The sequence below is a fragment of the Leucoraja erinacea genome, chromosome 11 (assembly GCF_028641065.1).
Source record: "Leucoraja erinacea ecotype New England chromosome 11, Leri_hhj_1, whole genome shotgun sequence".
In the NCBI taxonomy this organism is placed as follows: Eukaryota; Metazoa; Chordata; class Chondrichthyes; order Rajiformes; family Rajidae; genus Leucoraja; species Leucoraja erinaceus.
In genome coordinates, this window is record NC_073387.1 from 21961238 (window position 1) to 22083133 (window position 121896).

The 121896-nt window shown below is 43.8% G+C and overlaps 9 protein-coding genes across 9 annotated transcripts in view; all 9 read right to left on the minus strand.

Moving 5' to 3' along the window:
• LOC129701535 (protocadherin gamma-C5-like) overlaps nucleotides 1-1037 on the minus strand; it is a 3741-nt gene extending 2704 nt beyond the window's left edge. The window contains exon 1 of the mRNA XM_055642783.1: nucleotides 1-1037. This exon is cut by the window's left edge and continues 2704 nt beyond it. The gene's annotated coding sequence lies outside the window, so the exon portion shown is untranslated.
• A 1316-nt stretch (nucleotides 1038-2353) lies between these two features.
• Nucleotides 2354-5441, minus strand: LOC129701350 (protocadherin alpha-C2-like). The gene is given in 3 exon segments (XM_055642485.1): nucleotides 2354-2992; nucleotides 2995-3787; nucleotides 3790-5441. Coding segments are annotated over 3 exon segments (2334 nt in total). The 5' UTR covers nucleotides 5164-5441; the 3' UTR covers nucleotides 2354-2825.
• A 4292-nt stretch (nucleotides 5442-9733) lies between these two features.
• On the minus strand, nucleotides 9734-37850 carry LOC129701368 (protocadherin-23-like). Its single transcript, XM_055642503.1, has 7 exons — nucleotides 31136-37850; nucleotides 29305-29309; nucleotides 20940-23436; nucleotides 17942-18144; nucleotides 17441-17446; nucleotides 14230-14394; nucleotides 9734-12293 (listed from the first exon to the last, which is right to left on the minus strand). Exons 1-7 carry the CDS (start codon nucleotides 33513-33515, stop codon nucleotides 9900-9902), a joined length of 7650 nt encoding a protein of 2549 aa, XP_055498478.1. The 5' UTR covers nucleotides 33516-37850; the 3' UTR covers nucleotides 9734-9899.
• A 4532-nt stretch (nucleotides 37851-42382) lies between these two features.
• Nucleotides 42383-45418, minus strand: LOC129701536 (protocadherin gamma-C5-like). Its single transcript, XM_055642784.1, has one exon. It carries the CDS (start codon nucleotides 45100-45102, stop codon nucleotides 42724-42726), a length of 2379 nt encoding a protein of 792 aa, XP_055498759.1. The 5' UTR covers nucleotides 45103-45418; the 3' UTR covers nucleotides 42383-42723.
• Nucleotides 45419-45666: 248 nt separating this feature from the next.
• On the minus strand, nucleotides 45667-50625 carry LOC129701537 (protocadherin gamma-C5-like). The gene has a single exon (XM_055642785.1). The coding sequence runs from the start codon at nucleotides 50449-50451 to the stop codon at nucleotides 48073-48075; it is 2379 nt and encodes a 792-aa protein (XP_055498760.1). The 5' UTR covers nucleotides 50452-50625; the 3' UTR covers nucleotides 45667-48072.
• Nucleotides 50626-53472: 2847 nt separating this feature from the next.
• On the minus strand, nucleotides 53473-56457 carry LOC129701538 (protocadherin gamma-C5-like). Its single transcript, XM_055642786.1, has one exon. The coding sequence runs from the start codon at nucleotides 56296-56298 to the stop codon at nucleotides 53923-53925; it is 2376 nt and encodes a 791-aa protein (XP_055498761.1). The 5' UTR covers nucleotides 56299-56457; the 3' UTR covers nucleotides 53473-53922.
• Nucleotides 56458-60890: 4433 nt separating this feature from the next.
• On the minus strand, nucleotides 60891-85482 carry LOC129701369 (uncharacterized). The gene is made up of 5 exons (XM_055642504.1): nucleotides 82897-85482; nucleotides 76228-78698; nucleotides 71660-71816; nucleotides 67728-69713; nucleotides 60891-63546 (listed from the first exon to the last, which is right to left on the minus strand). The coding sequence occupies exons 1-5, from the start codon at nucleotides 85267-85269 to the stop codon at nucleotides 60982-60984; spliced, it is 9552 nt and encodes a 3183-aa protein (XP_055498479.1). The 5' UTR covers nucleotides 85270-85482; the 3' UTR covers nucleotides 60891-60981.
• Nucleotides 85483-90577: 5095 nt separating this feature from the next.
• On the minus strand, nucleotides 90578-101892 carry LOC129701370 (protocadherin-10-like). Its single transcript, XM_055642505.1, is given in 4 exon segments — nucleotides 90578-93144; nucleotides 93146-93212; nucleotides 97550-97640; nucleotides 98811-101892. Coding segments are annotated over 4 exon segments (4863 nt in total). The 5' UTR covers nucleotides 101197-101892; the 3' UTR covers nucleotides 90578-90825.
• A 947-nt stretch (nucleotides 101893-102839) lies between these two features.
• LOC129701351 (protocadherin-10-like) lies at nucleotides 102840-105704 on the minus strand. Its single transcript, XM_055642487.1, has one exon. It carries the CDS (start codon nucleotides 105573-105575, stop codon nucleotides 103191-103193), a length of 2385 nt encoding a protein of 794 aa, XP_055498462.1. The 5' UTR covers nucleotides 105576-105704; the 3' UTR covers nucleotides 102840-103190.
• Nucleotides 105705-121896: the final 16192 nt, after the last annotated feature.

Consider the following 121896-nt stretch of genomic DNA (forward strand, 5'->3'; position numbering starts at 1 on the left):
TTTATTCTGCCACCAAAACGCGGCCACTGCTCGCCTTTCTCGTCGCGTCTGACGTTTTTGTTCTGGGCAGTGGGAGGGGCAAAGGATCAATCTGTGCACTGGAGCTTCTCATTGGTAGACAGCGACACGACAAGTTCTTTTCAATAACTACAGTTGTAATTCTTAAAGCTGGACTGCTCCCCTAAATATTTAACGGTCTACAATCATAACCCCCAATTCCTGCAAATAACGGTTCGATTTGTTTTCAGCATTTAACTTTGATAGTCAAAGCAGACACGTACTGAGGGCATTGTGCCCTGAAAATCCTTGTTACTATCTGAAAAGATCCATTCACTCAAAAGGATCATTCACTCTGCAACATAGGTTGGGGTCTTGCAATTAAGCTTTGACACGAAATATATTTATTTGGAAACCTCGTACGATTTTGTTCTTCACTGCTGGGGTCTATTAATGGAAGTTGCTGCGATCTAAAGCTAAATACACGGTGCTGGAGGAAGGCAGCGGGGGACGCAGCAGTTGCAATCAATCGAAGATGGGGCCTGACCCGGATCATTGACCGTCCATTTCCCCGACCCACTGCGTTCCTCCAATACTTTGTGTTTTGAGAGAGGTTATTATTGTTCCCTTCATACTAAATAATCAACGGTAAATATTTCAGGAAATATTCTTTGTACTGTCACATGTCTTAAAGAATTGTAGTGTCACCTTTCTTAAAGTTTGATTTAGTGAATATATCGCTTTCAATGGTACCAACTGGTGAAGGAATGTTGCCTTTCAAGTACGTTGTTCATGGGAAAAGAATAGCCTGCTCCAAATCAAATAGAGTTGATTGTCAGGTGCATTTTTTACCAGCACAAAACAGAAAGTAAATTTGGATTGATTCTGTCAGGAGTTTCTGCATTTGTGTGCGCGTTTTAATTCAGAGAATCAGGCTGATAGAATGGGAAGCATCTGACAAATGTCAGTGGGAGGTTGGGCACAGGAATATTTGACGATTTGTGAATTCCTATTTACTTCGCGACCCTTTGTTTCATTGTGCACTTCTTCCAACTACGTTGTTCATGGGAAAAGAATATCCCTTCGTGCAATTTACATATCAGCGGCTCATTGCCGCATTGATCCTCAGAGGTTGTGTATTGTATTATTTATACCACTAGATGTGGGCGTTCTTTCGAAATCACTTCGGCTGCAGAACGACACAGAATATGATTCAAGCCTCTATTGACCCAAGTTTGAAATCTCATCTATGAAGGAAAACAACACAAATGGCTTCAAACATTCATCATGTCATAGATTATATGAGCAAAGAGAACAATTAAATGATTAGTTCTGGGTCCTTCTTCAGAATTGCAAAGCAATTAATATGTTTTAGTTTTCAATAGCAGTGTGAATGGGAAATGGAGGGTAGAACATATCAATATCTTTCAGAAGTTTAAACTAAATGGCATTCGCAGCGGCAAGAGTAGCAGTTGGGACAAGATTATATTAAGTTGCTCCTGCTGTAGGTTGCATGACGTTTCTGATTTCTGGGCTCTACAGACACACGATAATCAGTGAGAGGCAAGGTATTGCAGAGAGTTGAAGGACATAAGGATATTTTGGGGCTATAAGAAAATAGTGCTTTATAAATGGGAGCTTGGGGTGATATTTGCATATGGCACGCTTGCGCTCATCAACGTAGGTTAGGAATAAAATAGCTGAGATGTCCTGTTATGGCTGAACAAATCATTGCTTTGGCCGCATTTGAAGTATTGTGCACAGTTCTGGTCTGAACGCCATTGGTAGGCGAGCTGGAACTCCTGATTGCAACATTTTCAATTCCCATTCAAATACAATCTCTCTCTCCTCAGTTTACTCCATACTCAGAGGGAGGGCATATACAAACTGAAATGCCAGCACCCCATATTCCGCATGTGTGGCCTGCAATCCAAAGGCATGAACCTGCATTGTTCCAATTGTAGATTACCGCCCACCCATCCCCTTCTCTTGCTGATCCACACGGGTCCCCACACTCACATCCTCTTCTACCCGTCGTACTGTTTCGCATGAGCCCTGCCTGCCCTAACTTCTATAGTTTCTTTCGTACATTCCCTTTTTATCGGATTCCACCATCTCGTTCTTCTTTTTCACATGTTAACTCCCGCCTATGTGACCATCTCCATCCGTTGTTTTCCATCTGCAAGCCAATTTTTCCTTGCCTGGATTCCACTTGCCGGCACTTGCCTCACCATTTTCATTTACCTCTTTCTACCAGCTAATACTCCCCTAGTCCGGATTGGAGGTGCGGGGCATCCTGAAACGTTATCTATCCATACCCCCAGCTCACTTCGCGGCCCACCTGTTTCCCGGTGAGTTTTCCGCCAACTCAATTTATCTTACACAATATTTCAGCTTTCGCATCTTGTGTTTCTCATTCACTTATTATTTTCATTTCCGTCTTCTAAGTTTGTTATTTAGTTATTTGCCCTGTACCTATCAGCACTTCATATGGAATATGCTGACGTCGAATTTTTTAATCGTATTTTTTACTTTAGGCAAGTAAATAGATTTAGCATCCTTAATGTGACTGATCCAGCAGCAATGTATATCATCTGTACGTCGTTCAATAATAGGCAATATGCTTTCTTCTGAGTTGACAGATACCTCTCAGACGATGGGCTTTATTTGTTAAAAGTTATATATTCGTTACCATTACAACAAATGCACAATATAAAGGAAATCGAAAACATGCACAACATTTTCTTAAATATTTCACTCACGAATTATTCATATGCCTCGAGAGTAAAATGACCACAAATAAGATGCGCCTTCCTTGAGCATACGCATCAATAGGCCTGAGACGTGGGAGCGCCGCATGGCTTCAAGAAGAGAAAATCACTTTTCGCTGACTCTGGAGACAGGCAGACCGAGTAGTGATGCGGTTCCGGCACGCGGACAACCCGACCTGTCCTGGGATAGCGTAAAGTTTCCTCTATGGCAGGTCTACCATTAAACTATCGTGCAACTCTCCACCATTGTAACAATAACTGGGGGTGTTATACCCTTGGATAATACTTCTGTCCTGTTTACACTTGATGCCAATCAACAGAACGATGATCAGAAGAAACATAACGGAAGTACAGCTGAAAATTATGATAATGTACACATTTGGATCAGAGAAATATACTGGATTCTTCACCAAGGTGCTGCTTTCGGTGATTCCTTCAGTGCTGTTTTCCAAAACTCGAATGTTCATTGTAACTGTGCTGGACAGGCTTGGCTGCCCATTGTCCCTGACCAAGATGACTATAGTTTGTACAGCAGTGTCGGACTGGAAAATATTGCGCGCATCTCCGGAACGTTGTCCGACGTTGTACAAACCGGGGTCGGTAGATTTCACTATCTGAAAAAAGAGCTGTGCGTTCTGACCAGAATCTGCATCCGTTGCCATTATCTTGCTGACCAAGTACCCTTGACCCGCTGACCGGGGTACGGTATCCACTGCTGATGAGCCACTTTGTTCTGAAGGTGAAACTATTACCGGCGCGTTGTCATTTTGATCCAGGATGATCACATTCACCATGGCGCTGCTACTCAACGGAGGCACCCCGGCGTCACGGGCTTGAACATGGATCTGGAAGTTTTTTAGTTCCTCATAATCAAAGGAACGCAGCGCGTAAACAGAACCGTTTTGGATATGGTTATCGAGAAAGGAGTAGGAAATATAGGAATTTTGATCCAGATCAGGATCTGTTGCGGTTACTGTGGAAACGGACGCACCCGGAGCGTTATTCTCCATTATATATATATGTTGTAGGATGACTCTGCGAATTGTGGTTCGTCATCGTTAACGTCCGAAATTGCAATATGGATGGTTGTATTGGATGAGAGTGACGGCGACCCCAAGTCCCAGGCTGAAATAAGAATGTTATACTCAGGGATGGCTTCACGGTCCAACGTTTCACTCGTGGTTAATTTATAGTTGTTCGATACCTTTTGCAGTCGAAATGGGACGTTCTTTTGTCTTAACTCGCAACGTACTTGACCGTTCGCTCCAGAATCACGATCCATCACATTAATCAGACATATGAAACTACCTGGTGGCGCATTTTCCGGGATTTTGTTGCAAGGTGATGGTACCTTTATCTCCGGTGCGTTGTCGTTCATATCAGTGACTTTGATCAGTACTTTGGAGTGTCTTGTCATTGCAGGGGGACCATGGTCCTGGGCTCGAATATCCAGAGAATAGCTGTTTACTTGTTCAAAATCTAGAAGTCCTTTGACTCGAAGCTCCCCAGTAACTGGGTCTAAACTGAATAATTTTCGCGCTCTTATCAAAGAAATATCACTAAAACAATACGTCAGCTCCGAATTCAGTCCTTCGTCCAAATCATTTGCTTTGACTTTCAGCACCAACGTACCCCGCGGCGCGTTCTCACTTACGATGCCTCTGTAAATATCATGATCGAACACAGGTGGATTATCGTTGATTTACAATACAGTAATGATAATCTGAGCTGTGGCTGATCTCTGAGGGGTGCCACCATCAGTCGCCGTAAACAAGAGTTGAAATGATGATTGCTGCTCTCGGTCCAAAGATCTCCCTAACAGCAACTCGGCAATCAAAGTACCGTCTTCGGCTCTCTGTGTTTTTAGAATAAAGTGCTCACTGGAGCTGATTGTGTAAGCGGTCACGGAGTTTGTAACAATGTCGGGATCATCCGCCCCCTCGAGTCGGAAACGTACACCGGGTGCACTTGCTTCCGATATCTGCAAGACAATGCTGCTCTGCGGGAAAGTGGGGGAATTGTCATTTACATCAAGAATCTCCAATTCCCCGTGATACACCTCCAAGGGGGTTTCCAGTATTGTTTCGAAATATACAGTGCATTTATCATTCTGTCCACAAATACGTTCCCGGTCAATTTTTTCACGAATAGACATGATTCCATTGTCCAAACTGACCTTCAGGTACCGCCCTCCGTCATCAGAGTTCAGTCGGAATTTGCGAGCTGACAGTTGCCGTACATTCAGGCCCAAATCCACAGCGATATTCCCAACAAATGCCCCTTGCACCATTTCCTCGGGAATAGAATAACGAATTTGCCCGGAGATTGGACCCGGTGCACATATCACAAACATGTAAGCAAATGCTGTGAGGGCAAACCTCCGTGTGTGCGCCATTATTCCGCCTCTCCTCGAGTAATCCGTGCAAATCGTCAAACCACGAAATAAATATTCACATATATTCCCAATACCGAATCGAAACAGACGGGAAATCTATCCTCTTCTGCCTGTTTCGTCAATCAAAACGCACGCACTGCTCGCCTCTCTAAACGCGTCCGACGTTTTTATTCTGGGATATTGGAGGGACAATGGATCCATCTCTGTACTGGAGCTTCTCATTGGTAGACAGCGACACGACCAGTTCGTTTCAGCAACTGCAGCTGCAATTCTTAAAGCTGTACTGCTCTCCTATATATTTAATGATGTGCAACCATAAAACGTCCTCTTTAAAAATAAGTTTAAAGAAGGAATTTTCTTCCATTTAACTTCGAAAGTCGAGAGGGGGGTGTTCGTGAATATAATACTTTCAATTGGCCGATTGTTGAACCAACTTCCTGTTTAAAGTGATTGTTGTAGAAATATATCGTCACGCCCAGGTCAAGCCAAGTTTATTGACACGTGCATGCATAGGCACGCAGAGGCACTGCTGCAATGTAAATCTTGCTTGCAGCAGCTTCACAAGCACATAACACAGCAGACCCCGACAGATATTGTAGGAAACATTGAAAATAGGTGTCGGTGTGAGGTTTTGCGCAGGAATTTAGGTGGATTTTTGTTTCTTATTTAACTTGAGATTTTCTGTTTCGATTTTCTGTAGTTTTTTCATTGGTTTTGTTAATGCAATTTGCAACTAAATGACCGAATTACGAACTAATCCGCAGATTTATTCTCATTTAAAATGAGCCCCAGTTAACACTAATCTCTTGGCACTACACTTACCGTGCAAAACGGCCTTTTCAGTGAACGTTAACAAGGTGGCCCAAAGCACTTGTAATGTTTTTAAGCAATTGGAGTTTCATTTCTGCTGCTGGAGTTTGCAGTGAATGTTGAACGTCATACATGACCCAGGCAAAGTTTGAATGGGACACGTTTTCATGACGTAGAGGATATAATCTACGTCTTCTTTAATTAAACGGAATGCATTGGTCATGTTCGCCATTGGTTGAAAATGTTCTGAATATATCTGAAGCCACACTTGGATGTCAATTGCACGTCATTCTCAAGTTAGCGCTGGGTTTCACCTTTTATATTCCATTGCCAAACAAAGGTTTGCCGTGACTTAACCTCACGAAACTAGCAACAAAATTCTAATAGCAATAAAATTAATAACAACCGAATAATTGTAATAAATTCTGAAAAAAATCCAAATCATCGCGAAACACTACAGGTGAGATTAGGGATAATTCCTTCCACCAAACAAGAAGCATGCTGCTATCGCTATATGGCAATTGAATGACAAGCAGTCAGCTGTGGAACAACAACTGAAAATGCTGAAAACACTCATCGATTCAGATATCATCCGAGGAAAGAAATACAATCAACGCTTCTGACCGTGGATCGTCTATCTGTGAAACTATGAAATATAAGTTCCTTTTCAGTAACAGCGAGTATGGGAATTAAAGGAGAAAACAATAGAAATCTTTCTCAGAGGCAAGACCAAATAAATGTATATCCTGTAATCACCTCAATATAAGTGATCGGGGACAAATTGTTTCTGTGGTGTATGGCGAATAGGAAGGGAATGGGACATGTTCAGCTCATTGAACAGCTGTGGATTTTGGGTGAAAGCAATTTGTTCTTTAAAAATGAGAAGAGTGGCAGACAGGGTCGTGTAGAATGCATATGGCATGGCTGCCTCCCTAGGCAGCGGTACTGATTGTAAGAGTTGAGGTCTATTGTAGTTGAATAAAACATTGCTTGGGCTGGATTTGAATTATTGTGTGCACGTTATTGTGGTAAGCACAATATGTAAGTGATTGGGTTAAGCCAGAGTGGGAGCAGGCCACACTCCAAACAACGTTGCTAGGATGGGAGGATTATATCATGAGGGGAGATTGTATAGGCCAGAACTGTATTCCCTGGATAGAACACAGCTGAGCGATGCTATGACCCAAACACGGATACGGTAGATGGTCAACTATCCAAATGCAAGGCGCCCCAAAACTAGACGATGGGTTTTAGGATCAGAATGAGTACTTTTGAAGTCGAGCGGATGGCTAATCATTTCAGAACAAGGGAATATCGCATGTGGATTGAGATGACAGTCAGGTGGTGGAAACGGGAACAGGTAAGTATGTAAGAAGGAACTGCAGATGCTGGTTTAAACCGAAGATAGAGACAAAAACATGGAGTAACGCAGAGAGACAGGCAACATCTCCGGAGATAAGGAATGGGTGACGTTTCGTGTCGAGATCCCTTTTCAGACGTGTTAGAGACAAGGGAAACGAGAGCGGTAGACGATAATGTAGAGAGATGAAGAACAATAAATGAAAGATTTTGAAAAGAGTAACGACCATAAAGGCAACAGGCCATTGTTCGCTGTTTGATGGGTGAAAACGAGAAGCTTGTGCGACTTGGGTGGGGAGGAATAGAGAGAGATGGAATGCCGGCGTTACTTGAAGTTAGAGAAATCAATATTCATACCACTGTAAAGCTGTCCAAGCAAGATATGAGATGGTACTCTGCCAATTTACGTTTAGCCTCCCTCTGACAACGGAGGCGACTTGGGACAGTAAGGTCTGCGTCCGAAAGGGAAGGAGAATTAAAGTGTTTCCCAAGCGGGCGATCATGTAGGTTCAGGCGGACTGAGCGAAGGTGTTCAGCGAAACGATCGCCCAGAACCCATTCCTTCTCTCCAGAGATGATGCCTGCCCCGCTGAGTTACTCCAGTTTTTTGTGTCTATTTCAGCTAAGTATGTAAACGGTACTTAATGGGAATGTGAATATGTGGGGAATTGATGGATACGGAATTAATGCGAGGGTGGAATTAATACAGATAAACATGATGGTCGGCGTAGATGCGATGTATCGAATGGTTTGTTTCTATGACCAACACCTCGGCACTCAACAGCTCGGCACACAAGAGTGCAAGGTTAAACCGAAATGATAATATACAACAGTGGCTTGTACATATGGAAGATTAGACCCTATTTTTCAAACTTGCGCCTTTGCTTTACCCTTGTTCCAACCGTGCTGGAAATCAAGGGGGGAAAAAGATTAGCTAGCGTGAAATTGTGAATGAAAATGTTAAACAAACGGGGCGGAAACTGCTTAATTCCTGCAGATTATACCCACGTGTGCTACAATGCAATGGTACAACCATCTTTCAGCGTCTCCAAAACAGTGTTACCACAGTGGGAAGACCAAAGACTTACATTATATTGGCGGAAGAGCAAGCAGATCATTGCTTCACCGGGAAGAATTTGCCGTCCTGTACGCTGGAAGTAAAAATGTAATTGGTAAAAGAACGAAAGTTACACGTTTTATGGTTTCATTGGAAACTAGCAAAGGATGGTGAGTGGCCGGTAAGGTCGGATGACTAGGATAGGGACTGATAGATGAGTGGTAATTTTGAACTGCTAAACAGGCAGGGTAGGGGAATCTATTCACAGTGACGGAATGTTGTTTAAATTGAGGTAATTTGTATTGAATGTGACGGTTTGTGAGTGGAAGATAACACATGGGGAAACCATGTACTTGTTCCATCCAGAGGGGCCGGGTAGTGAGATGTTGGGAACCGATCCCTTCCTGATTACTGGGCGTGTTTGTAGTAGATTACATAAAGCAAAAACACAATATGAACCGCACGGTTACACCTGCTACTACTTTCGCTCGTTTTTCTCCTCCCTTTCAGACACAATTCATTTATCCCATTAATAATCACCTGATCAATTAAATCCAAACTAAAGTGGTTTTACTTGTTCCTCAGCACGCCAAACTGTCCGTTCCTCAACATAGAATGCTGCTGGTCCCCGCATGTGCAGCCCAACGTGCGCTGTGTTTCCAGTCCCTCTTTCCGTGCTCTCCACCATTTTAATAACTTACTCTTTTTTTGCCAATCCTCTTTTTTTACAATGGATGACGTCGCTTTGCATTTTTATTCCGCATCACGAAGACATCGAGGCTTTCTGATTCATCTACAAATGGAGACTCAGCCTGTGCTATCCTCCGCAATAAGCAACTGCCAAAAAAACCCTCCTCACCTGGCCCCAACTACCACTTGATATAATTTGGTCTAAGTCTTCCTCGTCCATTTCTAACAACAATGCAACTTTCCTGTGGTCATGGTGGGCTCGATACCAAACGTCATCTGCCTGTTTCAATCCACGGATGCTGCCTGACGCACTGAGTTCCTCCAGTCAATCGTGCTCATAATTACAACTTCTTTCATGAATTTCATATAAATGAGCTTAATTATTTCCTTCATATGTTGATTATTATTAAAGTTCCATGCATATTTGTTGTACCAAGAACTATCAACAATCCGTCCAGAATGCATGGATACGGAGTCAATAAACTCTTCAACGCAACATTCGCATGTTAACACTTCAGCTAAGTAAGTGGTTCCATGTACCCAGATCATTTATGATTGACTAAATGCAAACACGATTGTGCACATTATCCAGTGACAAGCAGAAGGACTGCCTTCAGAAATGAAATTTGCAATTTCAAGATGATTTCATTCCACTTTTATTTTTTTCAATTACAACCGTACTCCCATTTAAGCGACAGAGAAAAACAATGCAACAAGGGTAAGTTTTCTAAACAATGCACTCGCACTGATTCACATCCTCCAGCAGCAATAAAATGGCCGCATATAAATTGCCATTCTTCAATTTACGTACCAGTGTTATTCAGCTTTGGGCTTGAGAGGTGGGAGCGTCGCGTGGCTTCAGGAAGAGAAAATCGCTTTTCGCTGACTCTGGAGACAGACAGACTGAGTATTGATTCAGTTCTGCCCCCCGGACTACCCGTCCCGTCCCAGGATAACACAATGTTTCCTCCATAGCTGGTCTTCCATTAAACGTGCCGTGCGAAACCCCATGATTGTAACAATAACTAGGGGTGTTATACTCTTGGATAATATTTCTGTCCTGTTTACACTTGATGACAATCAACAGAATGATGATCAGAAGAAAGACCACGGAAGTGCAACTGAAAATGACGATTAAATAAACGTTTGGATCAGATAAATATTCTGGCGTCTTCACCAAGGTACTGCTTTCGCTGATTCCTTCACTGCTGTTTCCCAAAACTCTAATGTTCATTGTAACTGTGCTGGACAGGCTTGGCTGCCCATTGTCCTTAACCAAGATGACTAGAGTTTGTAAAGCAGTATCTGACTGGAAAATATTGCGCGCTGTTCTGACTTCTCCGGAACGTTGTCCAACGTTGTACAAACCGGGGTCGGTAGATTTCACTATCTGATAAAAGAGCCGTGCGTTCTGACCAGAATCTGCATCAGTTGCCATTATCTTGCTGACCAAGTACCCTTGACCCGCTGACCGGGGTACGGTATCCACTGCCGCCGATTCACTCAGTTCTGAAGGTGAAATGATTACCGGCGCGTTGTCATTTTGATCCAGGATGATCACATTCACCGTGACGCTGCTGCTCAACGGAGGCAGCCCGGCGTCACGGGCCTGTACATGGATCTGGAAGTTCTTGAGTTCCTCATAGTCAAAGAAACGCAGTGCGTAAATAGTACCGTTCATTGGATTAATGGAGAGGTAAGTGGATACTGGCATGTTTTGGATATGATTATCGAGAAAGGAGTAGGAAAGGTAGGAATTTTGATCCAGATCGTGATCTGTTGCAGTTACTGTGAAAATGGATACACCCGGCGCGTTATTCTCCATTACATATACGTTGTAGAATGACTCCGCGAATTGCGGTGCGTTGTCATTTACGTCCGAAATAGCAATCTGGATGGTCTTATTTGATGTTAGAGAAGGCGATCCCAAGTCCCAGGCTGAAATTACAATGTTATACTTAGAGATCGCCTCACGGTCCAACGTTTCACTGGTGACTAATTTATAGTGGTTCGATGTCTTTTGCAGTCGAAATGGGACGTTCTTTTGTATCTCGCAACGCACTTGGCCGTTAGCTGCGGAATCGCGATCGATCACATAAATCTGGGATATGAAACTTCCTGATGGAGTATTTTCCTGGATTGTGTTGGAAGCTGATGTTACCTTTACCTCGGGTGCGTTGTCGTTCACGTCAATGACTTTGATCAATATTTTGGAGTGTCCTGTCATTGCCGGGGAACCGTGGTCCTGGGCTCGAATATCGAGAGAATAGGTGTTTACTTCCTCAAAATCTAAAGGCCCTTGAACTCGAATCTCCCCAGTGCGTGGATCCAAACTGAATACATGTTGCACTGCTCGCAAAACAACATAATTGAAACGATATGTCAGCTCCGCATTCAGTCCTTCGTCCAAATCATTTGCTTGCACTTTCAGCACCAACGTACCCCGCGACGCATTCTCACTTACGCTGCTTCTGTAAATATCATGGTCGAACACAGGTGGATTATCGTTCTGGTCGAATACCGTAATCAGAACCTGTGTCGTAGCTGATCTCTGAGGGGCCCCGCCGTCAAACGCAGTAAGCATGAGTTGAAATGATGATTGCATCTCTCGGTCCAAAGATTTCTCTAACATCAATTCGGCAATTATAATACCGTCTTCGGATTTCTGTGTTTTTAGACTAAAGTGCTCATTGGAACTGATTGTATAGGCGGCCACGGTATTTGTACCAATGTCGGGATCATCCGCGCCCTCGAGTCGGAAACGTATCCCGGATACACTGGCTTCCGATATCTGCAAGGCAATGCTGCTTTGCGGAAAAGTGGGGGAATTGTCATTTACATCAATAATCTCCAATTCGCCGTCAGACACCTCAAACGGATTTTCCAGTATTGTTTCGAAACGTATAGTACATTGATCATTCTGCCCACAAATACGTTCCCGGTCGATTCTTTCACGAATGGACATGATTCCATTGTCCAAACTAACCTTCATGTACCGCCCTCCGTCATCAGAGCTCAGCCGGAATTTGCGAGCTGACAATTGCCGTACATTCAGGCCCAAATCCACAGCGATATTCCCAACAAATGCCCCTTGTTCCATTTCCTCGGGAATAGAATAACGAATTTGCCCGGAGATTAGTCCCGGTGCACAAATCGCAAATATGCAAGCAAACGCAGGGAAGGCAAACCTCGGTAGGTACGCCATGTTCCGTGATCAGTCAAAGTCCAACTCTAGGTCTTTCTCCGTGTAAATAGTCCAAGCACAATAAAATAACTCATATATATTCCCACTACCGAATCGAAACAGATGGTATATCTATCCTCCTCAGCCTTTTTCGGCAATCGAAACGCAGGCACTCGCATTTCTCGTCGCGTCTGACGTCTTTATTCGGGGATGTGGGCGGGACAATGGATCCATCTGTGTACTTGAGCTTTTCATTGGTAGACAGCGACACGACCAGTTCTTTTGCACAACTACAGCTACAATTCTTAAAGCTGTACTGCTCTCCTACACATTTGATGGGATACAACCATAAAACGCCCTCTTTGAAAATAAATTTGAAGAATGTTTTTTTTTTTCATTTAACGTCGAAAATCACATCAGGCACGTCGGAAGAGGGTTATCCCCAGAACGTAAACATGTTTTTTCAGTACAGTCAAAATTCCACAACGAATAAATAAATGGCATCGTTATTTTTATGATGCAACATACCATATCGGATATGCAGTATTTGCTTACACATGTTTGACCCCTTACAATCACACCTTAGGGTAGTAAGAAAATATAAGAAGATAGCACAAAAAGCTAGAGTTTAACTCACCGGGACGGGCAGCATCTCTGTTCATATAACGACTACATAATTTCCCTTCTTTGATAAGATTATTTCATTAGCACTTTCCAAATTTTGGAGAAGGTGTTCGTGAAAATAATACTTTCAATTGACCAATTGTTGAACCAACTTCCTCTTTAAAGTTATTGCTCGAGGAATGCATCGTCACGTCCAATACAAGCCGAGTTTATTGACCTGTGCATGCATAGGACGCAGAGGTACGGCTGCAATGTAAATCTTGCATGCAGCAGCTTAACAAGCACATAACTTGCTTGTTGTTGGAAACATCCATGGAAATTTTGTGATTTTTTGAATTCTTATTTAACATGAGATTTTATTTTTCTTTTTTTCGTGATTGGTTGTGTTACTGCAATTTGCAACTAAATTACTGAATTGCCCATTAATCTGCAGATTTGTTCTCATTTTTTTGCCAATCCTCATTTTTACAATAGACGACGTCGCTTTGCATTTTCATTCCGCATCAGGATGACATCAGGGCATTCTCGTTCATCTACAAATGGAGACTCAGCCAGTTCTCCTCAACCTGTGGTATCATCCACAAGAAACAACTGCGAAAAATCCCCTCCTCACCTGGATCCAACTACCACTTGATACTGTTTGCTCTAAGCCTTCTCTATGCAGAACGGACCTCTCCACCAATCATGACGGGCTCGACACCAAACGTAATCTGTCTGTTTCTCTCCACAGGTGCTGCCAGACTCTCTGAGTTCCTCCAGCCAGTCGTCCTCACAATGTCAGCATCAGGCATGAGTTGTGTTGCAAAAAAATGGGCTTAATTATTTCCTTCGCCTGTTGATTATTATATGTATATTTTGTGGCACGATCTATCAACAATTCTTCTAGAATACATGGGTACCCAATCATTAAACTCTTCAACGCAACTTCCGTACATTAGTACTTTCGTCCACGTAAATGGATCCAGGTACCCAAACTGTTACGCAATAGGTTAAATGGCAACGCGTTTGTGCGCATTATCCAGTGACAAACAGAAGGACTGTCTTCAGAAATAAAACGTGCAATTTCAAGATGTTTTCATTCCAGTTGCGGGACATTTTACTTTTTCAATTACAACCGTACTCCCATTTAAGCGATAGTGAAAAACGTGCAACAAGGGTAAGTTTTCTAAATATTTCACTCGCACTGATTCGCATGCCCCGGCAGAAATAAAATGGCCGCATACAAAATTGGCATTCATCAATCTACGTATCAGCGTAATTTAACACTGACCTTGAGAGGTGGCAGCACCACATGGCTTCAGTAAGAGAAAAATCGTTTTTCGCTGACTGGAGACAGACTTACCGAGTATTGATTCAGATCTGGCCCGCGGACTGCCCGCTCTGTCCAAGGATAGGGTAACATTTCCTTCATCGCAGATCTTCCATTAAACGTGCCGTGCGAAACCCCACGATTGTAACAGTAACTGGGGGCGTAATACTCTTGGATAATATTTCTGTCCTGTTTACACTTGAAGCCAATCAATAGAATGATGATCAGAAGGCAGACCACGAAAGTGCAACGGATAATGACAATTAAATAACCGTTTAGATCTGAGAAATATTCTTAATTCATCACCAAGGTACTTCTTTCGCTGATCCCTTCAGTGCTGTTTTCCAAAACTAATGTACATTGTAAATGTGCTGGACAGGCTTGGCTGTCCATTGTCCTTAAGCAAGATGACTAGAGTTTGTAAAGCTGTACCTGACTGCAAAATATTGCGCGCTGTTCTGACTTCTCCAGAATGTTGTCCAACGTTGTACAAACCGGGGTCGGCTGATTTCATAATCTGATAAAGGAGACGTGCGTTCTGACCAGAATCTGCATCAATTGCCCTTCATATCACGACTACATAATTTTCCCTTCTTTGATAAGAGTATTTCATTATCGCTTTCCAAATTTTGGAGAAGGTGTTCGTGAACATAATGCTTTCAATTGGCCAATTGTTCAACCGACTCCCTGTTTAATGGAAGTGATGTTTGGAGAGAGGCATCCTCACGTCCAAGTCAAGCCAAGTTTATCGACACGTACCTGCATATGAAGCAGAGGCAATGCTGCAATGTAAATCTTGCTTGCAGCAGCTTTGCAAGCGCATGACACAGCAGACTCCGACAGATGTTTTGGGAACATAGAAAATAGATGTCGGTGTGAAGTTTGGCGCGAAAAATTTGTGAATTTTTGAATTCTTATTTAACTTAGGATTCTCAGTTTCGTTTTTTCTTTTTTCTTAATTTGTTTTATTACCGCAATTTGCAATGAAATGACTGGATTACCCATTAATCCGCAGATATTTTGTTCATTGAAAATACTCCCTAGTTAACATTAATCTCGTGGTACCACACTTAGCGTGTAAACAAGTATTTTTAGTGAACGTTAACAAGGTGGCCCAAAGTACGTGTAATGTGGTTAGAGAATTGAAGTTTAATTTCTGCTCCTCGAGTTTGCAGTGGATGTTCAACGTCATGCACGATCCCGGCAAAATTTGAATGGGACAAGTTTTTCATGACGTAGAGGATAGAATCTCTTATCAAACTAAATGGTAATGTTCTCCATTGGTTGAAAATGTTCTGGAGATTTCTGATGCCACACTTGGTTTATTGGATATCAATTCCATATCATTCTCAAGTTAGCGCTGGGTTTCACCTTTTATATTCCATAACCACACACAAGTTTTACAATGACTGAACCACGCGCTCCCCGATCAAATCAAACTGCAATAAAATTCAATCATCCGAATAATTGTAATAAAATCTGCAAATTAAAACGCAAACATCACGAAAAACTACAGGTGAGATGATGGATAATTCCTTCCACCAACGAGGAAGCATGCTGTTTTCGCAATTCAGCAATTAACTGATAAGCAGTCAAAAGCGCATCGATTCAGATATCATCCGTGGAAAGCAATGCAATCAACATTTCGGGGCTTGGCTGCTTTATCTGAACGATGAATTATTTAAAAGAGTTCATTTTTCAGTAAGTTTAATGATGGGAAGTAAAGGAGACAAAAAAGGAAAGAGGCTGATAGGACAAATTATGCTTCGTTGTTTCTGTGGTGTATGGCTAATAGCAAGGGAATGGGACGTGTTCAGGTTATTGAACAGACGGGGATTCCGTCTGAAATAAATTTGTTCTTTAAAACTGTGAACAGTGGTGGACAGGGTCTCACCGAAGGCATATAGCACGGTTGTGTCCCTCAGCAGCGGTACTGAATGTAAGAGTCGAGGTGTAATATCTTTGAATAAAACATTGGTTAGGCTAGATTTGAATTATTGTGTGCACATCTGGCATGCACAATATATAAGTTGTTGGGTTAAGTCGGATAGGTAGCAGGCCACACTGCAAAGAACGTTGCCAGGATGGGCAGGTTTACGTCATGAGGGGAGATTGTATAGGCTAGAACTGCATTCCCTGGAGTGAACATTGCTGAGCGGTGCCATGACACAATCACGAGCGAGAGAGACAGAGTAGATTCCCACAGCCATTTCCAATGGTAGGGCGCTCCAAGACTAGAACATAAGTTTTAGGATCAGAGGGAGTACTTTTAAAGTCGACCGGATAGCTATTAATTTCAGAAATACGGAATACGGCAGGTGGATTGAGATGTCAGTTTATGTGACGGAGACGGGAACAGTTAAATATGTAAAAGGTACATAATGGGAATGTGACTATGTAGGGAATTGATGGACATGGAGTTAATGCTCGGGTGGAATTAGTACAGATAAACGTGATGGTCATCGTAGATGCGATGTAACGAATGGTTTGTTTGTATGATCTACACCTCGGCAAACATGATGCAAAACTAAACTGGAATGATAACAGACATGAGTGGCGAGCTCAAGAAGGTTGCAACTTGTCCATTTGGAAGATGAATGCTGTTTCTTAAGCGTGCACGTTTGCTTTGCACTTGTTCCAACAATGTTGGAATTCAGAGGCAAAAATAATAGATAGTGTGAAATTGTGAACGGAAGTGTTAAACAAACCTTCCTGATTGCTGGGCGTGTTGGCAGTACCTTACCCAGAACAAAAAAAAACACAATTTGAACCTCACGGTCCGATATTAGGGGACATGATCAATTTTAAACAAATCAGTTTAATCCCTGCAGACTGTACGCACGTGCTCTACAATGCAATGGCACAATCTTCTTGCAGTGTTACCACATTGGGAAGACCAAATACTTACATTATATTGACAGAAAGGCAAGCAGATCACTATTTCACCGAGAAGAATTTCGGGTCCTGTATGGTGGAACTGGTAAAATAAACGAACGTTACACGTTTTCTGGTCAGATGACTACCATATAGCTCGATGAAAAAGTGTTACATTTGAACTGCTGAACAGACAGGGAAGGGGGTATCTACTCAGTGACGGGATTATGTTTAAATTGAGGTAAATTGAATTAAATGTGAAAGTTGGTGAATGGAGGATTCAATAAGGAAATGCTGTTCTTGTTCCATCCAGGAGAGCCAAGATGCTGAGAACCGATCCCTTCCCGATTGCTGGGCGTGTTAGCAGTACCTTACCCTGAACAAAAAAACACAATTTGAACCACACGGTCCGATATTAGGGGACATGATCAATTTTGAAACACATAAATGAATAGTTAACATTATCTTTAAATATTACAATGTACGATATTTAATTTAAAACACCGTGTTACACTAACGGGATACACATCTATGTAATAAGCGTGTTCGGTATTCCGTCTACGCATGCCCAGGTCATAGGTCACTAGTTATAAACAGTCTCGGCAACGGTGGTGCTGCGTTGTGTGCAGGCTTGCGTTTCGTCCGTGGTCGGGGTCGGGGTGGGGGTCGAGGTGTGGGTGTTCTTTTTGCTGCTGGGGCGTCCTCGTCACATCCCCAGTGTCCCGTCCCTGTCCGTAGGTGGCCGGGGTGGCTTTGGGCTGGCTATGCGGGGATTCCGGCAGCCCTCCACCTCCACCCCCTCCCCTCAGTCTGACACCGAGATCCTGCTGAAGGTGGGCAGCCGCCGGCTGGATGAAGTGGCAGCGAGTACCGTAGGGGCAGAGCGCAGCTCGGCCAAGCCGTGGGCGAACTGGCACCATCCAGCCGCCGCTGGGCCCGTCCCCGTCCCCTCCCGAGTGTACCGTCCGGGGGCCACCAGGTACGTCCGGGGCGGCGGGACAGGCAGAATCGAGCTGGGGCCGGCGCCTCCCCTCAGCTGGCTGCGGGCCTGGGTCAACACTCCCGCCCGCGGACCTGTGGATATAAGACCCTCCTTTAGACTTTCTACGCATTAGATTTTTGCGCCGTGGTTGGGATGGATGGGAGCGGGGATGTCCATGTGCGCAAGCAACAAATGACTTAAAGTTTGCGTTGAGTGAACTGAGTGTTCTTAACGTTCTCCCGCTACACCGACGTTTTGTGAGTGGTTCGATCCCAGCTTCAGCTCAACAAACGTAGGTCACATTACCCGGACAGGCGGCGGGGTAACTGGAGCAGACATGAGGCATCGGCGATGCTCTGGAATCCTAGTCGGCCGCCGCCAAGCATATGGGTCGAGGAGGCAGCGCCCGACCCGGGGAGTAGAGGTGTCAGTTCTACCAGCGGCGAGCGGAGAGGCACCAGCTACCGCGGGCCGCTCACCTGTCGGGCGCTGACTCATCGATTCCGGGATCCAACCACTCTCACAAAACGGCGGTGTACGACAAGGACGGTAAGAACACTCAGTTCACTCAACGCAAACTTTAGGTCAGGTGTTCCTTGCGACCGCGGAAATCTCCAGCGCGGTCGAGACGAGGTGGTTCTGAAGGTGCATTCTCTCGATTGAGGATCATTTTATCGACTCTCCTAGAAGCAGTGAGCCATTTCTTTACCAATGGTTGTCTGTCTCGCTGAAATCTCTCTCCCCACCTCTCACAGTCTCCCCCTGTCTTCCACTCGCATTTACCTCTTCTCTCTCGCTGTTGCACCCCGCACTCCCCACTGCCGCGCGTTTTTGTTTTAAACTCTCGGATGACCTTTGACAAATCCCACGATTCCTTGTGTTTTCGAAATACCGAACTGGCTTATTGCAGTCATTTTCTTAACCGTGTTATTCCCTCTATTGTAGATGATCTCCTTCACATTCGGAGCCGGAATGTGATGTATAAATTTAACACATCTGCAATTATTGGTGATTGCTCGTGATTGAGAAAATGTCCTTTGGGGTCATGGAATGCCATTAACCCGGTTTCCTCATGCACCCGGGGGTGTCCTTTAGGGCCATGCAAAACAATGCCTTGGTTTTTGTTGGTTTGCAGCATAAACGAAACTTAGTCTAGTACACTATGTGTTAACACAGCATAGATAGAGTTGATATGGAAAGGATGTTTCCACTGGAGGTAGAGTTTTGTACCAGTGGTCATAGCCTCCGAGTTAAAGGGCGCTCTTTTAGAAAGGAGGCGAGGAGGAACTTCCTGAGTCAGACGGTAGTTAATCTGGGCAACTCATTGCCACAGAGGGTTGTCAGTGGATATGTTTAAAACAGAGATAGATAAATTGTTGATTAGAACTATCTATCTCTGTTTTAAACATATCCACTGACAACCCTCTGTGGCAATGAGTTGCCCAGATTAACTACCGTCTGACTCAGGAAGTTCCTCCTCGCCTCCTTTCTAAAAGAGCGCCCTTTAACTCGGAGGCTATGACCACTGGTACAAAACTCTACCTCCAGTGGAAACATCCTTTCCTTATCAACTCTATCTATGCTGTGTTAACACATAGTGTACTAGACTAAGTTTCGTTTATGCTGCAAACCAACAAAAACCAAGGCATTGTTTTGCATGGCCCTAAAGGACACCCCCGGGTGCATGAGGAAACCAGGTGGGGAGAAGTCAGGAAAATAGGATTAGGATGCAGAGATCAGCCATGATTGCATGTCGGGGGAGGCTCGATGGGCCGACTGGCCAAATTCTACCCCTATAACTTGTGAACCAAGCTGCTAATTGCCTTTACTTTCGCTCGTTTTCTCCTCCCTTTCACACGTAATACATTATTCCATTCATACGTGGTCCTCACCTGTTCCTTTACTTCCAAACTAAAGTGGTATCAATTAGTCATCAGTGCCAAACTGCCCGTTTCTCACTTTTCCCCACGTGCAGCCCAACATGCTCAGTGTTTCCAGTCTCACAACACATACCCCCCCCCCCCCCCCCCCCCCCCCCCCCCCCCCCCCCCCACCACCACTTTAACAACTTGTACATTAATTGCAAATGCTGATTTTAACCATGGATAACGTCGCGTTGCCTTTCCTCTCCACATCAAGATGACGCAGGGGCTTTCCGATACATCCAAGAATGGTGATTCCGGCATTTTCTTCAACCCAGGCTATCCTCACCAAAAATGAACTGCATAAAAAATCCCCTCCTCAACTGAATTCAAGCACCACTTGATACTGTTTGCTATAAGCATCCCCTCGTCTATTTCTACCAACAATGTTCTTCTCCTGAAGGCACGAAGGGCTCGACACCAACCGCCATGTGCCTCTCCGCCCCCCCCCCCCACTCAGATCATTGAGTTCTTCTAGTCAGTAGTGCTCACAATCTCAGCATCTGCCATCAATTCCCTTTCAGTTATAGGAGCTTAATTATTTCCTTCAACTGTTGATTATTGTTATATGTATTTTTTGTACCACGAACTAACAACAATTCTTATAGAACGCGTGGGTACGCAATCAGAATATTCTTCGCCGCAACTTCCCCTTATTAATACGTAGTGGATCCAGATATCCAGACACTTTGCGTAATAAACTAAATGGCAACAAGTTTATGTACATTATCCAGTGACAGAATGACTGCCTTCAGAAATAAAATATGCAATTTCAAAATGGTTTCATTCCCATCTCAGGAATTTTTATTTTTGACAATTGTACTCCAATTTAAGCAAAAGAGAAAAAACGCAAGAAGGGAATGTTTTCTTCAAATTTCATTCGCATTGATTCACATTACGGGGCAGAAAGGAAATGGCCGCATAAGAATAGGCATTCCTTAATATACGTATCAGCGTAATTTAGCATTCTTGAGAGGTGGGTGCGCCGCATGGCTTCAAGAAGAGAAAATCGGTTTTAGCTGACTCTGGAGAAAGACAAACCGAGTATTGATTCGGTTCTTCCACGCGGAGTACCCTTCCCGTCCCAGGATAGCGTAAAGTTTCCTCCAGGGCAGGTCTTCCACTAAACGTACCGTGAGAACCCCCATAATTGTGAGCATAACTAGGCGAGTTATACTCTTGGATACTATGTCTGTCCTGTTTACACTTGATGCCAATCAATAGAATGATGATCAAAAGAAAGACCACGGAAGTGCAACTGAATATGACGATTAAATAAACGTTTGGATCAGAGAAATATTCTGGATTCTTCACCAAGGTACTGCTTTCGCTGATTCCTTCAGTGCTGTTCCACAACAATCTAATGTTGATTCTAACTGTGCTGGACAGGCTTGGCTGCCCATTGTCCTTAACCAAGATGACTAGAGTTTGTAAAGCATTATCTGACTGCAAAATATTGCGCGCTGTTCTGACTTCTCCGGAATGTTGTCCAATGTTATACAACCCAGGTGCGGTAGATTTCATCATCTGATAAAAGAGCCGTGCGTTCTGACCAGAATCGGCATCAGTTGCCATTATCTTGGTGACCAAGTACCCTTGACCGGCTGTCTGGGGCATGACCTCCACTGTTGCTGAGCCAATTTGTTCTGAAGGTGAAACAATTACCGGCGCGTTGTCATTTTGATCCAGGATGATCACATTCACCGTGGCGCTGCTGCTCAACGGAGGCACCCCGGCGTCACGGGCTTGAACATGGATTTGCAAGTTCTTGAGTTCCTCATAGTCAAAGGAACGCAGCGCGTAAATAGTACCGTTCATTGGGTTAATAGTGAGGTAAGCGGACACTGGCAAGTTTTGTATATGATTATCGAGAAAGGAGTAGGAAACATGGGAATTTAGATCCAGATCAGGATCCATTGCAGTTACTGTGGAAACGGACGCACCCGCCGCGTTATTTTCCATTACATATACGTTGTAGGATGTCTCACTGAACTGTGGTGCGTTATCATTAATGTCCGAAATTGAAATCTGGATGGTTTTATTTGTTGATAGTGACGGTGAACCCAAGTCCCAGGCTGAAATAAGAATGTTATACTCAGAGATCGCTTCACGGTCCAACGTTTCACTGGTGACTAATTTATAGTGGTTCGATGTCTTTTGCAGTCGAAATGGGACGTTCTTTTGTATCTCGCAACGCACTTGACCGTTCGTTTCGGAATCGCGATCGATCACATAAATCAGGGATATGAAACTTCCTGGTGGAGTATCCTCCTGGATTTTGTTGGAAGCTGATGTTACCCTTATCTCAGGTGCATTGTCATTCGCGTCAATCACTTTGATCACAACTTTACAGTGCCCCGTCATTGCAGGTGAACCGTGGTCCTGGGCTTGAATATCGAGAGAATAGCTGTTTACTTCTTCAAAATCTAGAGGCCCATTAACTAGAATCTCCCCAGTGCGTGGATCCAAACTGAATACATTTTGCACTCTTCGCAAAGTAGCATCATGTAAACGATATGTTAACTCCGCATTCAGTCCTTCGTCCAAATCATTTGCTTTGACTTTCAGCACCAACGTACCCCGAGGCGCGTTCTCTCTGACGCTACCTCTGTAAATATCATGATCGAACACAGGTGGATTATCATTGTTATCGAATACAGTAATGAGAATCTGAGCTGTGGCTGATCTCTGAGGGGTTCCGCCGTCAATCGCAGTAAGCAAGAGTTGAAGGGATGATTGCTGCTCTCGGTCCAACAACTTCTCTAACAGCAACTCGGCTATTATAATACCGTCTTCGGCTCTCTGTGTTTTTAGACTAAAGTGCTCACTGGAACTGATTGTGTAAGCAGCCACGGTATTTGTACCAAAGTCGGGATCATCCGCGCCCTCGAGTCGGAAACGTACACCGGGTGCACTGGCTTCCGATATCTGCAAGACAATGCTGCTCTGCGGGAAAGTGGGAGAATTGTCATTTACATCAAGAATCTCTAATTCCCCGTGATACATCTCCAAAGGGTTTGCCAGTATGGTTTCGAAAGGTATAGTACATTTATCAGTCTGTCCACAAATGCGTTCCCGGTCGATTCTTTCACGAATAGACATGATTCCATTGTCCAAACTGACCTTCATGTACCGCCCTCCGTCATCAGAGCCCAATCGGAATTTGCGAGCTGACAATTGCCGTACGTTCAGGCCCAAATCCACAGCGATATTCCCAACAAATGCCCCTTGCTTCATTTCCTCGGGAATAGAATAACGAATTTGCCCGGAGATTAGACCCGGTCGACATATCACAAATATGCAAGCAAACGCAGTGAAGGCAAACCTCGGTAGGCACGCCATTGTTCCGCGCCCTGTCAAAGTCCCAGACCAGGCCTCTCCTCGGGTAATCCGTGCAATGGTCCACGCACCAGATAAAAAATCGTATAGATTTCCAATCCCGAATTCAAACAGACGGGAAATCTATCGTCCTCAGCCTGTTTCGGCAATGGAAACGCAGGCACTGCTCGCCTCTCTCGTCGCGTATGACGTTTTTATTCTGGGATGTGGGAGGGGCAATGGATCCATCTGTGTGCTTGAGCTTCTCATTGGTAGACAGCGACACGACCAGTTCTTTTCAACAACTGCAGCTGCAATTCTTAAAGCTGTGCTGCTCTCCTGCACATTTAATGGTGTATTAAACGCCCAGTATAAAAATACATTTGCAGGAGTTTATTTTGCATTTATCTTTAAAGTCACAGCAATCGCGTCTGGAGTGGGTTATTCCCAGAGCGGAAACTCGTTCTGTTGGTCAGATAAAATGCAATAGGGAATAAGTAGATGGCATCAATATATCTATGATGAAGCATAGCATATCGGATATATAGTCGTTGTTAACTGATTTTGGAGCACTTACTGTTGTACATTATATTTATATAACGATGACATAATTTCCCTTCTTTGACATGATTACGCCCTTCCCAACACAAATAATTTTCAAGAATATTGGACCAGTGAAGGAATGAGGGGGCATCGCGTTGAAATATACAGAATAGTGAAAGGCTTGGAAAAGTTCAGTTCAAGTGTGTTGATTGTCATGTGTCCCTATATAGGACAATGGAATTCTTGCTTTGCTCCACACAGAACATAGTAGGCATTTACTACAAAACAGATAAGTGTGTCCATATACCATAATGTACATATATACACACATGAAAAATCAACTGATAAAGTGCAAATAACAGATAATGGGTTAATAATAATCAGAGTTTTGTCCGAGCAAGGTTTAATAGCCTGATGGCTGTGGGGAAGTAGCTATTCCTGAACCTGGTTGTTGCAGTCTTCAGGCTCCTGTACCTGAAAATAGCAGGCAGATGAGTGTGTGGCCAGGATGGTGTGGGTCTTTGATGATACTACCAGCCTTTTTGAGGAAGCGGCTGCGATAGATCCCCACGATGCAAGGAATGTCAGAGCCGATGATGGACTGGGCAGCGTTTACTACTTGTAGTATTTTCCTCTCTAGGGCGCTCAAGTTGCCGAACCAGGCCACGATGCAACCGGTCAGCGTGCTCTCTACTGTGCACCTGTAGAATTTAGAGAGTCCTCCTTGACAAACCGGCTCTCCGTAATCTTCTCAGGATGTAGAGGCGCTGATGAGCTTTCATGATAATTGTATTAGTGTTCTCAGACCAGGAACGATCTTCTGAGATGTACACGCCCAGGAATTTGAAGCTCTTGGCCCTTTCAACCATCGATCCGTTGATATAAATCTTACTCCTACTCCTTCCAAAGTCCACAAATCAGTTCCTTGGTTTCGCTGGTGTTGAGGGCCAGGTTATTGCGCTGGCACCATATGGACAGTTGCTCGATAAAGTGGATGTGGAGAGGATGTTTCCATTAGTGGGAGAGTCTAGAACTAGAGGTCATCGCCTCAGAATTAAAGGACATATTTTAGAATGGAGATGAGGAGAAATTTCTTGCTTCAGAGGGTGGTGAGTCTATCGTATTCTTTATTACGGAAGGCTGTATAGGCCAGGTCAGTGGATATTTTTAAGGCATGGTTATATAGATTCTTGATTAGTTATGTGCAGATGTTAGGGGGAGAAGGCAGGAGAATGTTATTAGAAGAGAGTGATGGATTACCCATGATCGAATGGCGAAGTAGACTTGATGGGCCGAATTGCCTAATTCTATTCGTAATCCTTATGACCTTATGACCTCTTTAGCGATCAAAGGACGTCATGTTGAGTATTTATTTGTCACTTTCTATATATTGCATAATGGATTCGGGAATATAATAGAGTCATGATAGAGACATAGACTAATACAACGTGGAGACAGTCTCTTCGGCACAACTTGCTCACACCGGCCAACATATCCCAGCTGCTCAAATCCCATCCGCCCCCGTTTGGTCCATATCCCTCCAATCCTGTTTTATCCATGTACTTGTCTAGCTGTTTCTTAAATGTTAGGCTAGTCCCTGCCTCAATTACCTCCGCTGGCAGCTTATTCCACACACCCACCATCCTTTGTGTGAAAACGTTAGTCCTCATATTCCTCTTACCTTTTCCCCTTCACTTTAAACCTGTGTCCTCTGGTCCTCGATTCTCCTACTCTGGGAATGGGACTATGTGCATCTACCTTCGTTTTTCCAGCATCTGTAGTTCTTTCATAAACATGTGCATCCACACGATCCATTCATGCCTATTCATCGTCCCTCATCTCCGTGCGCTCCAAGGAATAGAGTCCCAGCCTACCCTATCACTCCCTATAGTTCCGACCGTCCAGATCTGACAACATCCTCGTAAAGCTTTCGATTGGCCAATTGTGGAACCAAATTCCTGTTGAAAGGAAGTAATTGTTGGAGAAATGTACCATCACGTCCAAGTCCAGCCGGGTTTATTGACACATGCATGCATAGGTAAGGAGGCGAGGTTCTGCTACAATGTAAATCTTGCCTGCAGCAGCTTCGCAAGTACATAGTCCAGCACACCCCGACGGATGTTGTTGGAAGCATAGAAAATAGGTATCGGTGTGAGGTGTAGCACAGGAAATTTTGTGAATTTTCCAATTCATATTTAATTTGAGATTCTCTCTTTCATTGTTCCTTTTCCGACTGGCTTCGTGCCTGCAATTTGCAACTAAGTGACTCAATTGCGCATTATTCCGCAGATTTGTTCTCATTTAAACTGCGTCCAAATTAATACTAATCTCTTGTTGCCACGTTTACCGTGTAAAATACCCTTTTCAGTGAACGTTAACAAGGTGGTTTAAAATACTTGTAATGTGTTCAGACATTCGAAGTTTATTTCCACTACTGGAGTTGGCATTGGGTGTTCAACGTCGTATATGATCACGGCAAAGTTTGAATAGTACGTTCTTCATGTCGTAGAGGATAGAACGTTATTCAAACTCAATGCATTGGTCATGTTCACCATTGGGTGAAATATTTCTGAAGGTTTTTGATGCCACAACGGGTTCATTGGGTGTCAGTTAGACGCCATTCTCATGCATTTTACTATTTATATTTTTATATTACATCACATCACAAACGTTTTACAATGACCGAACCAGGGTGGCATCTGGGACATCCCTTCCATCCAAGATTGGTGATTCAACAATTCCTCCTCAACTGCCCGTATTCCCCACACAAATCAACAGCCAAAATGTCCCATCCTCAACTGTCTCCAACCTTTCTCTCGCCAACACCCCCCCCCCCCTCCCCCCACACACACAACCTCACCTCCCTCTCTGTAGTCAATGGCTCGAGACCAAACATCGTCTACTCTCCGCAGCTGCTGTCTGACAGGGCTGAGTTTTTACAGTAAGTTAATTTCTTGCACAGGATTTCACCAGCTGCCATCCCGCCTTTTACCGAAGTGGTATTAATCGAGACTTGCAGCATCCGCTGTATATTATTATATATACACATATTATTACTACTATTATCAACAATTCAGGTGGAACGCATTGCTTAGCAACCAGAAAACATTTCAACGCAATTTTGCATTGTCATTCAATCCAGGTACCCAGATCATTTGCATAATTGACCAAGTAGCATCACATTTGTGCATATTATCAAATGACAAGCAGAAGGCCTTCCCTCACAATTACCAAAGCCATTTCAAACGGTTGATCTAGAATCCCTTCAACTCAATAGCTTCCTTTCTTGTTCTGCTGTTCACACACTACTTACACAGTCCCGGTTCTAGTTCAGTTCATTAATCTGCAAATGTGAGATATTAAAAAAGTTAAAGAATTTATTATTTTCATTGATCCTTAATGTGTTTGCCACTGGAATAACAACATATTACTTGTGTTTTAAATATTTTCTTATCCTTATTCATAATTTATGTGTGAAAAGATATTTAATCTGCGGCAGGCAGCGACTGTATCAGCGTGATGTGGGCTGATGCTTTACCTACAGGTGGTGTGAATGTACCGTTAAGGCACAGATTAATCGCCGAGGAAAACTGAGTACAGGGTTGGCCCTGCGAAGGAACCGCCAATCCGATATAAGACATTTAACTGCGAAATGCCTGCCCTTCAGTATTGGATAGATTAAGTGGAGGGTCTGTGCTGTACCAAGTTTGCGGTGGATGCGGTGCGTTTCCCCCAGCCATCTCGCCCAGTGCAAGTTAACCAGCACAGTTTGTCAGCCCTTGTTAACAGAGGCTCTTTGTGCAGGTGTTACCCGAAGCTCACTTCCACCGGGTGGCGCCACCGTAGCGCAACCTTACCAACAGTCTGTTTGTCCTTTCTACTGTTTTTTATTGTTTTAAGTATGAACTAATAGTTTGTTTCAATGTTTCTTGGTTAGATTATGTGGGGGGGGGGGGGGGGGGGGGGGGGGGGATAGGAGGATACTTTTTTTCAGTATCTTTTCTCGATGAAGAACTCATATTACGGGTTGGCTCCGCATTTGCCCACTCGCTGGGGAGGTTGGTGCCTCCTTCGAAGAGAGCAAGAACAGGTCCCATTAGCTGGTGAGCTGCGACCCACTACTGAGTGAAGCCTCTAATTTGGCAGTGGTTCAAATGGCTGCAAATTCTTATAATTATCACCGCCCGGTCACCCAGCTTCGGCTCCCAACTGTGTACCCCGGCAGACTGGAACCAACCCCAGAGGTTAAAGCGACAACATCTTTATTTAAGCCAACCCACCTCGAAAGTTTAACCAGCCCGTTCGAATCCAATCTGAACTTTTCACCCAGCACATTCTCCTCGTTTCCTTCAGTGCAGGAAGGATGTTTAATAGGAATGCAATTGGTTGACCACACAACTTGTAATTTGTGTAAATCAATACCGAATTTGAATGGCTGTGACTCAGGCTAATGCCAGGGATTTTATAATTGACAGGTTCGTTCCAGGTATTCTTTTATTGGGTATTGGGTTAATAATTCAAATAGATACAATTGTGGATTTGTGCAACCTGCAGTACGCGATGGCCTACTGCTGACATATTTGGCGGATACATTTATTTAGAAATCCCATTGAAATGAATACGCTGGTCCGTACACACACAGTCGCTCGGCTGGCGAAAATGTTTATCCCGAATGATCCATGACCTGGGCATGCGCAGATGTAATACCGAACTCGCTTATTGTTTCGTTACAGCAATTTCCAACTGAAGGACACAATTACCTATTAATCCATATTTATTTTTCTCGTATGTAATGTGCCATAGATAACACTAAATTATTGGTACCACATTTATTGTGTAAAATGCCTTTTCATTGAAAGCTGACAAGATGGCCCAAAGTACTTGTCTTGTATTCAAAACAATTCGAGTTTCATTTCTGGTATTAAATAAACTGCGGATGCTCAACATCGTACATGATCCCGGCAAAGTGTGAATGGGACACATCTTTCAGTTGTAGAAGACAGAATGTTCATCACAAATATGGCATTGGTTATGTTCACCATCGGTTGATAATATTCTGAATATGTCCGATGCCACATATGGTTAATCTGATGTCAATTGGACATCATTATCAAGTTAGCCCTGGGTTTCATCTTTTATATTTCATCAAAATATAAACGTTTTACAATGACCGAACCACGCGAAACTAGCGAAAATCAAATTACAATAAGAATAATATCAACCGAATCATTATGATTAAACCTGCACAAAACTTCCAAACCAACAAGAAACTCCACAGGTGAGATTACGAATCGTTCTTTCCACCAAACAAGAAGCAAGCTTCTATCGCTATTTAGATAAGCAACAAACTGTAAAGCAGCCAACGGCGTTTCATGTACAACAATGCTGGAAATGCTGAAAACACTCACCGATTCAAATATCACCCGAGGAAAGAAATACAATTAACGTTTCTGGCCTTGGCTCCTTTACCGGAACTATAAAATAATGCAACGACGTTATTTTTCAGTAAGAGCGAGGATGGGAAAGAAAAATGTAGGAATCTCTCTGATGGTAAGACCAAAAATGGGAAGGTTTCCTTCATTAGGGGAGATTGTATAGGCCGGTGCCAATGTTAGAGATATACAGAATCATGAGCGGCTCAGATGGTAGGGCTGTCCAAAACTAGAAGATAAGTTTTAAGATCAGATGGAGTGCGGTGAGAGTGGACCAGTTGGCTAATCATTTCAGAAAAAGGGAATATGGCATGTGGATTGAGATTGCCGTGTAGGTGGTGGAGGTGGAAGAGATAAGTATTTAAACGGCACAGAATGGAAACGTGCATATGTAGGGAATTGATGCATATGGAATTTACGCGATGGTGGAATTTGTACAGGTAAATATGATGGTCGGCTTAGATGCGATGTGCTGAGTGTTCTGTTGCTATGATCTACACCTCCCCAAACAAGAATGAAATACTAAACCGAAATGATAACAGACAAGTGTGGCGAGTTCTCGAAGATTGCAACTTGACCATTTGGAAGACGAGGTGCTGCTTTTTTTTCAAGTGTGCGCCTTTGCTTTGTAATGTGTTCCAACGTTGCTGGAAATCGGAGACAAAGGGGTTAGCTAGTGTGGAAATGTGAATGAAACAGTTAAGCAAACTAAAACTGCGAACGTATGGTGCGTTGCCAGTAGGGTCAGTTAACTAGCACAGACATTGATGAATGAATGATACGTTTGAACTGCTAAACCGGCAGGGATGAGGAATCTGTACTCAGTGACGGAATTTTGTTTGAATGTATGCAAGCTGCATTGAATGTGAAAGTCTGTGAGTGGAAGATAACACATTGAGAAACCCTGTTCTTGTTCCATCCAAGAGGGTGGGTAGTGAGAAGATACTAAGAAAGTATCCATTCATGATTGCTGGGCGTTAGAAGTTCCTAACACAGAGCAAAAAGCACAATTTGAACCTCAGTTACGCCTGCTACTACTTTCGTTCATTTTTCTCCTCCCTTTCAGACACAATACATGTATTTCAGTCATATTCACCTGTTCCGCTACTTCCAAAATAAAGTGGTTTCACTTTTTCATCAGTGTGCCAAACTGACCGTTTCTAAAAGTAGGATGCTACTTTTCCCCACATATGCAGCCCAACATGCTTAGTGCTTCAATCTCACCAAACATGCACTCCATCACTTTAATAACTTGCATATTGTTTGGCAATGTTCATTTTTTACCAGGGATGACGTCGCTTTGCATGCCCATTCCGCATCAGGATGACATCAGGACATCCCGATTCATCTAAGAATGGAGATTCGGCCAGTTTTCCTCAACCAATGCTATCCTCTACATGAACCACTGCCAAAAAATCCCTCCTCAACTAGATCCAACTACCACTTGATATAGTTTGTTCTGAGCCTTCCCCTCTTCTGTTTCTACCAACAAGGTTCTTCTCCTGTCGTCACTAAGGACTCGACACCAAACGTCATCTGGCTCCAGTTGCTGCCAGACTCATCGATTTCCTCCAGGTAATTGTGCTCACAATTTCAGCATCTGCCATCAGCACGTTTATGCACATTATCCCGAGACAGCAGGACTGCCTTTAGAAATAAAAGATACAATTTCAAAATGTTTTCATTCCAGTTGTAGGAAAATTATATGTTTAACAATTGTACTCCCATTTAAGCGATAGAGAAAAAAAATGCAATAAAGGAATGTTTTTAAAAATATTTAACTCGCACGGATTCATATTTCCGGCCAGAAATAAAATGGCCGCACACAAAATTGGCATTCCTTAATCTACGCATCAGTGTTATTTAGCATTGGGCTTGAGAGGTGGGTGCGCCGCATGGCTTCAAGAAGAGAAAATCGCTTTTCGCTGACTCTGGAGAAAGACAGACCGAGTATTGATTCGGCTCTTGCAAACGGAGTAGCCGGCCCGTCCCAGGATAGCGTAAAGTTTCCTCCATGGCAGATCTCGCATTAAGCGTGCCGTGAGAACCCGCATGATTGTAAGAATAATTAGGGGTGTTATAATCTTGGATATTAATTCTGTCCTGTTTACACTTGATGCCAATCAACAGAACGATGATCAGAAGAAAGATCACTGAAGTGCAACTGAAAATGATGATTAAATAAACGTTTGGATCAGATAAATATTCTGGAGTCTTCATCAAGGTACTGCTTTCGCCGGTTCCTTCAGTGCTGTTCCACAAAACTCTAATATGGATTGTAACTGTGCTGGTCAGGCTTGGCTGCCCATTGTCCTTAACCAAGATGACTAGGGTTTGTACAACAGTATCTGACTGCATAATATTGCGCGCTGTTCTGATTTCACCTGAATGTTGTCCAACGTTGTACAAACCAGGGTCGGTAGATTTCACCATCTGATAAAAGAGCCGAGCGTTCTGACCAGAATCGGCATCAGTTGCCATTATCTTGGTGACCAAGTACCCTTGACCCGCTATCTGGGGCACGAACTCCACTGTTGCTGGGCCACTTTGTTCTGAAGGTGAAACAATTACCGGCGCGTTGTCATTTTGATCCAGGATGATCACATTCACCGTGGCGCTGCTGCTCAACGGAGGCACCCCTGCGTCACGGGCTTGTACACGGATCTGGAAGTTCTTGAGTTCCTCATGGTCAAAGGAACGCAGCGCGTAAATAGTACCGTTCATTGTGTTAATAGTGACATAACTGGATACTGGCATGTTTTGGATATGATTATCGAGAACGTAGTAGGAAACATAGGAATTCTGATCCAGATCGGGATCCGTTGCAGTCACTATAAAAATGAATGCACCCGGAGGGTTATTCTCCATTACATATACGTTGTAGGATGCATCACCGAACTGCGGTGCGTTATCATTAACGTCTGAAATTGCAATCTGGATGGTTTTATTTGATGAAAGTGACGGCGACCCCAAGTCCCAGGCTGAAATAAGTATGTCATACTCAGAGATGACTTCACGGTCCAACGTTTCACTCGTAGTTAATTTATAGTGGTTCGATGTCTTTTGCAGTCGAAATGGGACGTTCTTTTGTATCTCGCAACGTACTTGACCGTTCGCTCCTGAATCACGATCCATCACATTAATCAGGGATATGAAACTTCCTGGTGGCGCATTTTCCTGGATTTTGTTGGAAGCCGATGTTACCTTTATCTCAGGTGCACAGTCGTTCACATCAGTGACTTCGATCAGTACATTGGAGTGTCCTGTCATTTCAGGGGAACCGTGGTCCTGGGCTTGAATATCCAGAGAATAGCTGTTTACTTCTTCAAAATCTAGTGGCTCTTGGACTCGAATCTCCCCGGTGCGTGGTTCCAAACTGAATACATTTTGCGCTCTTCGCAAAGCAACATCACTAAAACGATATGTCAGTTCCGCATTCAGTCCTTCGTCCAAATCATTTGCTTTGACTTTCAGCACCAACGTACCCCGAGGCGCGTTCTCTCTGACGCTACCTCTGTAAATATCATGATCGAACACAGGTGGATTATCATTGAAGTCCAGTACAGTAATGAGAATCTGAGTTGTGGCTGATCTCCGAGGGGTTCCGGCGTCAGTCGCAGTAAGCAAGAGTTGAAATGATGATTGTAGTTCTCGGTCCAAATATTTCTCCAAGAGCAATTCGACAATTATAATGCCGCTCTCGGTTTTCTGTGTTCTTAGGCTAAAGTGGTCACTCGAACCGATTGTGTAAGCGGCCACGGTATTTGTACCAATGTCCGGATCATCCGCGCCCTCGAGTCGGAAACGTGCACCGGGTGCACTCGCTTCTGACATCTGCAAAGCAATGCCCCTCTGCGGGAAAGTGGGGGAATTGTCATTTACGTCAAGAATCTCCAATTCACCTTCATACACCTCCAAAGGGTTTTCCAGTATTGTTTCGAAACGTATAGTACATTGATCATTCTGTCCACAAATACGTTCCCGGTCGATTCTTTCACGAATACTCATGATTCCATTGTCCAAACTAACCTTCATGTATCGCCCTCCGTCATCGGAGCTCAGTCGGAATTTGCGAGCTGATAATTGATGTACACTCAGGCTCAAATCCACAGCGATATTCCCAACAAATGCACCTTGCTCCATTTCCTCGGGAATAGAATAGCGAATTTGCCCGCAGATAAGACCAGGTCGACATATCGCAAATATGCAAGCAAACACAGTGAAAGCAAACCTCGGTAGATACGCCATTGTTCCGCGCCCCGTCAAAGTCCAAGACTAGGCCTCTCCTCGGTTAATCCGTGCAAATGGTCCACGCACCACATAAAAAAATCTTATATATTTCCAATCCCCAATCTAAACAGACGGGAAATGTATCGTCCTCAGCTTGTTTCGGCAATGGAAACGCAGGCACAGCTCGTCTCTGTCGTCGGGTCTGGCGTTTTTATTCTGGAGATGTGGGAGGGGCAATGGATCCATCTGCGTACTCGAGCTTCTCATTGGTAGACAGCGACACGACCAGTTCTTTTCAACAACTGCAGCTACAATTCTTAAAGCTGTACCGCTCTCTTGCACATTTAATTGTGTGCAACCATAAAATGCCCTAAATAAATAAACGTTTGAAGAAGGAGCTTTGTTTTACATTTAACTTCGAATATCACATCAGGCACATCCGGATAGGGTTATTACTAAAACATTCTGTCCGTCTGTTAGAATGCACCGCGATATTCCCAACAAATGTTCCTTGCTTCATAAATAGATTATCGGATATATCGTCTTTGTTTACAGTTGTTGGAACACTTATAATCGCTCATCCGGGTAGTAAGAAAATATATTCATATAACGGCTGCATAATTTCCTTTGATATGATTATGCCCATTCCAACGAAAATAATTTTAAAGCAAAGTTGACCACTTTAGCGATCAAAGGACATAATCATAATTTGATTATCACTTTCCAGATAGCGGAGAAGGTGTTCGTGAACACAATGCTTTCGATTGGCTAATTGCTGAACCAAATACCTCTATAAAGGGAATGATTGTTGGTGAAATGCATCGTCACGTCCAACCAAGCCGGGTTTATTGACACGTGCATGCATAAACATTGTGAGGTGTAAGGATGAACAGCAGATGCCGGTTTAATCCGAAGATAGACACAAAAAGCTGGAGAAACTCAGCGGGACAGGCAACATCTCTGGAGAGAAGGGATGTATGACGTTTCGGGTCGAGACTCTTCTCCAGTCTCGACCCAACACGTCACGCAGGGTATTGTGAGGTAATGGTAAAATGTAAATCTTCCCTGCATCAGTTTCACAAGCACAAAACCCGACAGATATCGTGGGAAGCATGGAAAATAGTTATCGTTATGTGTATCACCGCAGGATATATATATTTTTTTAATTCTTATTTCAATTCTGCTGCTGGAGTTTGCAGTGGACGATCAACATCGTGCATGATCCGAGCAACGTTTGAGAGGGACAAGTTCTTAATGTCGTGGAAAGAATCTTAATGAAAATGAATGCTTTTGTCATGTTCATCACTCATTGAACATTTTCTGAAGATTTCTGATGACACAATAGACTAATTGGGTGTCAGTTATACGTCTTTCTTCAGTTAGCTGGGTTTCACGTTTTATATTCCATAACCACACAATCTATTTCCATTGACTGAACCATGCGAAACTAGCAAAAAACAAATTGTAATCAAATCAATATCAACCGAGTAATTGTAATAAAACTTACAAACATTCCGAATGAACACGAAAAACTAGAGGCGACAACAAGAATGGGAATAGACTGTTTTTCAGTAGGTGTGAGGATGGGGAAGTAAAGGAGAGAAAATAGGAATCTCTCAAAGGCCACCACCAGATAAATATATAAACTCGTCGGAGCGGATCTTAGGACACAAAATGCTTCATTGCTTCTGTGGTACATGATTAATAACAAGGGAAATTGATATGTTCATGGTAATAAACGGACAGCGAATTGGGGTAAACTAGATTTGGTCTTTAAACATGGGAGCATAAATAGACAGGGTTGCAAAGAAGGTAATGGACATGGTCGGCTTCATCGGCAGCGGTACTTGATGAAAGAGCTGAGAAGTGTTACTGATGCACAAAGCATAGATTTGGCTGGATTTGAATTATTGTTTACAGAGCTAGTCATCATCTTACAGAAATAGTTTGGTCACGCCTGAGAAGGAGCAGGCCAGACACCCAAGAACGTTGCCAGGTTATGCGGGTTTACGTTATCGAGGGGAAAACTAGAAGATCAGAGTATTGCGCGTTGTTTGACTTTTACCGGAATTTTGCCCAACGTTGAAAAAAACTGGGATCGATAGATTTCACCTTCTGATAAAAAAAAGATCCGAAATGTCTGACCAGAATCGGCATCTATGCGATTATTTTGGTGATCAGGTACCCCTGAACCCGCTGACTGGGTTACGGCCTCCAGTGCTGCTGATCCACCCTGGTCCGAGGGTGAAACTATTACAGGCGCGTTGTCATTTTGTCCAGAATGTTTCACCCAACTGCATAGAAACATACAACATAGGTGCAGGACGAGGCCATTCGGCCCTTCGAGCCAGCATCGCCATTTATTGTGATCATGGCTGATCGTCCCCTATCAATAACCCGTGCTGCATTCTCCCCATATCCCTTGACTCCACTAGCCCCTAGAGCTCTATCTATCTCTCTCTTAAATCCATCCAGTGATTTGGCCTCCACTGCCCTCTGTGGTAGGGAATTCCATAAATTCACAACTCTCTGGGTAAAATGTTTTTTTCTCACCTCAGTCTTAAATGACCTCCCCTTTATTATAAGACTGTGGCCCCTAGTTCTGGACTCGCCCAACATTGGGAACATTTTTCCTCCATCTAGCTTTCCCAGTCCTTTTATAATTTTATATGTTTCTATAAGGTTTCCCCCTCATCCTTCTAAACTCCAGTGAATACAAGCCTAGTCTTTTCAATCTTTCCTCATATTCCATTAGATTTCTTCATTGCCTGTTGTACCTGCCTAACCTAATTGCAGTAGTTGGAATCTAGAACTAAACACAAAGTGCTAGAGGATGCGAGCTGACCGGCTGAATTCCATTAACACTTTGTGGTCTGTTGCAGTCTAATATTGTTCCCATACCAACAAATTAAGCAAGGGAGACCTTGTTGAAGTAGATATTCTTTATCATTTTTTTGTTAATTTTAGGAGATTAAAGCGAGTTAGTGATTTTTTTAACGCTTTCAATGTCACCAGCTGATTAAGCGAGTTTGCCTTTCAAGTAAAGAGTTCGCGCATAAGAGAATCGTCAACTCCAAATCAAGAAGTTATTACCAGGAGCTTTTCCTACCGTCACTTAAAATTTAGAAAAATTGTATATTTGGATTGCTTCTGTCAGATGTGTCTGCATTACTGCGCGCATTATAATCCAGGAAATCAGACCGATATTATGGGAAACAACGAATTTCGGTATCGGTGCGTGCTGGAACGCGGAAGAGTTGGTGAATTTCTGAAGTCCTCTTTAATTTGTGAATCGCTGTGTCATTGTGCTTTCCTTCCACACATTCACTTCGTGCAATCCCCACATAAGGGACTCAATGACGCATTGATCCATGGAGCTTTCTTTATTAAACATTCTTTATCCTTCGAGAAAAAATATTTCTAGTTACCAAACCTGTCGCCTAAATTTAAGCTTTACAATAAACGCCATTCGCAATTTCGTAGCTGGGATTTTACATGTCATTATCGACAGAAACATTAGAATTGATATCCCAGGAAGGGAGCAATTAATGTCAAAATAAATTAGTTACAAATCGAAACACAGCAAGATTTTATCCTTTGGCATAAAATTGAAGGCCTTCAATGCGTTAGGCCAGACGTGAGCTGCTTCCGTTATTCTACTATTTTAATTCCCGCAATAATACTGATGCGCCAAGCTCATTTTACGCACTTCTCCATTGATGCTGTTTCACAGCTCTTTCCTGCTATATCTTATTTGTGCTTTACTCCATCGTCTCTTGTACTATATCGTCGACAAGACTGCCTGGTCTACATCTGATCTGTTCAAATATCCGCACATTCATTCTACGGAAGATTATAGTGGTGAAGTGGCCAAGATTTTTACATCCAGGCAGATAGCAGGTTAATCGTAAAGCACCCATTCGTCAGGAACTCCACTGAATGAAACTTTACTGAGGATTTCCGAAGCCACAGTGGTCAAATACTGTTTGGATGCCAATTTTCTTGCTACTTTGAATTTGGGATTTTTTATTTCCTATCTGCAGATATGGTTATTAATGATTACGTCACGCGAACCTAGCAAATATCAAATTCTAAGACAAGGAATATTAATTGTAACAATACGTGCGAAATCAGTACAAGTAAACATGAACAATTAGGAAATAATATAAGGAATAAAATCAAAGCAAAGTGTGATTCGGAAATCTTTGTATTAACATAATTCTGGAGATGAGCCAGTTAGCTTTGAAATGCCGAATTATTATTTTTTAATGGTATGTTATATTGCCAAATGAGGCTTCTTTTTTTTCTTAATAATTTCGGCTGCAGAGCAATATACAATTACGTCAACTCATTTGACCCAACTATGAAATCTCATCTCTATAAAACCACTAACAGAAAAGGCATCAAAGCCTCATCTGGCCGTTAATTAATTGAGGAAAGGTAAACGAATAACGGAACAGCTTTGGGACGCTTCATCAGAGCTGGGAAAGTTGAAGGTAAGTTCGTTTACGTCGGGGAGCGGAGGATAGAAAATATGAATATCTCTCAGAGGTTAAGACCAAATACCTATGTGCAGCGGCAGAGGTAGCAATGAGGATTGGTTTATGTTTCATTGGTTCTTTGGTACATCGCAAAATGTTTCTCATTTATGAGAATGGAAACTAGTAGATTAGCTATGGATACTATGAGTTTCAAAGTAAAAGAAGTACTGACACTTTTGAAAAATATAAAAGGGGATAAATCTCCAGGTCCTGACAGGATATTCCCTAGGACATTGAGGGAGGTTAGTGTAGAAATAGCCGGGGCTATGACAGAAATATTTCAAATGTCATTAGAAACGGGAATAGTCAACTGTTGGGCACAAATGCAGGAGTAGCAAGATGGGTAGCAACAGTGGCTGAATGGGAAAAGCCAGAGGGTAATGGTGGATGGTTGTTTGTCGGGTTGGAGGCAGGTGACTAGTGGGGTGCCTCAGGGATCGGTGTTGGGTCCTTTGTTGTTTGTCATGTACATCAATGATCTGGATGAAGGTGTGGTAAATTGGATTAGTAAGGTGGATAGGGGTTGTTGAGGATTGGCGTACTGCGCATGTTGTTCCATTCTTTAAAAAGGGTTCTAAGAGTAAACCTAGCAGTTATAGGCCTGTTAGTTTGACTTCAGTGGTGGGCAAATTAATGGAAAAGATACTTAGAGATAATATATATAAGCATCTGGATAAACAGGGTCTGATTAGGAACAGTCAGCATGGATTTGTGCCTGGAAGGTCATGTTTGACTAATCTTCTTGAATTTTTTGAAATGGTTACTAGGGAAATTGACGAGGGTAAATCAGTGGATGTTGTCTATATGGACTTTAGTAAGGCCTTTTGACAAGGTTCCTCATGGAATGTTGGTTAAGAAGGTTCAACTGTATAAATGCAGGAGTAGCAAGATGGGTAGCAACAGTGGCTGAATGGGAAAAGCCAGAGGGTAATGGTGGATGGTTGTTTGTCGGGTTGGAGGCAGGTGACTAATGGGGTGCCTCAGGGATGGGTGTTGGGTCCTTTGTTGTTTGTCATGTACATCAATGATCTGGATGAAGGTGTGGTAAATTGGATTAGTAAGTATGCAGATGATACCAAGATAGGGGGTGTTGTGGATAATGAGGAGGATTTCCAAAGTCTCCAGAATGATTTGGAAGAATGGGCTGAAAGATGGCAGATGGAGTTTAATGCTGATAAATGTGAGGTGCTACACCTTGGCAGGACAAATCAAAATAGGACGTACATGGTAAATGGTAGGGAATTGAAGAATACAGTAGAACAGAGGGATCTGGGAATAACCGTCCCTAGTCCCTTGAAGGTGGAATCTCAAATAGATAGGGTGGTAAAGAAAGCTTTTGGTATGCTAGCCTTTATAAATCAGAGCATTGAGTACAGAAGCTGGAATGTAATGTTAATATTGTACAAGGCATTGGTGAGACCAAATCTGGAGTATGGTGTACAATTTTGGTCGCCCAATTATAGTAAGGATGTCAACAAAATAGAGAGAGTACAGAGGAGATTTACTAGAATGTTGCCTGGGTTTCAACAACTAAGTTACAGAGAAAGGTTGAATGTTAGGTCTCTTTATTCTCTGAAGCGCAGAAGGTTAAGGGGGGGACTTGATAGAGGTCTTTAAAATGATGAGAGGGATAGACAGAGTTGATGTGGATAAGCTTTTCCCTTTGAGAATATGGAAGATTCAAACAAGAGGACATGACTTCAGAATTAAGGGACATAAGTTTAGGGGTAACATGAGGGGGGTCTTCTTTACTCAGAGAGTGGTAGGGTGTGGAATGAGCTTCCAGTGGAAGTGGTGGAGGTAGGTTCGTTGGTGTCATTTAAAAATAAATTGGATAGGCATATGGATGAGAAGGGAATGGAGGGTTATGGTATGAGTGCAGGCAGGTGGGACTAAGGGAAAAAAGTTGTTCGGCACGGACTTGTAGGGCCGAGATGGCCTGTTTCCGTGCTGTAATTGTTATATGGTTTTATGGTTATATGAGCCTTGCAGGACAGGCCACATCCAGTGAACGTAAATGACTTTGAGTTTGATGGTCAGAGAGATATTATGGCTACTGGAAAGCAGTTCTTTGAAAATGAGATCACAGTGAAACAGGGTGGTAAAGAAGACATATGACATGATGGCATTCATTAACTTATGGACTGAGTAAAAGTAAAGAGATGTATTACCATTGAACAAAAGATTACTTCGGCCACATTTGAAGTATTGTGCACAGTTCTGGTCAACACGACATAGGAAGGGTGTGATGAAGCCAGGGAGGGAGCAGGAACAATTCCATGGAATATGGTCACAAATGGAGGACTGAAAGCAAACGAGCGCAACTTGATCCTAACAGTTAAACCGACTGCAACGTTCACTCGTTTTGGCCTCATAGCACCAGAGTTTCAGTTCTTTCAGAGCTAACTCGTTTTCTCGTCCACCGGTACTTATGAATGGACCCGCATTGGAAACAAGACCTTTTATGTTTCCACATGTGCTGCCCGAGATGCCGAGTGGCTCCAGGAATTCAGCAATCGGTGCTCAAAGGGACTTGGGAGCACCAACACTAAAAGCTTCCATAAAAGTTAATTTGCAAGTCGAATTGGTAGTAAGGAAGGTGAATGCGATGTTTGCATTTATTGATAGGTCTAGAATACAAAGATAGGGATGTAATGCTGTGGCTTTATAAGGCACTGGTCAGACCGTATTTGGAATAATGTGTGCAATTGTTGGCCCCATATCCGAGGAATGACGTGATGGCGTTCTCGATGATAGGGACGAGGTTTACGAGAATGATCCACAAATGATTGGGTTAACATACGATGAGCGTTTGGCGGCACTGGGCTTGTACACACTAGAGTTTAGAAAGGCGAGGGGGAAATTTACCGAATAGTGAATCGTCTGGATAGAGTGGTTACTTCCACTAGTGAGAGAGGCAAGTGCCAGAGGCGATAGCCTCAGAATAAAAGGAGAAACGGAGGAATTCCTTTAGTCAGAGCGTTCATTGTGGAATACTTCTTCGGTGGTGTGGCGTGCACAGCCTAAAGTTGTTGGACAACGTGTTCTATTTGATCTTCGGTTTGTGCACGCCGAGTTGATTGCATTCGTCGAAACAGGGCGGACGACGTGAAGGTTGCAATCTACCACCCCATTGTGGAATCCATTGCCACTGACGGCAGTGGAGGCCAAATCACTGGATATTCTTAAGGTGGAGATTGATATGTTCTTGATTAGTAAGGGTGTCATAGGGAGAAGGGTTGAGAATGGGTTTGAGAGGGAAATATAGATCAGTCATGTTTGAATGACGCCGTAGACTTGATAGGCCGAATGGCCTAATTATGCTCCAACATCGTATAAACATAAACGTGTTTTCCTACTCAAGATATACAAACAGGAGACCCCGGCTAGGCCCATTCTGTTTTTATATTCGTGTGTTAGTGAGCTCATATTTATCTACTTCGACTCCATCTTGCCCATGATTCTTGTCCCTCATCATCAACATTATAAGACATCTGAGATGCATTTCAGCATTTTTGGCCTCAAATCATATCATGGACGTCCAGTCTGTTGTCACTTCCATTGCCCATTAAGAATGCCTCAGAGCTCCCATTTTCTTCCTGGAACAGAGGCTCTAAAGAGGTCACCTCAACTGTGCCCCTCCTCTGCCTGGACGGCCAACAGCTTTTCATTTGAGTTCTCTCAAGTAATTTTCAATCCAATTATTATTCACAAATATTTTTGCCAACTCCAAATCGATCAAGCCACCAGCCACATCTTCCTATCTCCACCCGATTTTGCTTTCTGCAGAAGGCCAGTACCTCCGCGACTCGCTGCAGAAGGTCAGTCCCTCCTCGACACATCTCTGAAAACCTACACCACCCTTCACCAGGCAGTTTTCCGTGCAAATTCGAGATGTGCACCACCTGCTCCTGTACTTCTCCTTCAAATCCAGAGGGGTCTAAACAGCCATTCAAAGTCAGGCAGAGGGTTGCATACACCTCTTACAGCTTCGTGAATACATTTAGTGCTCCTCACGTGGCCTAATCTACACCGGGGGACGAATCTATCAACCCTTCCTTACCTGGCATCAACTTGCCAACTCTTAGCACGCCACTTCAATGCACCTATTTATTTCTACCAGCTACACCTTCTGTACTTCACGCTTGAGACATTGCCCCAACCCAATGCGTTATCCGTCCATATCCTTCCGCAGATGTCTACTGACCCCAGAAGCTTGTTCATTTTTTTGCACAAGATATTAGCATCCACACTCTCATCTGTTTCACGTGCATCAAATATTGAAATTATTGTCATCTCCATTATTTATTTAGTTATTTTCTACATTGGACATGATATGGAATATGCACACGACAAATATTTTGGTCGTAATTTTAAAATGTTATTACTTTAACCATATGAATGGATTCAAGATCCTGAACGTAATTGATCTAGTAGCAATGAATTTCTATACGTGGTTCAATGAAAGGTAAGAGGAATCCCGTCGTACTTAACAGTTCCCACTCAGACGAGCGTATTTTATTTGCTAAACATTATGTTTTGCCATTACAACAAATGCACAATATAAACGAAAGCGAAATTGCACCAAATAATATAATCTTAAATATTTAATTCACGAATGAAATCACATTCCTTGAGATTAAATGGCCCCAAATAAGATGCGTCTTACTTGAGGTTACGCATCTTTAGGCCTGAGACGTGGGAGCGCCGCATGGCTTCAAGAAGAGGAAATCACTTTTCGCTGACTCTGGAGACAGGCAGACCGAATATTGATGCGGTTCCGGCACGCGGACCACCCGGCCCGTCCCGGGATAGCGTAAAGTTTCCTCCATGATAGGTCTTCCATTAAGCGTGCCGTGCAAGTCTCCACGATTGTAACAATAATTGGGGGTGTTGTACCCTTGGATAATACTTCTGTCCTGTTTACACTTGATGCCAATCAACAGAACTATGATCAGAAGAAAGACAAGGGAAGTGCAACTGAAAATGATGATTAAATAAACATTTGGATCAGCGAAATATTCTGGATTTTTCATCAAGGTGCTGCTTTCGGTGATTCCTTCAGTACTGTTCTCCAAAACTCGAATGTTCATTGTAACAGTACTGGACAGGCTTGGCTGCCCATTGTCCTTCACCAAGATGACCAGAGTTTGTAAAGGATTATCGGACTGCAAAATATTCCGCTCTGTTCTGATTTCTCCGGAATTTTGCCCAACGTTGAACAAAGTGGCATCGGTAGATTTCGTCATCTGGTAAAAGAGCCGCGAGTTCTGACCAGAATCTGCATCGGTTGCCATTATTGTGGTAACCAAGTATCCTTGACGCGCTGACTGGGGCACGACCTCCGCTGCTGCTGATCCACTCTCTTCTGAAGGTGAAACAATAACCGGCGCATTGTCATTTTGATCCAGGATTATCACATTCACCGTGGCGCGGCTGCTTAATGGAGGCACCCCGGCGTCACGGGCTTGTACTTTGATTTGGAAGTTTTTGAAATTCTCATAATCAAAGGAACGCAGCGCGTAAATCGTTCCGTTTATTGGGTTAATGGTCAGGTAAGTGGATACCGGCAGGTTTTGGATGTGATTGTTCACAAAAGAGTAAGAAATATAGGCATTCTGCTCCTGATCATCATCTAGTGCAGTTAATGCGAAAATGGATGCACCTGGAGCGTTATTCTCCATCACATAGACATTGTAGGAGGATGCAGCAAACCGCGGGGCGTTGTCGTTTACATCGGTGATAGCAATTCGGATGGTTTTATTAGATGTCAGTGAGGGCGACCCCAAGTCCCATGCCGTAATTACTAATATATATTCAGAAATCTCCTCACGGTCCAACGTTTCACTGGTAACCAATTTCGATGGTGTTTCTATTCTAAAGGGGACGTTCTTCGGTATCTCGCAGCGGAATTGGCCGTTCTCGCCAGAATCGCGGTCAATAATATCAATGAACGTTATGAATGTTCCTGGTGGAGCATTTTCCGGAATTTTGTTGGAAGCTGATGTCACCTTAATCTCGGGTGCGTTGTCGTTCACGTCAATTACTTTGATCAGCACATTTGCGTGTCCAGTAATTGCAGGTGAACCGTGGTCTACAGCTTGAATATCTAGAGAATAGCTAGTTGCTTCTTCAAAATCCAGCGGTCCTTCTACACGGATCTCCCCACTATCTGGGTCTAAACTGAACAAATTACGCGCTCTTCGCAAAGCAACATCACTAAAAGTGTACGTTAGCTCCGCATTCATTCCTTCGTCCGCGTCATTTGCATTGACTTTCATCACAATGGCACCTTGCCGAGCGTTCTCACTTAAGCTGCTCCTGTAAATATCATGATCGAACACTGGTGGATTATCATTAATGTCCAATACAGTAATGAGAACCTGAGCTGTGCCTGATCTCTGAGGTATCCCACCGTCAACCGCTGTAAGTAAGAGTTGATATGATGATTGGACTTCTCGGTCTAAATATTTCTCTAACAGTAACTCGGCTACCATAATACCATCTTCTGTTGTATGCGTTTTTAGACTAAAGTGCTCATTGGAACTGATTGTGTAGGCGGTGACGGTATTTATTCCAATATCGGGATCTTCCGCGCTCTCAAGACGGAAACGTACTCCGGGTGCAATCGCTTCAGATATCTGTAAGGCGATGCTTCCGTCTCCGAAATTCGGAGGATTATCATTGACATCGAGAATCTCTACTTCCCCGCGGTACACCTCCAAAGGATTTTCTAGTGTTGTTTTAAAATATATGGTACACACGTCTGCATGCCTACAAATACGTTCCCGGTCGATTCTTTCACGAATAGATAATACCCCATTGTCTGAACCAACCTTCATGTACCGTCCTCCATCATCAGAGCTGAGTCGCAATTTGCGAGCCGACAATTGCCGTACGTTCAGACCCAGATCTAGAGCGATATTTCCAACAATAGCGCCTTCTTCCATTTCTTCGTGAATAGAATAGCGAAGTTGCCCAGTAATTAGATCCGGTGCACATACCAGTAACATACACGCAAACACATTGCAGGCAAACCTCGTTTTTTGGTTTTTGTACGCCATTGTTCCGCAGTCAGCTAATGTCCAAAACCACGCCTCTCCTCGGGTGATCCGTAAAAAATGTTCTTACCACAAGATAAAGAAAATCACATATCCTGAAAGCCGTAAGGAAACACACGGTAAATCTATCCTTCTCTGCTTTATTCTGCCACCAAAACGCGGCCACTGCTCGCCTTTCTCGTCGCGTCTGACGTTTTTATTCTGGGCAGTGGGAGGGGCAATGGATCCATCTGTGCACTGGAGCTTCTTATTGGTAGACAGCGACACGACCAGTTCGTTTCAATAACTACAGTTGTAATTCTTAAAGCTGGACTGTTCCCCTAAATATTTAACGGTCTACAACCATAACCTCCAATTCCTGCAAATAACGGTTCGATTTGTTTTCAACATTTAACTTTGATAGTCAAAGCAGACACGTACTGAGTGCATTGTGACCTGAAAATCCTTGTTACTATCTGAAAGGATCCATTCGCTCAAAACATGAACAACATTTTTCTGTGCTTCTGAGAATGAATACATAATATTTGATTAAAATATTATGTGGAAACACTCTCTACATCATATGTTGGGCTCTGGCAATTGCAATTCAGATTTGAAACGAAATATATTTATTTTGAAACTTCGTACGATTTTGTTCTTCACTGCTGGGGTCCATTAATGGAAGTTGCTGCAATCTAAAACTAAATACACGGTGCTGCAGGAAGGCAGTGGGGGACGCAGCACCTGCAATCGATCGAATAAGGGGCCTGTACCGGATCGTTGACTGTCCATTTCCCCGACCCATTGCGTTCCTCCAATACTTTGTTTTGAGAGAGTTTCTTATTGCTTTATTGTAAGTATATGAGGAGATTCTTTGTAGTGTCACGTTTCTTAAAGAATTGTAGTGCCACTTTCCTTAAAGCTGGATTTAGTGAACATGTCGCTTTCAACGGTACCAACAGGTGAAGGAATTTTGTCTTTCAAGTAAGGTGTTCATGGGGAAAGATTATTCAGCTCCAAATCAAATAGAGTTGATTGTCAGGTGCATCTTTTACCATCACAAATCAGAAAGTAAATTTGGATTGATTCTGTCAGGAGTGTCTGCATTTGTGTACGCGTTTTAATTCAGAGAATCAGGCTGATAGAATGGGAAGACTCGTACAAAGGTGTCAGTGGGAGGTTGAGCACAGGAAAATTGGACGATTTGTGAATTCCTATTTACTTTGTGCCCCTTTGTTTCATTGTGCACTTCTTCCAAACATTCCCTTCGTGCAATTTACATATACGCGACTCAATGTCGCATTGATCCTCAGAGGTGTATTGTATTATTTATACCACTAGATGTGGGCGTTCTATCGAAATCACTTCGGTTGCAGAACGACACAGAATATGATTCAAGACTATATTGACCCATGCATGAAATCTCATCTACGAAGAAAAAAACACAAATGGCTTCAAACATTCATCAGGTCACAGATTATATGAGGAAAGAGAACAATTAAATGGTCAGTTCTGGGCCCTTCATCAGAATTGCAAACCAATGAATATGTTTTAGTTTTCAATAGCAGTGTGAATGGGGAATTAAGGATAGAACATACTAATATATTTCAGAAATTTAAACTAAATGGCATTCGCAGCGGCAAGGATAGCAGTTGGGACAAGATTATACTAAATTGCTTCTACTGTAGGTTGCATGACGTTTCTGATTTGTGAGTTCTACAGACACACGATAATGAGTGAGAGGCAAGGTATTGCTGAGAGTTGAAGGAAATAAGGATATTTTGGGGCTATAAGAAAATAGTTCTTTAAAAATGGAAGCTAGTGGTGACATTTGCATATGGCACGTTTGCGCTCATCAGCGTAGGTTGGGAATACAATAGTTGAGATATCCTGTTATGGCTGAACAAATCACTGCTTTGGCCGCATTTGAAGTATTGTGCACAGTTCTGGTCTGAACGTCATTGGTAGGCGAGCTGGAACTCCTGATTGCAATATTTTCAGTTATATTCCCATTCCAATGCAGTCTCTATGTCCTCAGTTTACTCCATACGCAGAGGGAGGTCATATACAAACTGAAATACCGGCACCCTATATTCCGCTTGTGTGGCCTACAATCCAAAGGCATGAACATGCATTGTTCCAACTGTAGATTACCGTCTGCCCACCTCCTTCTCCTGCTGATCCATAAGGGTGCTCACATTCACATCCTCTTCTACCCGTCGTACTGTTTCGCATGAGCCTTGCCTGCCCATACTTCTATAGTTTCTTTCGTACATTCCCTTCTTATCGGATTCCACCATCTCGTTCTCCTTTTTCATATCTTAACTCCCGCCTATGTGACCATCTCCATCCGTTGTTTTCCATCTGCCAGCCAAGTTTTCCTTTCCTGTATTCAACTTGCCGGCACTTGCCTCGCCATTTTCATTTACCGCTTTCTGCCAGCTAATACTTCCCTAGTCCAGATTGGAGGCATGGGGCAACCTGAAACGTTAGCTATCCATATCCCAGCTCACTTCGGGGCCCACCTGATGAGTTTCCCGCCAGATCATTTTATCTATCAGCTTTCGCATCTTGTGTTTCTCATTCACTTTATATTTTCATTTCCGTCTTCTAAGTTTGTTATTTAGTTATTTGCTCTGTACCTATCAGCATTTCATATGGAATATGCTGACGTCGAATTCTTTATCGTATATTTTACTTTAGGCAAGTAAATGTATTTAGCATCCTTAATGTGATTGATCCAGCAGCAATGTATATATGTATGTCGTTCAATAATAAGCAATATCATTTGATCAGAGTTGACAGATACCTCTCAGACGATGGGCTTTATTTGCTAAAAGTTATATATTCGTTACCATGACAACAAATGCTCACTTTAAATGAAATAGAAAACATGCACAATATTTTCTTAAATATTTCACTCACGAATTATTCATATGCCTCGAGAGTAAAATGACCACAAATAAGATGCGCCTTCCTTGAGCATACGCATCATTAGGCCTGAGACGTGGGAGCGCCGCATGGCTTCAAGAAGAGGAAATCACTTTTCGCTGACTCTGGAGACAGGCAGACCGAGTATTGGTGCGGCTCCGGTACGCGGACAACCCGGCCTGTCCCGGGATAGCGTAAAGTTTCCTCTATAGCAGGTCTTCCATTAAACGTGCCGTGCAACTCTCCACGATTGTAACAATAACTGGGGGTGTTATACCCTTGGATAATACTTCTGTCCTGTTTGCACTTGATGCCAATCAACAGAACGATAATCAGAAGAAACACAACGGAAGTGCAACTGAAAATTATGATAAAGTAAACATTTGGATCAGAGAAATATTCTGGATTCTTCACAAAGGTGCTGCTTTCGGTGATTCCTTCAGTGATGTTCTCCAAAACTCGAATGTTCATTGTAACTGTACTGGACAGGCTTGGCTGCCCATTGTCCTTGACCAAGATGACCAGAGTCTGTAAACCAATATCGGACTGCAAAATGTTGCGACTAGTTCTGATTTCACCGGAAATCTTCCCAACGTTGAACAAAGTGGGATCGGTAGATTTCACCATCTGATGAAAGAGTCGTGAGTTCTGACCAGAATCTGCATCTGTAGCTATTATTTTGGTGACCAAATAACCTTGACCCGCTGATTGGGGCACGATCTCCGTTGCCACTGATCCACTCTGTTCTAAAGGCGAAACAATTACCGGCGCGTTGTCATTTTGATCCAGGATGATGACATTCACCGTGGCGCTGCTGCTTAACGGAGGCACCCCACCATCACGGGCTTGTACATTGATCTGGAAGTTCTTGAGTTCCTCATAGTCGAAAGAACGCAGCGCGTAAATAGTACCGTTCATTGGGTTAATAGACAGGTAAGTGGATACTGGCAGGGTTTGGATCCGATTGTCCCCAAAAGAGTAAGAGATATAGGAATTCTGCTCCTGATCAGCATCTAGTGCAATTAGTGCAAAAATGGATGCACCCGGAGCACTATTCTCCGTCACATATACGTTGTAGGATGATTCAGAAAACCGCGGGGCGTTATCGTTTATATCGGTTATTGCAATATGTATAGTTTTATTTGACGACAGTGAAGGCGATCCCAAGTCCCATGCTGAAATTGGTAATGTGTACTCAGAAATTACTTCACGGTCCAACGTTTCACTGGTAACCAATTTATAATGGCTCGATGCTGTTTGTAGTCTAAAAGGAACATTCTGAGGCAACTCGCAGCGGACTTGACCATTCACTCCAGAATCACGATCAATAACATCAATGAACATAATGAATGTTCCTGGTGGAGCATTTTCCGGGATTTTGGTGGAGGCTGATGTCAGCTTTATCTCGGGTGCGTTATCATTCACGTCAGTTATTTTGATCAGCACATTTGCGTGCCCAGTAATTGGAGGTGAACCATTATCCATAGCTTGAATATCGAGAGAATAGCTAGTTGCTTCTTCAAAATCCAGCGGTCCTTCTACACGGATCTCTCCATTATGTGGGTCTAATCTGAATAAATTACCCACTCTTCGCAAAGTAACATCACTAAAAGTGTACGTCAGCTCCGCGTTCAGACCTTCGTCCGCGTCATTTGCATTGACTTTCATCACAATGGCACCTTGCCGAGCGTTCTCACTTAAGCTGCCCCTGTAATTATCTCGATCGAACACTGGTGGATTATCATTATTGTCCAATACAGTAATGAGAACTTGAGCTGTGCCTGATCTCTGAGGTATCCCACCGTCAGTCGCCGTAAGCAAGAGTTGATATGATGATTGGACTTCTCGGTCTAAATATTTCTCTAACAGTAACTCAGCTACCATAATACCATCTTCTTTTGTATGCGTTTTTATACTAAAGTGCTCATTGGAACTGATTGTGTAGGCGGTGACAGTATTTATTCCAATATCGGGATCGTCCGCGCTCTCAAGGCGGAAACGTACTCCGGGTGCAATCGCTTCAGATATCTGCAAGGCGATGCTTCCGTCATCGAAATTGGGAGGATTGTCATTTACATCGAGAATCTCTACTTCCCCGCGGTACACCTCCGAGGGATTTTCTAGTGTTGTTTTAAAATATATAGTACACATTTCGGTGTGCCTACAAATACCTTCCCTGTCGATTCTTTCACGAATAGATAATACCCCATTGTCTAAACCAACCTTCATGTACCGTCCACCGTCATCAGAGCCGAGTCGCAATTTGCGAGCTGATAATTGCCGCACGTTCAGACCCAGATCTTGTGCGAGATTTCCAACAAAAGCGCCTTCTTCCATTTCCTCCGGAATAGAATAACGAAGTTGCCCGGTGATTAGATGCGGTGCACATACCAGTAACATACACGTAAACACATTGCAGGCAAACCTCAGTAGGTACGCCATTGTTCCGTAGTCAGCGAATGTCCAAAACCAAGCCTCTCTTCGGGTAATCCGTAAAAAAATTCTTATTACAAGATAATGTAAGTCATATATATTCTGAAAGCCGTAAGGAAACACACTGTAAATCTATCTTCCCCAGCTTGATCCCACCATCAAAACGCAGGCACTGCTCGCCTTTCTCGTCGCGTCTGACGTTTTTGTTCTGGGCAGTGGGAGGGGCAATGGATCCATCTATGCACTTGAGCTTCTCATTGGTAGACAGCGACACGACCAGTTCTTTTTAATAACTACAGTTGCAATTCTTAAAGCTGGACTGTTCCCCAAAATATTTAACTGTGAAAAACCATAAACGCTAATTCCTGCAAATAACAGGTTGATTTGTTTTCCGCGTTGAACCTAGAAAGTCAAAGCAGACATGTTTTGGTGGCATTGTGACCTGAAAATGCTTCATACCATCTGAATAGATCCATTCACTCAAAAAATGTACAGATAGGTTGCATCATTACATCTGGGATCCAATATACCAGACGGAAAAATACTCCCTACAACATGAGCCAGAGTCTGGCAATTGCCGTTAAGAATTGAATCAAAATATATTTATTTGGAAACTTCGTACCTTTTTGTTCTTCGCTGCTGGGGTAGATTAATGGAAACATAAGAAATTGCCGTCGCATTAATCTTAAGCAAAATACACAGTGCTGGAGGAAAGCATGGTGCGCAGCATCTGCAATATATCGAAAAAGGGTCCTGGACACGACACGTTGACTGTCCATTTCTCCGACAGATGCTGCCAGATCCGTTGCGTTCCTCCAATACTTTGTGTTTTGCTAGAGTTCCATATTGTTCTTGCACTACTAAACAGGCAGCAATGCATATTTGAGGAGATATTATTATAAAGCTACGAATTCATTACAAGCGAACACGAAGAACTAGATGATGGTATGAGAAATAGAATGCAAGCAAAGAAGTATAATCCTTTTTTGGGGGGTGATTGACTGATAATCCTGGACATGAGCCCCAGCAAGTTTTTAGTTGCTGAATTAAGTTTAAACTTAGTATTAGTTATACCACAAGATGTGGATGTTCTTTCGAAATCACTTCGGTTGCAGAAAGACACAGAACCAGCTTCAAGCCTCAATTGACCCAAGTATTAAATATCATCAATAAGGGAAAACAACACAAAAGGCTGCAAACATTCATCAGCTCAACGATTATCTAAGGAAAGAGATCAATTAAATAATCAGGCCTGGGCCCCTTCGTCGTAATTGTCAACCATTGAAAATAAGTTTGTTTTCATTGGTAATCTGAATGGGAAGTGGGGGATAGAAAATACTAATATCTTTCAGAAGTTTAAACCAAATGCGTATTCGCAGCGGCAGGGTGGCATTTACGATAAGATTATACTTCGTCGTTTCTGATGTACTTTGCACGACATTTCTCATTTGTGAGCCCTGTAGACATACGACAATCAGTGAGTGGCAAAGTCTTGCACGGAATTCGAGGACCTAAGGATATTTTGGGGGTATAAAAATTAGTTATTTATAAATGGGGAGCACGGGTAAGCAGGGTGGTCACGTTCGCATGTGGCACCCTTGCCCTCATTGGCCTAGGTGCGCAGCAAAATAGTTCAGATATCGTGCAACGGCTGAACAAAATATTGCTTCGGCCTCATTTGAATGATTGTGCACAATTCAGGTCTGAGCGACATAGGAATTGTGTGATTAAGCAAGGGAAGGTGCATGAAAGATTACAAGGTATGTGGTCTCAATTGGATGGCTGATGAGACGCCCACTTCGCCAAACAGTTGCAGTTAGACCACCAGAGCCAACTAGAACTCCTGATTACAACATCTTCAATTCACATTCCAATGCAGATCTCTCTGTCCTCATTTTTTCTCCATACTCAGAGAGGCCACATACAAACTGAAATACAAGCACCCATATATTGAGCTTGCGTGGTCTACAACCCAAAGGCATGAACATTGAATTTTTCAAGTATAGATTACCGCCCATCCACCACCTTCTCCTGTGGATCTACACGGCTGCTCTCGCGTACATATTTTATTTCCACTCCTCGTCTACTCATCTTTCAGCTGTTCCAGATCTTCCTTCTGCTCGTCATCCACCACTGCATCCCGGCAAGAGGGCCTGAAAACATCGGACTGGCTGAGGAGGCCACAAATAGGCCCCGACCTCGGATGGACTATGAGGAAGAGGAGAACTGGACTTTTTGGTGCCTTCCCTCACTGGGGTTTCTGCTGTGGGTAGACGTTTCATTTTAAATCCTATAGTTTACTGTGTCGTTTTTCTTTTTTCTTTTATATGGGTGTATGGAAATATAATTTATTCTCTGAAAAGCACTTTGACTTCAACGTGATTTGATTTAAAAGTGCTATATAAATAAAAAATACTTACTTACTTACTTACTATAACAACACCCAGCCTCTGCAAACAACCACCCAAGAACCCTGCTTGCCTATACTTCTATATATATGTTTCTAATTTCCCCTTCTTATCGGATTCCATCATCTCATTCTTTTTCACCTATTAACTCCCGCAATCCGTTGTTTTGCATCTGTCAACCAACGCATTCCTTTGCTGGATTCCACTTGCCTCACCACTTACGTTCACCTCTTTCTAACAGTTAATACTCCATTAGTCCAGATTGGAGGAAGAGTGTCTACCACAAACGTTATCTGTCCATATCCAAGCTCAATTGGTGGCCCATTTGACGAGTTTCCAAACACCTCGTTTTATTTTGTACAATATTTTAGGATCCGCAGTCTCTCGTGATTCGGGTTCATTTTATATTTTAATTCTCGTCATCTAAATTTGTTATTTGGTTACGTGCTCTGTTCATATCAGCGCTTCAAATGGAATATGCTGAGGACGAACGTCTTTCGCGTGTATTTTAGTTTAAGCAAGTAAATGGATTCAGCATCCTTAATGTAATTGATCTTATAATAATAATAATAATAATAATAATAATAATAATTTTATTTATAGAGCACTTTAAAAACAAACATAGCTGCAACAAAGTGCTGTACATCACTAATCATTGACAAAAAAGTTAATACACACCAAAAATAACAATCAAAAGAAATAGTAGGAAAAGACATGTAAAATAAAGAAACATCAAAAACACCACAAACAGAAGCAAAGCCTCAGGCATGGTCAAAAGCCAGGGAGTACAAATGCGTTTTAACACTGGATTTGAAGATGGACAGTGTATATTTGTCCGTCGTTCAATGATAAGCAATAAGACATTTTAGATTTGACAGATCCAACACTCATTCGATTGGACTTTATTTGCTGAAAGTTATATATTTTAACCATTACAACAAATGCACTATTTAAACGAAAGCGTAAAAATGGATCAAAATAATATTTTCCTAAATATTTCACTCACGAATGATTCACATTCCTTGATATTATAATTACCCCAAATAAGATACCCCTTCCAAGGGGTTACGCATCATTGCGCCTGAGACGTGGGAGCGCCGCATGGCTTCAAGAAGAGAAAATCACTTTTCGCTGACTCTGGAGACAGGCAGACCGAGTATTGATGCGGTTCCGGCACACGGACAACCCGTCCTGTCCCGGGATAGCGTAAAGTTTCCTCCATGGCAGGCCTTCCATTAAACGTGCCCTGCGAATCTCCGCGATTGTAACAATAACTGGGGGTGTTATACCCTTGGATGATACTTCTATCCTGTTTACACTTGATCCCAATCAACAGAACGATGATCAGAAGGAAGACAACGGAGGTGCAACTGAAAATGATGATTAAGTAAACATTTGGATCAGATAAATATCCCGAATTTTTCACCAAGGTACTGCTTTCCGTGATTCCTTCAGTACTGTTCTCCAAAACGCTAATGTTCATTGTAACTGTACTGGACAGGCTTGGCTGCCCATTGTCCTTCACCAAGATGACCAGCGTGTGTACAGAAATATCTGTCTGCAAAATACTGCGCGCTGTTCTGATTTCACCTGAATTTTTCGTAACGGTGAACAAAGTGGGATCGGTAGATTTCACCATCTGATAAAAGAGCCGTGCATTCTGACCAGAATCTTCATCAGTTGCCATTATCTTGGTGACCAAATACCCTTGACCCGCTGACCGGCGCAAAACCTCTGCTGATCCACTTTGTTCTGAAGGTGAAACAATTACGGGCGCGTTGTCATTTTGATCCAGGATGATCACATTCACCGTGGCGCTGCTGCTCAATGGAGGCACCCCAGCGTCTCGGGCTTGTACGTTAATCTGGAAGTTTTTGAGTTCCTCATAGTCAAATGACCGCAACGCATAAATGGTACCGTTCATGGAGTTAATGGCCAGGTAAGTGGACACTGGTAGATTTTGGATGAAATTGTCCACCAAAGAGTAAGAGACATAGGAATTCTGCTCCAGATCAGGATCTAGAGCAGTTAGTACGAAAATCGATGCGCCGGGTGCATTGTTCTCCATCACATATACGTTATAGGTTGATTCAGCAAACCGCGGGGCGTTATCGTTTACATCGGTTATTGTAATATGGATGGTTTTATTTGACGTCAGTGAAGGCGATCCCAGGTCCCGGGCTAGAATTGGTAATTTAAACTCAGAAATTGTTTCACGGTCCAACGTTGCACTGGTAATTAATTTATAATGGTTCGATGATGTCTGTAGGCTAAATGGGATATTCTTGGGTAGCTCGCAGCTGATTTGACCGTTCTCTCCAGAATCCCGGTCAATAACATCAAAGAACGTTATGAATGTCCCTGGCGGAGCATTTTCCGGGATTTTGTTGGAAGCTGATGTCACCTTAATCTCAGGCGCGTTATCGTTCACGTCAATGACCTTGATCAGCACGTTAGAATGTCCGGCCATTGCGGGTGAACCGTGGTCCACAGCTTGAACAGCAAGAGAATAGCTGTTTGCTTCTTCAAAATCCAGCGGTCCTTCAACTCGAACCTCCCCACTATATGGGTCTAAACTGAATAAATGACGCGCTCTTCGCAAATCAACATCACTGAAAGAATATGCTATCTCAGCATTCAGCCCTTCGTCCAAATCATTTGCTTTGACTTTCAGCACCAAGGTACCATGTGGTGCATCCTCGCTTACGCTGACCCTGTAAATGTCATCATCAAACACAGGCGCATTATCATTGAAGTCCAAAACAGTAACAAGAATCTGAGCTGTCCCTGTTCTCTGAGGAGTGCCACCGTCTGTCGCAGTGAGCAAGAGCTGAAAAGAAGATAGCAGCTCTCGGTCCAGTGACTTATCTAACAGCAACTCTGGTATAAGAACATCGCTCTCGGTTCTGTGTGTTTTGATACTAAAATACTCGGTGAAACTGATTGTGTAGGCGACGACAGTATTTATTCCAATATCAGGATCTTCTGCCCTCTCGAGACGGAAACGTACCCCGGGTGCACTCGCTTCCGATGTCTGTAATACGATGCTGCCGTTTCCGAAAGTAGGTGGATTATCATTGACATCAAGAATCTCTACTACACCGCGGTACACCTCTAACGGATTTTCCAGTGTTGTTTTAAAAGACACGGTACACATTTCCGCTTGCCTACAGATACGTTCTCTGTCGATTCTTTCACGAATAGATAATATTCCATTGTCCAAACTAACCTTCATGTATCGCCCTCCGTCATCGGAGCTCAGTCGGAATTTGCGAGCTGACAATTGCCGTACATTCAGGCCCAGATCTTGAGCGATATTTCCAACAAATGCCCCTTCTTCTTTTTCTTCGAGTATAGAATAACGCAATTGCCCGGAAATTAGATCCGGTGCACATATCAGAAGCATGAATGCAATCTCGTTAAAAGGAAACCTCGGTCCGTACGCCATTGTTCCGCACTCAAATAATGTTGAAAAACAGGCCTCTCCTCGATTAATCGGTAACACTGTTCTTACCACGATGTAGAATATATCTTCTAATTGCCTAGTCAAAACAGGCAGGGTATTATATACTCCGCAGCTTAATAATACGATAAAACGCAGTGACTGCTCGCCTTTCTGTCGGGTCTGGCGTTTTTATTCTGGGATGTAGGAGGGGCAATGGATCCATCTGTGTACTTCAGCTTCTCATTGGTAGACAGCGACACAGCCAGTTTTTTTTAGACAACTGCAGCTACGGTTCTTAAAGCTGTATGGTAGACTTTAAATTGTGGCATACAACCAGAACATGTATCAGTCAATGCTTCATTTTTGTTTTCAGCATATATCTTCGAAAGTCATCGTAGGCGTTTTGAGGCATTTTGACATAAACTATCAAAGTTTCACTCAGATTGTTTGAATTGTTATTATTGCTCCGTAAATACCTTCTAGTTTGATAAAGCATGTTGTAGAGATAAATCTTCATTGTTGTTCCATCAGCACACTTGCAGTCAACCGTGAAATTAATGGTTTCAGGGAATGAAAGGGTGTAATGGTTAAAATATATTCAGTTCAAGATAATAAAAAGGGGTATACATTTCTACAGACTATTTTAACGGGGCTGAAGTAAACTTGATAAATAAATGCGTAAAGCAGGACTCTAGAAAACATTGAAGACTGTGCGTTTTTGTTCGTTCATGGAGAAGGCACGCGGAGCCAACAATGGAGTGCTACATTGGTCTACCTTAGATTCTTCAATATCCATTTGGGAACATCAAAATGGTGAATTTTGGTGAATTGTGAATTTGGAAAATGGTGAATTGCTTAACGTTTCGTCGACTCGGACTATCCTTGCTGACTTTACTTTCAACTGAACGTTATTCCCTTATCATGTATCTATGCACGGTAAATCGATTGAATGCAATCTTGTATTGCCATTTTGCTGACTGGTTAGCATGCAACAAAAACTTTTAACTCTATCTCAGTACACGTAACAATAAATTAAACTGATCTGACTAAACTGAACGAAACAAATAGTGAATTGCTAATATCTTTTCTCGGCATCAGTTGATTTCTTGGTTGGAATTAAATTAGAGGCGAAGAAATGCCAAAGTATCCAAGATATATTCAAATAAAGTGAGTTCGGTATTCCGACTGTGCATGCCCGGTCATAGGTCACCAGCTATAAACAGTCTCGGCAACGGTGGTGCTGCATTGTATGCAGGCTTGCGTTTCGGCCGTGGGCGGGGTCGGGCCCGGCTCTCCGTCGCTGCGGGCGCTGTTGAATTGCTGCTGGACAGTCCCCATCTGAACCCCGGTGTCCCGTCCCTGTCCGGGGTGGCCCTGAGCTGGCTGGGCAGCCCCGGACTTGCAGCCGGTGCTGCAGCTGCTGGCTCCAGCTCGGCTCTGCCTGTCCCGCCCGGTTGGCCTGCAGCACTCTACCTCCAACCCCCTCCCGTCAGTCCGACACCGAGGTCCTACTGAAGATGGGCATGCGCCAGCCGTGCTCGAAGGGGCGACTCGGAGCCTGGTCGGAGAGTCTGCGGACGGGCTCCTGCCGGCCATGGGCAGACCGGGCGCCCGCTGGAACTGCTGGTCCTGCTGGTGGTGCTGGCGGTAGCAGGAAATTCCGCCCCCTTCACTTGCCCAGCCCCAAACCCAGACTCCGGGCTAGCTCTAACTCCAGGTCGAGGCTGAAAGCCGCCCGCAGCGCAGCCCAGGAGGCCGAGCCCAGGTTGGCGCTGACGCAGGCGAGGCCCTCGCTCCTCCTCTGGGTTGTGGATGAAGTGGCAGCGGGTACCGTAGGGGCTGAAGCCGGTAGTTTGCACGTAAGGTGGCTTGTACTTGCGGTGGCTTGTAATTGAGGAGCGCAGCTCGGCCAGGCCATGGGGGAACTGGCACTTGTCGCCGTAACGGCCCATCGGGGAGCGGGTTCCCCTGTTGTTGGAGCGGGATTGAGCTGGAATTGCCGCTAGCTGTGCGCTGATTCACCGTGCTGGCTGTTGGTCTGGGGCTCCTGGTGTCGTTGGTCCGGGCTGTCAGTTGACCCGGCGGGAGAGACGGTGAGCTGGGTTTGGCGCTTCTGTGCGCTGACGGGGCCTAGGAGCCGGTGTCCCGTCGGCCTGGACGTCTCCGGCCGACCCCCGGGCGGTCGATCCTGTCTGCGGATGAGGCGGATGAGGCGGATCTCCCCCCCCCCCCCCCCCCCCCCCCCCACCCCCCCCCCCCCCACCCCCCCCCCCCCACCTCCCCTCGCATCTCCCACTCGCATCTGCCCTCTCTATCTGCCCCCTGACAAATACAAACTTGAAAAAGCTACACTCACTGAATCTACAGCACTTCGATCGATGTTTATTCGGAGTACCGAACTCGCTTGTTACTCTGACTAAAATGAGCGCAACTTGGAATGGAAGCATACGTTTGTGGTGGTGAAGTAGGCTAATATTCTTCCAAAGACACCTTGCAGAGATGAAAGTGATAAAAGATTCTGAAAATTGATTTTATTTTTTTCGGCACATCATTTAGGGTCTGTCTGATCTACTCAGATTCCCATATCCAACAACCTATGTCCTATGATAGGTGAGGTTTCGGGTCGGGACCTTTCTTTAGACAGTATGAAGAAGAGTCCCGACCCCAAACGTCACCTATCGAAGGTGGACAAAAATGCTGGGGAAACCTTTCTTCGGGCCGAAACCTTTCTTCATTTAATCCAGCATTTTGTGTCTTTCCTTGGTAAACCTGCATCCGCATTTCCTTGGTTCTAACTTTTGCCATTATTCTGTGTATGCTAGAGATGCTTCTTGTGTTCTGACTGTAATCTGCTCCTTTGACATTGTTGATGGAGCCACTGAGTATATCCGCTGCTGTCCATCGAACATTTCTCGTGAATTTGAAAGCACGGGTGCACTAGGGAATCAGATAAAGGCTTCAAAATATTCCAGTGTTGTTTCTACTACCATCACTCAGCAATGTTTATATTCGGATTGATTTGGTCAGGCGCAGCGGTAGAGTTGCTGCGGAGCAACACCAGCCATCAGGGTTTGATCCTGACTACGGGTGCTGTCTACACGGAGTGTATACATTCTCCCTGTTACCATGTGGGCTTTCTCGTTGTGCTATGGATATCTCCCACATCCTAAAAAAACGGTCTAAATAGACAATAGACAATAGACAATAGGTGCAGCAGTAGGCCATTCGGCCCTTCGAGCCAGCTCCGCCATTCAATGTGATCATGGTTGAGAATCCCCAATCAGTACCTCGTACCTGCCTTCTCCCCATATACCCTGACTCCGCTATCTTTAAGAGCCCTATCCAGCTCTCTCTTGAAAGTATCCAGAGAACTGGCCTCCACCGCCCTCTGAGGCAGAGAATTCCACAGACTCACAACTCTCTGTGTGAAAAAGTGTTTCCTCATCTCCGGTCTAAATGGCTTACCCCTTATTCAGGAACTGTGGCTCCTGGTTCTGGACTCCGCCAACATCGGGAATCGTTTATTGGCTTCTGTAAATTATGTAAATTGTCCCTTGTGTGTAGGATAGTGCTGGTGTACGGGGTGAACGATGGTTGTCGTGGACTCCGTGGACTGAATAGCCTGTTTCCACGCTGTATCTCTAAACTAAAACAAAAGTATTTGCGCACATTCGAATCCAGTGGACGCTGACGTTTATTGTGGAAGGTCACGATCTACACGGGTCATCAAGTACACGCACACATTTTATATCCGCTCCTCCTCTACCAGTCATACAATTCATTTTCACTCACCCAGCTCCTCCTTCTGCTCATCATCCACCACTACCTCCTCTCTAATCCCTCCAAACCCCCCCCCCCCACCCCCCCCCCCAACCCCCCCCACCCCCCCCCTCAACCCTCAATTGCCAACACGAACCTTGCTTGCCTATACTTTATTTTATCTTTCCCATTTTACATTCTTATCGGTTTCCATCATCTCATTCTTTTTCACCTGTTAACTCCCGCTCTGTGACCATCCCCATCCTTTGGTTTGCATCTGCCAACCAACACTTCCTTTCCTGGATTCCACTTGCTGACACTTGCCTCGCCACTTTCATTCACTTATTTCTACCAGCATAGTCCAGTTTGGAGGAAGGTTCCCGACGCGAAAGATTATCTGTCCACATCCCCGCACAGTTGTTTCCCCACCTGATGAGTCTCCCGCCAGCTCGTTTTATATTGTACTATATATCAGCATCCGCATCGTGTGTTTCTGGTTCGTTTTATATATTAATTCCCATCATCCATGTTTGTTATTTAGCTATATCCTCTGTATCTATCAGCACTTCAAATGGTATATGCTAAGGACGAACTTTGTTCCAGTATTTTCTTTAAACCAGAAAATTTACGGTAACAAGCAAATTGATACAGCCAAATTAATGTAATTCATCCTATAGCAGTGTATATTTGTCCGTCGTTTAATGATAGGCAATTTCTCAGTTGACTAATCCCACTATCAGGCGATGGTACTTTATTTGCTAACAGTTATATATTTTTTTAACCATAATAACAAATGCACTATTTAAACGAAAGAGAAAAAAAATGCACAAAATGAATATTTCCTTAAATATTTTACTTACGAATGATACACATCCCTCGAGATAAAAATGACACCCAAATAATATGCCCCTTCCCTGCGGTTACTCCTCATTGCGCCTGAGACTTTAGGCCCGAGTCGGGATCGCCGCGTGGCTTCAAGAAGAGAAAATCACTTTTCGCTGACTCTGGAGACAGGCAGACCGAGTATTGATGCGGTTCCGGCACGCGGACAACCCGGCCTGTCCCAGGATAGCGTAAAGTTTCCTCCATCGCATGTCTTCCATTAAACGTACCGTGCAAATCTCCACGATTGTAACAATAACTGGGGGTGTTATACCCTTGGATAATACTTCTGTCCTGTTTACACTTGATCCCAATCAGCAGAACGATGATGAGAAGAAAAACAACGGAGGTGCAACTGAAAATGATGATTAAATAAACATTTGGATCTGAGAAATATCCCGGATTTTTCACCAAGGTGCTGCTTTCCGTGATTCCTTCAGTACTGTTCTCCAAAACTCTAATGTTCATTGTAACTGTACTGGACAGGCTTGGCTGCCCATTGTCCTTCACCAAGATGATCAGAGTGTGTACAGGAGTATCTGTCTGCAAAATACGGCGCGCTGTTCTGATTTCACCGGAGTTTCTCGTAACTGTGAACAAAGTGGGATCGGTAGATTTCACCATCTGATAAAAGATCCGTGCATTCTGACCAGAGTCTGCATCAGTTGCCATTATCTTGGTGACCAAATACCCTTGACTCGCTGAGCGGGGCAGGCCCTCCTCTGCTGCTGATCGACTCTGATATGAAGGTGAAACAATTACCGGCGCGTTGTCATTTTGATCCAGGATGATAACATTCACCGTGGCGCTGCTACTCAACGGTTGCACCCCAGCGTCCCGGGCTTGTACATGGATCTGGAAGTTTTTGAGTTCCTCATAGTCAAAGGATCGCAACCCATAAATGGTACCGTTCATGGGGTTAATTGCCAGGTAAGTGGACACTGGTAGATTTTGGATGAAATTGTCCACCAAAGAATAAGAAACATAGGAATTCTGCTCCAGATCAGTATCTATAGCAGTTAGTACGAAAATCGATGCGCCTGGTGCATTGTTCTCCATCACATATACCTTGTAGGTTGATTCAGCAAACCGCGGAGCGTTATCATTTACATCGGTTATTGTAATATGGATGGTTTTATTTGAGGACAGTGAAGGCGACCCCAGGTCCCATGCTGAAATTGGTAATCGATATTCAGAAATCCCTTCACGGTCCAATGTTTCACTAGTAACCAATTTATACAGGTTCGATGATGTCTGTAGTCTAAATGGGATATTCTTGGGTAACTCACAGCGAACTTCACCGTTCTCCCCAGAATCACGATCCACAACATCAATGAAGGTTATGAATGTACCAGGCGGTGCATTTTCCGGAATTTGTTTGGAAGCCGATGTCACCTTAATCTCGGGTGCGTTATCGTTCACGTCAATGACCTTGATCAGCACGTTAGAATGTCCTGTCATTGAGGGTGAACCGTGGTCCACAGCTTGAACATCAAGAGAATAACTGATGGTTTCTTCAAAATCCAAGGGCCCTTCAACTAGAATCTTCCCACTATTTGGATCTAAACTGAATACATTACGCGCTCTTCGCAAATCAACATCACTAAAAGAATATGTTATCGCAGCATTCAGCCCTTCATCCAAATCATTTGCTTTGACTTTCATCACCAAGGTACCATGTGGCGCGTCCTCACTTACGCTGACCCTGTAAATATCACGATCAAACACCGGCGCGTTGTCATTAATGTCGAACACAGTTACAAGAATCTGAGCTGTTCCTGTTCTCTGAGGAGTGCCACCGTCTGTCGCAGTAAGCAAGAGCTGAAAGGAAGATTGCAGCTCTCGGTCCAAAGGTTTATCTAACAGCAACTCTGGTATGAGAACATCGCTCTCTGTTCTGCGTGTTTTTATACTAAAGTACTCGGTGAAACTGACCGTGTAAGCGGCGACGGTATTGATTCCATTGTCGGGATCTTCCGCCCTCTCGAGACGGAAGCGTACCCCGGGTGCACTCAGTTCCGATATCTGTAAGACGATGCTGTGGTCTCCGAAAGCGGGGGAATTATCATTGACATCAAGAATCTCTAATTCCCCGCGGTACACCTCCGAGGGATTTTCCAGTGTTGTTTTAAAAGACACGGTACAGATGTCTGCTTGCCTACAGATACGTTCCCTATCGATTCTTTCACGAATAGATAATATTCCATTGTCCAAACTAACCTTCAAGTAGCGCCCTCCGCCATCGGAGCTCAGTCGGAATTTGCGAGCTGACAATTGCCGTACATTCAGGCCCAGATCTTGAGCAATATTCCCAACAAATGCCCCTTGCTCCATTTCCTCGGGAATAGCGTAACGAATTTGCCCGCAAATTAGATCCTGTTCACATATCAGAAGCATGAATGCAAACACGTTGAAAGGAAACCTCGGTAAATACGCCATTGTTCCGCATTCAATTAATATCGAAAACCAGGCCTGTCCTCGATTAAACGGCAAAACCACGAAATAGAAACATATATATTCTAATTGCCTAGTCGAAACAGACAGGGGATGTATCCTTTGTAGCTTGATAACACGATAAAACGCAGAGACTGCCCGCCTTTCTCTTCGGGTCTGCCGTTTTTATTCTGGGATGTAGGAGGGGCAATGGATCCATCTGTGGACTTCAGCTTCTCATTGGTAGACAGCGACACAGCCAGTTTTTTTCGGCAACTGCAGCTACAATTCTTAAAGCTGTACAGTAGTCCTAAATACAGCGCCATGGAATGTATAATTGAACGCTACAATTTTGTTTTCAGGATAAATCCTCAAAAGTCCTAGTATGTGCGATTACGGGGCAGTTTGACCTGATATGTTACAATGTTGCTTCACACAGAGTTTATGAATTTTTTCCTTGATTCTTATATGACTATATGGGTAAATCTTCAGTGGTCCTCCATCACCATTCTTGCTGTTGTTCATGGAATTAATGGTTTCAGGAACAACGTGTAATGGCTTAAAATAAATTAGTTCGAGATACTAAAAAAGGATGTACAGTTACGGGACTGGTGTAAACGTGTAAACGATAATTGCGTAAAGAAGGGCCCCAGGAAAGACCAAACATTGAAGACTATGTGCGCGTTTGTTCATTCATGGGGAAAGCAAGGCGGAGACTACAATGGAGTGCTATATTAGTCTAACTTAGATACTTCAAAATTCATTTGGGAACATCGAAATGTGGAATTGCCTGTGGAATTCAAATGATCGCTTCAAAATATCCCAGTGTTGTTTACACCGCCACCATTCAGCAATGTTTAGATTTTGATTGATTCGGTCAAGGTGGCACAGAGGCAGAGTTGGTGCCTAACCGCGCCAGAGACCCGGGTTCAATCCTGACTACGGGTGCTGTCTGCATGGAGTGTGTACATTCTCCCTGTGACCACGTAGGTTTTCTCCGCTGCTCCGGTTTCCTCCCATATCCCAAAGACTTACAGGTTTAAAATCTAAATGGCTTCTGCATAAATTGAATATTTTCCCCCGTGTGTAGGATAATACCGGTGTACGGGGTGATCGGTGCTCGGGTGAGCTCGCTGGACCAAAGAGCCTGTTTCCACGCTGTGTCTCGAAGCTAAAACTAAAGTCAGAATTGCGACTTTTATGCACATTCGAACCCAGTAGACGACGAAATGTGGAATTGCTTAACCTTTTGTCGACTCTTTTGTTTCGCGATTTGTCAGTTTGACAGTGTAAAGAAGTGAATCTGACACACTTGTAACTTTACTTAACTCTTTAATAAACACACATGATCCAGCACTAACTGCACGCAGTCCGTCACTGTGCTGGATAGAGAGAGAGATAGGGAGAGAGAGTGTTATTATACTTGATAACTAAGGCGTGGTTAGTGGTACTGAGGTAGCTACATTATTAGTTGCATGCATAAACCATCAACAGACAGTTTACTTTAGTTTCGCAACACCGCGTTGACCTGAGATCTCTGCACATTAACACTATCCTACACACACATTGGGGACAATGTACAATTTTACCAAGGCAATTTGCCTACAAACCATTACGTCTTTTGAGTATGTAAGGAAAACGGAGCGCCCGGAGAAAACCTGCACAGGTCACGGCAAGTACGTTCAAACTCTGTACAGAGAGCACCCGTAGTCAAGATCGAACTCGGGTCTCTGGCACTGTAAGGCAGCAACTCTGCCGATGTGCCCTATATACTTGCTATCTATATATTACTAAATCTCTGTTCTTGACCGCCTTTGGCCGTATGTGCTGCGATTTCCGAGAGAACGCTTTTTACTTCCACATCTCGTCGCCCCTTAAGATTGTTCCTTTCCGCTTCTCCAGCTCCCCCTTCTGCCCATTATCCACTACTACATTACTGTGATCTCAATGATCACCCCCCACAACAAATAACACTCACCCACGAACCCTGCTCGCCTATATTTCTATATTGTCTTTCTCATTTCACCTTCTTATCGGTTTCGATCATCTCATTCTTCTTTTTCATCAATTACCTCCCGCCTTTGTGACCATCTCCATACGCTGTTTTGCAAACTCCCGATTCAATTAGGAAGAATGGATCGGTGACACCTCTGCGATAGGGAATATGATTCACATTTTCAAGCTTCCATTATAAATCTTGAAATTTTGGGCGATGCGTTGTACAGAGCTGCTCGTTGCTAGCAACGATTTGTTTTGCAAATGTTCTGTATAAAGCTCATTGGCTATCAAGGACTCCATAATCATTTGGAGCTCAGCCTCTGGATACATGTGGCGGCGGTGTCTACATAGTAAACCTCAATGACTGCGGTTGGTGTGACCTAAATGGGGGGAGAATCCATAAATCGGATATGTACAAAGGGACTTGGGAGTGCTGGTGCAGGATTGCCTAAAACAATCTGCCAATTGAATTGATAATAAAGAAAGGAATCGCAATGCTGGCCTCCATTTCGAGAGGGCAAGTATACAAAAACAAGGATGTAATGCTGAGGCTCTATCAGGCGCTGATCAGACGTATTTGGAACATTGTGGCAATTGTGGGCACCATATCTGAGGAAGAATGTTGCTGGCTCTTGTGAGGGTCCAAAGGAGGGTTTCAAGAATGATCCCAGGAATGAGAAGGTTAACAGATCTTTAAGAAAGAACTGCAGACGCTGAAAAAAAATCGGTAGACACAAATGCTGAACTCAGCGGGTGAGGCGGCAGCCTTAACATATGATGAGCGTTTTACGGCACTGGGCCTATGTTCGCTGGAGTTTAGAAGAAGGAGGGGGGGGGGGGGGCTTATTGAACCGTACAGAATAATGAAAGGCTTCGATAGAGTAGATGTGGAGAGGATGTTTGCATTAGTGGGAGCGTCTAGGACTAGATGTCATAGCCTCAGAATTAAAAGACCTACCTTTAGAACGGAGACGAGGAGGAATTTCTTTAGTCAGAGGATGGTGAATCTGTGGATTTTGTTTGCCACAGAAGGCGGTGGAGCCAACGTCAGTGGATATATTTAAGGCAAAGATAGATAGATTCTTGATTAGTAAGGGTGCCAGATGTTATGAGGAGAAGGCAGGAGAATGGGGTAAGGATGGAGAGATAGATCGGCCATGATTGAATGGGGGGGGGGGGGGGGGGGTATACTTGATGGATCGAATGGCCGAATTCTACACCTATCACTTATGATCTTATGGTCTGCCAACCAACACTTCGTTTGCTGATTTGCACTTCCATCGCCACTCACATTCACCTCTTTCTACAAATCCTTTCATTCACATCTTCTTCTAATATTCCCCTAGTCCAGTTTGGATGAAGGTTCACGACCCGAAATGTTATCTGTCCCTATCCCTGCACATTTGGTGGCTCAGCTGACGCGTTTCCCGCCCGCTCGTTTTCTTTTCTACAATATTTTAGAATCCGCAATTTCTTGTGTTTCTGGTTCATTTTATATTTTAATTTGCGTCATCTAAATTTATTATTTAGGTATATGCTCTGTAGTTGTCAGCACTCCATATGGAATATGCTGATAACGAAGTTTTTGTTTCTTTACTTACTTTAAACATAGAAACATAGAAACATAGAAAACAGGTGCAGGAGTAGGCCATTCGGCACATCGAGCCTGCACCGCCATTCAATATGATCATGGCTGATCATCCAACTCAATATCCTGTACCGGCCTTCTCTCCATACCCCCTGATCCCTTTAGCCTCAAGGGCCACGTCTAACCCTCTTAAATCTAGCCAATGAACTGGCCTCAACTACCTTATGTAGCAGAGAATTCCACAGATTCTCCACCCTCTGTGTAAAAAATGATTTTCTCATCTCGGTCCTAAAAGACTTCCCTCTTATCGTTAAACTGTTGTTCTGGACTTCCCCAACATCGGGAATAATTTTTCTGCGTGTGGCCTGTCCAACCCCTTAAGAATTGTATAAGTTTCAAAAAGATCCCCCCCCCCCCCCCCCCTCTCAATATTCTAAATTCCAGCGTGTACAAGTACATTTACTTGTACAAGCGTGTACAAATAAATGGATACAGCATCCTGAATGTAATTGATCCTACAGTAATGTATATTTGCACGTCGTTCAATGACTTATTTCACAGTTGACTGATTCCGCTCTCAGAAGATGGGAATTTATTTGCTAAGAGTTATATATTTTTAACCATTACAACAAATGCATTATTTAAACAAAAGCGCAAAAATGCACAAACTGAATATTTTCTTAAATATTTCACTCACAAATGATTCACATGCCCAGAGATTAAAATGATCCCAAATAATATGCAACTTCTTTATGGTTACGCATCATTGCGCCTGAGACATGGGAGCACCGCATGGCTGCAAAAATAGAAAATCACTTTTCGCTGACTCTGGAGACAGGCAGACCGAATATTGATGCGGTTCCGGCACGCGGACAACCCGGCCAGTCCCAGGATAGCGTAAAGTTTCCTCCATCGCATGTCTTCCTTTATACGTATCTTGCGAATCTCCACGATTGTAACGATACCTGGCAGAGTTATACCCTTGGATAATACTTCTGTCCTGTTTACACTTGATCCCAATCAACAGAACGATGATCAGAAGAAAGACAACGGAAGTGCAACTGAAAATGATGATTAAATAAACATTTGGATCAGAGAAATATCCCGGATTCTTCACCAAGGTGCTGCTTTCCGTGATTCCTTCAGTACTGTTCTCCAAAACTCTAACATTCATTGTAACTGTACTGGACAGGCTTGGCTGCCCATTGTCCTTCACCAAGATGACGAGAGTGTGTACAGGAGCATCTGTGTGCAAAATACTGCGAGCTGTTCTGATTTCACCTGAATTTTTCGTAACGGTGAACAAAGTGGGATCGGTAGATTTCACCATCTGATAAAAGATCCGTGCATTCTGACCAGAATCTGCATCAGTTGCCATTATCTTGGTGACCAAATATCCTTGACCCGCTGAGCGCGGAAGGCCCTCCTCTGCTGCTGATGCACCTAGTTCTGAAGGTGAAACAATTACCGGCGCGTTGTCATTTTGATCCAGGACGATCACATTCACCGTGGCGCTGCTACTCAGCGGAGGCACCCCAGCGTCACGGGCTTGTACATGGATCTGGAAGTTTTTGAGTTCCTCGTAGTCAAAGGATCGCAACGCATAAATGGTACCGTTCATTGAGTTAATGACCAGGTAAGTGGACACTGGTAGATTTTGGATGAAATGGTCCACAAAAGAGTAAGAAACATAGGAATTCTGCTCCAGATCAGGATCTAGAGCAGTTAGTACGAAAATCGATGCGCCGGGTGCATTGTTCTCCATCACATACACGTTGTAGGTTGATTCAGCAAACCGCGGGGCGTTATCGTTTACATCGGTTATTGTAATATGGATGGTTTTATTTGAGGATAATGAAGGCGACCCCAGGTCCCATGCTGAAATTGGTAATCGATATTCAGAAATCCCTTCACGGTCCAACGTGTCACTGGTAACTAATTTATAATGGTTCGATGATGTCTGTAGTCTAAAGGGGATATTCTTGGGTAACACGCAGCGAACCTGACCGTTCTCCCCAGAATCCCGGTCAATAACATCAATGAAGGTTAGGAATGTTCCTGGCGGTGCATTTTCCGGAATTTGTTTGGAAGCTGATGTCACCTTAATCTCAGGTGCGTTATCGTTCACGTCAATGACCTTGATCAGCACGTTAGAATGTCCTGTCATTGCGGGTGAACCGCGGTCCACAGCTTGAACATCGAGCGAATAACTGTTTGTTTCTTCAAAATCCAAGGGCCCTTCAACTCGAACCTCCCCACTATCTGGATCTAAACTGAATAAATGACGCGCTCTTCGCAAATCAACATCATCGAAAGAATATGTTATCTCAGAATTTAGCCCTTCGTCCAAATCATTTGCTTTGACTTTCATCACCAAGGTACCATGTGGTGCGTCCTCACTTACGCTGACCTTGTAAATATCACGATCAAACACCGGCGCGTTGTCATTAATGTCGAACACAGTAATGTGAATCTGAGCTGTCCCTGTCCTCTGAGGAGTCCCACCGTCTGCCGCAGTAAGCAAGAGCTGTAAAGAAGATTGCAGCTCTCGGTCCAGTGACTTATTCAACAGCAACTCTGGTATGAGAACATCGCTCTCGGTTCTACGCGTTTTTACACTAAAATACTCGGTGAAACTGATCGTGTAGGCGGCGACGGTATTGATTCCAATGTCGGGATCTTCCGCCCGCGCGAGACGGAAACCTATACCGGGTGCACTCGCTTCCGATATCTGTATGGCGATGCAAACTCTTAGATACTTCAAGATGTGCATTGGAAACATCGAAATGTGAAATGCCTAACCTTTTTTCGACTCTTTTGTTTCGCGATTTGACTTAGTTTACTTTAGTTTCGAGATATAACGCGTAAAAAGGCCCTTTGGCCCACCAACACCGCGCTGACCAGGGATCTCTGCACACTAACACTATCCTACACACACATTGGGACTATTTACAATTTTACCAAGGCAATTTGCCTACAAATCATTACATCTTTTGAGTATGGAAGGAAACCGGAGCGCCCGGAGAAAACCTGCACAGGTCACGGCAAGTACGTACAAACTCTATACAGAGAGCACCTGAAGTCAAGATCGAACTCGGAACTCTGACGCTGTAAGGCAGCAACTCTACAGGTGCGTCACCGTGCCGCCCTGTACACTTGCTATATAGATATAAAGGTCCCGGCTAATGTTAACAAACCAAATATTTAATTACTAATATCATTTACTTTTTTCGGCCGCCGTTGATTTCTTGGATGGAATTAAGTTCGAAAAGTGAAGAAACACCAAAGACTGAGCACGACTGCGCAGATATATTCTTCAAATTACTTTGACTGCAGTGAGCCCAACTTGGAATGGAAGCATGCGTTTATCGTTGTCAAATCGAAGGTTAATATTCTTCCAAAGACACCTTACAGTGATCAAGGTGATGTAACATTCTGAAATATTTTTTCGGCATGTTATTTAGGGATGGTCGGCTCTCCTGAGATTGAAATACCCAACAACTTATGTCCTTTGATATGTGATGTTTCGGGTCGGGACCATTCAACAAACAATATGAGGAAGAGACCAGACCCGAAACGGCACCTATCCAAGTTCTCTCGGGATGCTGCCTGACCCATTGATATACTCTGGCGTTTAATGTCTTTCCTTGGTAAACCAGCAACCGCATTGCCTTGTTTGTAACCTCTGTCATTATTACCATATAATAACCATATAACCATATGACAATTACAGCACGGAAACAGGCCACCTCGACCCTTCTAGTTCGTGCCGAACACGTATTCTCCCCTAGACCCATATATCTGCGCTCAGATCATAACCCTCCATTCCTTTCCCGTCCATATAACTATCCAATTTAAGTTAAAATGATAAAAAACGAACCTGCCTCCACCACCTTCACTGGAAGCTCATTCCACTCAGCCACCACTCTCTGAGTAAAGAGGTTCCCCCTCATGTTACCCCTAAACTTCAGTCCCTTAATTCTCAAGTCATGTCCCCTTGTTTGAATCTTCCCTACTCTCAGTGGGAAAAGCTTATCCACGTCAACTCTGTCTATCCCTCTCATCATTTTAAAGACCTCTATCAAGTCCCCCCCCCCCCCCCCCCTTAACCTCCTGCGCTCCAAAGAATAAAGCCCCAACTTGTTCAACCTTTCTCTGTAACTTAGTTTGCTGAAACCCAGGCAACATTCTAGTAAATCTCCTCTGTACTCTCTCTATTTTGTTGACATCCTTCCTATAATTAGGCGACCAACATTGTACACCATACTCCAGAATTGGCCTCACCAATGCCTTGTACAATTTAACATTACATCCCAACTTCTATACTCAATGCTCTGATTTATAAAGGCCAGCACACCAAAAGCTTTCTTTACCACCCTATCTACATGAGATTCCACCTTCAGGGAACTGTGCACATAAACCTCTTTCTCCAGCGCCGGGAACAGTGGAGGCTGGAACCCGTAGGCACACTGGAAAGGGGAGAGCCCAGTGGCCGAGCTTGTCAGGGTGTTGTGGGCGTACTCCACCCACAACAACTGCTGGGACCAGGAGGAGGGATGCTTGGACACCATACACCGCAGCGCCGTCTCCATCTCCTGATTCTTCCTCTCAGTTTGGCCGATGGACTGGGGATGAAATCCGGACGTCAGACTCACGGTGGCCCCCACAAGCGTGCAGAACTCCCTCCAGAACACAGAGGCAAACCCGGTTGGAGACCACATCGACGGGGAGACCATGGAGTCTGAAGATGTGGAGTAACATGAGCTCAACAATTTCCTTGGCTGACGGAAGCTTGGGCAGAGGCACGAAGTGAGCCATCTTGCTAAATCTATCAACCACGATCAGGATGGTGGTGTGACCACTGGATGGGGGGCAGGCCGGTAACGAAGTCCAGGGAGATGTGCGACCATGGTCGATGGGGTACAGGCAGTGGAAGCAGATGACCCGCAGGAGCTTGGTGTGAGACCTTGTACTGGTTGCAAACGGGACAGGCGTTGACAAACTCCCGAGTGTCCTCCTCCAGCGATGCCCACCAGAACCTCCGTAGCACCATCTCCTTGGTCCGCTGAATGCCGGGATGACAGGTGAGTCGAGAGCTGTGGGCCCACTGAAGGACGTCGGACCGCAGGGCAGAAACCACAAACAGACGATCAGGGCATGCGCTGGTCCCGGCTGGTTCTCCAAGGCCGCCTTGACCTTCTCCTCCACTTCCCAGGTGAGGGAGGCAACCCAGGAGGTGTGGCTGTCGACCCAGGGTCACCCTTGAGGGTGAAGTCCAAGACGTTGGCACCCAAGTTCATCGGTCCCTTTGAGATCCAGAAGGTCATCAACCCAGCGGCTGTGAGGCTCACGTTGCCTCGTTCCATGCGGGTCCATCCAACGTTCCACGTGTCCAGAGTAAAGCCAGTCCGGGAGAGCCCCCTGGTCCCCGTAGTCCCTCATCCTCCACCTCCTCATCTCATCGACGGAGGCCCCGCATTTACGGTGCACCACCTCCTGCGCTCCCACCGTCGCGGGAGGGGTCTCCAATACCTGGTCGATTGGGAGGATTACGGTCCAGAGGAGAGGTCCTGGGTTCCTGCTCGGCACATTCTGGATGCCTCCCTCATCAGGGAGTTTCACCGGCGTCATCCTGACCAGCCGTCCAAGTCCGCCACTCCTAGAGGGGTCGCCGCTCCTGAGACTCGGTCCCCTCTTCCTCTGATGCCATGGAGGAGGATGCGGACATGGATGGCTCGGACGAATATTAGCCCTCCTCCGGTCCCCCTCCTCCCACCCACCTCTGCGTGGGATTGGGATTTTCTTTATTGTTTTATTTTTGTTTTGGGACGTCAGGAGCCGTCCCTTGAGGGGGGGGGGGCGGGGGAGGGGTGGGGGGGGGGGGGGGGGGTTCTGTCACAGTCTGCCCTCTCCTTATTCTCATCCACTTCACCTCCCAGTGCTTTTCCACCGGTCCCTCCTTCTCCTCACCTGCCTGCCTGCCACTCCCCTCTCATCAGCCCAACTCTCCTCACCTGTTGCACTCAGTTGCCTCTGATCACCAATTAACCCGGTATATAGACTCTCCTCACCGTTCACACACAGTGCCAGATTGTTCTCAGCATTCATGCAAGACTCTCCAGCGATTTCCCGACTGCCTACCCGGATTCGAACCTGCCTGCCCCTGATCATTCCGTCCTGTCGTCTTCCCGGATATCGCCTCAGCCTTCTGTCCCCGACCACGGCCTTCATCCCATACCTGGTTTCTGTCTGCCTCTCTCCTGGGCTGTTTGGTGTATCCCTGCAACGGCTCCTCGACTTCCTGCCTGGCTTCGACTTTCCTTTCGTCTGTCCCTCGCTGGTTTGTTTGCATCGTGTGTTGGATCTCCTGGTTACCAGACTTTCCGCTACCCCGACTACGTCTCTTGCCTGCCCCTCTTCGGAACCCTCGCTCAATCCTGAGCCTCTGTGTGAGTACGGTGTACCCATTCCTGTGTTGCTACTCTGTGTTACAGTATCGTAATAAAGTGCATGACCAATTATACCTGCCTGATTCTGTGCTGCTATTGGGTCCAAGCTGTACCCGTTACATATGTATCCTTTCCATTAATTTGCCCACCACTGACGTCAAACTAACAGGTCTATAATTGCTAGGTTTACTCTTATTCCCGGTATCCTGGAGATGCTTCACGTGTTTTGACAGGAATCGGCTCTATTGGCCTTGTTGATGGAGCATTGACGATATCCGCTGCTGTCCATCGAACGTTCCTCGTGAATTTGAGCGTATGAATGCACTAGGAAATCAAATGATCGCTTCAAAATATCCCAGTGATGTTTACACCGCCACCATTCAGCAATGTTTAGATTATGATTGATTCGGTCAAGGTGGCACAGAGGCAGAGTTGGTGCCAGAGAACCGGGTTCAATCCTGACTACGTGTGCTGTCTGCATGGAGTGTGTACATTCTCCCTGTGACCGCGTAGGTTTTCTCCGCTGCTCCGGTTTCCTCCCATATCCCAAAGACTTGCAGGTTTAAAATCTAATGGCTTCTGTAAAAATTGAACATCCCCCCCCCCCCGTGTGTAGGATAATACCGGTGTACGGGGTGATCGATGGTCGGGTGGGCTCGCTGGACCGAAGAGCCTGTTTCCACGCTGTACCTCAAGGCTAAAACTAGTCAGAAATGCGTCTTTTATGCACACACGAACCCAGTAGACGAGGAAGTATATCGTGGAATGCCGCGATCTGCACGGGTCCTCACACGCACATATTTTATTTCCACACCTCGTCGACCCGTCAGATTGTTCCTTTCCGCTTCTCCATCCCCCCCTTCTGCCCATTATTCACTTCTACACTACCGTGATCTCCATGATCAATCCCCATCACCCCCCACAATTAATAACACTCACCCACGAACCCTGCTTGCATATACTTCTATATTTTATTTCTCACTTTACCTTCGTGTCGGTTTCCATCATCTCATTCTTCTTTTACATCAATTAACTTCCGATTTTGTGACCATCTCCATCCGCTGTTTTGCATACTCCAGATTCAATTAGGAAGAATGGATCGGTGACACATCTGCGATAGGGAATGTGATTCACATTTTGAAACTTCCATTATAAATCTTGAAGGTTTGGGCGATTGCGTTGTACAGAGCTGCTCGTTGGTAGCACCGATTTGTCTTGCAAATGTTCTGTATAAAGCTCATTCTCTATCAAGATTCAGAGCAGGAGTCCATAATCATTTGGAGTTCAGCCTCTGTATACATGTGTCGACGTTGTCTGCACAGTAAACCTCAATGACTGCGGTTGGTGTGACCTAAATGGGGGGGGATCTATAAATCGGATGTGTACAAAGGGACTTGGGAGTGCTGGTGCAAGATTGTCTAAATGTTAATCTGCAGGTCGACTTGGTAGTAAAGAAATCAATCGCAATGCTAGCCTTCATTTCGAGAGGGCTAGTATACAAAAACAAGGATGTAATGCTGAGGCTCTATCAGGCGCTGATCAGGCCGTATTTGGAATATTGTGAACAATTTTGGACACCATATCTGAGGAAGAATGTTGCTGGCTCTTGTGAGGGTCCAAAGGAGGTTTACAAGAATGATCCCAGGAATGAGAAGGTTAACAGATGTTTAAGAAAGCACTGCAGACGCTGGAAAAATAGTAGACAGGTAGACATAAATGCTTAACTCGGCGGGTGAGGCAGCAGCCTTAACATATGATGAGCGTTTTATGGCACTGGGCCTATATTCGCAGGAGTTTAGAAGAATTAGGGGGGGGACCTTATTGAATCGTGCAGAATAGAGGCTTGGATAGAGTGGATGTGGACAGTCTAGGTCATAGCCTCAGAATTAAATGACCTACCTTTAGAACGGAGACGAGGAGGATTTTTTTAGTCAGAGGGTGGTGAATCTGTGAATTTTGTTTGCCACAGAAGGCGGTGGAGTCAACGTCAGTGGATATATTTAAGGCAAAGATAGATAGATTCTTGATTAGTAAGGGTGCCAGAGGTTATGAGGAGAAGAAGGAGAATGGGGTAAGGATGGAGAGATAGATCAGCCATGATTGAACGGCGGGGTAGTCTTGATGGATCGAATGGCCGAATTCTACACCTATCACTTATGATCTTATGGTCTGCCAACCAACACTTCGTTTGCTGGTTTCCACTGCCATCGCCACTTTCATTCACCTCTTTCTACTAATCCTTTGATTCACTTCTTCTAATATTCCCCAAGTCCAGTTTCGAGGAAGGGTCACGACCCTAAACGTTATCTGTCCCTATCCATGCACATTCAGTGGCACACCTCCCGCCCGCTCGTTTTCTTTTGTACAACATTTTAGAATCTGCAATGTCTTATGTTTCTGGTTCATTTTATATTTTAATTTGCGCCATCTACATTTATTATTTAGTTGTATGTGCTGTACTTTTCAGCACTCCATATGGAATATGCTGTTGACGAGGTTTTTGATTCTATATTTACTTTAAACAAGTAAATTGATTCAGCATCCTGAATGTAATTGATCCCACAGCAATGTATATTTGTACGTCGTTCAATGATAGGCAATATGACTTATTTCACAGTTGACAGATTCCCCTCTCAGAAGATGGGAATTTATTTGCTAAAAATTATATATTTTTAGCCAATACAACAAATGCATTATTTTTTCTTTAAAAGCGCAAAAATGCACAAACTGAATATTTTCTTAAATATCGCACTCGCAAATGATTTACATTCCCCGAGATTAAAATGATCCCAAATAATATGCAATTTCTTTATGGTTACGCATCATTCGGCCTGAGACATCGGAGCACCGTATGGCTGTAGAAAAAGAAAATCACTTTTCGCTGACTCTGGAGACAGGCAGACCGAGTATTGATGCGGTTCCGGCACGCGGACAACCCGGCCTGTCCCAGGATAGCGTAAAGTTTCCTCCATCGCAGGTCTTCCTTTATACGTATCTTGCGCATCTCCACGATTGTAACAATAACTGGGGGTGTTATACCCTTGGATAATACTTCTATCCTGTTTACACTTGATCCCAATCAACAGAACGATGATCAGCAGAAAGGCAACGGAAGTGCAACTGAAAATGATGATTAAATAAACATTTGGATCTGAGAAATATCCCGGATTTTTCACCAAGGTGCTGCTTTCCGTGATTCCTTCAGTACTGTTCTCCAAAACTCTAATGTTCATTGTAACTGTACTGGACAGGCTTGGCTGCCCATTGTCCTTCACCAAGATGACCAGAGTGTGTACAGGAACATCTGTCTGCAAAATACGGCGCGCAGTTCTGATTTCACCTGAATTTTTCGTAACGGTGAACAAAGTGGGATCGGTAGATTTCATCATCTGATAAAAGATCCGAGCATTCTGACCAGAATCTGCATCAGTTGCCATTATCTTGGTGACCAAGTAACCTTCACCCGCTGACCGGGGCAGAACCTCCTCTGCTGCTGATCCACCTAGTTCTGAAGGTGAAACAATTACCGGCGGGTTGTCATTTTGATCCAGGATGATCACATTCACTGTGGCGCTGCTGCTTAGCGGAGGCAACCCAGCGTCACGCGCTTGTACAAGGATCTGGAACTGCTTGAGTTCCTCATAGTCAACGCCACGCAACATGTAAATTGTACCATTCATTGAGTTAATAGTCAGGTAAGTGGACACTGGTAGGTTTTGGATGTAATTGTCCAAAAAAGAGTAAGAAATATAGGAATTCTGCTCCTGATCAGGATCCAGTGCTGTTACTGCGAAAATGGATGCGCCCGGAGCGTTATTCTCCATCACATATACGTTGTAGGATGATTCAGAAAACCGCGGGGCGTTATCATTTACATCGGTTATTGCAATATGAATGGTTTTATTTGACGACAGTGAAGGCGATCCCAAGTCCCATGCCGAAATTAGTAATTTATACTGAGAAATCACTTCACGGTCCAACGTTTCACTGGTAACCAATGTATAATGTTTCGATGCTGTTTGGAGTCTAAAGGGAACGTTCTTGGGTAACTCGCAGCGGACTTGACCGTTCTCTCCAGAATCACGATCGATAACATCGATGAACGTTATGAATGTTCCTGGTGGAGAATTTTCCGGGATTTTGTTGGAAGTTGATGTCACCTTAATCTCGGGTGCGTTATCGTTCACGTCGATTACCTTGATCAGCACGTTAGAATGTCCGGTCATTGAGGGTGAACCGTGGTCCACAGCTTGAACATCAAGAGAATAGCTGGTTGTTTCTTCAAAATCCAAGGGCCCATCGACTCGAACCTCCCCACTATCTGGATCTAAACTGAATACATTACGCGCTTTTCGCAAATCAACATCACTAAACGAATATGTTATCTCAGCATTTAGTCCTTCGTCCAAGTCATTTGCTTTGACCTTCATCACCAAGGTACCATGTGGCGCGTCCTCACTTACGCTGACCCGATAGATGTCATTATCAAACACAGGCGCATTATCATTGAAGTCCAAAACAGTAACGATAATCTGAGCAGTCCCTGTTCTCTGAGGAGTGCCACCGTCTGTCGCAGTAAGCAAGAGCTGAAAAGAAGATTGCTGCTCTCGGTCCAAAAATTTATCTAACAACAACTCTGGTATAAGAACATCGCTCTCGGTTCTGCGTGTTTTTATACTAAAATACTCGGTGAAACTTATCGTGTAGGCGGCGACGGTATTGATTCCAATGTCGGGATCTTCCGCCCTCTCGAGACGAAAACGCACACCAGGGGTACTCGCTTCCGATATCTGTAAGGCGATGCTGCCGTCTCCGAAAGTGGGGGAATTATCATTGACATCAAGAATCTCTAATTCCCCGCGGTACACCTTCAAGGGATTTTCCAGTGTTGTTTTAAAAGACAGAGTACACATTTCCGCTTGTCTACAGATACGTTCCCTATCAATTCTTTCACGAATAGATAATATTCCATTGTCCAAACTAACCTTCATGTAGCGCCCTCCGCCATCGGAGCTCAGTCGAAATTTGCGAGCTGATAATTGCCGTACATTCAGGCCCAGATCTTGAGCAATATTCCCAATAAATGCCCCTTGCTCCATTTCCTCTGGAATAGAGTACCGAATTTGCCCGGAAATTAGATCCTGTTCACATATCAGAAGCATGAATGCAAACACGTTGAAAGGAAACCTCCGTAGGTTCGCCATTGTTCCGCATTCAATTAATATCGAAAACCAGGCCTGTCCTCGATTAATCGGTAAAAAATGTTCTTTCCACGAAATAGAAACATATATATTCTAATTGCCTAGTCGAAACAGACAGGGGATGTTTCCTCTGTACCTTGATAACACGATAAAACGCAGAGACTGCCCGCCTTTCTCTTCGGGTCTGCCGTTTTTATTCTGGGATGTAGGAGGGGCAATGGATCCATCTGTGGACTCGAGCTTCTCATTGGTAGACAGCGACACAACCAGTTTTTTTTCTGCAACTGCAGCTACAATTCTTAAAGCTGTACAGAAGTCCTAAATACAGCGCCATGGAACGCTTCAATTTTGTTTTCAGCACATATCTTCTAAAGTCCTGGTATGTGCGTTTACGGGGCAATTTGACCCGATATGTTAAAACATGTTTCACACAGAGTTTATGAATTTTTATTCTTGATTCGTAAATGACTTCTAGCATGATAAATCATGTTATAGATGTAAATCTTCAGTGGTCCTCCATCACCACACTTGCCGTTGACCATGGAATTAATGGTTTCAGGAACAGTGTGTAATGACTTAAAATAAATTAGTTCGAGATACTAAAAAAGGATGTACAGTTACGAGACTGGGGTAAACGTGTTAAGTAATTGCGTAAAGAAGGATCCTCGGAAAGACCAAACATTGAAGACTATGTGCGCTTTTGTTCATCCATGGGGAAAGCAAGGTGGAGACTTCAATGGAGTGCTACATTAGTCTACATTACATACTTTAAGATTAATTTGGGAACATCGAAATGGTGAATTGCCTAACGTTTCGTCGACTCTTTTGTTTCGCGATTTGACTTCGTTTACTTTAGTGTCGAGAAATAACGCCTAAAAAGGCCCTGTGGCTCACCAACACGGCGCTGACCAGCGATCCCCGCACACTTACACTATCCTACCCACACATTGGGGACAATGTACAATTTTACCAAGGCAATTTGCCTACAAACCATTACGTCTTTCGAGTATGGAAGAAAACCCGAGCGCCGGAGAAAACCTGCGCAGGTCACGGCAAGTACGTACAAACTCTATACAGAGAGCACCCGTAGTGAAGATCGAACTCGGGTCTCTGACGCTGTAAGGCAGCAAGTCTACCGATGCGTCACCGTGCCGCCCTGTATACTTGCTATATATATATATAAAGGTCCCGGCTAATGTTAACAAATCAAATATTTAATTACTAATATAATTTTCTTTTCTAGGCAGCCGTTGATTTCTTGGATGGAATTAAGTTCGAAAAGTGAAGAAACGCCAAAGACTGAGCACGACTGCGCAGATATATTCTTCAAATTACTCTGACTGCAGTGAGCCAACTTGGAATGGAAGCATGCGTTTATCGTGGTCAAATCGAAAGTTAATATTCTTCCAAAGACACCTTACAGTGATCAAAGTGATGTAACATTCTGAAATATATTTTCGGCTTATTATTTAAGGATGGTCGGAGCTCCTGAGATTGAAATACCCAACAACGTATGTCCTTTAATATGTGATGTTTCAGGTCGGGACCATTCAACAGACAATATGAGGAAGAGTCCACACCCGAAACGGCGCCTATCCAATTTCTCTCGGTATTTAGCGTCTTTCCTTGGTAAACCAGCATCCGCATTGCCTTGTTTGTAACTTCTGTCATTATTCCCTGTATCCTGGAGATGCTTCACGTGTTCTGACAGGAATCTGCTCAATTGGCCTTGTCGGTAGAGCCACTGACGATATCCGCTGCTGTCCATCGAACATTCCTCGTGAAATTGAACGTATGAATGCACTAGAAATTCAAATGCTCGCTTCAAAATATCCTAGTGTTGTTTACACCGCCACCATTCAGCAATGTTTAGATTATGATTGATTCGGTCAAGGTTGCACAGAGGCAGAGTTGGAGCCTAACAGGGAGTGTGTACATTCTCCCTGTGACCGCGTAGGTTTTCTCCGCCTGCTCCGGTTTCCTCGCGCATCCCAAAGACTTACTGGTTTAAAATTTAAATGGCTTCTGTAAAAAATGAAAAATGTCCCCGTGTGTAGGATAGTGCCGGTGTACGGGGTGATCGATGGTCGGTGGGCTCGCTGGTCCGAAGAGCCTGTTTCCACGCTGTATCTCGAAGCTTAAACTAAAGTCAGAAATGCGACTTTTGCGCACATTCGAACCCAGTACACGATGACGTATATCGTGGAATGCCGCGATCTGCCCGGGTCCTCTCACGCACATATTTTAATTCCACACCCTGTCGACCCGTCAGATTGTTCCTTTCCGCTTCTACAGCTCCTCCTTCTGCCCATTATCCACGATTACATCCCCTGTGATCTCCATGATCATCCCCCATCACCCCCCACTATAAATAACACCCACCCACGAACCCTGCTCGCCTAAACTTCTATATTTTCTTTCTCACTTTACCTTCTTATCGGTTTTCATCATCTCATTCTTCTTTTTCATCAATTAACTCCCGCCTTTGTGATCATCTCCATCCGCTGTTTTGCAAACTCCAGATTCAATTAGGAAGAGTGGATCAGTGACACCTCTGCGATAGGGAATGTGATTCACATTTTCAAGCTTCCATTATAAAAACTTGAAAGTTTGGGCGATTGCGTTGTTCAGAGCTGTTCGTTGGTAGCAACGATTTGTCTTACAAATGTTCTGTATAAAGCGCATTGGCTGTCAAGCTTCAGGGCAGGAGTCCATAATCATTTGGTGCTCAGCCTCTGGATGCATGTGTCGACGTTGTCTGCACAGTAAACCTCAACGACTGCGGTTGGTGTGACCTAAATCGGGGGAGAATCCATAAATCGGATATGTACAAAGGGACTTGGAAGTGCTGGTGCAGGATTGCCTAAAACTTGTTCTGCACATCGAATTGGTAGTAAAGAAAGCAATCGTAATGCTAGCCTTCATATCGAGAGGGCTAGTATACAAAAACAAGGATGTAATGCTGAGGCTCTATCAGGCGCTGATCAGGCCGTATTTGGAATATTGTGAGCAATTTTGGGCACCATATCTGAGGAAGGATGTTGATGGCTCTTGTAAGGGCCCAAAGGAGGTTTACAAGAATGATCCCAGGAATGAGTAGGTTAACGGATCTTTAAGAAAGAACTGCAGACGCTGGAAAAATCGAAGGTAGATAAAAATGCCGCTCAGTCGGCGAGGTAGCAGCCTTAACATATGATGAGCGTTTTAGAAGAATAAGGGGGTGGGGTTGGGGGGGGGGGGGGGGGCTGGGACCTTATTGAAACGTACAGAATAGTGAAAGGCTTGGATTGTGTGGAAGTGGAGAGGATGTTTCCACTAGTGGGAAAGTCTAGGACTGGAGGTCATCGCCTCAGAATTATAAGACCTACCTTTAGAACGGAGACGAGGACGAATTTCTTTAATCAGAGGGTGGTGAATCTGTGGATTTTGTTTGCCACAGAAGGCGGTGGAGTCAACGTCAGTGGATATATTTAAGGCAAAGATAGATAAATACTTGATTAGTAAGGGTGCCAGATGTTATGAGGAGAAGCAGGAGAAAGTTGTAAGGATGGAGAGATAGATCAGCCATGATTGAATTGGGGGGGGGGGGGGGGGGGTAGACCTGATGGATCGAATCGCCGAATTCTACACCAATCACTTATGATCTTATGCTCTGCCAACCAACACTTCGTTTGCTGGTTTCCATTTCCATCGCCACTCTCATTCACCTCTTTCTACTAATCATTTCATTCACCTCTTCATCTAATGTTCCCCTATTCCAGTTTGGAGGAAGGGCCACGACCCTAAACGTTATCTGTCCCTATCCCTGCACATTCGGTGGCACACCTGACGCGTTTCCAGCCCGCGTTTTAATTTTAATTTTATATTTTAATTTGCGCCATCTACATTTATTATTTAGTTATATGCTCTGTACTTTTCAGCACTCCATATGGAATATGCTGTTGACGAAGTTTTTGATTCTTTATTTACGTTAAACAAGTAAATGGATTCAGCATCCTGAATGTAATTGATCCCACAGCAATGTATATTTGTACGTCGTTCAATGATAGGCAATACGACTTATTTCACGGTTGACAGATTCTGCTCTCAGAAGATGGGAATTTATTTGCTAAAAGGTATATATTTTTAACCATTACAACAAATGCAAAATTTAAACAAAAGCGCAAAAATGCGCAAAAATGCACAAACTGAATATTTTCTTAAATATCTCACTCACAAATGATTCACATGCCCCTAGATTAAAATGATCCCAAATCATATGCAACTTCTTTAAGGTTACGCATCATTCGGCCTGAGACATGGGAGCACCGCATGGCTGCAAAAATAGAAAATCACTTTTCGCTGACTCTGGAGACAGGCAGACCGAGTATTGATGCGGTTCCGGCACGCGGACAACCCGGCCTGTCCCAGGATAGCGTAAAGTTTCCTCCATCGCAGGTCTTCCTTTATACGTATCTTGCGAATCTCCACGATTGTAACAATAACTGGGAGTGTTATACCCTTGGATAATACTTCTGTCCTGTTTACACTTGATCCCAATCAACAGAACGATGATCAGAAGAAAGACAACGGAAGTGCAACTGAAAATGATGATGAAATAAACATTTGGATCTGAGAAATATCCCGGATTTTTCACCAAGGCGCTGCTTTCCGTGATTCCTTCAGTGCTGTTCTCCAAAACTCTAATGTTCATTGTAACTGTACTGGACAGGCTTGGCTGCCCATTGTCCTTCACCAAGATGACCAGAGTATGTACAGGAGTATCTGTCTGTAAAATACTGCGCGCTGTTCTGATTTCACCTGAATTTTTCGTAACGGTGAACAAAGTGGGATCGGTAGATTTCACCATCTGATAAAAGATCCTTGCATTCTGACCAGAATCTGCATCAGTTGCCATTATCTTGGTGACCAAGTACCCTTGACCCGCTGACCGGGGCATAACCTCCTCTGCTGCTGATCCACCTAGTTGTGAAGGTGAAACGATTACCGGCGCGTTGTCATTTTGATCCAGGATGATCACATTCACCGTGGCGCTGCTGCTTAGCGGAGGCAACCCAGCGTCACGCGCTTGTACAAGGATCTGGAACTGCTTGAGTTCCTCATAGTCAATGCCACGCAACAGATAAATGGTACCATTCATTGTGTTAATAGTCAGGTAAGTGGACACTGGTAGGATTTGGATGTAATTGTCCACAAAAGAGTAAGAAATATAGGAATTCTGCTCCTGATCAGGATCCAGTGCTGTTACTGCGAAAATGGATGCACCCGGAGCGTTATTCTCCATCACATACACGTTGTAGGATGATTCAGAAAACCGCGGGGCGTTATCATTTACATCGGTTATTGCAATGTTGATGGTTTTATTTGACGACAGTGAAGGCGATCCCAAGTCCCATGCCGAAATTAGTAATTTATACTGAGAAATCACTTCACGGTCCAACATTTCACTGGTAACCAATGTATAATGTTTCAATGCTGTTTGTAGTCTAAAGGGAACGTTCTTGGGTAACTCGCAGCGGACTTGACCGTTCTCTCCAGAATCACGATCGATAACATCAATGAACGTTATGAATGTTCCTGGTGGAGCATTTTCCGGGATTTTGTTGGAAGTTGATGTCACCTTAATCTCGGGTGCGTTATCGTTCACGTCAATGACCTTGATCAGCACGTTAGAATGTCCTGTCATTGAGGGCGAACCGTGGTCCACAGCTTGAACATCAAGAGAATAGCTGTTTGTTTCTTCAAAATCCAAGGGCCCATCGACTCGAACCTCCCCACTGTCTGGATCTAAACTGAATACATTACGCGCTTTTCGCAAATCAACCTCACTAAAATAATATGTTATCTCAGCATTCAGCCCTTCGTCCAAATCATTTGCTTTGACCTTGAGCACCAAGGTACCATGCGGTGCGTCCTCGCTTACGCTGACCCTGTAAATGTCATCATCAAACACAGGTGCATTATCATTAATGTCGAACACAGTAACAAGAATCTGAGCGGTCCCTGTTCTCTGAGGAGTGCCATCGTCTGTCGCAGTAAGCAAGAGCTGAAAAGAAGATTGCAGCTCTCGGTCCAAAGATTTATCTAACAGCAACTCTGGTACAAGAACATCGTTCTCGGTTCGGCGTGTCTTTATACTAAAATATTCGGTGAAACTGATCGTGTAGGCGGCGACGGTATTCATTCCAATGTCGGGATCTTCGGCCCTCTCGAGACGGAAACGTACACCTGGTGCACTCAATTCCGATATCTGTAAGACGATGCTGCCGTCTCCGAAAGTGGGGGAATTATCATTGACATCAAGAATCTCTAATTCCCCGCGGTACACCTCCAAAGGATTTTCCAGTGTTGTTTTAAAAGACAGAGTACACATTTCTGCTTGCCTACAGATACGTTCTCTATCGATTCTTTCACGAATAGATAATATTCCATTGTCCAAACTAACCTTCATGTAGCGCCCTCCGTCATCGGAGCTCAGTCGAAATTTACGAGCTGACAATTGCCGTACATTCAGGCCCAGATCTTGAGCAATATTCCCAACAAATGCCCCTTGCTCCATTTCCTCGGGAATAGAGTAACGAATTTGCCCGGAAATTATATCCGTTGCACATATCAGAAACATGAATGCAAACATCTTGAATGGGAACCCCGGTAGATACGCCATTGTTCCGCATTCGATTAATGCTGAAAACCAGGCCAATCCTCGATTAATCGGTAAAACTGCTCTACCCACGAAATAGAAACATATATATTCTAATTGCCGAGTCGAAACAGACAGCGAATGTATCCTCTGTAGTTTGATAACACGATAAAATGCAGAGACTGCTCGCCTTTCTCTTCGGGTCCGACGTTTTTATTCTGGGATGTAGGAGGGGCAATGGATCCATCAGCTTCCCATTGGTAGACAGCGACACAACCAGTTTTGTTCGACAACTGCAGCTATAATTCTTAAAGCTGTACTGTCCTAAACATTTAGTTCTGCATAGCCATGAAACGTATCATTCCCCGCTTCAATATTAGTTTTAGTACATATCCTCAAAAGTCATAACAGGTGTGTTTGCAGTGTATTTTGGCCTGAAGTGGTAAAACCGTTCGTTCACTCGAAGTTTATGATGTTCCTAGTATATAGGATAGTGGCGGTGTACGGGGTGATCGATGGTCTGCGTGGATTCGGTGGACCGAAGAGCCTGTTTCCGCACTGTATCTCTAAACTAAAACTAAAGTCACGAACACCACTTTTGACCAGCAAGAAGTTAGTCGCGGTAAACTTGATTATTTTGAATTCCCGTTTGCTTTCAGAATCTGCGTGCTTTCATTCCAAGGGGTCCCTGGTTGCAAATCTCAAAGATACGATTCAATTGCGCATTGGTTCATAGATAATTTCTCCTTTAAAACTTGCCTGAGTAAAATCGAATCTCTCGTTACCACGAGAGGTTTGCAGGTACGAATTGGCAGCAGCATTTTAATGGGTCATTCATTTATTGCGCACGAAATCATAACCTACACCCGATGGTTTCGATATATATTCGTTAACTGGAACCCGCTGCCAGAGAATATTAAGCATAGAACAGTAGAGCGCGGGATAAGGTATTTCTGCCCACAATGTCCGTGCTGAAAATGATGCCAAGTTAACTTCTCTGCCTGCACGTGATCCCTATCCCTCCATTCTCTGCGTGTTAATATGCCTATTTAAATAGTTCTTGAATGCCACTATCGTATTTGCAAACATAACCATCGTCACAAAGCATTCCAGTCAACCACCCCCGTGTGTGTAAAAAAACGTGCCGCGCACAACTTATTCAAAGTTTACCCCTCTAGCCTTCAAGCTCTATCCGTTCGACATTTACATTTACTCCCTGGGAAAGTAGTTCCGTCATGATCACGACTATTCTATTTATAAATTCTACTCTTTATTTCTAACTCCCTACTCTCACCTTACAACCTGTTTTTCATTACTCCATGTATATATTCGTCCTAAAAATACTCAAAATGAATACCAATGACTCGTAGTCACCCTCGAATCATACAAAATGAGTACGTTTAAGAGGAATTTAGACACCAAAAATAAACAGAACATGGACGCATATGGTCTTAAAGCGGTCAAGTAAAATTCGTGTTGATACGTCTAAAGGTTATGGGTGATTATCCCATCTATGCCTCTCATGGTTTTATAAACTTATATCAGGCCTCTTCTCATCCTCCAATGCACAAGACAAAGCAATCCAAGTTTGTTCAGCTTTCGCCTATAGCTAATAGTCTCAGATCTAGGCAGCAACTGGTAAACATAATCTGCATGATCTCCACAGTACAACACCGCAATAGGCCCTTTGTTCCACAATGTTGGGCCAAAAATGATACGAAAGTTAAACGTCTGAATATGATCCATATTCCTTGCACTTTCATGCGCCTATCGATAAGCCTCTTAAATGCCATTATTGTTTCAGCCGCCGCCACCAGCCCTGACAACGTGTATCAGACCCTCAACACTCTCTGTATAAAAGATGTGCCCCGCAAACGTATGTCTTCATTAAATATCTTCCCTCTTATCGTAGAGCTATGCCCTCTAGTGTTGGACATTTCGACCCCGGGAAAATGGTTCTGAATGTTTACTCTATCTATGCCTCTCGTGATTTTATTTTACTTCTATCAAGTCGCCGAAGTTTCCGAGAAAACAATTAAAATTCACCACTTGTAACTGAAACCCTCTAATCCAAGCAGCATTCCGGTAAACCTCCTCTGCACCTTCTCCAATGCCACCCAACCAAAATTACAAGCAACACCCCATATGCTGCCTAACCAAAGTCTTATAGAGTTGTAAGATGGCTTCCAGACTTGTGCGTAATGCCCCTAGCACTGATGGCAAGGATACCATATGTTTTCTTTACCATCATGAGGTATAAACGTCGACTCCAAGACCCCTCTGCACATCAGTACTATTGAGGCTCTTGCTATTAACCTCACATTGAACCTCCCAAAGTGCTAAACGTCACACACTCTCCACATGCTTCAAGTAATGGGTAATCAGAAACGTAAAGTATAGTCTATTTGCGACCTAAGCAATATGTGTTTTAACAGCTTGACATTATGTCCTTAGTACTCAATGTCCGTTCCCTTCTCACCATCCATGTATCCAATTTTTGTTTTGGTTTAACAACAATTCATTTATATTTCTTCCAATATGTTGCACGATACTCAATGCTCGAAATATGTTCACTTCTACTTTGAAGAAACCAAATGTCGATTATTTGAAGTATCTTCAAAACGATATCTTCAAAAGTATCTTCCGTCAGTCCGCAAAATGAGCCTGTTTCCAGTCGCATTTCGCTTTAGTTCTCACCCCCACTGTAACTATATTCTCCCTGGTTTATCATCCTGTTATGTTGAAACCCCAATTACGCAGAGCGAAGGCAATTAGATTGTATCTGAACTGGCCAATTCGGTTCAAATGTGAACAACCTAACGCACTACATGCTTTTCTGTCCGTTCTCCTATCTACAGCAATTGAGTGTTCAGTTCGTTTGTGCGCTGCTGCCACCGTCACCACCACCATCATTATCATCATCAGCATCATCAATGATCACTCGAAGTTGAGTATGATATCCTCCTGATTGTTCATGCCTGTTGGGCTTGAAATGGCCGAAGAGACCGATCCCGGAGCAACTAACTTTAGTCCTACAGGTGAACGGCTGTGCATGACATATTTTAACATGGGGAGACTGATGCATTGAGATTCATCATAACGGTTCTCGACAGAGGCAAACCAGAGTCCAATGGCATGTACTCCACAACAGTTCGGAGCCTCTCCCTGCTGCAATCCTATTCCGACTTCTCAGCAGTGGTAGTGCTCCACCTGCTGGCCAGTCACCATTCATGCGCCTGTTCCATCGTTGAAGTTTTCCTCTTCGTTCGAGCTTTGTCAAGGGTGACCCTATTACCCTGCTCGGAGTGCTCACGCGGTTTCTCAGGATTTTTGTGTACACAAGCTTCTGCACGATAAGGTGGCAACTCTCGGAGAATTGCGGCTGTACTGCATGCCTCTGTTTTTGCTTTCATTTGTTCTTGGATTAACTATTCATCTCCTTCATTTTGCATGTCACCGAGACGAGTTGTCTCCATCAACAAGCCCTATCTTAGCCCAGCACACCAGTTTGTGTCATGAACTTGGCATCAATCACATTTGTCCTATGCCTATCTAACCCTTCCCCTCGCACGCCGTGGGCCTTTACACAGATTTATTTTTGTTTCATGTTTAGCATTGGAGATCTAACCTTCACTCTAATTAAGATCATAGTCGTTGTATGTTGAATTATGACACATCAACTTCTCATTTCCTTTTTGTATTCCAGCGTACTATTCACTTCTGCAAAGATCTATTCGTCTCTCCTTATGCGTTCGAACAAAGTACATGACTTCTTGCACATCTCAGCAGTAAATTCATTCAGCTTTGTCTGTCCATTATGCCTGCCTATAAAAGTATTCATGCAAACCTTTGCTTACCGTTTACGATGCTCTCTAGCCTTGTGAATGGTATGTTGAATTATACACATCAACTTTCATGTGGTTCTGTTCCAGCGTGCTCATTGCAAAGATCTAATGGTCTCTCCTTATGCGAACAAAGTACATGACTTCTTGCACACCTCAGCAGTAAATTCATTCTGCTTTGTCTGTCCATTATGCCTGCCTATAAAAGTATTCATGCAAACCTTTGCTTACCGTTTACGATGCTCTCTAGCCTTGTGTCCCCCAAACTTCAGAATTCTACCCTGCACCAACCCCCCCTAAGTTCCCCCCCCCACCCCCCCCCCCCCCCCCCCCCCCCCCCCCCCCCACCCCACCCCCCCCCCCCCCCCCCCCGCCCCCCCCCACCACCACCACCACCGCCGCCACCATGGCTATAGATGTATACACCGAAACACATACCCCCGACCATGTATCAGCCCAATACTGATTAATTTCTTCGCATGACACGTGTCACACACTTCACTTTCTTCCCCCTTTGTCGTCCAAGCAACCATATATTTCTCTCATCTCTGGCTCTTGTGAGAACATGTCAAGGAACAAAAGGCATGCAATGGAAATTTACATTCGAACATGCACACTATTAATGCTTCATGGAGAACTCGCTTAGATGTTAAAAGGACCTTTAATTGTTTTTCTTCACGTTAACATTAAAGACACACGCCACCCTCTATTATTCTCTCCATACCTGAAGCCAGGATATTTCCTGCATTTGTATAATCTAGCAAATATTATTCATTTTCGTCCATTGATTCATTCTCGTGTCTTTGCTAAGCAATTTCAACTGAACAACATAGAATTGTAGAAATATTTCCGTATAAATATCATTCCAGCCAACGACAGTTCATTTTAAGGCTAGATCATCAGTTCTAGTTTCCAAAACGTGTCTCATGATCGAACAACTAAATCCATCGATGCCTATCGAATTCCCTTTTGTGGGTAGAGATTTATCTTTCCTTCGTGGCCTTAGAGACCCCTTCACTCTCTCAGAATATTCGAATAACATTTGAATTCTTTTGAATAATGGACATCATCGTCCATGCATTTATGTTCCATAATGCTCATTGCAAAAGTACAGTTTCGCTCTATTGTCTCTACTTATACTTTCGAGCATGCACACTAAATTTCCATTCTGGTATGCACACTATTACCACTATTAACACTCTAATTAGCATTATTGGATGCTGATAGGGCCTTTAGTCCTTTTTTCCCCTTACGTTGGAAGTTAAAGACTTACATGTGGCCACTATATCTCCGAGATTTCAAGCAACTGACATGCGATTAGCAACACAATTGGGAGAGTACGTTAAAAAAAAAATGACCGGCAGCTCACTAACAAGTAAAACAAACACCTAAGTCGGACGCCGATGTTACTTATTACGGGAAACATCTATCCTTCATTTTGTCTTTTTGGGCATCAATATTTATATTGCAGCACGAACTGGGTTCTTTAAGATAAATGGACTTGTTTTACTGCCATGCTGGAATCTTGAGCGAAACCCAAAGTACCGTAGTAACCCAGCGGGTCAGGCAGCATCAGTGGAGAACATGGAGAGGCCGCGTTTCGGGTCGGATTCATTTTTACGTCTCTGGAATTTTGGGGCTTTGTTACCATCAGTTTTTAGAACTTAATTTTCACCGATTCCATTTCCTGGATTTAAAAACAGAAATCCAAGATTTGATGTCACCGGGCCTTTACAGATTAACACTGGAGCTGAGATATCGGCGTTGGGAATGGCTTCAAAAAAAGGAAATCACTCTTCGCTGATTCTGGAGTCAAGCAAACAGAATAGTGTTGAGTGTCTGGCATGCAGACCATCGCGCTTGCCCTGGTATCATCGAAGTATTCCTTCACTTGGGCTCTTGGACGTAAGTTGTCGTTCGAATCTTCCAGGCTGCAGCAACAACTGGGAGGATTGTAATCATGGGTGACATTTCTCTCTTGGTTACACTTGATGCAAATCAACAGAATGATGGTCACAAGAAACAGGACGGAAGTGCAACCGAAAATGACGATTAAATATAGATTAAGATCAGAATTTTTTTCGGGATGCGTTACAAAATTACTGCTTCCAGTGGTTCTTTCAGAAATGTTCTCCATAATGTTAAGGAACATTGTAACCGTGCTGGAAAGGCTGGGTTGCCCATTGTCCTTAACTAAGATGACGAGAGTTTGTCTGGCTTTATCGGACTCCAAAATATTCCGAGTTGTTCTAATTTCACCCGAGTTTCGCCCAACATTGAATAAACTGGGATCAGTAAATTTCTGCATTTGGAAGGAGAGCCGCGCATTCTGACCAGAATCTGCATCAGTTGCCATTATCTTGGTGACCAAGTACCCTTGGCCCGCTGACTGAGGCACGATCTCCACTGTTGTTGATCCACTCTGTTCTGAAGTTGAAACAATTACCGGCAGGTTGTCATTTTGATCCAGGATGATCACATTCATTGTGGCGCTGCTGCTTAGCGGGGGTACCCCGGCGTCACGGGCTTGTACGCGGATCTGGAAGTGTTTTATATTCTCGTAGTCAAAAGAGCGCAGCGCGTAAATAGTACCATTTATGGGATTAACGTTGAAATAGCTTGACACCGGCCAGTCTTCGACAAGGCTCTCTATAATAGCATAAGAAACATACGAGTTCTGGTCCAAATCAGGATCTGAAGCAGTTACTGCGAAAATAGAAGCACCAGGAGCGTTGTTCTCCATCACGTACATGGTGTAGGAGGGTTGGGCAAACCTGGGGGCGTTATCATTTATATCGGAAACCCACACCTGGATAGTTTTATTTCCTGATCTCGGCGGAGACCCCGAATCCCAGGCTAACAGAGGAATATTGTATACTGCACAAGTTTCACGGTCTAACGAGTCATTGGTAATTAGTTTATAATGATTACCGGGAGATGTCTGCAACTTAAAGGGAATTTTCACTGGAATCTGAAAGTTCACGTCTCCATTCCGTCCAGAATCGCGATCGATGACATTGATCAGTGCGATCAGTGTCCCGCTCACGGCATTCTCTGGAACCTTGGGTGTCACTAAATTCACTTCTATTTCCGGCGCGTTATCATTTACATCAGTTACTTTGATCTGGACTTTGCAGTGCCCTGCAATAGCTGGCGCACCTTTGTCCACAGCTTCAACGCCCAGAGTGTAGCTGCTTGCTCCTTCGAAGTCGAGCGTTCCTTTAACTCTCATCTCTCCTGTCCACTGATCCAAATTGAACAATTCTTGCACTTTCAGTGAAGCGAGGCTGCTGGAAGAATATGTTACCTCTGCGTTCAGGCCTTCATCTGCATCCGAGGCGTGCACAGTGACCACAGCGGTGTCACTGGGTGAGTTTTCCATCAGGCTGGCTTTGTACAGCTTCCGATCGAAAACCGGCGCGTTATCGTTGCTGTCCAACACAGTAATGACAACCCGAGCTGTCCCGGACCTCCGAGGGCTTCCTCCGTCAACGGCGGTCAGCACCAACTGAAAAGATGACTGTCTCTCACGATCCAAGGGTTTCTCCAATAATAACTCCGCAATTGTAATGCCCTCTTCCGTGGTCTCCGTTTTCAGGGTAAAGTGTTCATTACGGCTGATCAAGTAAGTGGTGACTGCATTTACCCCCACGTCCGGATCGAGGGTGCTCTCTAGCGGAAAGCGAGAGCCTGCTGCAATGGATTCAGCCATCTGCAAGCGAACGGCGCCTTCCGGGAAACTGGGCGAATTATCGTTTATATCGACAATCTCCACTTCACCGTGGAATATTTCTGGCGAATGCTCAATCACAATTTGAAACGAAAGAATACAGGTAGGGATTGGTCCACAAAGCTTCTCTCTATCCATCCTCTCGTTGACAAACAAACCCCCATTCTCTAAATTTAACTCCGCGTATGGCTTAATATCGCCGGAGACAAGCCGGCCTCTGCGAGTCAGCAATTCTCCAACGTTCAAACCCAAATCTTCAGCGATGTTACCGATCTCTGCTCCTCGTTCCAGCTCTTCGGGAACCGTGTAGCGAATCTGTCCGAAAACCCATGTCTAATGCACTGACAATTACAGCGAAAGACAGCAGGGCGTTCTTGCCGTGCACATTCGCCATTGTTGCGGGTCCGGTTTAATTCCAAGAAGGACGAATTTATTTCGTCACACGTTTGCGCAACACAACAGCCAATATGTCTATCAATACCTCGTCCAGCAGAAATGACAGTCGTGTCCTCTGTCCTTCAAAAAAAGGTCGCGCAAAATAAATAAGACACCGAGTCTCCTCCGTGTGATTCTGCTTTCGTTCAATGGCGCGGGTGGAGCAATAGATCTCTCGTTACAGTCCGAATCTTGATTGGTGGATAGCGACACAGGGAGTTCTTCTCAATAATTAAACCAGGAATTCTTAAAGCTGGACGGTTCCACTGACAGCGGCGGGCTCCTTTTTAAGAGTGCGCAAAAAATAAGTTCCCTTCAAATGACGAAGGAAGATGCTCAGATGTCTGCAGGTCTATAATCGTCGCCACAGCCTTGAATTGTTAAATTTGTTGAAAAGGTTCCCTAGCCACGTCAATTGCATATGGATTTTCGTCAATAATTTCCCTTCAAATTAAACAGAAAGCTACACATTAAAAAAACCCCATATTCTTATATTTAAAAAACGTGCCATCTCGACAATAGCCATGGACTTTTCTGAGAACCTTCTCACCCTCAACTACTCTGAGTTTGAGTTTAGTTTATTGTCATTTGTACCGAGGAACAGTGAAGAGCTTTTGTTGTGTGCTAACCTGTCAGCAGAACGACAATACAAGGTTACGATCGAGCCATTCGCTGTATACAGATACATAATAAAAGAAGGAACGTGAATAACGCTCAGTGCAAGATAAAGCCAGTGAAGTCCGATCAAAGGTAGACCGAAGGTCTCAATGAGGTAGATAGTAGTTCGCGGCTGCTCTCTGATTGTAGTAGGGTGGTTAAGATGTATTCCCCAAGTCGAGTATGCGCAGTGTGGCATTCTGTATCCCAGTTCTAAAATAAGTGCCTGAGAACAATTTAATCCACAGTGGCACACAGTCAACGCTATAAAATCAGAGCCGGCACTGATACGGTCTGGCCTTATTTCGCCTCCACCCCGACCACTACTTTCAGTCTGAAGAAGGATTCCGTCTCGAAACGTTACCTACTACTTTTCCCCAGAGATGCTGCCTATCCCACTGCGTTACTCCAGCATTTTGTGTCTATGTTCGGTATAAACCAGCATCAGTTGTTCCTTGTGTATATGTTAATACATAAAACTATATTGATACTGTTGGCTCCAACCTATATGTGTGTGGGGGGAGGGGTCAACAACAGTGAAACCTCCTTGAGAGTATAGTCATAGTCATACCAACACCGACCAACATGTCCGTCCCATCTCCACTGGTCCCACCTGCCTGCGTTTGGCCCATATCCATCTGAATCTGTCCTATCCATGTACCTCTCTAAATGTTTCTTAAACGATGCAATAATACCTGCTGAGGTACCTGATGGGTCAATAAGTTCACGTCGTCTTTGTTATAGTCATGTTTTCTGACAGGTTGCTCATAATATTTTACAATGATAATAATCGGATGTATGGTCAGAAACCGCCTTGGGGGCTCTCCCGACGCCGGAGCACCATCACCCGGCGAGAACATCGGGCGCCGTGGCGGCGACTGTGGAGGCCTCAATAGGCCCGACTTTGGGTGGACAAGAGGATGGGGACTGGACTTTTGGTGTTGAATTTCTTCTTGAATGTTATGTTGTATTTTTATTAGTGTGCTGCAAGGACATCTGAATTTCCCCTGAATAAGGGGATTAATAAAGTCTAATCTAATCTAATCTAATCTAATCTAATCTAATCTAATCTAAACTATTTATTGAACATATACACACATGAACCGTGCTCAAGGCACTATGCTAGCCAATTAAATTAAGTATGCAAGAGGCGTTATGGGTCTGGGATGCGAACCAAAGGTTGGTTGTCAAACTTAAAACCATACTATGATCTAAATATTGTTCACAATGAAGGGAGTTTTTGGAATAAAAACATGGAAAACCTGAAAACAGAAACCTGAAAAACAGCATTGTGAATATATTCTTTTGGATGGTCAATATATTACCTTCAGTGTCGTATCGGCACATAGGAAAGGAAGTGAATGGATAGACAAAACAAGTCCCAATGAAAATGACCAACAAATAGTGGAAAATAAAAGGATGTGTATTACAAAATGCTTGACTTTTTTTTTTTTTTAAGAGCAGATTAATAATCGTGAAAGATTTCAATCAGATCCAGATTAATTTGGCATCATCTTCAGCACAGGCATTGTGAGCCGAGGGAAGAGGGAGGGGGGGGGGGGGGGGGTGGGGGGTCCAGTTGTATGTTCTATGTTCTATACACTGGCTCCAGCATAGATGTACAATAGAAATTCAGAACAACTCCTGCATAGTATGTATCAGATCCACATGGAAACAGAAGACGTTGGGAGGATAGAAATAAACTTTCGGGCGGTACCCGCGGAAAGAGAAAGCGAGTTAATGTTTCCAGTAAATAACCTGTCATCAGAAAGTCAAATTTAATTCCCACTTCACTGTTTCTGCCTGAATACTTCCAGCATTGTATGCACTTCTTGAAATATCCAATATCTGAAGCACCTTTATTTTTTTTATCTGACCCACAATCTGAAAGCACTCAACAATAATGTTTGAGAACTTGCTTTGTTTGCTTATCTACCAATAACACATGTAGCCAGAGTAGATAAGCCAACAAAGTGCGGGAAACATAAAGTTTGCCGAACCTGGACACTGGAGCAAGAAAACTGCTGATTGAACTCAATGGAACAGGCAGCACCTCTGGAGAAAAGAGTTTCATTTATTTTTTGAGATTCAGCGCGGAAACAGGCTATTTGGCCAACGGAGTCTGAGCAGACCAACGATCCCCTATACTAGCACTATCCTGCACACTAGGGGCAATTTACAACTTATAATTTTTAATTGTAACAATAAAAATTGTACAATTTAAAAAAAATAATGTAGTACTATTAAAATTAATTATAAGTGCACAATTGTTTTTTTTATTTACAATTTTAACGAAGCCAATTAACCTGCAAACCTACACGTCTTTTGAGGAGTATTGGAGGAAGCCGGAGCACCCGGAGAAAGCGCACGCGGTCAAAGGGAGAACGTGCATACTCGGTATAGACAGGACCCGCAGTCAGGATCGAATCCGGGTCTCTGGTGCTGTAAGGCAGCAACCCCACCACTGCGCCACCGTGCCGCCCAAGTAAGGACAACGCATATTTCAGGTGCAAACCTTTAATCTGGCAAGGAATATATGTAAGCAATGTAACAGACCACGTACAGGAATATATATTTGCCCTTTCTTGTAATTGGCACGATTCATAGTCACATTTGTCTACTTATTGAAAAGTCTTCAATGTTGCACTTAATGATCAAAGAGAGGGGACTGTAGCGGCTGTCCCACTGTTCATACTCCGACAACAACCCAATAAACCACACATATAGATAGGCACGCTTACATCTATGCACATTTTACGTATGGCCCTTGGTCAAACAAGGGTTTGTGTAAACACTGAGACTGAGAAACTACAGCTGAGGAAACAGTAAGTTAATAAAACCAATGTTGTATATTACAGAACGTTTCCTTAATTTGGCAAAGAGAAATTAGCTGATAAAGGGCAGCACAAAATATTGTAACGGGTGAAGTTTTCAGGTTGTCTGTTAATGAGATGTAAAGAACTTACAAAGATAGAGTTCGAGTTTTAAAGTATTCTTTTATAAATACATTTTAGAAGAATCAAGCACCAAGTATTAATATGGAAATGGGAGAGGAATTGAACTGTGCGCGTGGGGCGGAGAAGGATATGTTTCATAGCCCTAAAACATAATAAAGGCGAACACAATACAGAAAGATTTAATAACCATTTCAGGAAAATATTGATCAGAATGATTTACGAAACTGACAGTAAAACAGAAGAATGCATAGAGCGCTTACGTGAGATTTAAGATTGTGACAAGTTACTTAAAATTACACAGAATTAAACGTGCTCCAAGTGAGCGCATTCACGCATTGTGGGGGGAAAAGGATAGTAGAAATAGCACATAGAATACACGCACGTGATAATTGCCTTTAGGGGGTTGATTGCCAATTATTTCGAATTTTCTGTTTAAAAGTCTAAACAGAACTGGTGAACGTTTTACTAGAATCCTTTCTGATAATGGTAAGAATTGAACTGATGGGTACAATGCTGAGGACTATATTGCGCACACGGTATCTCCCCCTTGCTCTACCTACTTTACTTATGTTCGACTTGATTGTATTTATGAATGGTATTATCTGATATGAATGGACAGCATGCACAACAATGCTTCTCATTATACTTCGGTACCCGTGAAAATAATAAACATAAATCTATACCTAAAAGTAACATAATATTTGCTGAAGATTCTCCAAAATAGGAAGATATCAGGAAAAGTGATCACTGTGAACTTGAAAGGCTCCACGTGAGCTGTAAGATGATAACATCAGATAACATTAGAGCATTAGACCAACCTTAATTATGTCATTGGAGAGTAACAAGGTTTATGAGGGAAGGTAGAGGGTGCTACATTTCTGCTGGGCTTTCTTAAAGTTCCCATGTGGAATTATGGCAAACATTAGAGAATGCGATTTAAATTGATCTGTAGCAAAACGAATCTAGCTATAATGCTCAAAATATACAATAGATAACCAAGTCAGCAAACGTTTGAAAAGCGTCTGAATCAGGATCCCGACCCCAAATATCACCCATCCTTTATCTCCAGAGATGCTGCCTGATCCATTGATCCGGGGGTGGTGGAGTCAATACTAGAGATCATACATAAAGAGTCAAGAATAGGTCCTCAATTAATTAATGAGAAACCATTGCACCGAACTGCTGTGCTAACGATCACAACTGGTAACGGAGATTAATTATATTAATATATTTAATGGGAAATTTGACAAGCACAAGAGGGAAATATAAAATATGCTGATAGAGCGAGGTAAAATCTATGACCATTGTGTGATGCATGAAAGACATTACCCGATTGGAACAAATCTCCGGGTCTGAAACGATACACGATCTAAAACATTAATTACAGCCAACATAATACAAGAGATACAAATAGTTGGCAAAATAACATCTCATTTATCGAATGTTGTAGGCTACAATGTATGCATTACGCTATTTTCTCTATTATGTTTTAAACTGCTGTTTAATAAAATGGAAATGACTAAATAACTCCAATACATGGCACGTCCCCTTATCAAATTTAAAAGTGACTTTCTTCAGAACCATGGAATAATTTTTCCTCGTTATTTTTTATAGCTTCAGGTGTAAACCCTGGCCACCTCATATATTGACTATTCTGTTTTAGCAATCTAACATATCAACTAGATTGTCTGCAAACAGTCTGCATTGGTGAGTGCTAGGGCAAGGTTATCATAAATTACAGACGGGTAGAACATTACACTCATATACTGGCTGTTTCATTTTGATTACAACGTTAGTGTCAAAATTACATATATGTTGGGCGGGATTAAACGATTTGAGATAGTTGTCGGGAAAAATATATTCGAACGAAACTTGCTAACTCGTAGCATGATATAAACAGGAAGAAAGTCCATCCTTGGAGTCACCATAATCTTCTTCGTTAACAAGTGCCTTTAGTCACGGCTCCACTGTAGGGTTTCAAGAAAAGAAATTCGCTCTGGGATGATTCCGGTGACAAACAAACCGAGTAATGGTAACTCTCACGGAAGGGTAGAGTTTGATCCGCTGTACTACAGTTCAAATGATCTCGCTGCGTAGAACCCCGAGGTAAGGCTTCCTTCGAATTCCTTAGCTTGCAACAACAAACTGTGCACCCGTCAGTTTGAACGATGCCCATATCGTGTTTACACTTCAATACAACCAAGAAGACGATGGTCAAAAGGAACAAAACCGAAGTTGATCCGAAGGTGACAATTAAATAAAGATTTATATCGGAGGTATGTCCAGAATCACTTTGCAACTCCATGTCTTCTGATATTTTCTCACTAACGTTGCCCAAAATCGACATGCGGATTGTAGCTGTACTTGACAGGCTCGGTTGTCCATTATCACTCACCAAAATGACCAGGGTTTGAGAGGTATCATCATGATCTAAAATGCTTCTCGTTGTTCTGATTTCGCCTGAATTCCGCCCCACGCTGAATAGAGGGGGTTCGGCTGCTTGAAGTATCCGGAAAGAGAGTCGTGCGTTCTGACCAGAATCTGCGTCGGTTGCCATTATCTTGGTGACCAAGTACCCCTGGCCCGCTGACTGGGGCACGATCTGCACGGCTGGTGATCCATTCTGTTCTGAAGGTGAAACAATTACCGGAGTGTTGTCGTTTTGATCCAGGATGATTACATTCACCGAGGCGCTGCTACTTAATGGAGGCGCCCCGGCGTCACGGGCCTGAACTTGAATCTGGAAGGTTTTGAGCTTCTCGTAGTCAAAGGAGCGCAGTGCGTAAATGGTGCCATTCATCGAGTCGATACGGAGGTAAGTGGGCTCCAGAGAATCCTGAATATTCCCTCTGAAGGAATAGGAAATGTAGGAGTTCTGGTCCAAATCTGGATCAAACGCAGTCGGTGTGAAAATAGAAGCACCCGGAGCGTTGTTCTCCATCACATATAATGTGTAAGAGGATTGGGAAAATTGTGGCGCGTTGTCATTCACATCAGAAACCGATATCTGGATAGTTTTATTTGTTGACAAGGGGGGAGACCCAGAGTCCCAGGCTATGATATGTACGTTATATAGTGAGGTGATTTCCCGATCTAAAGCACGACTGGTGGTGACTTTATAATGGTTGGTCTGAGAGGATTGAATTTTAAAGGGAACGCCCATTGTAATGTGACAGTGAACTTGTCCGTTTTCTCCAGAATCTCGATCAGTAATGTCCATCAAAGCCACCACCGTCCCGGGCGCAGCATCCTCTGAGACCTGCCCAGACAGGGAGGTGACCTTTATCTCCGGGGCATTGTCATTTACATCAATTAATTCAATCAGCAATTTGGAATGTCCTGTAATTGCCGGCGAGCCATTATCTACCACTTGGACGTCAAGTTCATAGCTATTGGTCTCTTCAAAATCCAGCTGTCCTTGAACTTTGATCTCTCCAGTTTCTGGACCTAAACTGAATAACTCACGCACCCTCCGTGGGACAATATTAAGGAAGGAATATTTTAACTCGGCGTTAGTACCTTGGTCCAGATCGACAGCTTTGATTTTGCTCACCAAGGTTCCCACGGGTACATTTTCTTCCAATCTTGCCGTGTATATTTCCTTCTCAAACACCGGTGCATTATCATTGATGTCTAATACACTGATGTTGATTTGAGTTGTCCCGGATCGCGGAGGGTTCCCGCCATCGACGGCCGTCAATAGAAGCTGGAAAGATGCTTGATGTTCGCGGTCCAAAGATTTCTCCAACAATAACTCTGCTGTGACTGTATCCTTTCTGGCATGCACCTTCAAACCAAAGTGCTCATTGGGACTGATAATATACTCATTGACCGTATTTGTCCCCACGTCTGGATCTAGTGCGCTCTCTAGTGGGAAACGAGAGCCCGGTGCAATAGATTCGGCCATTTGCAAGAGAATAGCGTTCTCTGGGAAAGAAGGCGAATTATCATTTATATCGACAATCTCCACCTCACCCCGGTACATTTCGAGAGGGTTTTCTAATATTAACTGGAAGGCAAGCGTACAGGAAGGGCTTTGTTCACAAAGTTCCTCTCTGTCTATTCGGTCCCTGACAAATAGAACGCCGGTCTGTATATTTATCTCCAAATACCGTCTTCCGTCAGCAGATGCCAGATGGCATTTTCGAGCTGATAATTCTTCAACGCTGAGTCCTAAATTTTCGGCAATATTCCCAACAGAAGAACCATAGTCCAGTTCCTCCGGAACAGAATACCGAATTAGACCCAACCCCTGGTTCGATAGGCAAACAATGAAAATAAAAATCAGCATCAGACGCATCAAGGCGTTGCTGCTCTGCGAATTCGCCATTGTTGCTGCGGCAGATTATTCTTTATTATTCGGCCAAAATGTTTCGTGGGTATCTCGTAATAAAACCTTCTGAGCGATGCGTCTTCGTGCAAAATTTACAAAGGCCGTTTCAGTCGGAGCTGTCCTCTGCAAGCTCAATGGGAAGTCTTTCGGTCTCCAATGGGGAGGGGCAATGGATCTCCCGCGGAGGCTGCGCACCTATTGGTTGCCGGCAACACAACGAGCCCCTGTCAATCAGTACCGAATACAATTCTTAAAGGCAGACTGTTCCCGAGAAAATGCGGCGTACAACTAAAATACAGAAATATTGTTAAAAATCATCTGCATTTATACTTTCCATCGAACCTTGGTAAACATTTCAATATGTTTGCATTTTTCCAGATGGGTCATTTTATGTTATTGATCAATAGTTTTCCAAACAAGCTGTCGCAAAATATACCATTACTTTGGTAGCTTGATTAGTTACGCAACTACTCTTTGCTGGAAGGATCTATGATCGGTTGATCTGTAAAGGCAACATTTTGGCTTCAGTCTATGCAGGATTTCAGCATGTAAAGCTTTACGGCTTGGTATATTCTTTTAAGAATACAACGTGGAAAATCTGATTAGACTTAGATGACTGCATGTTCAACCGTGGTCTCAATTACAAGTATTCGCCTTATGCCGTGACTTGTTATACAGTTACCATATAACTATATCATGTACGCCAACATTCTTGTCATAGGACGGGGGGGGGGGGGGGGGGGGGGGGGGGGGGGGTGGGGGGTTCCAAATGCTATTTATGGTAATTAATATTTCTGGAGAGACAGCGAATATCAAGTGTCAAATAAACGATGATTGAGCTTCTGAAAATATCTACACCAGTCAAGAATATAGTTCATTGTAATATTTCTGTTTAAAAAAAGGGAGAATAAATCCGGTATCACTCATCGTGGCTGAATAATGTTAAAGATTTACAAATGGAATTCAAGGAGTACACTTAAATTATTTGACAAATTTTATGCCCGAATTCTGAAAGTCACATAACATGCTGGAAAACGCAACAGACCAAGCAGGACATGTGAAAAGAAAAGGACTTAGAATTTCATTGAGATAGACACAAAAAGCTGGAGCAACTCACCGGGTGAGACTGCATCTCTGGAAAAAATGAGAAAATAATTTTCTCCAGAGATGCTGCCTGACCTGCTGTCTGACCCGCTGACTTGCTCCATCTTTCTGTTTCTATTTTCAGTTTGAATCAGCATCTACAATTCTTTCCTACACATTCGTTTCATTATCTAGACGTGATGCTTTTTTGCTTTATTTGCATAAATGCTGCTTTTCTAGTTTGTCTTTTGTGTTTAAGGATAGTAGAAGAGAATACAGGGAAATCAAGAAACAACAAGGCAGCACGGTGGTCCAGCCGTGGAGTTGCTGCCTTATAGCGCCAGAGACCTGGATTGGACGATGCTGTCTGTACGAAGTTTATACGTTCTTCCTAGTGTAGATGGTGGCTGGTGTGGGCAAGTTGGGCCGAAGGGCCTGTGTCCACGCTGTGTGAATCATTCCCGTACACTGCCACATTCTAGCCAATTAACCTATACATTTGTACGTCTTTGGCATGTGGTAGGAAACCGGAGCATCCGAAGAAAGCCCACGCGGTTCTAGGGAGAATGTACGATTCTATACAGACAGTACCCGTAGTCAGGATCGAACCAGCGTCTCTGGCGCTGTAAGGCAGCAACTCTGCCGCCGCACCTGTGTGCAGCCCGGGTGTTTCTCAGTTTATTTGTATTCGCTTCCCCTATCCACGAAAACAAAATAAAAACTGGAAATGTTCAGCAGATTAGGCAACATTTGTGGAAATAACGCATTAAAGCATCACGTAGGTGACCTGAAACTCAAACTATTTGTGTTTGCACAGGTGCTGATATGATGAATGAGGTTTGACAGGCAATAGTTTTAAAAAACATGGCATCTTGTAAAAGCCTTTCAGTTTCGCAAACCTTTGTTCTTTAGCATCGCCATTGAGAGGCAGATGGATTGTAAGGTTTCAGGAAAAGGAATTCACTCTGGGGTGATTCCCGTGACTGGCAAGCCGAGTAATGATAACTCTCAGGGAAGGGCAGAGTTTGACCTGCTGCACTACAGTTCAACTGATCTCGCTGCGCAGAACATCGAGGAAATGCTTCCTTCGAATTCCTTGGCTTGCAACAACAAACTGTGCGCCCGTCAGCTTCCACATCGTGTTTACACTTCAATACAACCAATAGGACTATGGTCAGCAGGAACAAAACCGAAGTTGATCCGAAGGTGACAATTAAATAAAGATTTATATCGGACGAATGACCAGAGTCATTGTGCAAATCCATATCTTCAGATATTTTCTCACTAACGTTGCCCAAAATCGACATGCGGATTGTAGCTGTACTTGACAGGCTCGGTTGTCCATTATCACTCACCAAAATGACCAGGGTTTGCGAGGTATCATCATGGCCCAAAATGCTTCTCGTTGTTCTGATTTCGCCTGAACTCCTCCCCACGCTGAATAGAGTGGGATCGGCTGCTTGAAGTATCCGGAAAGAGAGTCGTGCGTTCTGACCAGAATCTGCGTCGGTTGCCATTATCTTGGTAACCAAGTACCCCTGGCCCGCTGACTGGGGCACGATCTGCACGGCTGGTGATCCATTCTGTTCTGAAGGCGAAACAATTACCGGAGTGTTGTCGTTTTGATCCAGGATGATCACATTCACCGAGGCGCTGCTACTTAGTGGAGGCGCTCCGGCATCACGGGCCTGAACTTGAATCTGGAAGGTTTTGAGCTTCTCGTAGTCAAAGGAGCGCAGTGCGTAAATGGTGCCATTCATCGAGTCGATACGGAGGTAAGTGGGCTCCAGAGAATCCTGAATATTCCCTCTGAAGGAATAGGAAATGTAGGAGTTCTGGTCCAAATCTGGATCAAACGCAGTCGGTGTGAAAATAGAAGCACCCGGAGCGTTGTTCTCCATCACATATAATGTGTAAGAGGATTGGGAAAATTGTGGCGCGTTGTCATTCACATCAGAAACCGATATCTGGATAGTTTTATTTGTTGACAAGGGGGGAGACCCAGAGTCCCAGGCTATGATATGTACGTTATATAGTGAGGTGATTTCCCGATCTAACGCACGACTGGTCGTCATTTTATAATGGTTGTCCAGAGAGGATTGAATTTTAAAGGGAACGCCCAATGTAATATGACAGTGAACCTCTCCGTTTTCTCCAGAATCTCGATCAGTAATATCCATCAAAGCCACCACCGTCCCGGGCGCAGCATCCTCGGAGACTTGCCCAGACAGGGAGGTGACCTTTATCTCCGGGGCATTGTCATTTACATCAATCAATCTGATCAAAATCTTGGAATGTCCAGTAATCGCAGGCGTACCATTATCCTCAGCTTGGACATCAAGTTCATAGCTGTTCGTCTCCTCAAAATCGAGCTGTTCTTGAACTTTGATCTCTCCACTTTCAGGATCCAAGCTGAACGGCTCACGTACTCGCTCTGGAACAAGATTAACGAAGGAGTATTTTAATTCAGCATTCGTACCTTGATCCAGATCGATAGCTTTAATCTTGACCACTAAAGTACCCACAGGTGCGTTTTCTTCTAGGTTTGCCGTATACACTTCGTTCTCGAATACGGGCGCATTATCATTGTTGTCCAGTACGCTGATGTTGATCTGTATGGTCCCGGATCTCGAAGGCGTGCCTCCATCAATGGCCATCAGGGCAAGCTGAAAGGATGCCTCCTGTTCGCGGTCCAATGATTTCTCCAACACCAGCTCCGCAATTTTTGTGCCATCCTCTCTGACGTTCACGTTCAACCCGAATTGGTCATTGCGACTGATAGTATACTCAGTGACCGCATTTGTCCCCACGTCTGGATCGAGCGCTCTCTCCAGTGGGAAGCGAGAGCCCGGTGCAATAGATTCGGCCATTTGCAAGAGAATGGCGTTCTCTGGGAAAGAGGGCGAATTATCATTTATATCGACAATCTCCACCTCACCCCGGTACATTTCGAGGGGGGTTTCTAATATTATCTGGAAAGCAATTGTACAATAAGGACTCTGTGCACAAAGCTGCTCTCTGTCTATCCGACTACTGACAAACAAGACGCCAGTGTTCACATTTACCTCCAAATACTGCCTTTCTTCGGCGGAGACCAGGCGACATTTTCGAGCTGATAATTGTCGAACGGTTATTCGCAAATTTTCAGCGATATTCCCAACAGAGTAGCCATATTCCATTTCTTCAGGGATTGAATAACGTATCAGTCCAAGCCCCAGGTGCAATGCATGTAGAATGAAAATTAAAACCATTGCCCTAAATTCCAAGGCGTTGTTTTGCTGCGAATTCGCCATTGTCTCTGCTGCACTTTGTTTCAAATCTGGCAAATCCTTGCAAGCGCTGTCCCAGCAACGGGATAAACTGACCGATTGTACGTGCTTGCTAACAAACCTCAACCTGCGTTTATATTTTTTCGACCTGTATATAGCATTCCGAATTGGAGTCCTTTTCGGTTTATTCACCAAAGGGGAGGGGCAATGGATCTCCCGCTGAACGCGGCTGGCTATTGGTTGCCTGCGACACAACGAGCCCCTGTCAATAACGGCAGACTGCGTTTCTTAAAGCTGGTATTATCCCGAATTGCGCTTTTCAACCAAAATTTGCCATCGTTGATATAGTCGGCTGCACTGAATCATTTGAAACATTTTATACCGAATTCGGTTTCATCCTTCTTTCGATATTATTTATCAGTTGCAAATTGTAACGGGTATTTTGCCCCCCTAATTACCAACAGCTGCTATTTCCACCAACCAGTTGGATGTTCAAAGGTAACATGTAACCTGTATTCATTAATGATTTTGTATTTGAAGCTTTTCAGAATAATCCATTCTAACACCAAAAGGCAATGACAGCTCTGATGAGCCTTTGGAGACATTACAATTAATTCATGTCCAAATAGTCCAAAGTGTCCAACAAGACATGAAAGTATTTGGACCATTCCATTTAGCCTTGGTTAATATGCACATAAATCCCTTCTGGGTACTATATTGCAAATAATTGCAAAGATATATTTTTAAAGAAAATCAGCATAAAGAGAATAGTATAAAATGCCGAGCAAGATCACAACACAGTTGACGCTAAATTAAAGGTGGACTCAACATTCTGGAGTAACAGCGGGACAGGCAGCATCTCTGGAGAAAATGAATCTTCTCCAGAGATGCTGTCTGTCCCGTTAAGTTACTCCAGCATTTTGTGTCTATCTTCGATTTAAACCAGCATCTGCAGTTCTCTCCTGCAGTTACATTAATATGCACTAATAGTTGCGATTAATAAGTTATAAAACTGATAGATCGTGTAGGAACTGGGGTAGATGAAGAATATCATAGCAAGTTTAATATTCCTAAGAGTCCACAGAGTCAGGAGTCAAGAATATTTATTATAATGTGTCCCTAAACGGAGTAATGCAATTCATACTTGAAGCAGCACGACAGTTATGCAAACATAGTATTTAGTTGATACCAAAATAACCTACAAAAAGAAGTACAATGTTTCAAATATATACATATATGTATGGTGCAAAACAAAAACAAACCTCGAATTCATTTGTGAAATTATGGTAGTTCGTAGTTCGGAGTTAAATTAGAGTTCGTAGTGTTCAATAGCCTGATGATTGTTGTGAAAAGGCTATTCCTGAAGCTGGGCATTGCAATTTTCAGGCTCCTATACCCTCTTCCAGTTGGCAGGAGTGAAACGAGAGCGGAACTTTATGGAATTCCTTAACTAATTATTCCAACAGTTTTTAAACGGGGAGATATAATATCCATAATTGTATTTATGTAGGTTAGCCAGATGAAAATATGGGCCTAATCCCTACCAGTTCCCTCCCACTGATTCCTATACCTGTGTGGAACTCGTCAACTTTAATAACATTGTCACCAATTGTCACCCTACCCTCAAATTCACCTGGACTATCTCTGACATGTCCCTGTCTTTTCTGAACAGCCCCATTCCATAACACATTCTATCTCTCGATATTTGATATAAATCCATGAATTCCCATAGCAACGACTACACCCACCCCACCCCACCCTCCAGCTTGCTCCCTGAAATGACAGCACCGCATTTTTTCTCAGTTACTCAGTTTCCCCAGCTGCATCTGTTTCCAAGATAATGTTTTCTATTTGAGGATTTCTGAAATGTTCTCCATCTGCCAGAAATGTGGATAGAAGCTAAATGCTGGTGTAACTCAGTGGCTCAGGCAGCATGTCTGGAGGAAAAGAATAGGTGACATTTCAGATCGGTACCCTCCTTCGGTGTGGGGCTTTCCCTCTGCCATTCTTGATGCATTTCCGCACACTTTCCTCTATTTCCTGCACATCTGCTCTCGTGTTCTCCCGTCACAGAGAGAGCACGGACAGCGTTTCCTTGGTTCTCACTGTGTACCCCCACTACCCTCCTAGCGCGGCATATCATGCTTCGTCGTGTTCATCAGCAACAATGGGGTCGCGCCACCGAAGCAGCCATTCGCTCCCACCTGTTTATTCTTTCCACAGGGACCACTTCCTCCACTCCTCCTCTCCCAGCAACCCATGGCGCATCTTCTTGCAACAGTAGGCGTTGCAACACTTGGCCTTTCATCATCTCACTCACCACCATCCATTGATCCAGATGACTCTTTGAGGCAAACTATCACGTCCAACATTCAGTGCTCACTGTGCGGCCTCCACTACAATGTACTTCAGTACTGGGCGACTGTTCTGCAGATCACCTGTGTTCTGTCCATGATGGCAATCCCGAGCTTCACATTCCATGGTATTAAACCCCTTTCCTCCATCCATACTGACGTTGGTCTTCTCCACCACCAATGTGTCTCTTTACAATGAGATGCCGCGCATTCGTGCACCACAAGTAAGGTGCTACACGCTGATTGTACCCATCTGCCAATTCACCCTCCCTCGCCTGTACCCACCTATCACTGCCAGTCTTTGTCCTGACCCGCTGAGTTCTTCCAGCTCTTTGTGTGTTTGCTTAACGATTGAGGCAGATACAATTTATTATGTCAGGAACGTCATAATTAATCGTGTAAACTTTGACGATGATTTTCCCCGAAGTACGCTGCCACAATAAAATTATTTGGCCAAATTTGCGATACAAATAGCCGAGAAACTTCATCCATTTCAGTAATTCCAAGATTTTTCCCACTCACGTGACCATTGCCAATTTTTATCCGCAATTAAATAAATGTATTACGGTTAAAAAATATTGAAGATCGTTGAATAAAAGAAGACCAAACACAAACGTCATAATTAAGGCCAAAATTTAACATTGGAAGAAAATGCAGAACGTCGGCTCTTTGAAATCAGAAATAACAAAGAATAACGTTTGGGGACAAGGAAATACGTACTGGAAATAGGAGAGCGGATTTTAGCTTATGGCGAGAAATGAGACTAGAACGTCTCCGAATTAACTAATTTTTATCACGACTATCTGTTCCATTTCCAGAATCCTTTGGACATATTTTTTGAAGATTTAACGTTGGGACGTGGAACCTAAAATCGTGAAACACGGGAATGCCATTCTGGGGGTATGTTTTCAATCACCATTCCAGCACCTTTACCGCTTCAAGTTTGTTTGTGCTTGCAGTACATATTGCTGCAAGTCCACTGCACCTGATCAGCGACCATTCTGAACATATCCACAATGTGTGGATGAATGTACCGTCGCCCGAATACAAGATTAATCTGCCTTGATGCTTTCCCTGGTCTTGTGTATCCTTACAATGAAAAGTCACGCACCCAACAACCACAGGTATGATGTTACCTTCTGTAATCTGACCTCTGGTTCAAAAATCTGCGAGTTTGGAAACGTACGATGAGAAGTGAAAATTACATATTTAAAGATGGATGAATGGTCAGTTTAAGATATATTGTAGACTATGGATTTTGTAAAGAAGATGTGAGGGGTGCAATAATGGAGACTCTGACAAACACGTTATAATTCTTTCTCGCGACTGTCGTAGCGCAACAGATTACGAAGAACTATTAATCCTGTTCAAAAAGTTAAAAAAGTATTATTACACTCAGTAGTCGAATAATAGGGATGGGGGGAAACGAAACACACATTATATGCACGACGATGGAAAGTTTTGACTAACTTATGATTTTCTTTAAGAGAAGAATAGAGAATGAAGTTGATATGAATTTCGTTTGGAAGGAGGAACTTTTGATATGAAGGAAGAATGGTCGGATCTTTGAATAAAACAACAGACAATGAACACGGAATTCGGATGTGGAAAATTATGAGCACCTGGGTAAAATGGGCAGGAGGGCTCCAAATAAATTGGCAGAGAGGCCACACGTATGCGAGGCTTCATGTGAGATGTTCTTCATAATGGGGAAAGAAGTGGAGGAGGGTTCTGGACTTCTCTGGCGAAAAAAAAAGTAATTCGGTAGTTTAGTTCAGTTCAGTTTAGTTTAGTTTAGTTCAGTTCAGTTTAGTTTAGTTTAACTTCGTTGAGTTTAGTTTAGATTAGTTACGTTTAGAGATGCAGCATGGCCACAGGCCCTTCGGCCCATCGAGACCACGTCGACCACTGCTCGCACTTTCGCCCAAGTCCTATGTTATTCCATTAATGCATTCACACTTTTACGCACTAAAGGCACTTTTACGCATTTAAAGGTATAATTAACATCCAGACCGCCATGTTTCTAGGATGTTGTGGGTGTGGGGGTGGGGTGGGCGGGGAACCCACGTGTTCGCAAGAAGCACGCGCAAACCTCGCATAGTCAGCACCCCAAGTCAGGATCGAACCCGAGTCTCTAGCACTGTTAACTGGCAACTGCGAGATGCGCCACTGTGTCGTCCATGGATCCCTGGCAAAGTTTGGGTTAATCGGATTGTAATGGGGGCAGTTGTGAGAGAACCTGACAGATCGCGAAGTGTACAGTTGGAAAACTTAAGTATAAACTGTTCCAATTCGCAGACGGGTCAAGAACATAGAAAGCACAGAATGTTACCAAACCAAAAGTTGCATAAGGAGAATTTTATTTTCCGCAATTCATCGGTAGGGTCTGGGGTGCACTGATAGTGATGGTAACTAGATTACGATATTCGATTTAGGAATCAATACCTTTATAGGATATTGGTATTAGTGAATTAAATGGCCCTGATGTCAAAGAAGAGTTAAGAGTGTTTTATTGTCAGTAGCCCCGAAACAGAACAATGAAATTCGTATTTGCAGCAGCACAACAGATATATAAATAATTGCAAATTGTCCCTTGTGTGTAGGATAATGCTAGTGTACGGTGTGATCGCTGGTCGGCGCGGACTCGGTGTGCTGAAGGGCACGTTTCCGCGCTGTATTTCTAAAGTCTAAAGTCCAAATGTAGAAATTCCTCCATAAGGAGGCATGAATTAACTGTCGTACATAGGGATGGCAATTTAGGCGTTGTGAATTTACGTCATGAAATGTTGTGAAATACATAAGCTTTATTGTGTGGACTGGTTACAAGAGTTATTGACCATAAGGTATGACAGCCTGGCAAATACCATTACGTAAACGATGATTCGATGATGTTTCTTCCAAGGGCAAAGTATCTCGAACTCGTCGACTTAAAGTGTTAATTGCATTTATTTCATTCACAGTATTGCCCGTGGACATTTCAAGCACAATCTGCTTTCTTTTTAATTTCACATTCCAGCATCTGCAGATCTTGATCGTCGATTTTTATTCAAAGTCTTGTTCATCTTTTTTTACACACTGCATATGGTTATTGTCCACGTTTTAGGATTGTAAAATTCACAGCAAATATATGGAAACCTGCGAGATTACAGATACAACTTCATATGCCGCAAACAGATATATATGATGCAAACAAAAATAAATTGTGGGTTGAGCCATAAACCATCCGCGGGCTATAGTCACACAGCGTGGAAACAGCCGCGTCAGACCAACTTCCTCACAACGACCAACATGTCGCATCTACACAAGTCCCACCTGCCTGCGTTTGGCCCGTCCCTATAAACCTGTCTGGTCACACAGAGAGTGGTGAATCTCTGGAACTCTCTGCCACAGAGGGTAGTTGAGGATTGTAAAGTTCATTGTTTATATATTAAGAGGGAGTTAGATGTGGCCCTTGTGGCCAAGGGGATCAGAGGGTATGGAGAGAAGGCAGGTACGGGATACTGAGTTGGATGATCAGCCCATGATCATATTGAATGGCGGTGCAGGCTCGAAGGGCCGAATGGCCTACTCCTGCACCTAATTTCTATGTTTCTATGTTTCTATGTCCTATCCATGTAAACACAAAATGCTGGAGTAACTCAGCGGGACAGGCAGCATCTCTGGAGAGAAGGAATGGGTGACGTTTCGGGCCGAGACCCAAATGGGAGAACTGGGAAACGGGAGGGGGATGGAGAGAGAAGGAAAGCAAGGGCTATTTGAAGTTAGATAAGTCAATGTTCATACCGTTGGGGTGTAACTAAGTTACACAAGCGAAATATGAGCTGCTGTTCCACCAATTTGCGCTGGGCCTCACTCTGACAATGGAGGAGGCCCAGGACAGAAAGGTCAAATTGGGATGGGAGGGGGAGTTAAAGTGCTGAGCAACCGGGAGATGGTAGGTTAAGGCGACTGAGCACAGGTGTTCAGCGATATGATCGCTGAGCCTGCGCTTGGTCTCCCCGATGTACAGAAGTTGATGCCTATATAACCATATAACCATATAACAATTACAGCACGGAAACAGGCCATCCCGGCCCTTCCTGACCGTGCCGAGCACTTACTCTCACCTAGTCCCATCTACCTGCACTCAGACCATAACCTTCCATTCCTTTCTCGTCCATATACCTCTCCAATTTATTTTTAAATTATAAAATCGATCCTGCCTCCACCACTTCCACTGGAAGCTTATTCCACACAGCTACCACTCTCTGAGTAAAGATGTTCCCCATCATGTTGCCCCTAAACGTATGTCCCTTAATTCTCAAATCGTGTCCTCTTGGTTGAATCTTCCCTACTCTCAATGGAAAAGCTTATCCACATCAACTCTGTCTATCCCTCTCATAATTTTAAAGACCTCTATCCCCCCTTAACCTTCTGTGCTCCAAAGAATAAAGACCTATCTTGTTCAACCTTTCTCTATAACTTAGGTGCTGAAACCCAGGCAACATTCTAGTAAATCTCCTCTGTACTCTCTCTAATTTGTTGACATCTTTCCTATAATTTGGCGACCAAAATTGTACACCATATTCCAGAATTGGCCTCAGCAATGCCCTGTACAATTTTAACATTACATCCCAACTTCTATACTCAATGCTCTGATTTATAAAAGCCAGCACACCAAAAGCTTTCTTTACCACCCTATCTACATGAGATTTCACCTTCCGGGAACTATGCACAGTTATTCCTAGATCCTCCGTTCTACTGCACTCCTCAATTAACTACCATTTACCTTGTACATCCTATTTTGATTTGTCCTGCCAAGATGTAACACCTCACACTTATCACATGGGAGAGCGGATACAGTAGATGAGGTTGGAGGTGGTGCAAGTGAACCTCTTTCTCACCTGAAAAGACTGTCGGGGTCCTTGGATGGAGTCGATGGGGGGAGGTGAAGGAAGTGGTTTGGGTGGGAAGGGACAAGTTGACCAGAGGATTGCAGAGGGAACAGTTTCTGCGGAAAGCAGAAAGGGGTGGATATGGGAAGATGTGGCCAGTAGTGGGAACCCGTTGGAGGTGGCAAAAATGTTTGAGGATTATATGCTGTATGCGAGGCTGAAGTGGTGGAAGGTGAGGACAAGGGGGCAGGACAGGCCTAAAGCCAATTGGACCGAGTGCTCCCAATTGAGCCCCGCGAGTAAGGGGGCCCCGCGCAGGAGTAATCTACTCTTGGCTCGGGTAGATCTACTCCAGGTGGAGGGGGGAGAGAGGGGTGGAGAGAGAGTAGAGGGGTGGAGGGGAAGAAAGAGGTAGACGAGGGGGGGGGTGGTGTGAGGGGAAATGGAGAAGGGGAGAGGGGGAGGTGGGTCGCTCCCTCACGGACCCGGGGCACCCCTCCAGTCACTGTGCTTCACGCACACAGCCCCGGCTCCACCCTTCTCTCTCCCTGGGGAGACACGGTGAACAATACACGGAGGGCCAGGCCGGGGGTTGGAGCAACGTTTACAAACATCGGCCTCAGCTCACACACGTCCGCCCGGACCCTGGCATCCGCTCCCTCTCCTTCCTTTCTTCCCTCCCTCCTTCCTCTCTCTTTTCCCTTCTCTCATTCGCTCCAACCCTTCTTTCTCACCTCCCTCCTTTCTCAACTTCCCTCCCTCCCCCTCCCCTCCTCCCTCCTCCCTCCCTCCCTCCCTCTCTCTCTCTCTCCTCCCTCCCTCCCTTCTCTCTCTCCCTCCCTTCTCTCCCCTCCCCTCCCTCCCTCCCTCTCCCCTCCCCCCACACACACATAACGCACAGACAACTAACACACACAACTAAGTTAGGATGGGGCAAAAGCCCAAAGGGTAGGATGGGGCTGAAGCCCAAAATGTAATGACTGGACTGTTTTTTCACCAATGGTTATTGGTTTTCCAGGATCTATTTAATTAAATTACTTTTTTTTTCATTTCACAGTAACTAAAACGTGGTATTGTAATTATGTACTTTTCAGAGATGATCTACACATTTTGTTTGTTACTTGTAGGCTTACATGTATGCAATTTTATATTAAAATGTAGCTTAGATCTGTTTGGTCCATTAACTCGCATGCACTTTTTCAGCGCACATTTTGATTACTTTCCATTCTACCATAGAGATATAGTCTATAATAGACTTTAATTATATTTCTATGAATCTACAGACCTTGGCTGGGAACCTGTGGCTCACCAAAATTGTTCCCAATTGGGCCCCGCACCTCCTAAGGCTGGCGCTGCAAGGGGGACTCTGTCCTTGTTGCGAATAGGGGGAGAGAGCAAGAGCTGAGCTGCGTGATATCCAGCAGACCCCAGTGAGGGCATCATCTATAAAGGAAGAGGGGAACCCCGGTTTCCTAAAGAATAAGGACATCTCCGATGATCTAATATGGAAAACCTCATCCTGGGCGCAGATGCCGCATAGACGGAGGAATTGGGAGTAGGAGATAGAGTCTTTACAGGAAGCAGGGTGGGAAGAAGTCTAGTCAAGATAGCTATGGGAGCCAGTAGGTTTGTAGTAGATGTTGGTCAATTGTCTGTCTCCTGTGATGGAGACGGTGAGATCCAGAAACGGTAGGGAGATGTCGGAGATGGTCCAAGTGGATTTGAGTGCAGGATGGAAATTAGACGTGAAGTTGACGAAATCAGTGAGTTTTGCATGGATGCAGGAGGCAGCACCGATGCAGTCGTCAATGTAGCGGAGGTAGAGTACGGGAATAGGGCCAGTGTAAGCATGGAACAGTGATTGTTCGACGTACACAACAAAGAGGCATGCATAGCTGGGGTCATATCCGTGTACTTGTCTTAATTATTTCTCTATATCAACTACCTCCTCTGGCATCTCATTCACCCACCACCATGTGTGTGAATAAGTTACCCGTCAGATTCCTATTAAATCTGGCCCCATTCACCTTAAACCGATGGTATGTCCTCTTGATTCCCCCAATCCCGGCAAGAGACTCTGTGCATCTACCCAATCTATTCCTCTCATGTTTTTATACGCCTCTATAAGGTCACTCCTCATCCTGCTGCGCTTGATAACTGTGACAATTCACATCTATTGAAATTGGTATTTGTTAGAGTGTTTGCAGATCCAACCATTAGTGTTAGTGTGAACTGTGAAAAGAATCATCGTAAATAAATAAATAGTAAATATAGTGTGGCACAGTGGTGCAGCTGGTAAATCCACTGCTTCACAGCACCAGAGACCCTTGTTCAGTCCTGACCTCAGGTGCTGTTTGTGTGGAATTTGCATGCTCTCCCTGTGACCGTGTAAGTTTCCTCCGGGTGTGCTCCAATTTCCCACCCAGATCCCAAAGACTTTTGGGTTTGTTGGTTAATCGGCCTCTTTAAACTACCAATAGTGAGATAACATACAACTAGTGTAAATAGGTGATCGATGGTAGGCCAAAGGACCCATTGCCATGGTATATTGATCAATCAAATAGTAATTGGATGAGCAAGGACGGTAAAAGGAACACAATGGTGAATAATGTGTGATCATCTCTTTGGTAGAAAAGTGGGAATTGGTGTTCAATGATTCAATAATTCAATAATTCAAACCTAAGTACAGCGAAATTCTTTGTTTTTACATACAATCCAGTAAAATCTTAGAAACATAGAAACATGGAAAATAGGTACAGGTTCAGCCCTTCAAGTCAGATCCCCCATTCAATATGACCATGGGTGATCATCCAAAATCAGTATCCCTTACCTACTTTCTCTCCATATCCCTTGATTTCCTTAGCCCTAAGATGCAATATCTAAATCTCTCTTGAATACATCCAGTGATTTGGCCTCCACTGTATTCGGTGGCAGAGAATTCCACAGATTCACAACTCTCTGGGTGAAAACGTTTTTCCTCTTCTCAGTCCGAAATGGCCTACCCCTTATTCTTAATACTTTAGATAAGTACAATCATATATCAGGTCAAGTCAAGTCAAGTGAGTTTATTGTCATGTGTCCCTGTATAGGACAATGAAATTCTTGCTTTGCTTCAGCACACAGAACAAAGTAGGCATTTACTACAAAACAGATAGTGTGTCCATATACCATAATATAAATATATACACACATGAATAAATAAACTGATAAAGTGCAAATAACAGAAAATGGGTTATTAAGTTTTGTCCGAGCCAGGTTGTACAAAAGTGCAATAATTTTAGTGTGAGAATAGTAGACTTACTCTCACTGTGGCAATATACAAAAAGTGGCCACATTTCTGGATCAGTGGGCTGAGGGACCAGGGGATTCTTGCAAATTAATTGCTGAACGTTAATATTTAAGTACAGTATCAAATGAGGGGTGCAAATAATATGATAATATATCTTACAGGAGGATGAGTATAACATTTGCTCCAACCGTTGAGAGCATCTCTGGACTATTGTATGTTAGTTTGCTCTCCTTCCCTAAGGAGAAGAAGTACAATTAATGTTTCACCAGATTGACGCCTTGAACATTGGGAGAGGATGTCAGGTGGGCAGAGATGTGGAATTATTAGGATAGATTAAGTAGAACGGTCTGTGATCTCCAGAGTTGAGAAGAATAATACATGACCTAATTGAAAATAGCTATTTTTTAATGTGGACTTGATGGGATAGATGTAAGACGACAGGACTCCAGCGGGTGCAATTAGAATCTGGAGCACTGTCCCAAAATATGAGGTCAGCCATCAAAGGAAGAGATGAGGAGGCATTTCTTCACTCATGGGCAGGTGAATCTTTGGAATTTTATTGGCAGATCAATGAAGTTTTACATATTAAATCAATTTGGCTATGGAATTAGTGCAAGAAGGTTGATCAATGACCTTTGTGTACACAGAGTCATGCAGCACACAAAAATACACAAAGTGCTGGAGTAACTCAGACAGCATCTCTGCAGAACATGGACAGATGACTTTCAGGTCGAATACCTTCTTCGCACTGACCTTACATACACGGAATCAAGCACCTTCAGCCTAAGTCATCCATGCCAACCAAAATGCCCCGTCTAACTAGTCCTATCTGCCTGCACCTATTGCTCAGGCGCTTTAGTCTTGACAATATCTTCCTAAATCATCTTGATGGTGGAACCTCACAGGGGCTGAATATCCTAGGCTAAGCGATTCATTTTCTGTGATTATTGAAATAGAAGAATATATTCTGAAAATTGGATGATTTACATGTGTAAAAGCTATATAGATGCAAAAACGTATTTGTCAGACACACCTGCAATTATTTTAGACAGGACAGAATAATACAAAACATCTCATAAATAGAGTAATCATTTCACTATTCATTCTGATGTTGACCAAGAGAAAAATACTCACAAAGAATGATCAGGGTCGCACTTTTTCTTTCCAAAAATGACACTGAGATGTCAGAGGATCAGTTTCACTACTCTCAATTAATGTTTACTTTAGTTTACTTTTATGCTTCAGCCCAACGAGCCTGTGCCGACCAGCACTATCCTACACACTAGGGACAATTTACAATACTACCAAAGCCACTTAACCTACAAACCTGTACATCTTCGGAATGTGGGAGGAAACCCGAGCACCGGGAGAAAACCCATGCGGTCACTGGGAGAACATACAAATTCCGCACAGATTGCACCCGCAGTCAGTTTCAAACCTGGGTCTCTGTTGCTGTAAAAGGCAGGAACTCTACCACGATGCCACTTGTGCCTTTGATAATGTATAACCATCACATGGCTACAGTTACAGTCAGTGGACTTGTGTTAGGATAAATTATAGAAACTGATATTGAATGGTAGAATAGACACAAAATGCTGGAGTAACTCAGCGGGTCAAGCAGCATCTCCATAGAAAAGGAATTGGTGGATAGGTGACCCCAGAAGATGGTGGCTTGGAAGGAAACCCTTTGCACCATGTTTCATTGTTGAGTTATAAAGCAGTCTAGCCAAATCCCACTTTTCATATCTTGGCCATACCTCATTGTAGACTCTTAGACTACCTTTTTCAGACTTTGTCTTGCACTAAACCCTATTCCATGTATCTGCGTACTGTGGACAGCTTGGTTGTAATCGTGTATAGTTTCCGCTGACTGGATAACACGTAACAGAAAGCTTTTCACAGTACCTCAGTTCATGTGACATAAAACTGAACAAAAGTAAAATAATAGGTGGTACACAAAAATGCTGGAGAAACTCAGAGGGTGCAGCAGCATCTATGGATCGAAGGAAATAGACAACGTTTCGGGCCAAAACCCTTCTTCAGACCTTTCGGGCCAAAACCCTTCTTCTAAAGTAAAATAATGCTCCATAGATGTCCAGGATCCCCCCCTAAACAATGTCACCAAGACATCAGAAGAACCGTTTTACATCTCTCCCAACAAATGGTGTCCTTGATGGTGTATCATCATCACCTGAACTATAGGTACAGACAGTGGATATTTTTTTTGGACCAATTATAGAAATCAATATTGAATAGTAAGAGCATACACGTGACAATGAACTAACTAAACTAAACCTTGCATGTTTGGTGCTGTAAGAGAACGTGACAGAATCAATAACAGTTTACAACACAGAAAAATACCACATTTACAATCAAACAAGTGTCTGCTTTATGTAAGAGAAATGCTGCACGTCTCATTATACCTGCCTTCTTCCTTATACCTGCCATGGACTTGCAAATTCTTTAATTTGAGACAATTCAGCAACCCTGAAATTATAACCCCCTCCACTACCCCATCCCAGCTCCAAATTAAAATTTTGATCATGTCCATCAAATTTATTTGTAGCCTCCTCCATCCCAATAGCTCCTTGATATTTCTTCTTTTGCACAAAACATTTGCCTTCAGCGATCCTGGTTTTAAAGTATAATATTTTGTGCATCCTTGTCTTTAAGACGCAGTGGCACAGTGGAGTGGTGGCTGGTAGAGCTGCTGCCTCACAGCATCAGAGACCCAGATCCAATCCTGATCTAAGACGCTGTCCACGTGGTGTTTGCATGTTCTCCCTGTGACCGCATGGGTTTCCTCCTGATGCTCCCACATTCTAAAAACATGAGGATTTGTAGGTTAATTGGTCTCTATAAAATTGACCCTAAAATGTCGGTAGTAGGATAACATAGAACTTGTGTTGATGGGTAATCGAAGGTCAGTGTGGACTCGGTTGGTCAAAGGGTCAATATCCATGCTATATCTCTAAACAATGTTCTTCTTAAAATGCCTTTGCAAATTTGACCAATTGTCTGCTGACTGATAGCATGCAATAAAAGCTTTTCACTGCACCTTGGTACGTGACAATAAACTAAAATGTAAACTGCAATTTTTTAATTACCTCTCCTCAATACTCCTCCATCCGTTGGGTTCATTATTTTCTGATTACCTTTCATTGACGTTTTGATTATTTTAATTCCATAAATGAAATCCTTAAACATGTTGTTGGTGGTTTGTAACATGCTTGTGGATGACAGCAAGGTCTCAGTTAAGATGAAAGGAAAAGTGTGAGCTAACATTCAGATTTAAATAGCTGTTGATGAGGAGATATAAAGAACCTGTATGTCTTTGGGGTGTAGGTGGAAACTGGCAGACCCAGAGAAAATCCACATGGTCACGGTGAAAATGTACAAACTTCGTACAGTCAGCAGCCATAGTCAGGATCGACTCCGGGTCTCTGGCACAGTCATTCAGCAACTCTACCACTGCGCCACCATGCCACCCGAGTTCCTCCAACTGTTGAATAAAAGGTTAAAAGTCACATATGCAGATGCTCCCAATAAAAATGTGTTTTAGGAAATAGTGGCAATGATGATTTTAAATGGAATGTGACAGAAGAAAGAATTCAGGAAGGATAATATTCAAGGAGAAAATTGCAATCTTACAGTTTGGAACATTCTTGATCAAGACTTAAACTGATGGAGGAACTCAACGGTTCAGGCAGCATCTGTGGAGGGAATGGACAGATATTGGATCGGGACCCAAGAGTGATTGTGGTGGGACAAAGTCTGGCAAGTGATAGGTGGATAGGGGGAGCAGGGGTTTGATTGGCAGATGAGTGGAGTGAGTGACAAGTAAGTGACTTTCCACCAAGAGAATCTGGATGGAGTACAGAAAGTAGCCCGTGTGGCAATAATCTCCCTTTGGTGTTGCTCTGAACTCTTTAACTGGATGACAGGCTTTGAGAGGCCAATTCTGAATATTATTGCTATTGTTCGGCCACATGAACCTTGGACCTTGTCAGCCTACTCTCTTAAAACCCCAGGCTCTCAACACAGAGAGAAAGACTGGGATATGAGAGAGGAAAGAGAGAGGGAAGATGGGAGAGGGAAGATTTTTCTCTCTCTCTCTCTCTCTCTCTTCTCTCTCTCCATTCTCTCTCTCTTCTCTCCTCTCTCTTCTCTCTCTCTCTCCTCTCCTCTCCTCTCTCTCCTCTCTCTCCTCTCTCCTCTCTCTCTTTCATCTCTCTCTTTCTTCTCTCTATGGAGAGAGAGAAGAGAGTCAGAGAGAGAAGGGAAAGAGAGAGAGGAGGAAGAGAGAGGGGGGAGAGAGAGAGGGGGAAGAGAGACAGGGAAAGAGAGAGGGGAAAAAGAGAGAGAGGGAAGAGAGGGAAAAGAGAGGGGAAGAGAGGGGAAATAGAGAAGAGGGGGAGAGAGAGAGAGGGAGGGAGAGAGAGAAGAGAGAGAAAGAGAGAGAGAGAGAGAGAGAGAGAGAGAGAGAGAGAGAGAGAGAGAGAGAGAGAGAGAGAGAGAGAGAGAGAGAGAGAGAGAGAGAGAGAGAGAGGGGGAGAGAGAGAGAGAGAGGGGAGAGAGAGAGAGAGAGAGAGAGAGGGGGAGAGGAGGGGAGAGAGAGAGAGAGAGAGAGAGAGAGAGAGAGAGAGAGAGAGAGAGAGAGAGAGAGAGAGGAGGAGAGAGAGAGGGAGAGAGATAGGGAGAGAGAGAGAGAGAGAAAGAGAGAGAGAGAGAAAGAGAGAGAGAGAGAGAGAGAGAAAGAGAGGGGAAATAGAGAAAGAGGAAGAGAGGAAGAGAGAAAGAGACTTTGACTTTGAGAAAGCATTTGACTCTATTTGGCATGAAGGGCTCTATTACAAACTCCTTGGCTGTGGTATAGCAGGAAAGGTATATGACCTTATCAAATCAATGTATCTGAATAATAAATGTGGCGTTAAAATTGGGGACAAACGCACTGATCTCTTTGCCCAGAGAAGAGGCGTTCGGGAAGGCTGCAATCTGAGCCTGACACTGTTTAATGTACTGTACATATCAACGATTTGGCAATAACGTTGGACCAGAGCACAGCGCGGGACCTCTGTCTTCTGGATGGAGAGGTAAAATCCCTGTTTTATGCGGATGACTTGGTTCTGCTGTCCCCCACAGAACAGGGACTGCAGCAACAGTTGGACCTACTTGATGAGTACTGCCAAAATTGGGCCCTGGCTGTAAATCTAAAGAAAACCAACATCATGATTTTTCAGAAAAGACCCAGATATCAGGAAGATAAATACAAATTTACTCTCAATGGTACTGTTATCAAATGCACTATGTGCTATACTTACCTTGGTCTAACTGTTTCAGCATCAGGGAGCTTCGCTATGGCAGTGAATGCACTAAAAGAGAAAGCTCGAAGAGCTCTGTATGCAATAAAAAGAAGATTCTACAACATCCAAATTCCTATTAAAATCTGGCTTAAAATATTTGACAGTGTAATCCAGCCTATTGCGCTTTATGGTAGTGAAGTATGGGGTCCGCTCAGTCACCATAGTTATAGTAAATGGGAAAAACATACAACGGAGGCCCTGCATGCGGAATTTTGTCGGAACATCCTCCGTATCCAAAGGAAAACACCAACAAACGCATGTAGGGCGGAACTAGGCAGATACCCACTGATAATAAATATCCAGAAAAGAGCACTACATTTTTGGAATCACCTTAAATCAAGCCCCCCAGATACCCTCCAGTTTAAAGCCCTTCAAACACAAGAGGGGAACCCAGAAAATAGTTCACTGTGTCAGTTGGTACTGAGACTAACTACCCCTATTCAGTTAAACCCTATCCAGTTAAAC

What these genes read in the sequence shown, in the direction of transcription:
- LOC129701368 (XM_055642503.1), bottom strand. Translation starts at nt 33,515, where the DNA reads ATGGCGTATCTACCGAGGTTTGCTTTCACTGTGTTTGCTTGCATATTT. An exon ending in CGCACCCACCTCTCAAGAAT is followed by an intron (nt 18,145 to 20,939) that starts GCTAAATTACGC and finishes TTATATCCACAG; the next exon opens with GTCCGCGGGCGGGAGTGTTG. An exon ending in CAGATCTGAATCAATACTCG is followed by an intron (nt 12,294 to 14,229) that starts GTAAGTCTGTCT and finishes GACTTTGACTGA; the next exon opens with TCACGGAACATGGCGTACCT.
- LOC129701536 (XM_055642784.1), bottom strand. Translation starts at nt 45,102, where the DNA reads ATGGCGTACAAAAACCAAAAAACGAGGTTTGCCTGCAATGTGTTTGCG.
- LOC129701537 (XM_055642785.1), bottom strand. Translation starts at nt 50,451, where the DNA reads ATGGCGTACCTACTGAGGTTTGCCTGCAATGTGTTTACGTGTATGTTA.
- LOC129701538 (XM_055642786.1), bottom strand. Translation starts at nt 56,298, where the DNA reads ATGGCGTACGGACCGAGGTTTCCTTTTAACGAGATTGCATTCATGCTT.
- LOC129701369 (XM_055642504.1), bottom strand. Translation starts at nt 85,269, where the DNA reads ATGGCGTATCTACCGGGGTTCCCATTCAAGATGTTTGCATTCATGTTT. An exon ending in GCGGTGCTCCCATGTCTCAG is followed by an intron (nt 78,699 to 82,896) that starts GCCGAATGATGC and finishes CTAGGCAATTAG; the next exon opens with AATATATATGTTTCTATTTC. An exon ending in CCGATGTCTCAGGCCGAATG is followed by an intron (nt 71,817 to 76,227) that starts ATGCGTAACCAT and finishes CCCCCCATCCAG; the next exon opens with TGGTCACACCACCATCCTGA.
- LOC129701351 (XM_055642487.1), bottom strand. Translation starts at nt 105,575, where the DNA reads ATGGCGAATTCGCAGCAAAACAACGCCTTGGAATTTAGGGCAATGGTT.